Source organism: Dipodomys spectabilis, unplaced genomic scaffold (assembly GCF_019054845.1).
Source record: "Dipodomys spectabilis isolate Male_0828 unplaced genomic scaffold, ASM1905484v1 ptg000098l, whole genome shotgun sequence".
Taxonomy (NCBI): domain Eukaryota; kingdom Metazoa; phylum Chordata; class Mammalia; order Rodentia; family Heteromyidae; genus Dipodomys; species Dipodomys spectabilis.
In genome coordinates this window covers 5,053,022-5,194,518 of record NW_024870775.1, presented here as the reverse complement: position 1 = coordinate 5,194,518, position 141,497 = coordinate 5,053,022, and the positions used below count along the sequence as shown (strand labels likewise).

Here is a 141,497-nt window from a genome sequence, read left to right as displayed (position 1 = left end):
CTCTGGAGGACTCCTTGGAGCCCGAGGCCCCAGGAGTGCCCAGCGCCCCAGAATGCACTGTGCCAGGGCTGCTGGCAGGGGTGGGGGGTTGTGACCCTTGGGAGGTCCCCAAGGAGGCTGGGTACACAGCGGAGGAATTAGGGTTTGGACCAAAATGGTTCTGCACATAACACAGGCCAGAGGCAGGCTGGTAGGGAGGCAAGCTGGGCGTGTGCCCAGGAGCGCAGGCTGGCCAGGGAGCCAGTTTCTGACCGCTGGCCTGCTGCATCTGGGTGACGGGGTAGCTCGGGGACAGGTGCGGGTGGCAGCTCTGGGTGGGGTAGGAGCCGGGCACAGGGTTCAGCCTGGAATGAACAAGAGAGAGCGTCAGTCCTCCAGCAGGCAGGCTCACCTTCCCCAGGAGCTGGGCACAGGCAGGCTGGGTCAGCTCCAGATAGCCATATACACCAGGCAATTCCTGTGGCACAGCTCCTGAACTCACATCTGACTGCTCATGGCATGGAGGGGTGGGAGTTGTCCACAACCTGCAGCCTACACTGTGGCTTGCTCAGCCATCCCACCCCAAGAACTCGGCTTATCCATGGCTCTACCACAGCAAAGCCAGGCTTGGGCCACACTGCCTGCAGCCCTGGAGCCAAAGTTTGCTGGCTGGGAGGAGCTGATGCAACATGGGGGAACCATCTGTGCTGAAGATTTGAGCACAGGTGACTGTGGTAGCACACATCTATAATCTCACGGCTCAGGAGTCAGGAGGATTAAGAGTCTGGGTGTCACAGCAAGACACCAGCTCAGACAACAAGGACACTGCCACACCATGACAGAGGCACACTGAGGGCCAAGTTCCCAGTGCTATGTAAACTGCAGTACCATGGATGCCTTGGTATAGCATCAGCATACTTAGATTTCAACCTTTGCCAAGAGCTGAGTGTTGGTGACTCATGCTGTAATTCTAGCTACTCAGGAGGCTGAGATCAGAAGATCATGGTAGCCCTGGCCACAAATCTAATTAACTGGCAAACAGCTGGAAGTGAAGCTGTGGCTCAAGTGGTAGAATGCTAGGCTTGAGTATAAAAGCTCAGGGACAGTGCCCAGGCCCTGAGTTCAAGGCCAAGGCTGGCACACACTCATGCATACACAAAACCTGATCTTCCTAATCAGTTGCTTGGCCCTTGTCCAGATACCACTTCCCTTGGCAATAAAAAGTTTCACAGGCCAGGTGCGGTGGCATATGCCCCTAACCCCAGCTACTTGAAAGTCAGAGAGGAACAGAAACACAAGTTCAAGGTCAGTTTGGGCAGAGTTAGCAAGAGCCTGTCTCAAAAACACCTCCAAACCAAATCAAACAAAATTAGTTTCTCAATAAGAGCGACTGGGAAGACAAAACTGTCCAGATGTCCAAAATAAACATGTGTGTTGCAACATTCCCTCATAGGCCACTTGACACACAATGTTCTGTGGTGTCCTCCCCGCCCCACCCAGCCTGGTGAAGGGGGGGGGGGGCGCTCAGGGTGCAAACCTAGTAGACCTGGTATCACGTGGTACAGAGATGGAGTGATTTGGCAGAAGTTTGTTTGGAGTCCCTGAGAGCAGAACCATCCACAGGGGATGGTGAACAGGGACTGGCAACTGTCCTTTATTGGGGCAGTGTACCCCGGAACCCAGATCCTCTAGTCTAGAGCCACAGCTAAAACCACACAGAACCTTGTGGTCTCTCCCATTCAGACCTGGGGTCTTGCTCAAAGCGCAATGGGTAGACGAATTGCCATAATTTCCATTATCCCCCCATGTCCCCCAGTCTTTAAAAATGCTCAAAAAAGGCCAATACCAGTGGCTCACACCTGTAATCCCAGCTATTCAGGAAGCTGAGACCTAAGGATTGCAATTCAAATCCAACATGGGCAGGAAAGTCCATGAGACTCTTATCTCTACTTATCACCAGAAAACTGGAAGTGGTGCTGTGCCCAAGTGGTAAAGTGCCAGCCTTGAAAAAGGTTAAGGAAAACACCTAGGCCTGGTTCAAACTTCAGGATGATCACAACACATGCACACATGTGCACAAACATGCACAGAGTTCCAAAGGTCCCAGGTCATGAAAGGCTGGGTGAACTCTTGGCACAGCTTCTGTTTCTACTGTGACTATGTGAGGACAGAATGGCACTGACCGCCCTGCTCAGTGCCAAGGCCCTTTGTCCAGAGGCCTGGTGAAGGACAGGCAGGTGAGGGGAAGGATAGGCAGGTCCTGCTGCTGGGAAGGCCATGCAGGCTCCACCTGGGGCATGTAGGGGCAATGGTGGTGTGAGCCTAAGGCAGGGACAGGGGATTGGAGAGACCACTGGTCTAGCTAGAAGCCTTGTTATCTGGAAATGGCACTCATGGGTCCCCAAAAAGGAGCAAGGCCACATGAGCTCCAAAGACTGGCCTACAACTTTCTACCCGAGTAAATAAGCCCAGTGAGAAAATGGTAAACCTTATCTCAAGACCCCAGGTCAAGCCAGGCACCGGTGGCTCATGCCTGTAATCCTAGCCACTCAGGAGCCTGAGATCTGAGGATCCTGGTTCAAAGCCAGCTGGGGAGGAAAGTCTATGAGACTCTTTTTTTTTTTTTGTCGGTTGTGGGGCTTGAACTCTGGGCTTAGGCACTATCCCTGCGCTCTTTGGCTCAAGGCAAGCGCTCTACCGCTTGAGCCACAGCACCACTTCCGGTTTTCTAGTGGTTAATTGGAGACAAGAGTCTCCCAGACTTTTCTGCCCCAGCTGACTTTAAACCGTGATCCTCAGATTTCAGCCTCCTCAGTAGCTAGGATTATAGGCGTGAGCCATGGTGCTCAACTCTATGAGACTCATCTCCAATTAACCATCAGAAAACCGAAGTGGTACTGTGGCTCAAGTGTAGAGCGCTTGTCTTGAGCTGAAGAGCTGAGAGATAGTACCCAGGCCCAGAGTTCAAGCCCCATGACCGACCGAAAAAAAAAAAAAAAAAAAGACCCAGGTCAGGCCCTGGGCTGCACCCATCTCTCTGGAACACTCACCAGCCTCAGGCCTGACCTTCAGGCCAGCTGTGGCCCACCCCGAGGCAGGCCAGGGATACTCAGGATTACCACAACCTCTGGAAGGCCTTGCCTTGTCTCCAGCTCCCACCGGGTTTCTTCCTTAGTGGCAGCAGCACACAATTTCCTTCTTTTTATTATTTTTGACAGTACTGGGGTTTGAACTCAAGACTTTGTGCTTACTAGAAAGGTGCTCCACCACTTGAGCCACATCCCAGCCCTTTCTGCCTTCAGTTATTTTCCAGGAAGGGTCTCATGCTTTTGCCCAAGGTTGACCTCAGACAGTGATCCTCCTACTTATGGCTTCTACATGCCTGAGACGATAGACATGCATGCCTATGCTTGGCTTATTGAGATAGGGCTCTTGCTTTTTGCCCATGATCCTCTCAATCTCTGAATAACTGGGGTTCCAGGCATGAGCCACTTGGCCTGGCCTCATACTGCTTTCTTTTGTTGCATTGCTAAGGATGGGATCCAAGGCCTTGGACGCTAGGCCCGTGCTCTACCCAAACCACTAAGACCCCACTCCTCAGCCCCTACTCCAGTAAGTGCTCAAGCCTGCTCTGCCCCATCACTTATGCCCTGTGGTGGAGCAGGGCCACCCTCCCCCGGCCAGTCACTCACTTCCGGCTCTGGGCCGCTCTTCTTTCCGCTGAGGACCCCGAGATGTACTTGAACACAGATATCCTCCTCATGAGGCTGAAGGGGAACTTCTGGTCCAGTTTCAGTGCCATTCGCTCTGGGACATCCAAGGAGTAGCAGTAGGTGAGGCCGTCTGAGGTGGGTAGGTTAAGTAAAAGTGGAGGCAGCTGGATAAGGGGGAGAACACAGCTCCTACCCCGTGCCTCCAACGCTGTACACCCCTCCTGCCCAAGCCATCATGCATCCCCCAAGGGGCCTATCCCATGGATTTTATGTGCTGCTTTCCCCCAGCAACCCTGTCCCCTACTGTGATGTGGCCCACCTCTGCCTTCGAAGCCACGTGGATTCAGTCTACAACAGCTGTGAGGCATCTATTACAGGCCAGGACTGAAAGGCTGAGTCCCGCTGCAAATCCCTTATGTAGAAGGGACAGAAGTGCTCCAGATTTGGGAATTTTTGGAGTCTAGAATAATTGCATATGTATATGAGACATGGGAGTAAAAGCCTAGTTCAAACACAAGATTAACTTTGGTTTCGCCTCCCCCTCACATGCAGGCTGAAGATTGACCTGCTATGTGAGAAATATTAAAGGAATGTCTTCAGGCTGATGGAAAGTCATATCAGGTAGAAACCTAAATCTAAACAAAAGATGGAACAAGGGGCTGGGAAGGTGGCTCAGTGGTAGAGTGCTTGCCTTGCAAGTATGAGGCCCTGGGTTCAATTCCTCAGCACCACATAAGTAAAAAGAAAAAAGCCGGAAATGGCTCTGTGGCTCAAGTGGTAGAGCGCTAGCCTTGAGCTGAAGAGCTGAGGGACAGCGCCCAGGCCCAGAGTTCAGGCCCCATGACTGGACCCAAAAACAAACAACAACAACAACAAAAAATTATACTACATGGCAAAGGCTAAACAGGACATTTAAAAGGCAGAGAAATAATTGTTTTTTCCATTCCTAGGGCTTGAACTCAGGGCCTGGGCACTGTTTCTGAGCTTCTTTGGCTCAAGGTTAGCACTCTACCACTTGAGCCACAGCAACACTTCTGGCTTATTCTATATATGTGGTAAATAAGAATCAAACCCTGGGCTTAATGTAGGCTAGGCCAGCACTCTACTACTAAGTCACATTCCCAGCCCTAGAGAAATTATTTATTTATTTATTTTTGTTGGTCATGAGGGTTGAAATCTGGGCCTGGGAGCTCTTCAGCTCAAGGCTAGCACTCTACTACTTCAGCCACAGCACCACTTCTGTTTTTTTCTGTTTATGTATTGCTGAGGTATGGAATACAGGGCCTAAAGCATGAGAGGCAAACTCTAGCACTGAGCCACCTTCTCAGCCCCAGAGAAATAATTTTTTTTGTTTGTTTGTTTGGTTGGTCGTGGGGCCTGAGCTCTGGGCCTGGGCACTATCCCTCAGCTCTTCAGCTCAAGGCTAGTGTTCTACCACTTGAGCCACAGCACCACTTCTGGCTTTTTCTGCTTATGTGGTGTTGAGAAATCAAACCCAGGGCCTCATACAAGCAAGGCAAGCACTCCACTACTAGGCCACCTTCCCAGCCCCCAGAGAAATAATTTAGAAGAACTGCAATCATGCAGTGTTCTCAGCCCACTAGAAAATAGCTATCAATAATAAAAAGAAATCTGGCCATGACTGAGTAGCTCACACCTGTAATCCCAGCTACTAGGGAGGCAGAGATTGGGAAGATCAGAGTTCAAGGCAGAAAGGCAGCAAGATCCCATTTCAACAAATAGGCCAGGTGTGGCAGTAAATACACATGATTACAGCTAAGCAAGGGGCAGAAAGAATCTCCTAGTTTGAGAATAAACCTGGACAAAAAGTATAATACCCTACCTGAGAGATATAGTAAGCAAAAAGGCCTAGGGCCATGGCTCAGGTGATAGAGCACTTGTCTAGTTCCTAGCCATACAAACAAGAATCACATCAGCCTATTTTGGTAATTGGCCTTGCCAAGCTGGCACAGGAAGATGATGCTGGTATTTTCCAGATGAGGAGATTCTGGTTCCCAGAGGGGAGGCGAACTGCCTAATGTTGTGGCTTCCAAAGCTGGAGCTAAAGCCTAGGATGTCTCTATGGGAGCCTACCCTGTACTTGACCTGTGACCCCTCCCCTTGAACCCCCCCCCCTTCCCCTTGCTGCAGCTCCCACTCCCTTGTAAAAAGGATACACGCCATCCCAATGCACAGGCCACAGACGTTACTGAGGAAGGAGGTCTGGGGAATGAGCCACGAGGCGCCCAACAGGAGCCACGGCACAAGTCCTGAGGGTATAACCACACCGAACACCAGGGCCCGCCTCATCCGAGAGCGGACAGAGGTGACTCCCAGCATGGCAAATGCCACAGGGGTGAACCCTCGGGCATCCTCCACCTCCCCGAGCTTCGACAGTGATGAGACTGCCTCAAAGGACAGGAAGATGATGGCGGAGAAGACAGCAAAGATCAGCGTAAAGAAGCAATGGCGGACGGTGCCCACGGTCCTCTCAAAATTGCCAGCAAAGCGCCAGATGATGATGGCGCCACACAGCAGGGAGATGGGGTTCTCATAGACAAAGATGTAGGTCACCAGCCTGTAAACTAGAGAGAGAGCTGGCTCAGCAGCTGAGGGCGGCTTGCTGACAGGGAAAGCCAGGTTCTAAGTCATCTGAGAGAGGAAGACAGGCCCAAGACAGACAACAGCCAGTGAAAAGCAGGAGGTGGAGGAACAAATGTCGAATTCCTTCTCTTGCTAAGGGTGGATCCAGTCCTAGCAATAATCAGTGTCCAGGTGTGAATAAAATGCTTTTGCACATGGAGAGCTCTCTGGATTTATAAAGTGTTTATAATTCTATTTTTTGTAGACTTTGATACCGATGTGACTCACTGGGCAGTAGGAGTATTAATTAACTGTACCAGCTTCAAGGTGGACTGAGTGGGTATCCCTGAACAATCTGTGCATCTCCTCAGCTGTAATCCCAAGCCCTCCTTCCAGAGGCTGTTCTGAGGAAAAGGGACCATGAATTCCCTTGCAGCTCTGATGATAAAGCTCTCATTATAATGAAGAGAAATCAGAAGTCTTCTTTGAATGTGCTTGTCCAATCTCCCAGAATAGTTAGTCAAGCTTTATGTGCAAGTAAGAAAACAAAGAATTGTACTTAATGTAGTTATTGCTGGCATACTTTGGGTGTATGTGCTTGAACTCATGACCAGTTATTCTCCCTGAGCTTTTTTTTTTTTTTCCTCAAAGCTGCCATTCTTACTACTTAAGCCATACCTCCACGTCCAGCTTTTGGGTGGTTAATTGGAGATAAGAATCTCAAGAAATTTTCTGTTCAGATCTCAGCCTCCTGAGATATAAACATCACTACAGGGAAGGAGAGGTGAAGGAAGTGACAGGAATACTGGATTCTGGAGTCTAAGGACTGGGGAATGGGATCGTGACCCTATCCAACCAGACTAACAGCTCATCAAGTTCAAGGTCCATATCCAAGACCTCCTGGTTTCCATTTCCTTGTTGTAAAACGAGAGCTTTAGATCCGAGGCCTTTGAAGAGTCCCTTACATAACCAGTGCTCAACTGTTTAGGAACCCTTCAAATAGGGAAGCTTCAAGTTAAAAGACAAAATGAGCATTCAGTGTAGGCTGGCTTCTGCTCCGCAAGGCGGCGCTATGTGCATACAATGTTGGGGGCAGAGAGAAGGGACTCGTGCATCTGAGCAGGGAAGCAGGCTTTGGGAACCATATACCTCAGCAGGGCTGGCTCCAGAAGGCTTTATTATCTCAAGAATACTTCATTTATTTGTTGAGTCCTTCCAGTATTGAAATTCCAAACATAAATGTGACAAGACTCTAGAGATAAGTCTATAAGATTTAGGGGATTATAGACTGAAAGGCTCTAGGTTCAAAACACTATATGATAAACAAATCCGATTTCTTTTCTTTTTTCTTTTTTGGTTCTGATTTGGGGTTTCAACTCAGAGCCTAGACACTCATTGTCCCTTAGCTTTTACCTTCAAGTCTGGTGCTCTACCACTCGAGTTCCATTTCTGGATTTTTTTGGTGGTTAATTGGTGATAAGAATCTCAGGTGGGGGAGGTGGAGGTATGGCTCAGTTGGTAGAAATTGCCAATGATTGAAACTGTCAGGTACCTGGTCTGACATACCAAAAAAAAAAAGTCTCCACTACTTATCTGATGGCTTTGAACCTCCATCCTCAGATCTTTTCCTCCTGAGTAGCTACACCACTTGGCTCATCTTTATTTTACTTTTTGCCAGTTCTGGGGCTTTAACTCAGGGCCTGGGCACTGTCTCTGAGCTTCTTTTGCTCAAAGCTAGTATTCTACCAGTTAAACCACAGCGAGACTTCCAGCTTTTTCTGTTTATATGGTACTGAGGAAAAGAACCCAAAACTTCACGCATGCCAAGCACTCTACCACTAAGCCACATCTATTTTTTAATAGCTCTGTTCCTCTACATATAACCCCAATCTCATCTAAATAATGGGTAATTCTTTTTCTTTTAAAAAACAATGGACAATTTAATATGGCCTATGTCACAGGATCGGTGGGGAGGATTAAATGAAATTAATGCTTGGGAGCCAGCTTGGCAAGAACAAAAACAAACAAACAACAGATGGAGCAAAACAGATTTCCCTTGTTCATCCCCAGGAAAGAACGAGGAAGAAGCAGACCCGCAGTACCTCTTAAGAATAGATGTTTATATGCTTAATTAGTCTGCAAAATTTCTCTCCCACTGAGAAAACAAACACTCCCTTCAAAGGCAGAAGCCGTCTCCCTCCCCTCCTTTCCAGGAGCTGGGAACTGGGCTAAAATACAAATGCAGGAGGCATCCCCAGCCTCACGAGGAAGATGCTTCGTCCGGAGGAACCGGACACGATTCCCCCGGGGCCGTTGGCACACGTGTATGTATGAGAAATGGGGACCAGGAAGGAAACAAATTCGGGTGGCGACGATGGAGACGAGGACTGGGGAGACGCGGGCCACGGGGGCGGGGAGCATGGAGGCCGGGCCTTGCCGGGTGTCCACGGGCCCGGGGGAGGCTGGAGGCCGGAGCCTGCGCCGCGCGGGGCCGCGGGGAGAGGCCCGGGCGCCATGGCGGCCCCGCCCCGCTCACCTTGCCAGTTGCGCAGGGCCTCGGACCGCAGCGAGAGCCCCGAGGGCGCCAGCGGCGGCGGCAGCAGGAACAGGCGGGGCCCGGACACCAGCAGCGAGAGCAGCGCGGTGAAGAAGGTGGCGGATGGCACCTCGGGACACAAGCACCAGCCCCGATACCCGGGCCCCGCGGCCGCCATGGCCGCCTGCGTTCCCGCGCTGCGCCTCGGCAACCACGATCGTTCCTTCCGCCTCTCTGCGGCGGTCTCCCCTGGCAACAGCAGAGGTACCGACCGGAAGCCCCGCCTCCTGAGACCACGCCCTTCATCCGAGCCGCCCAATCCGTGGCGCGGTCCCGGCGCGCGGGAAACTGGGAGGTGTGGTCCTCGCGCTGGGGCTGGAGCATCCCTGGCGCCGTCCCGAGCAAGGATCATATTCTGCTGTCCTTGATAAAGCCAGTAACTGGAAAGAATGAAGAGAGGAGAACTCTACTGAATGGCCAGGAATAGAGAAGCAGGAGTTTTGTTCACACACCAGCTTCTCCACTCCAAGGAGCTGAGGAGTTACAGACTGGCTAGGAATAATGAGAGGTAAAAAAGGGAAGGTGTTAGTGAAATGAGTCTCTTCCCATAGCTTAGTCCAGTCCTTCCCCTCTCCACAGCTAGGCATGCCCCTTCCCTAGGCAACACCAGGCCTATGTAGTAAAGGCAGTAAATAATCAACTTCTTGCCCCCTTTACCTTGGGATGGCACTTCTCCGGGGCAGCAACCACCATATAAGGCAACAAGAGCCACTTAGAGTGACCTTTAGGTCTGGACAATTGCAGGACCCTGATCTACTATTTGGATAGCCGCATGATGAAGCCCCTGGCCCACACGTCCACACCAGGGTCTCTGCCTCCTAGCCCCTTCTAACCCCTTCTAAACCTCCTAAGTTTAGGTCACCCCAGACAATAGCTGGTGCTTCTTCTCACTCCTCCCTTGTGAGAAGGAGTCTTGCCTGCCCCCTTTCCCAGCAATAAACCTTTCTTTATTCGCGTGGTTCTCTGGCAAAGTCTAATTATCTTATTTAAGCTATCAGAAGGAATAGTGGGAGCTTGTGGCTCACACTGTAATCCTAGCTACTCAGGAGGCTGAGATCTGAGAATCGCAGTTCAAAGCCAGCCTGGGCAGGAAAGTCTGTGAGACTCTCATCTCCAATTAACCACCAGAAAACTAGATGTGGCTCTTGTGGCTCAAGTGGTAGAGCGCTCGCCTTGAGCTGAAGAGCTGAGGGACATTGCCCAGGTCCAGAATTTAAGCCCCACGACTGACAAAAAGGAAAGAGAGAGAGAGAAAGAGAGAGAGAGAGAGAGAGAGAGAGGGAAGGGATAGTTATGTCTTTTCTAAGTGGATGTTAGCCTGGCATAGAAATGTGGCCTTGTAATCCTAGCTATATAAGAAGAAGAAGTAATAAGATCCAAGTCCAAGGCTGGCCACTGAGAGACCTCCATCTGAAAAACAAAGCAAAATAGAGCTGGGACACAGTTCCTGTGGTAGAACACCTATCTAACAAGAATGAGGCTCTAAGTTCAAAACTCAGTAGTAACCCCTACCCCCCAAAAGTCACATTTTTTTGTTGTTGTTGGTTGTGGGTCTGAACTCTGGGCCTGGACCCAAAAAAAAAAATCTAGACGCCTCAGTCCATGGCTGAGGCTTGGTAGCTCCCTGGAGAGTCATTGGATGGTCTGATGTTTGTACCCTATGACAGCAGCAATAGACACACCCATTCAGGAGAAATGGGGTTTTGACACACTGGATAGTGTTTTTTTTTTGTCAGTCGTGAGGCTTGAACTCTGGGCCTGGGCGCTGTCCCTGTGCTCTTCAGCTCAAAGCGAGCACTCTACCACTTGAACCACAGCACCACTTCCAGTTTTCTAGTGGTTTATTGGAGATAAGAGTGTCACGGACTTTCCTGCCTGGGCTGGCTTTGAACAGCAATCCTCAGATCTCAGCCTCCTGAGTAGCTAGGATTACAGGCATGAGCCACTGGCGCCCGGCTCTTATTTCCATTTTTATTCTGTCTGGACATCAGGGAGGTGAGGAAGGGACCCAGAGATAGAGAGGGGTCAAGAGGGTAGTGAGGAAAGATTAAAAAAAAAAAAAAAGGCTGTGCCAAGAAGGTATGTAGGGGGTCAAGAAGGAGGGTCTAAGTCAAGGAAAAGCTGAGGGTGCTGGGGAGATGGGAAAGGGGTCCAGGAGGCCTGGAGTGGGCCAGACATGTGGGTAAGGTTCCAGGAGCTGGGAGGTTATCAGGGTTGTGGAAGATTGTCCTGGAGAGCAGAGAAATAGGCACAGGGTGGTAGGAGGGAGGTAAGAGGTCAGGAAAGAAGGTAAATGTTAGGAGTTAAGGGTTTAGGGAGGTGGGTAGGATCCTGGGAAGTTTATATGGTCTTTTTTTTTTTTGGGTCCGGTCATGGGGCCTGAACTCTGGGCCTGGGCGCTGTCCCTCAGCTCTTCAGCTCAAGGCTAGCGCTCTACCACTTGAGCCACAGCGCCACTTCCGGCTTTTTTTCTTTTTGCTTATGTGGTGCTGAGGAATTGAACCCAGGGCCTCAGGCATGCAAGGCAAGCGCTCTACCACTGAGCCACCTTCCCAGCCCAGTTTATATGGTCTTGAAGATAGGGGTTGGCCAGGGAGGAGTTTGGTAGAGGTCTTGGTAGTGGATAAACATCAGAGTGTTAGAGTGGTTTGGACGTAGAGAGAGGCTAGAGGGACAGGAAGAGGTAAAGAGGAGTCAGGGTAGTGAAAAGGGCTCAGAAGGGTCAGCGGTGGGGACAGGCTGGTGGGGGGTTAGGAGGAAAGGGAGGATCAGGGAAGGGGGAAGGAATCCAGGTGTGGTTCAGGCAGGCAGGGAGGGGGCAGGGAGTTGTAGAAGAGTCACAGAGGTAGGAAGTGATTTTGGAGCCATCAATTAGTAAAAATTTCTCAGACGAGATAATAGGAAACAAAGGTTTATTTACTGTATTTGGCTGTGCTAAGGGATGCTGTAGCACCTGGAGAAATGTCTTGTGTGTGATAATGTGGGGCCAGAGGCATATTTCCATGGGGTTACTGTGCTTTCTGCTGATTGGTCTTTTCTTTCTCATGGGTCTTATGGGTGACTGGTTTTCCTTTTCTGTGGATTGTACTTTGTTGGACATTTCACCTGCTTCCTCATCCCACCTGGCCGTTGGTATTTTATGTCTGCCACAGCTGCATAACAGGGACTTCCTCCCACATCCCCCCTGCCAGAGCAACAAAACTAGTCCTGGTTCCAGTGGGGCGGAGGTCTCATCTTCGTAAAACTGCTTCAAGCTGGGCAGGGCTGTAGAGATGTCCCTGCCTATTTATTTGTTGTTCTGGCAGAGGGTCCTGGGGTAGTCTGGAAGGCCATGGCAGGGCTAACGGAGCTCTGGAATAAGACTGGACAGAGCTTTGGTCCAGGTGGATGAGGGGTACCAGGCAATGAATGGCACTGCCCGGAATCCATGCTGTAACATCGTCTATAGTTGTGTGACCTAGAAATGAGAGGAAAGGAATGGTGAGAAAATGAAGGATGCAAAGTCTAATAAGGAAAATGGAAGGTCCTGAGGAAGAGGAACCACAAAACCATGGGCAGGAGCTTTCCCATGAGATCCATCCTGAAGAGATGGTTGTCAAAGTGGAGAAGCCAGGTGGGTTAATTTGTGTTAGACTGAATCTCCCCCAATCAGCCATCTCCCCCAAACATTACACAGGCTCCCCTGGGTGGCAGCGAGCCTACGAAAACTCTCTCTTTTTTTTAATTGAGATTAGGTGATTACATAAATTTCAAGCATTTCACAGTATTATAGAAAAGTGACACTTAAAGTCCCACATTTTAACCTTCACAAGGCAAATTGTCATTATCATGGTCTATAAAGTTTGTGAATTCTATGAGCTTTGACAATACAACTATTTCTCCCACATCAGATGATATTTACATTTCTTTCCTTTTGCTTAGTGTAAGCTGTTCCCTCTTTTCCTCTCATTCCCTCCCTCCCATTGCTGCCTTTGAATTGCTTAGTTCATTTTCATCTATGTCCAGTGCTGCTGATGGGCCCCTCTGTTGTATATTTTCCTGTTTCATTCTGATTCTATGTCCTCCTCCTAGCTTCCCTCCATTGTGCGCATGTATATACCATATATTTAGTCAAGAACATGGAGTCATTTAGTAATGATATGACAAAATGAGTGGAAGTCCTTTGTTTCTTTTTTTTTTAGGTCCGGTCATGGGGCCTGAACTCTGGGCCTGGGCGCTGTCCCTCAGCTCTTCAGCTCAAGGCTAGCGCTCTACCACTTGAGCCACAGCGCCACTTCCGGCATTTTTCTTTTTGCTTATATGGTGCTGAGGAATCGAACCCAGGGCCTCTGGCATGCAAGGCATGCACTCTACCACTGAGTCACCTTCCCAGCCCAGTCCTTTGTTTCTTGAGTCCTGTTTATTTTGTCCTATCTCCTTGCATTTTGAAAGGCTTTAGCATCTATATATCAGGGAGACCATGTCCAGTTTGTCTCTTTGCTCTTAGCTTACCTCACTCAAAATGATTTGCTCTAGTTCCATCCATTTCCCTGCAAATGACATTATTTTTGTCCTTTCTAATGGCTGCATAATAATCCATTGTATATAGGTACCACAATTTTTGGACCCAATCATCAGTAATGGGATATCTGGGTTGTTTCCATATTTTGGCTATTGTGAACAGTACTGCATTGAACAGGTAGGTGCATGTGTTCTTGTATACTGGTTCCTGTTGCTCCTAGATGCCTAGAAGTGGTATGGTTGGATCATAGGGGAAGGTCTATATTTAGCTTTCTGAGGTACCTCCAGACTGCTTTCCAAAGTGGTTGTATTAGTATACATTCCCACCAGCAATGCAGTAGAGTTCCTTTAAAAACCCTCTTGTTCTGTAGGATTATGCCTGCAGGGGCATCAATGTGTGCCTATATATGGGTGCGGGTTTGGGCTATGGTGTCTAGGGCACTGGTTACCTATGGAGACAGGTGTTCATAGACCAAGGAAGAAGACAATTGTCACATGTATTCCAGTGCCTGGTCTTGTTCCCAGGAGTATAAGCAGGGGTATCCCCTGGACAACCCTCCTGTTTCTAAGAGACTGTCAATGCCCAGACACTGGGAGGGCATCTGGGTTTTTCCTGATGCTATAGGAACAGCAGATGCTAGAGATGCTAGGTGGGAGGGCTTTGCCAGCTGCAGGGGAGACTGCAATTATAACATGGGCTTTAGCACCAGGCAGCCACACTTAGAATACATTTCTTGTTGTTGTTTGTTGTTTTTGGTCAGTCATGGGGCCTGAACTCTGGGCCTGAGCACTGTCCCTCAGTTTTTCAGCTCAAGGCTAGCGCTCTACCACTTGAGCCACAGCACCACTTCCGGCTTTTCCTGCTTATGTGGTGCTGAGGAATTGAACCCAGGGTTCCTTGTATGCAAGGCAAGCATTCTATCACTGAGTCACCCTCCCAGACCACACATTTCTTTATAATTCCCCAGCTTTAGCAACTGTTGGAAGGGCTGGCCAAATGATTCCACTTGTTTCTGACAAATTCTGTTTTTACTCAATAGAAACTTGAAGATATCTGCCAATGATCCACCCTGCTATCGGGCTCAGTTGCCTCCTCCTCACTGGGTCAGAGTATCCATGTAGGCCTTTCCTCATCTCTGGTGTCAGACAGTGGCTGGTCTCGTGGGATCACATGTCACAGGGGAAAGACACAGATGGGGGGGACCACTGTTATTAAAGAACCTTTTTCCTTTTTGTGCCAGGTGCTGGTGGCTCAGGCCTGTAATTCTAGCTACTCAGGAGGCTGAGATCTCAAGATTGCAGTTCAAAGCCATGAGACTCTTATCTCCAATTTACCACCAAAAGCAAGAAGTGGAGTTGTGGCTCCAGTGCTAGAGCACTAGCCTTGAGCCAAAAACAAAACAAAAACTCAGAGACAGTGTCCAGGCACTGAGTTCAAGACCTAGGACTGGCTTGTGCATGCACACACGTGCACACACGTACACACACACACACACACACACACACACACACCAAGACCCTTTTTGGCCAAGTGTAAGCAACAAAAAGATTTACAAGTGTTTGTTAGCCTGTGCTTACCTGGATTCCATTCTGGAAGCTAATTTTGTCTGGTTTGTACTTGATAACTTGGCATCTCAAAAAGTTGCTCAGGTTGCTATTGTTGCAAGCTATACTTCTGCAGCCTGTGGACAGACAACAGGTACAAATTTGTATGAGGAACATAAAAAACCACCAAAGGCAAGTATTTGAAAGTCTGGCTAACCTTTGGAGAAAAGATTACTCACTAGTCATCCTCTATAACCCAGAATACATCTCAGCTCCAGAGACACAGGACACCTGGAATGACAAAAGACTAGGGACAGCTGTGGTTAAAATGTCACAAAGCAATCTAAACACTTATTGCACACATTCCTGGAGAACACCATGACACACATAACCAGTGACAATAGGCCAATAAGGCTGGCATCGCTGACAGATCTAATTGTGAGGATTCCAATTGCTAGTTACTGGCAGGGGACTGGTACTCATGCCTGCAATTCTAGTTACTCAAGAGGCTGAGATCTGTAGATCACAGCTGAAAACCAGCCCAGGCAGGAAAAAGTCCATGAGACTCTTTATTTCCAATGAACCAGCAAAAAGGTGGAAATAGAGATGTGGCTCAAGTGGTAGTGTGCCAACCTTAAGCAAAGATGCTCAGGGATGGTACTTAGGGTCTGAGTTCAAGCCCCAGGACTGGCACACACAAATTGTTCGGTGTGGTGAGTGGGATTTCTGAATGAAGGCAGTGAGCAGGAGGACCCCAAGTGTGAAGAGGAAAAGTCATCACACCTTTGGGCAAAGTAGCTTTCCCAGGTCAGCACACACCTACCACAACTTATGAAGATCCTCAAGACCATGAGAATCCCACCCAATTCACAGCAGAATTCTGAAAGGGACAACACAAAACCTTTGACCTGAGTCATCAGGTCCTGAGTGATGGGGGCGTCTCTCACCATGGAGAACTCTGGAGACGTCTTCTTCATCATGTGAAGCACAAGGCAAGATGGTTTCTGGACAAACCTTAAGAAGGTAGCCGCCCAGACACACAAGGGGTTCTGGGCAATGTCCTGTCGATCACCACCAGAGCAAACACTACAGCAACGAGAAGGGCATCTTAGCACAGAGGTCAGAAACAGAGACCATCGGTAGCAAGGAAAGGCTGAGAGCTAAGTGTGGAACCAGATGAGAAGCCAAACCATGTCCATGACGAGGTCATGGCCTGTGCCCAGGACCCTTCAAGGAAGAAGTATATGATAGGCATGTGGCTTGAGGCTGTAGCTGGGGTTTGGCCTGCAGAGCATGGGCCTCCACTATGGGGCTGGAGTCAGGCTGTGCCATCAGCAGCTGCTCTTTCCTGCTGCATGCAAGGTAGACATTTCACCAGACCTTTCTGCTGAAACTCAAATGCCTTTATTCAATTATTAACTAAGGACTCGATGCAGAGGGACATGAGTGACTGTGGCAGGCATGCATGGCTCCGCCAAGGTGAGACATGGTCTTGGGTGGTCGCTATGGGAGGCTGTGGCCTCCACCTATGACTTGATTTCCTGTGCACTAGAAGAGAAGATTTGATCATGGAGAGAAAAATGAATTCATGTTATGTGGACCTCTCATTCATAACAGACCAGCTGAAGGACATAGTTGCACTACCTACATTAAAGATGATGGGCGGGGATGGAGGCTATCCCTCCGAACCTCCTCCCAAGGCCTTCCCCTTCTCTGTCCACACAAAGAGGAGAGCTGGCAGCCTGCGCACGCCCTTCACAGTCTCTCTGCTCATATCTTCGCTGCCTGAGGGTGACAAGCGGTCCCAGCAGAAAACTCAGAGCCACCATGCCAGTGCCAGCCCTCTGCCACACGCATTTAACACAACTCTTTCCATTACACTCCGTGAAGCCCTTTGTTCCCATAGACCCTGGCCTGAGGGTCAGCTCATTCTCCTAGGTGACACATTCTGAAGCAGGGTCCCAGTCTCCCCTTGTGATGTAAACTCAAGCACACATACTCAGGAAGCTTCCTCTCATTGGGCAGCTGCATGGTGGATCCCAGGCTCCCCAATGACCTAGTGATCCCCAAGTCCCCCCAAGGTCCTTGCCAGAGGGAAGGTCCCCTCTCACTGTGCAACTGCATGGTGTGACAGAGTCGTCCACCTGGGGGTCCGGAGAGTAGCAGATTCCTGCACACATGTGAGCCCAAGAAGCATTGTCGCACCGCGGAGAATGCAAGGAGGGGCACACGGAGAGCTGCAGGCTCCTGCCAAAACTCAGACGGAAGTCATGTCCCGCATGATGGACAACACAGTGACAAGACCTGGAGGAGGGCGACTCAAGAGAAGGGCCTCCTGCATCCAAAATCACTTCTGCTCCCACTGGCAGGAAAGGAAACACCATGAGTCATGTATGACCCATGCATGCAGTGGTACCCACAAAAGGGGTAGGTGGCAGAGACTGCGATCATGCTAATGGGTGCAGTAGCCCAGCTGGGCCTCTGCCTCCCACTCTTTCCTGTGCTAGCATCAATACCATGTTCACATGCCACATGGGGAGCAGAGGGATATCTCAAGGGTTCGCTATAGGTCTGCTGAGGGATGAAAAAAATCCTTCCACCAAACCCATGCATGACCACACAGAGGGAATCTTGCCTAATCCCATGTATGTGGAACCTGAAAACAAACTAGTCGCAGACCCCAAGAACGCATCTTCGGCTGAGAAGTCGGTGTCCACTGGAGGGAGTGCTATGGAAGTTAAGCCAGCTACCCATAAACACCCAGGTCGCCTTGAAACCCTCCCAAAGGCAGAGTGGAACCCCACACGTCCCATGAAGAGGGCATGGTGAAAAGTTGGATCATCCAAGCGGAAGGAAACTATTTCTTACAATAGAGTCCTTTGGCCTGGAGGCGAGAGGCTCCAGTAGTCAAGAGGCACCAACAGCTTTAGAAACTTTGTCAGAGCACATGGCCCAGAGTTTAAGCCCCTGTACTAGCACAAAATCCAGAGTTTAAGCCCCTGTACCAGCACAAAAGAAAAAGAAAAAAGACAGAAAACAGAAAGGGAAAATAAGAGAAGAAAAGAGTAAGGAAAAGAAAGCCACCCTGAAAATTTCCTTATCATGGTGGCCTCTGAGGCCAGAGCCTCCCTCTAGTGGGGCTAGCTGTCCCCCATGGATCCCCTGGGCCCTGAGCCACCGTGAGGAGCAAGGCCTCACAGCACAGACATCTGAAGCCGGAGAACATACTGGTAAACGTTACAGCCAGCATCGAGGTCAGTGACTTTGGACTTAGGACATGATTAACAGACAAGGTGACGTTGGGCAAGATCATGCCCTGTGCCTAGGACCGTTCAAGGAAGACGTATATGATGGGGCTATGGCTGGAGGCTGGAGCCCCAGGCCTGACCTCCAGAGCATGGGCCTCTACACTGGGACTGAAGGAAGGCTGTGGCAGCAGCAGCTGCTCTTTCCTGCTGCATGCAAGGTAGACATTTCACCAGACCTTTCTGCTGAAGCACAAATGTCATTATTCAATTATTAACTAAGGACTCGATGCAGAGGGACACGTGAGTGGGCATGGCAGGCACACATGGCTCCACCAAGGTGAGATGTTCCCAGGTGGTGGCTGTGGGAGCCTATGACCTCCACCTATGACCTGGCTTTCTAGGCACTAGAAGAGCAGATCTTACTTGTCATGGAGAAGAAACTAAAGGAAACAATGGTGATGTGTCTTAGGCTCCAAACCACCAGGGGAGGCCCTTGTAGACATTGGAGGATAGGCCTCGGCAACCCCTCCCAGACATGTTCTATTCAATCCCCACCCCCCGGAAGAGAGCCTGAGCCGCCCCTGCCCTACAGGAAGTCCTGCCCTCCCATCATGGCTGCCCAAGCACCACAAGCTGTCCAGGCAGAAGAGAAGCCGAGCTGCCACTATGGCTGAGCCACTGTTCTGGTGGCCTGCAGCAGAGCATGACCAGAAAATGCCCAGGTGGGAACACAGCCTCTCACCATGACATAGAGAGCGCCAAACCTATCCTGATCCTCCATTCTGGAGGCTACCCCACAAAGGGTAGCCTCATGGAGGCTGCTAAGGACAATAGGCAGAAGCAAAGTCCCTTAGCACTGGACGACTCCATGCTGTGACTGCACCCTGCATCAGAGATCTAGGAGCAGCAGGGCCCCCAGGGATATTCCCAGAGGAAGCCACTCTCAGCCGTGAGGTAGGGGCTGCCTGGCAGGGAACCTGGACAGGTGTCACTCCCTGCCACCAGGGAAGGCACCACTGCTATTCAGACACAAACTGGTTGCACAGATAGGTGGGGAACAGCTGTGCTTCTGCACTTTATTTGATCTTACATGGTGGAGGGCCATGTGAAGGTTAGATACAGATGAATACATCATCCACTTAGGTCTGTCCTCTCAAAAAGACAAAGCCCGCTAGAGCCCACATGTGGAATCTAGAAACCCTAAGGCCCACAGTTCTCTTGAGGGGAAATCGCAGACCATTACAGGAGCCTAGTGACTGCGGGGAAGAAAGCTTTGCTAAAGTCAAACTGCCATGGCACGCACTCACAGATGCCTATGGCCTTGAACCCTGGTCCGAGGTAGAGCACTGAAGTGCACATCACCAAAGCTTCCACCTCTCCATGTCACAGACCTGGCATACACCCCTGAAACCACACAGACTTTTCATCATGCAAAAACCAAGCATTGGGCACCTGTGGCTCCTTGTCCTGGAGGATGGTTGCCTGGAGGAGGCAGGGCCTGGGGACAGGAATGGGGTGTGTTTCCTGCCCCCCTTGCCTGCCTTCCTGTCACTCATGTCACCATTGAAGACTTCTATTGAAGACCGTGCTGCTATGGGGGGTGGGAGGGCTCGCTGATATTTTAGGCAAACCCTTTCCTCAGTGAGCCAGGCTTTGGGCCTGGTGGAATGGGATTGTGGTGCCATGGGTTTGTGCCCAGCAGGCTCTGCTCACTTGGGACAGGTGGCGGCCATCTGACTTGTGGCTAAAGGGAGGTAGGCAGGAGGTCACAGCACAACTCGCTCTCGTTGTCAAGCAGAGGGAGGGAACCTGCCATGGAAAAGCCCAGGCTGCTTGTTCCTTCCTCCCTTTGTGGGGGTGTCTGTGAGTCACGTGGTGGCCAGGCGGTGTACCCCATGGATGACACAGCCACACAGTGCTGGGGACTGCGCCACGTCCCTGAGCACCCTCACAGAGAATGTCCACAAAGGCAATGTCAAAAGACTTAGAATTGCCATGGTCAAAATTATAATAGTAAACAAATAAAAAAAAAAAAAAAAACAATTCCATCTCGGATCATAACCCCTGAGGTCAGTCCTTGTGAGGAGCGGCATTGCCTTAGTACCGGAAGCTCTCCTGGTCACTCGTACGGAGACATGGCTGTAAGCCTGTCACAGGCTGCCAGGGTGCAGTGTGGGCTGCAAGGACACCCACATGACAGAGAGTTTCCCAAGGAGACTTCCACCTGGCTGGCATTGGTATTTGGTAATGCTAATGTAGACAGAGACAAAACCCAGGACACCCAAGGGCACCCCATGCGACTGGGAGAATCCCGCCACATTCAGAGAAGAGTGGTCTGTCATGCCCAGGCAAAGTGGGTGCTGCCCCGTGTGATCAAAGCCTTCCACACAATGGAGAACTCTGGAAACATCTTCCTCATCATGGAACATGGGAGTTTGGGGGACCCTCAAGACCGCAGTTACCCTCTAACATGATGGGGTGGGGAGCCCCAAGTTGTCCTGCCAACTCCCTGTGCTCTAAAAGCTATTGCCATGAACACGGCATTATAGTGCAGAGATCTGAAACCCGAGAACATCCTGGTATCACAATCAGCGACTTTGGGCTAAAGGATGTGCTTAAAGCTGGGTACAAACTAGAAGACTTGTATGGCGAGGTGGTGGCCTGTGCCCAGGACCCTTCAAGGAAGAAATGTATGATGGGCCCGTGGATGGAGGCCAGAGCCTGGAACCTGGCCTGCAGAGCGTGGGCCTCTACTCTGGGGCTGGAGGGTAGGTTGTGGCGGTGGGCGCTGCTCTTTCCTGCTGCATGCAAGGTAGACATTCCATCAGCCCTTTCTGCTGAAGCTCAAATGTCATTATTCAATTATTAACTAAGGACTCGATGCAGAGGGACACGTGAGTGGATGTGGCAGGCAAGCAAGGCTCCACCAAGGTGAGAAACGTTCCTGGATGGTGGTTGTGGGCAGCTGTGGCCTCCACCTGTGACCTGGCTTCCTGTGAACTAGAAGAATGCGCTTTTTGATGTAGAGAAAATTAGGTTATGAGGATGAGCCTCATGCTCCAAACCCCCCAATATACCAAGAGATGGTTGTGCCACCCCACTTGAGGGCGTCCATCGAACCATGTACCCTGCCAACCTCCCATGGATGCAGTTTCCTCTCTGTCCCCAAAGAGGAGAGTTCTGAGCCTGTACACCCATGCCATCCACCTCAGATCACCTCTGCTCAAGATTGACAGTCACAGTAGCGGAAAACATAAAAGCCACCATGCCAGTGACATTTCCCAGGAGTCTGCCCCAGGGGTCCACTAGAACCTGGGGTAACTCTTCCCCAGCAACACAGAGGAAGAGAACCCTCCCTCCACCATGGGGAAATCCCATGGTGGGCCCCAGCCTTGACTCCGGACTCCCGTTTTCAAAGTGTCTTCAACTGAGGTGCTCCATGGGGAACCCCAAGTTCTTCCAAAAAACGTCATCAGAAGAAACATCCCTCACTAAGGGACAGCACCAGGCATTTTACTCGGGACTAGAGCCCAGGCTGGAGGAGGGGACCAGGGACATCGTCTCCTCCTTCCAAGTCTGTGTTGCTGCTGATCAGGAATAGACTAATACTGATGCACATGGGGGACAGACCAGTGAGACCTGTGAGACACATACACGGGGGAAGTTAGCTATCTATGCTCCTGTACTGTATCCTTCCTTTGCTGTCCTGAATGCATTTCCAAGATGCAAATTCTAATTTTACTTATGTACAGGGTGCAAGTCCAAGGTCAGATATATCTCTGTGGTGTGGATAAATGAATTGATCCCTGTAACATCTCTGTTCCTCCCAGAAAGACAGGTTGTGCTGACTCTTTCCTCGGTGGAACCAAAAACTTTAACTCAAAGTGAACTTCAAGGCCCACAGCTCCCTTGAGGGGAAATCGCAGACCATTACAGGAGCCTAGTGACTGCGGGGAAGAAAGCTTTGCTAAAGTCAAACTGCCATGGCACGCACTCACAGATGCCTATGGCCTTGAACCCTGGTCCGAGGTAGAGCACTGAAGTGCACATCACCAAAGCTTCCACCTCTCTATGTCACAGACCTGGCATACACCCCTGAAACCACACAGACTTTTCATCATGCAAAAACCAAGCACTGGGCACCTGTGGCTCCTTGTCCTGGAGGATGGTTGCCTGGAGGAGGCAGGGCCTGGGGACAGGAATGGGCTGTGTTTCCTGCCCCCTGCCCGCCTTCCTGTCACTCATGTCACCATTGAAGACTTCCATTGAAGACCGCGCTGCTATGGGGGGTGGGAGGGCTCGCTGATATTTTAGGCAAACCCTTTCCTCAGTGAGCCAGGCTTTGGGCCTGGTGGAATGGGTTTGTGGTGCCATGGGTTTGTGCCCAGCAGGCTCTGCTCACTTGGGACAGGTGGCGGCCATCTGACTTGTGGCTAAAGGGAGGTAGGCAGGAGGTCACAGCACAACTCGCTCTCGTTGTCAAGCAGAGGGAGGGAACCTGCCATGGAAAAGCCCAGGCTGCTTGTTCCTTCCTCCCTTTGTGGGGGTATCTGTGAGTCACGTGGTGGCCAGGCGGTGTACCCCATGGATGACACAGCCACACAGTGTTGGGGATGGTGGGAAATCTGTGAGCTGCCTCACAAAGACAGTCCCGAGAATGATCAGAACTGCAGTGACAAATGATTTTGGTTCACTAGGATTAATGTAAGAAGGCAGTCATCTATTTTTCTCTGCCAACAGCATTTTAGATTAGTAAATTATGATGGACAGCTTTGCATTATGATCACCAAGCTCTAATTGGTTGATATGCTTTCCCAAGGGCTGGACAATTGTGGATTTGAACTGGGACGGCACCAGCCTGGTCCAGCCCCACATCCCACCTCACACAGTGGGTTTACCACTCCCCTCTTGGTGCTGTAGCTGGGAATGTGGTCATTACTGCCACTGGATTAGTACTTAGGATTCCCATGGGTTAATGCACCATGGCCTATACCATCTCCTTCACCCTTGTTGCTCGAATCCACTCAAACTCCAGATGGGAGCCCTGTGGGCATCTGTGGCGCAGTCCCACAACAGAACCAGGGTGCCCATCTAGCCTACTGCCATGTTCCTGCAGCTGCTGGCTCATCTCTTGGCCAGCAGGTAGGCACATAAGAACTCTGGCTGAGAATGGCATAAGCCCAACCCCATGTGGCTTAGACCACCGACCAACCAGCCAAGCAAAGCATGGGGAAGGATCAACGACTCCACGTCTGCACGGGTACCATGTGCAGGCCTGTGTCCTAGCTTCTTGGGAGGCAGAAGTAGAAGGATCCTAAGTTCGAGCCCAAGCCATAGTTAGTGTAAGAACTCTTAACTGAAAAGTAGCCTTAGGGTATGGTGAAGCAGCAGAGTATTACCCAGCACTACGAGGCCCTGAGTTCAATTTCAAGTACTGCAAAAAGCAAACCAAAAACAAAACCTCAAAAACCTAGGGAGTGTAAAGGCAGATGGTGTCCAGCATGGCTGTATCTGGGTACTGGATGTGGGTACCAGGAATTACCTCTTCTGATCTCATGACTCTGCCTGCTTGCCCTCCGTGCTGTCTGGTTCTGCCTTTCAGGTTACAAGGTGGCACTAACTGTCTCAATAACTGCAGGTGGCACCAACTGTCCCAGCAACTGCCACCCCCAGAATTCCAACCAGCAGTCCTCTCTTGTGTACCCTAATGGGTCACACACCTAGACCTCAGTCAATCACACAAAGCAGCAAGTCTCTGCTGATTGGTCCGGTGTCAGGTGTCAGTCACTGGGCTACCTAGAGAGACCTTGTTTGGGGGAACATGTTGCATACCTTCAGATAATTCAGAAAAAAAAATCAGAAAGAAAAAATAGTGAAATGACAAAAGGGCAGCTTATTTTATTTATTATTATCATTTGTCAGTCATAGGGCTTGAACTCTGGGCCTGGGCACTGTCCTTCAGCTCTACAGCTCAAGGTGAGTGCTCTACCACTTGAGCCACAGTGACACTTCCAGTGGTTTATTGGAGATAAGAGTCTTCTGGACTTTCCTGCCTAGGCTGGCTTTGAACCATGATCCTCAGATCTCAGCAACTGAGTAGCTAGGATTACAGGCATAAGCCACTGGTGCCTGGCCTCCCATTCCCAGTTTTTTTGTGAGTAGTTTATTGGGAGATAACAGTCTCTGGCTGGGCGCCGGTAGCTCATGCCTGTAATCCTAGATACTCAGGAGGCTGAGATCTAAGGATCATGGTTCAAAGCCAGCTCAGGCAGGAAAGTCCATGAGACTCTTATCTCCAATAAACTACTAGAAAACCAGAAGTGGTGCTGTGGCTTAAGTGGTAGAGCACTCGCCTTGAGCTGAAGAGCACGGGGACAGCGCAGTAGCCCAGAGTTCAAGCCCCACGACCAACAACAACAACAACAAAAAGAGTCTCTGGACTTTCTTGTTGAGGCTGGCTTTGAACTGTGATCCTCAGTTCTAAGCCTCGAGTAGCTAGGATTATAGGCATGAGTTACAGTGACGAGCTGTGGGACTCTTATCTCCAGTAAACAACTCAGGAAAAAAAAAAACCATAAGTGGTGGTATGGCTCAAATGGCAGTGCACCTGCCTTGAGCAAAATGAAACTTAAGGACAGCATCCAGCCCCTGAGTTCAAACCCCAGGACTCACAAAATAAACAAACAAACAAACAAACAAATAAAATATATATGTCAACCAACAGAAAAGAGAGTGAGATTTAAATAGGAGGATGAGTCCAGCCAATGCCAGTGGAGAAGCAGTGGGGGCAATCCAAGATGGAATCACATCGGATGGCACCTTTGAGAGGCGGTGAGAAGCAGAAAATAGGGCCTGCTTGGAGGAAGTGGGTCACCTGGGGCACGCTCTGGACAAGCATATCTTGTCCTTCCTCGATCTTCCTCACCTCCTCCTTGTCCTTTCTCTTTCTCTCCACCATGAGATGAACAACCTTGCTTTACGATTTGCTTTCCACCATGATGCTCTGCCTTGCTGTATGCCCGCCCCCCAAGAGACAAAGCCAAGAGACTCTGAAAACTGAGCCAAAAAATGTTATGTCAGGAATCTGTCAGAGCAACAAAAAGATGGCTGACACATGCACCAAAGGCAAGTGTCGCCACTTGCTTTGCCAAGCTCAACTTTCAAACATGGTAGCGCTGGGGAGAAGTGTAAGGCATCCTAGCTTCTGAATCAGAGTTTGGGGCTCATGGAGCAACTACATATAGCTGTAGTTACACCTTCTCACCAGGAGAGGGCAGCACTCGCCTGCCATTCTACAGAGAGTTTTAGTCAACACTGCGAACTGGCCAATGCCCAGAAAATCCTTTCTTTAAGGATCTGCCTGAGATCTGGGGTCATGAGAAATGGCTGTGGGTGGGGGAGGGCAGCTGGGAGAAGACTGAACAGTGTTTGACCTTGAGTTCAAGGAATGGGAGTGGAAAGCAATGAAATATACCTAACGTTATTAAGCCTCTGAAATAATGGCTGCCCTGGGGTGAGTTTGTTTGTTTTTGCCAGTCCTGGAGCTTGAATTTAGGGCCTAGACACTGTACCTGAGCTTCTTTTGCTCAAGGCTAGCATTCTACCACTTGAGCCACAACCCCACTTCTGGCTTTTTCTGTGTATGTGGTACTGAGGAATCGAACCCAGGGCTTCATGCATGCTAAGCAAGCACTCTACCATTAAGCCATATTCCCAGCCCCCTGGGTGAGTTTGACCATTTAATTTATAAAGGAAGGTGATGTAGAGCCATGCGCCAGTGAGCCCACTCATGCCTGGCTAACTCTGAGGACTGAGATGTGAGGATAGTGGTTCAAAGACAACCTGGGCAGGAAAATCCACCAAAAAGCCCAGAAGTGGAGCCATATGATTGAATAGTAGCCTCCCTGCCTTTATTTATTTATTTATTTATTTTTTGGTTGGTCATGGGGCTTGAACTCTGGGCTTGGGTCTGTCCCTAAACTCTTCAGCTCAAGGCCAGCACTCTACCACTTCAGCTACAGCACCACTTCCTCTCCCTGCCTTTAAAATAAACAAAAACCTTTATTTTATTCTGGTAAATATGAATAATAGAAATTTGACCTCTTCTGATAACTTTTTTTTCTTTTTTCTTTTCTTTTTTTTTTTGTCGATTGCGGGGACTGAACTCTGGGCCTGGGTGCTGTCCCTGAGCTCTTCAGCTCAAGGCTAGTGCTCTATCACTTGAGCCACAGTGCCACTTCCAGCTTTTTTCTGCTTATGTGGTGCTGAGGAATCGAAGTCAGGGCCTCATGCATGCGAGGCAAGCACCTTCCCAGCCCCTTTTTTTTCTTTATAAAGTCAGGGTCTTAGCCGGGCATAGGTGGCTCACGCCTGTAATCCTAACTACTCAGGAGGCTGAGATCTGAGGATCACAGTTCAAAGCCAGCCCAGGCAGGAAAAGTCCATGAGACTCTTATTGACAATAAACCACTCTCAAAACCAGAAGTGGTGCTGTGGCTCAAGTGGTAGAGCACTAGCCTTGAGCTGAAGAGCTGAAGGACAGTGCCCAGGCCTGGAGTTCAAACTCCACACTACCAAAAAAAAAAAAAAAAAGTAAAGACAGGGTCTTGTTATGTAGTGCAGGCTGGCCTGGAACTAAAAACCTTCATCTCAGTCTCCTGAGTGCTATGAGTACAGTATTATGCCCAGCTGAAATGTTACTTTTTGTATGTATGTGTGCCAGTCCTGGGGCTTGAACTCCGGGCTTGGGCAGTCTCTGAGATACTTTTTTTCTCAAGGCTAGTGCTCTACTTCTTGGGCCACAGTGCCATTTCTGGCTTTTGTGAGTAGTTTGTTGGAGATAAGAGTCTCATGGCCTTTCCTGCCCAGGCTGGCTTTGAACTGTGGTTCTCATCTCAGCCTTGTGAGTAGCTAGGATTACAGGCGTGAGCCACTGGCATCTGAGTCCCAAAACATACTATTTGAACCATTGAGAGCATTTAGAAAATTGTAAAACATCAATATTATCTCTTTTTTTCTCTTCTTCTGGTGTTATTGGGAATTGAACTCAGCGGCCCTATGCTTGCTAGGCAGGTGCTCTACTACTTGCATCGTACTCCTTTTTTCCCTGAACCAAGCCCCCAGCCCCATTTTTCAGAACTTTCCTTTACCATCCCAAACATGAACTCCGTCCCCATCACATCCACCAATGCCAATAATACAATCAATACTATTCATAATACTAGCTAACACCAATATCCACCAATACCAGTAATACCTAATAACTCCCCACTGTTCTCTCTCCCCAGCCCCTGGTAATGGGCTCCCTAGAAACAAATCTCTTTATTTCTGCCCTCCATCTCCTTGCTCTTTGGTAATTATCTTGTCTCCTCATTACAACCCTCCCCTCCTTCCCCCGCCCCAGGATTGGCTGAAGTGCAGCTCCATGGTCCATTAAGGGTCTCCTGAGGCAGACAGGCATCCACTAATGCATTAGATTTGAGACAGTGTGGCAGGGAGACCCAGGCAGCTGGCTCAGCCAGGCAGCTGCCTGCCCAAAAGAAGCTGAGCTGCTACTACCTCATCTTTCTCCCTATTTACCTCCTAGCCAGCCACCCCAGCAAATCTAAGGTGCTTGATTAAGGGGATCTGTATACTATGCAGGCCATCCCCTTTCTTGGACCTCTGTGACTTACTATGATTACTCCTCTCCTCAGCCCCCATGAAAACTGTTCTTATCCAGAGCCTGCCTTATATGCATCACTGCACATGAGCCACCAGGTGGCTGGCGGCTGCCAGCTTGGGCTGGAGAGCGGCCTGGCCTCCACCACTGATCAGCCATGTCATCTGAGATTAGCTCATGAACTTGAACCCTCCATTAACTCCATTTCCTTACCAACAAAGTGGAGACTGTAAGGCTGCAAGGGGAGGGGTGTGAAGACTCAAGATGGTGGAGAAAGGCTCAGAGCACCCTATGGTCAGTGGTAAGTGACTGACCAAAGTCCATCACCACTGCCACCTGCTTTGTCATAGTGACTGACCAAGAGGGGCTGTAGATGACTCTCAGTGTGAATATGCTGTTCCTCCATGAAGTAAATTCCCACTGAGCACTTATATGCAAATTCCTCTCCTGGATGTTGAAGGATTCACATCCTCAGGCTCTCTGCTACAAACTAGCAAATCTTGGTGGAAGCCCAGAGCAGGGGAGTTTTCCCTCATGGCAGCCCAGAAGTAAGAAACAGGAAGAGGCGGGACTAGCATCTCCTTAGCCCCTCAAAGCCACAGTGCTGCCACGTCAATTCTTTCTACTATGCCCTCCTCTTACAGGCCCTACCACTTCCCCAAAGTGGCTGAAACTAAGAAAAGGCTCTGCCCTCGTGGAAGTCATGTTTTACCCAGGAAGGTAGGTGATAAGAAGTATAAATCAGCCAGGCACTGGTTGCTGATGCCTGTAATCCTAGTTACTCAGGAGGCTGAGAATTGAGGATCATGGTTCAAAGCCAGCCTGGGCAGGAACATCCATGAGACTCTTATCTCCAATTACCGCCCCCCCCCCCAAAACTGGAAATGGCTCTGTGGCTCAAGTGGCAGAGTGCAAAGAGCTGAGGGACAGGGCCCAGCCCCAGAGTTTAAGCCCCATAACCAAAAAATAATAAAATATATATACACACACATACACACACACACACACACACACACACACATATATAATATTTCTTTCTTTTTTTTTTGCAAATTATGGGGTTTGAACTCTGGGCCTAAGTGCTGTCCCTCAGCTCTTCAGCTCAAGGCTAGCACTCTTCCACTTGAGCCACAGCACCACTTCCGGCTTTTTTCTGCTTATGTGGTGCTGAGGAATCGAACCCAGGGCCTCATGTATGCAAGGCAAGCGCTCTACCACTGAGCCACCTTCCCAGCCCAAATATATATCATATTTCTTAATAAACCAGGAAACTATAGCCTAGCACACAACAAGTCCTAGCATGAGAGGAAGGAAGGGAGGGAGGGAGAATAGGAGGGAAGGTGACAAGAGCTAATCAAGAAATTGAACAGGGAAGGTGCTGGGGGATTTGCTTTTACAGTTTGAGTGGATGGTCAGGAAAAGGGTCACTGAAAAGGTGAAATTTGAGTGTAGACTTAAAGGAGGTAAGGCCACACACTCTGCTGCTGTTCCAGGAAGACAATAAATAACCTGTGCAAATGGCCTGAGGTCTGGCTTTTCTGGAGGGTTCAAGTATCTATCCCCGTGGAGGAAGCTGGAGGGTGTGGTGGCAAATGCCTAGAATCCCAGCAAGGTGGGGAAGCTTAAAAGTAGGCAGATTGGGGCTGGGAAGGTGGCTCAGTGGTAGAGTGCTTGACTTGCATGCATGAGGTCCTGGGTTCGATTCCTCAGCACCACATAAGCAAAAAGAAAAAAGCCGGAAGTGGTGCTGTGGCTCAAGTGGTAGAGCGCTAGCCTTGAGCTGAAGAGCTGAGGGACAGCGCCCAGGCCCAGAGTTCAGGCCCCACGACCGGATCCAAAAAAAAAAAAAAGTAGGCAGATTGCAGCACAGGCAGATGCTCTGGGTGAAGTGAGACCATAGCCTAAAATTCATGAAAAACTGGGCTGGAGTTGTACCTCAGTGCATTATGCCAGCATTATGCCAGCTTATTAAGAGCCATAGATGCTGAGTTCAAATCCCAGTGTTACCATAAAAGGAGGAGGGTGGGATCAAATCCCCATATTCCAGATGAAGAAGTGGAAGGTCACAGAGGTTAAGTGATAGGTACAGACCTGGCAAGTGGCTCTGGCACTGGGCCCTGAGTCAGCTCATGTCCAAGTTGGAGCTCCCCCACATACACTCATCTCAGGAAACTTGGCTGGTAGCCCAGCATACTTAGCACTGGGAAAGTTCCAGACTAGCATCTTCCTTGTCTGCTCCCGAAACCCTTTTAAAACAGGGTAGAACCTTCCATAACCAATCTACAGATGTCAGTCAGGCCAGTAGCTCTCCTTTGCCACTGTCCACTTCTGTGGTGAGTTCTCTTTCCATACGTTAAGAATTGACATTTCTGTTGGCTCTAGGTGGGCTGTGCCATCTTCTCTGGGCAATCATGTGTGACAACACCCTTGGAATATTACCAGCTAGCACAAGAAGTGTGTGGTTCTAGGGATCAAACTCGGCCTTGAATGTGCTAGCCACTTCTTCTACCACAGAGATACATCTCAGATTTTAACATGTTACCAAATGAAATATATAGATATCAAATGAACTCATGGAAAAAAACACATTAAAACAACAACAACAACAAAAACAAGCTCATTGTTTTTAGTCACTGGGGAAATGCAAACTTAAAAATCCAATAAGAGCTGGGTGCTGGTGGCTCACACCTGTAATCCTAGCTAGTCAGGAGGCTGAGATTTGAGGATCACAGTTCAAAGCCAGCCCAGGCAGGAAAGTTCATGAGACTTTTTATCTCCAATATACCACTCAGAAAACCAGAAGTGGTGTTGTGGCTCAAGTGGTAGAGCGCTGGCCTTGAGCTGAAGAGTGCAGAGACAGCGCCCAAGCCCAGAGTTCAAGCCCCATGACCACCACCACCAATAACACAAGTCCAATAAGACACCATCACGCCTCACTAGGATGGCTGAGATTAAAAGACAGAGCTCATGGAGTGTTGAAGAGGAGGAACCACAGGAACTCTCATGCATCTGAAACACTGCAACCAACTGGGAGATTTCTTAAAAAGTTACCTGTATGATTCCATTTGTGTAAAGTTCTAGGTGGTTGTGAGTATATTTAGAGTGTGTGGTTAGCATGTGTGAAGACTGGGTTCAATCTAGATACCCCCCGCCCACCAAAAAATTAACCCAAAATCCGGCACATGCAAACTAATGGAGAGTGGCAGAAATCAGATGAAACCAATGACTAATTACTGGCAGAGTCTTCAAGTCTGATTCTTGTGCTTTCACTCAGCTTCTATCCCTCAAGGCTGGTGGTGCACTACCATTTGAGCTACACTTCCAGTTCCAACTTTTTTTCCCCTAACGAATCAGAGATTCTCACAGATTTTTCTACCTGGGTTGGCTTTGAACTGGGTTCTTCAGATCTTTTTTTTTTTTTTGGGTCCGGTCATGGGGCCTGAACTCTGGGCCTGGGCGCTGTCCCTCAGCTCTTCAGCTCAAGGCTAGCGCTCTACCAATTGAGCCACAGCTCTACTTCTGGCTTTTTTCTTTTTGCTTATGTGGTGCTGAGGAATTGAACCCAGGGCCTCAGGCATGCAAGGCATGCGCTCTACCACTGAGCCACCTTCCCAGCCCTAAAATGCAGTGTATTTCTTTTTTTTTTTTTTCTTTGTCGGTCGTGGGGCTTGAACTCTGGGCCTGGGCACTGTCCCTCAGCTCTTCAGCTCATGGCAAGCGCTCTACCACTTGAGCTACAGCGCCACTTGGTTCTTCAGATCTTAACCTCCTGACTAGCTAGGATAACAGGCCTGAACCATTCCTGGGTTGGAATTTCTGTTAAAAAAAAAAAAATCAACTTCTCCAGTTGCTTTGAACATACACAGCTTAATGTCTGCCAAGTATACCTCACTAACGCTATTAAAATAGAACCTCTAGGGATATGTATGATCAGCTCACATATCTTCATACTAAATACTAATAGATCCAAACTACTGGATGTTAGGTCTGCCAGGAAAAATGGCTCCTTTCCCATTGTTCTTCCTGGGTGCTCAGGTGGCCCCTTCCCTAGAAGCCCCTCCCAGCATTGGTAACCTAGGTAACTGGCACACCTGGAGGCAATGGGAGGTTCCCCCAGCCTCTGAGGTCTTTGCTGGGGCCACACCCTCTCTCTGCCCTCTCCCTACTGATCAGTCTGTATGGTTAGTTCCGCCCCTCATTTTGCCCTGCCCCCTTGCAGCCTTTCCCTTGTCCCTGGCCTCTTCTCCTTCCCCTGAATCCCTTGCATCCCCTGCAAGCCTCTATCTTGTGCAGGCTGGCAGACTCTTTTCTACCTGAACCATGTGGCTATCTATCTCCATTCCACTAAACTTAAACTGGAGACCAATTCACCAGCTACTAGAGGGAGGGGAAAGGCAGTTTATGGGGGTCCCAGAGATAAGAGTCTTATTTTGCAGACAGCGCATGTTTTCTTGAAGGTCTGGGACAAGGTTTCTCGCAGTGCTGGGACCCTGAAGTCCGCAGGTCTTATAGTTTGCAGGGGGCGGGGGAGGGGTAGGTTTGCTTTCATTCAACCCCTGGCAAAGGGTTTTGCTGCTTTGACAAAACTAAAAGGGGAAGATCCTCATTTGTAACTGGTTCTGAATTTCACCCTGGAGGTGACTCCCGGGTGCCTGCAAAACCACAAATTCCTGATTCCCACTTTGGTTTATTCTAATAAGAACGAGGCTGATCCCTTAATCTCTGTTTAAAGGGCCGGTGTTTATTGACACTATAAAATCTGGGCAAACAGGTCATAAATCACTTTTCCCTCCTGTCCAGGATGTGGGGCAAGCACAGAACTCAGCCTGGACATGTGGAGTGAAAATATTGGGAGATCTTTGTTTCTCTGCTGCTTGTTATTGAAAAAACTGCCTCCCCCTATATCTAGGCTGGGAACCCCTTTGGTCCTGTACTTCCAGGGCTACAGTGCCTGAGGGGTAATCTACCCCAGGACTCCTTTTTTTTTTTTTGTCGGTCGTGGGGCTTGAACTCTGGGCCTGGGCGCTGTCCCTCAGCTCTTCAGCTCAAGGTGAGCGCTCTACCACTTGAGCTACAGCGCCACTTCCGGTTTTCTGGTGGTTTATTGGAGATAGGAGTCTCTCGGTCTCTCCTGCCCGGGCTGGCTTTGAACAGCGATTCTCAGATCTCAGCCTCCTGAGTAGCTAGGATTACAGGCATGAGCCACCAGCGCCCGGCCAGGACTCCTTTTTTTATTCCACCTGGGTTTGGTAGATTGGAGACACCAGTAGGAAATGAGAAGAGACCTTCTAAGCATGTCAGGTCACAGCTTCTGTAGTGACTGTGATTTTTCTGCCAAGGGCTACAGTTCCTTTTCTTTATCTTGTCAGTTGTGGGACTTGATCACTGTCCCTGAGCTTTTTTTTTTTTTTGGTGCCAGTCCTAGAGCGTGGGCCTGGACACTGTCCCTGAGCTTCTTTTGCTCAAGGTTTGCAGGCAGGAGCCACCGGCGCCCTCCGGAGCCACAGTTCTTTGCAGGTGACAAGCACCTCTTTGAAAACCCTCCCCATTCTCTTTCCTCCCCCTCTCCTTTCTACTCTCTCCCTTCTCCCTCAATCACTCAACACCTCCTAGCCTTCCTTTCTCCTCCAGGCCTACTGGTGTGAATAATATTCCTTGGTCACATTTTTGTTCATAATTTCATTTATATGTTTATTTACTTACTGATTGGTTGCCAGTACTAGGGTAATTGTACTCAGGACTCTGAGCTTGCTTGCCTAGCTGGTGCTCTACCACTTGAACCACACCTCCAGCCCAACTTTGTTTTTGCTGGTTATTTTGGAGTTAGAGGCTTCTAGCTGGCTTCAAACTGTGATACTCCGGCCTGTAGCCTCCTGAGTAGCTTGAAATACAGGTATGAGTCACTGACACCCTGCCATAGCTTTTAATTGATGTCACTTTAATTTTTTGTGGTCTTCGGGATTGAATCCTGGCATGCTGGGCACAGGCTCCACTACTAAAGCCAAACCCCAGCGATCCCACTTTGAAAATAGGATCCCAGTGACTACACTGAAGGGAACAATTAACCCTCCACGGGAATTCAATTTACAAAATGGAATTGTTATGCAACTAAAGCCCCAGAGCAATTCTTCAGCCGCAGGAACTGCTCCACGGAAGTCCTCTGTCCTCTCCCCACCCCCACTCTTCCTTAGCCCAAACTTGGTCCTGGGGCTTGGTCCTGGGTGCCCCCTCTTGGCTTCTTTTGCTCCAGGCCCAGCTCCAGGTAAATAAACCCGTTTATTTACTTAAACTTCCCAGAGGTGATGGAACTTTCTCCCTTCTTCCATTGAAGGCCTCATTGTCCCTCTCCTCTTCCGGTTCCTTTTCACCTTGTCCCAATTCGGTCCCCACTGGCCCAGGCCGCAGAGCATTCGCTGGAGTCCAAGCCTCCAGTCGTTCCCCACAATTTGGCCAACACTCGCCCCTTTTTCCCTTTTTCATGTCAATATTTTTAATGTTGTTTGATTTTTAACCAAAAGTTATTATTATAGTTTTGTCGGCCCTGGGGCTTGAACTCTGGGTCTGGGTGCTATCCCTCAGCTCTTCAGCTCAAGGCTAGCGCTCTACCACTTGAGCCACAGCGCCACTTCCGGCTTTTTTCTTTTTGCTTATGTGGTGCTGAGGAATCGAACCCAGGGCCTCATGCATGCAAGGCAAGCGCTCTACCACTGAGCCACCTTCCCAGCCCCCAAAGTTTTTTGTTTTTAGTTTTATTTTTTTAAATCGATTGCCTTTGCACGCTGGGGCCCTGGGATCCACCTCCAGCACCGGAAACGCGTTGTAACTCCTGGTCACAGCAAGCCTCATGCACTCCTGGGGTCTCACATACATACATACCTAATGCACATAAACACATATACACGTGTATATATAATACAGTGTATGTGCATATAAAGACGCTCACAAGTGACTCCCTGCGGGCTCCGACTTCGCAGGGAGTGGTGAGGGGGGGCCCAGGGGTCCCCGCGAGTCGGGTCCCCGAGGTCGGGGGTCAGGGGGCGGGGCTCGAACTTTTCGCACCGCCGCGCTCCCGCACTCCCCGCGCACCCCAGGCCCCAAAGCAAGACCCTCCCAGGCTGGCCAGGATTCTCGGGGCAGGGGCGGGGGGGGGGGGGAATCTTCCCATTCCCCGCTACCAGGCCCCGCGGGCATCCACGCCGGAGCAGCGGGCGTCGGCGCGGGCTGAGCTTGCGGGCGGAGGGAGGGGCGGTGCGTTCGGGAGGGGCGAAACCACTGGGGGCAGATCAGGGCAGCCTGCCATGTCACGCCACGCCCCTTCCCGCCCCCGGCATCGTGATGGACAGAACTCCTGGCCAGTCACAGCGCGTGTGTGGTCTTCAGGGCCAGCCCGGCGGGGAGAGCAGACACACTCCGGAGGGGGCGGGGAAGCCTCTAGTTGGGGGCGGGGCATCCTGGCGATAGACGGCGCTCCCAGCCAATAGGAGGCGGGATCCGTCCCGTTAGCGCCGGATCCCCGCGGGCAGGGCGGGGCAGGCGGCGCCGCGGGGATCCCGGGGCGGCCGAGGGCCCCTGACTCGGCTTGGTGAAGCAACATGGACCGGATGGCCAGCTCCATGAAGCAGGTTCCCAACCCGCTGCCCAAGGTGTTGAGCCGGCGTGGGGTCGGCTCCGGGCTGGAGGCGGCGGAGCGCGAGAGCTTCGAGCGGACTCAGGTGAGGACTGTGGACCTCGGGCATCGCGGGCTCTGGACGGCGCGCGGGTCTGGGCGGCTGTGGAGCGGGGTCTTGCGGGTCCGGCCAGCGCGGCCCAGGAGCTCGGGTGGCCCGGCGCTGGGGGGCGGCGGCGCGGCGCGGGCTCCCGGGGTCCCCGGGGAAGCCCGGGGGAGGCACCGGGAGCGGCCGGGGAGCGGGGCCTGGACGCCGAAGCTCTTCGGAGCCGCTTGGCTTCGCAAGTCGGGGCGCCGGCCTCGGGGGCCGTCTTGCTCAGGGTCGCCTCTGGCTGCCCCCTCCCCTTCCTGGGTGCCCCGAGCTCAGCTCCTGCCAGCCCCAGATGTCGGCCCTCCGGCCGGGCCCAGGGGTCGTGGGAGCCATGGGAAGGAATGTAGGAAATGAACCATGAGGCCGAGCTTGGAAAATGAACCGGGGGGCTGGAAGAGGGGCGCCTCGCCTGGTAGCCTGCATCCCACTGATACCCAGAGCCCTGGACTGGAGGTTTGGGTCTACTCCCGCCTCCCCCCTGTGCCTGACAGCTCATAGGCATACCGCCCGGGTCTGGCGTGTCCAGGGCTGGGGGCCAAAATTCCTCAGTGATATCAACACAAAGCCACAAGCCATTTTTACCTCTGGAGCTCTGATTTTGGGTGTATCAGTGGTGGACGGCCTGAAGCTGACACGTTTATGCTATTTATCAGCTCATTTGTATAGGAAAATCCATTTCGAAAGAGTACAAGCCCTCTTTTCATCCCTGGGCCAAAGTTGGAGGAGCTGATTTATTCTCCACTCTTCACTTTGAAGATCTAGACTGGCCTCCACTGCCAAGGGCTAGTCCCCAGTTGTGCTGTGCCAGTAGAAAAGATAGAAATGGTAGATAGGGAGGGCTTTGAGTGTTCTATAAATGGAACCTTCCAGAGAATAAACCTGTGTGTGTGTGTGTGTGTGTGTGTGTTAGTATTGAACTTGAACTCAGGGTCTCATGCTCTTGCTTAGCTTTTGCACTCAAGGCTGGAGCTCTACCACTTGAGCCACATCTCTGCTTTCAGCTTTTTGCTGGTTAATAGCCTCAGGGGCTTTTCTGCCTAGGCTAGTTTTGAAGCTCATGATCCTCAGATCTCAGCCTCTTGAGTAGCTAGGATTACAGTGTGAGGCACAGGCACCTCGTTTAGAGAATAAAGCTTTTTAACCATAGGACCTCTTCTTCCTGTACCTTCTGACCCTTCCCACTTGTGTGTCTTGAGGGTGAGGACTAAGGTTGCCCTACTCTGGGAGGGTGAGGGAGAAAAGTTCACTCTGCCTCCCAGGATCCATCCTGGATTAGGGCTGATTCTCTGACAGCAGAATATCCCCCAACCTAAGGAAGTTGCATGATGGCCTTCAGAGTTCCTGCCTTGTCACTTGTCACGCGGAGTGGTTTCCTCCCGGAAAACCCTATGCCTCTCTCCGCTGGAAGAGGAAAACAAATAGCTGTTATTTTAGAACAATCAATTCCTTCTAGAGGCTCAGATCAGTAAAAACTGGAGCAATAAAGAACTATGCTTAAGAATTTGACCCATTATGATGATAGAAATTAGGTTTGGGAAAATTACCAACCATGACTGGCATGTCCCCTGGCTGTCCAGGACACACCAACAAGGAGAGTGCATGCAGGTCAGTGTTTTCTGGAATGTTACATTCTGTGGAACAATTGTCATTAGCCAGATTTAGTTGAGTACTTTTGTGTGTGTGTGTGTGAAAGTGATGTAGATTGGACCAGGAAAATAATGTTTCTGTTGAAACTTTTTTGTTGTTGTTCAATTGTGGGGCTTGAACTCAGGGCCTGGGTGCTGTCCCTAAGCTCTTCAGCTCAAGGTGAACCCTCTACCACTTGAGCCACAGCGCCATTTCCAGTTTTCTGGTGGTTAATTGGAGGTAAGAGTCTCACAGACTTTCCTTCCGGGGCTGGCTTTGAACTGTGATCTTCAGATTTCAGAGCCTCCTGAGTAGCTTGTATTATAGGCATGAGTTACTGGTGCCTGGCACATTTAGGTTTTTTTTTTTCTTCTTTTTTTTCTTTTTTTTTTCAGTTGAGGGGCTTGAACTCTGGGCATGGGGGCTATCCCTAAGCTCTTCAGCTCAAGGCTAGCACTCTACCACTTGAGCCACAGTGCCACTTCTGGTTTTTACTGCTTATATTGTGCTGAGGAATCAAACTCAGGGCCTCATGCATGCAAGGCAAGCACTCTACCGCTGAGCCACCTTCCCAGTCCACACATTTAGGTTTTAAGGTGGGGCTTGTATAGTATGGTGTAGTGTAGTGTAGTGTAGTGTAGTATAGTATAGTGTAGTGTAGTGTAGTGTAGTAGTGTACTTCCAGGCCAGCCTGGGCTATGTATTGAACCGGCTGTGGGAGTGGGAGAATATGGGGTGCGTGCTCACCAGGACCTAACAACTTGCTGTTTTTCCCTAGTGGTTCCCAGTCCCCTTCTTGTCTTTCCTTGTCCTGCCCATGCTCAGTGGGGAGCCCTGCCTCCATCAATGGGCTCTGGTGGCTTTGCTGTCTTCCCTCTGCCTTTCCTTGCTTCCAGCCTCTTCTGGGAGGCCTTCTATCCTCAGTTCTATTGACACTGCTCTCAGACATCATCTGCCCATTGTTTCTACCAGAGTGGGGACCACTGGCCCATCTAATGGCCCAGCCACAGCTCAGTGTAGGTCAGTCCCCCTCCCACACCTGCCTACCTACCCATTTTCCGACTTGGGTCCTAAGTACCTGCCCAGTGCCTGGGAAATGAAGGTATCGTCTTGCCTTCCCAAAGCAGCTGTAATAATGCCTTGTCTGGGAAGCTGTTGCAAGTGTAATGAATGATTTCAGCTGGGTGCACAGGGTGGTTAGGTGTGCGCCTCATTCTATGGACAGGGCCTTGTGACTCAGGAGTCTGGCAGTTTGCCTCCGCTCCTCCCAGTACTGAGCCAAAGGGTGGAGATTTGGGCTGGATGTGGTGGCACATGCCTGTAATCTTAGCTACTAGGGAGGCAGAGGTGGAGGATTCAGGTGGGAGGGTCCAGGTTAGGATGACTTGGGCAAAAGGAACAAACTGAAAAGTACAGAAGAGCTGGGGAAATGGCTCAAGTATAGAAAAGAGGCTCCTGAGTTCAGTCCCCAGTGTCCCTCTCCCCCCCCCCCCCCCAAAAGCATGGAGGTTCAAAGCCAGGACATCAGACCTTCCCCCAAGTGTCAGGTCGTTTTCACTTCTGTTGGCCAAGAGAACAATTCTGGAATTATCCTGGAGGGTGCTCATTGCAGACAAGCCAACTGTCCTGACTGTATTTACTTAATCGGAAAGTGATTTTCCCTACGGCTCATTTTTCCTTCCTTCTTCATTCCTTCCTTTCCTTCCCTCCCTTCCCTCTCTTCCCACTCTTCCCTCCCTTCCCTTCCTTCCTCCACTCCCTCCCTCCCTCCCTCCCTTCTTTCCTTCCTACCTTCCTTTCATTTTATTTATTTATTTATTTTTGCCAATCTTGGGGCTTGAACTCAGGGCCTGGGCACTGTCCCTGAGCTCTTTTACTCAAGGCTAGCACTCTACCACTTGAGCCACAATGCCACTTCTGGCTTTTTCTGTTAATGTGGTACTGAGGTACTGAACCCAAGGTTCATGCATGCTAGGCAAGCACTCTACCACTAAGCTACGAGCCCCTCATTTGTTCTTTTTTTTTTTTTTTTTCCCAGAGCTGAGGACTGAACCCAGGGCCTTGCGTGTGCCAGGCGGGCGCCCTTCCGCTGGGCTAAACTCCCAGCCCCTCATTTGTTCTTTTAACATCCATTTAGGGAGCATGTACCCTAGAGAGCAGTACCCAGAGGTGATCAAGAGATGAGTCCCTGAGGAGCTGTGTGTGTGTGTGGGGGGGGGGGGGCTCACCCAGGTGGGTCTCCTTTGTGGTCCGAGGACTTCCATCACTGTCATTACCCAAAGCCAGATGGTAGAGTGCAGTGGTGGAACATTTGCCTGGCATGTGCAAGGCCTTGGGTTCAATCTCCAGCATCACACACACACACACACACACACACACACAGAGCTGGGTATGGTAGCTCATGCTTGTAATCCCCTTGGGAGGCACAAGCAGGAGGATGGTGAATTTAAAGCCAGCTCCATAGGGAGACCCTGTCTCAAAAAACAAGATGCAACAGAACAAATGGTGCTATGACTCTTCTTTGGTCTCTTAAATGGTAGAAAAGATGGGGATGAAGCTGTGAGCTTTCTTCAGACTACTATCTGGTCCTCTTCTGGTTTTCTTCCCATTGCTAATAGTGACAGTGGCCAACTTGGCTAACAGTGTACCTAGGCCTTGCATGAGCCAGCCTTCCCACCCCTGTAGTGTGTCTGAATTAAACACATGGACTATACTCTTTGTGAAGGTCAGAGGGGTTTTTGACTTGATATATATTTTTGTTGTTGGTTGTGTGGCTTGAACTCAGGACCTGGGCACTGTCCTTGACTCTTGCTCAAGGCTAGCGCTCTACCCCTGTGAGCCACAGTGGTTCTGGTGTTCTGGTCAGTGCCTGGCTGTCTTGATTTTTGCACATATGTAATGACATCTGTTGGGGAAAGGGACTGAAGCCGAAACACAATTTTTTTTTCAGTACTAGATGGATTTAGTGATTTTCTCTTCACAGAGAAATTTAACAGGAATACAAAATCATGCAGTGCAGATCCCAAATACACCAGCTTCCTACCTCATTGTCCCTAGATATATCCTAACCTTAGTCTCCCAGGAGAACAGTTACCAGTAGAGGAATGAGAAACTTAACTTTCTGGGAGGAAAAGAAAGAGAGAAATAGCAATTCTGTAGTTAGCTGGTAATGGTGGAATCGGGTACTCTTCACTGGGCTGTTTTGGCCTTCTTATTGTGAAATACAAAGTTTTATTTGTTGCGAGGCACCAGTGGCTCACACCTATAATCCTAGCCACTCAGGAGGCTGAGGTCTGAGGATCACTGTTCAAAGCCATCCCTAGGCAGAAAAGTTTGTGAGACTCTTTATCTCCAATGAACCAGCAGAAAGTTCAAAGTAGAGGCTTGACTCAAGTTGCAGGGCATCAACCATGAGCAAAAGAGTTGAGCTTGAGGCCCTGAGTTCATACCCAAGCATATGTGTGTATGCACACACCATACCTCCAAAACAAAACAAAATGCCCACTTGTTTGTCTCATCTATCCTAAACCTGTAGGCTCTAAGTCATTTGTTAAGTGTTGTTATTATTTATTTACTTATTTTCTAATTATTTTCTTATTTTCTAATTTTCTAATTCTTTTTTTGCCAGTGCTGGGGCTTGAACTCAGGGCCTGGGCACTGTCCGTGAGCTGCTTTTGCTCAAGGCTAGCATTCTATCACTTGAGCCACAGTGCCGCCTCCAGCGTTTTCTGTGTATGTGGTACTGAGGAATGGAAGCCAGGGCTTTGCACGCTAGGCAAGCACTCTACTACTGAGCCACATATCTAGTCCTAATGTATTTATTTTTTATCCAGGATGGTCTTGAATTCTTGATCCTCTTGTCTACCACTCCTCCTCCTCCTCTTCCTCTTCCTCCTTTTTCTCTTCTCCTTCCTCTTCAATGATGACCACAGCCAGATTTTTTTTTTTTTTTTTTGAGACAAGGTCTCATTTTCAACCCAGGCTGACCTAGAATGCTTTTTCTAAGTTTTCTTCTCATTGTCTTCAAATAGTTGTACAAAAGAATTTCAGTATAACATGTCCAAGCTTCAAATTCTGATCCTTTTGTCTCAGGGTCCCCCTCCATTATTGTGATCACAGGCAAGGGTCTGAGTGATTTTACAGTGTCTCTGCAGTTTCATTGTGACCCATCCCTGAAGGTCAGATGTGGAATTTTTCACTGTGATATCATGTTGGACATCCTAAAAAATTTTCAGATATGACAGTGGTGCCTGTCCATAACCCCACTTAGGAAGGTAAGATAGGAGGTAAGATAGGAAGATTGTTTTGAGACTCTATCTGGAAAATCCAAAAAACCAAAATACAACACCCCTACAAAACAAACAAACACACAAAAGAGACTGGAGGTATGGCTCAAGTGGTCACAAGGCTTTGAGTTCAATCCTCAGTTGGGGGTAGGGAGGACTGTACCTTCAGATTTGGGCTTTTGGTTTAGAGATTCTCAGCCTATAATTTCTGTTTCATGGAGAAGGAATTCTTAAGGAAGTAGTAGAGCTGGGACCCCCAAATCCAGGACAACTGGTCCTAGGGCCTGGCTTTCTATTGCTATTCTCTTTGTTCTTCCTCTGTCCTCTGAGAGTTGAGGTCCACAAGGAACAGACCTCCCCTACTTTTGATTTACCTCTTCCTCCTTCCTCTCCTCTCCTCACTGACCTGAACAGTGGTTTCGATGGTTTCTCTTCGTACCTCTGTGATGCCAGCTCCCTATGTCTCCCCACACACCAGCCTGTGTGACCACTTCTCTCAGCCATCTTCATACTTCCACGGCAGCTTTCCCTTTCTCTGTCTACACAGCCGCAGTCTGCTGATTACTCTGTGATGCCGGTTGTCCAGGTTTCAATTGCCCTTCACCACTCATTACTTCCTTTGCCCTCATTACTTCCTTTGTTTATGGAGACCAAGTCTTATTACATAACCTAGGCTGGCCTCAAACTCCCTAGTCTTCCTGCCTTAGCCTCCAAGAGAGCTGGGATTACATGTGTGAACCTCTAAACCTGCCTCTTCATGAGCATTCTGAAACATGGCTTTGGCTCACGTGCACTTCTGTGATAAAGGTGGGAACACAGGACAGGGAGAGAAAGACAGGCTGGTGTCTTTGATGCCTGGCTGTGGCTGACTGGCAGTACACCATAGTGGGGATTTGCGGCAGGGAGTGACAATGGGGCAAGGCACAAAGTAAAGGTCAAGCATCCCCATTCTGAGAATCCAAAATCCAAATACACTGTGAGCATCTACATGATGCCACCCACGTGTTAGTCAGACCTGCCCTTGCTTTGACCAAAGATACCTGACATAAACAACTTCAGAAGGAGGATTTATTTGGCCGACAGTTTTGGAGGTTTTGGTTCAGGTCAGCTGGCTCCCTTGTTGCCATGGTGAGGTAGAACACAATGTCCGAAGGGCCTAGAGGAGTGAAGTCAAGCACTTCGTGGTGTCCAGGAAGCAGAGAGAGAGAGATAGAGACAGAAACAGAGAGACAGAGACAGACAGACAGACGGATAGACAGGCAGGAACAAGGTTAGGCCTCAAGACATGCCTACTTCCTGCAATCACATGCTGCCCCTCCTAGCTTCTATCATCTCCTAATTGCGTCATCAGATTGCATCATCATCTATCCATAGATCTCCCTGTTCATCAGGTCAAAGTGATCTAGTCACTTCCCAGTGATTTGACCCACCAGCAGGGGACCACGTCTTCAGTGAGCCTTTTGGGGGGCAGACATGTCATTCATAAACCATAATACCATGAAACAATTTTATGCTACAGATTACTAAAACATGCTATATAAAATCACCTTCAGACATTATATGCAAAAGGCACATAAAAAATAGAACTTCACTTCCTTTTGTGTCTAAATCTAAGTCCCAGCTTCTCAGCATTTCCAGATACTCCCAAAATCTAGGGAAATGTCCCAAATTTGAACCATTTGTGGTTCCAAGTATTTTGGATTAGGGAAAGTCAGCCTGTAAGCTGAGAACTCTTCCCCAGAGAGTAAGAAAGTCTGGTTATGCTACTGAATTTCCCTTTTCAAAATGAGAGACTGGAAAAGCTTCCCGAAGGTCCTTCCAGCTCTCCAGTGTTTTAGCTTATAAATTCCTGAAAGCTGACTTCCAGATGAAATGGCCAGCACTTGATTGATCTCTTGAAGCAAGGACTTTCATGTGCCCTGGTCAGGAGGAACAGGGAGCAGGGATGAGGTGTCACCCTGTCTTGCTGCCTCAGCCCATCTGCAAGGCACTGATGAGGCCTATACCATCCATCAGACTTGCTCATCCCACTCTCTCAGGGTTCAGTGTGGCATAGACCTGGGTGTGGTGGGACACAGCCCGCCTGCTGCTCTGGTGGCCAGTCTGCTGCTGCGGCCAGAGGGGCTGATGGTCTGGAGCAGTGCCCACCTTGCCATGGAGCTTGCCATCCCCACCTCCTGGCAGGGTGCAGTCTGCTTCCGTTTCCCTCCTGGGCAGGCAGGGAGAAGCCATGTCCCCAGCCTTGGGCAGCACAGCCTAGACTTGGGAGGTGAGGGGCTGGGATTTGAGATGCCTGAGGGTCACACAGTGGAGGAGAGTGTTGAATGGCAGCTCAGGAAGCCATTCTGCATCGTCCAGAAGCCCAGCTTTTTTGTTGTTGTTGTTTTGAGTTTTTTTTGTTTGTTTGTTCGTTTTGTTGGTCGTGGAGCTTGAACTCTGGGCCTGGGCGATGTCCCTCAGCTCTTCAGCTCAAGGCTAGCACTCTACCACTTGAGCCACAGCACCACTTCTAGCTTTTTCTGCTTATGTGGTGCTAAGGATTCGAACCCAGGGCCTTATGCATGTAAGGCAAGCACTCTACTGCTGAGCCACCTTTCCAGGCCCAGAAGCCCAGTTTTTAAAAATTATTTTTGTTTTTTTAAATGCTCATAATGGAGCTTGAACTCAGGGCTTTCCACTGTTGCTCAGCTTTTTTTTTTTTTTTTTTTTTTGGGTCCAGTCTTGGGGCCTGAACTCTGGGCCTGGGCGCTGTCCCTCAGCTCTTCAGCTCAAGGCTAGCACTCTACCACTTGAGCCACAGCGCCACTTCTGGCTTTTTTCTTTTTGCTTATGTGGTACTGAGGAATGGAACCCAGGGCCTCATGCATGCAAGGCAAGCGCTCTACCACTGAGCCACCTTCCCAGCCCGTGGCCTGCTTTCTTTAAAGCTGAATCTTGGTCTACAACTGGTAACTTCTTAGAAAAGGTACAGAGATTTTTTTTTCCCCACTTGACTTGGCTATTTAAAATTCCTCCCAGAAGAAGAGATATTTTTGGTAATACACAGCCATTGCGGGATCTGTATTTAGCCAAGCATGGTGCTGTCTGTCTAATCCCAACTGCCTGGAGGCTGAGGTGAGAGAATCCTTTGAGCCCAGCAGCCTCAAGCTAGCTGGAGCAACATGGTGAGACCCCATCTCAACACAGAAGAAGCAGCTGGGCATGGTATAGCACAGGTGTAATTCCAGCTACATGGCAGACAAAGATTGAAGAATTGTACCTTTGAGGCTAGCTCAGATAAAGTTAGTGAGACCCTAGGTTTTGATCTCTGGGCCTCTTGGACAAGCACTCTATCAGTTGAGCCATGTTCCCAGCCCTTTCTGCTTTTGTTGTTTTTCAGGTGTGTGTTCCTGTCTATTGCCCAGAGTGTTTTGGACTGACATCCTCCTACTTAGAAATCTCACGTATGTGGGATGATAGGCATGCACTATGATGCTCAGCTTTTTCTGTTGAGATGGAGTCTCATGCCCACTTTCAGTGGAACCTCGATCTTTCTGATAGTTCTCAGCCTCCTGTAGAATTGATATAACAGGTATACACCAATCACTACAACCCAGCTATTGGTTGAGATGAGGTCTTGTGGACTTTATGTCCCGGCTGGCCTAGAACTAAAATCCTCCCAACCTCAGCCTCATGAATAGTTGGGGATCACTGGTATGAGCACTTCGCCGGCTCATGTATTTGGCCTATCACTGGTTAGCGAGCAACGGATTGGCTTTGCACACGCTTGGCACAGGGGTGCCCCCAGATGGCTTCCATGTGATTGCACATTGTGCAGTGGTGTATCGACAGCGCCCTGCTCTGTGTCCCTGGAAGTGCTTGGCACTCATGGGCTTCGTTGTTTTGTTTTTATTGTCCTGTCATGTGATATGTTTCCATTGTGTTATTAAGGTGCTACTTGTTCCTCGGATTGTTTTTCTCTGAGGTTGCCTGACGATTTTTTTTTTCTTTTAAGTCTTCTTCCATACTCTGGATGCAGTTTTGTTTTTGTTTTTGTTTTTGTACTCTTTATTAGCCAGGATGGTGGATTTTGACTGTGCATTTTTTCCCTATGCAGTTTTCTGTATTTATATTTCAAAATGCGTAAGTTCAAAAGCAAACAAAAGGGTTGGGGACATGGTTCAGTTAGGAGAGTACTAGTCAATGAGTGAAAGCATCAGGTACTGAGTTTGAGTCTCAGTCTCTGGCCAGAAAAAGAAAAGAAAAAGAAAAAGAGTTCTCTACTCCTTTGGGGCTTCAGCAGGGCCCCCATTGGGACCTCACTCTGATGCAGGGATGCTCCGGATGGTGGGAAGCGGTGACCTACCATTGCCCCTACTTAGCATGTTACCTTTGGCTTCCATTCCTCTGTATCTTCTGTCTGCTTTCCTTAGTGGCAGGCAGAGCTTCCTCTGTACCCCAAGTTTCCTGCCCATCGGTAGTGTGCCCAGCACAGGGCTTTCTGCCAGCAAAGGCTCAGGGCGTCTGTCAAATCCAAAACAGAACAGGTGGCGAAAAGTTGTGCAGCTCACAATGGTAGGCTTGCCTTGTGCTCCAGCCACAAAGCTCTCCAGGCCGTGTGAGCAGCTGGGAGCTTGGTGATGGTGTCAGGAACTATGCAGGAACCCTGGCTTTCTCACAGAGGTGCTTTGAGGCCCACCATAGAGCATGGCTGCCAGGGAATGCCGAGGCCCTATCCAGCCGTTTCCCTCATGTCTCTCCTAAGGCCTCCACCCTCCTTCCCTCCTCTGTCTCCATCCCAGGTGCCATGGGTTCTCCTGAGCCAAGGTTGATTCTCCCAGAAAGGCAGGTCTGCCCAGGCCACCACCTCTCCTGGTTTGGCAGTGGTAGGTGTTTGAAAAAAATTATGTCAGGGCTGGAGCTCAGTGGTAGAGCAGGTGCTTAGCATATGCAGGGTCCTGGGTTCTCTCCCTAGAACCCCCAAATATAATACGTTTCTATGTATAACTTTCATTACACATAGGGGATCTGTAACATAGTATGTATTTATATATAACTGTATTCACATACATTGATGTAAATGTGAACATATTGAAATATGTTCATATTTCAATATGTCTTATGGCTTGAACTTTGGGCTAGGTGCCGTCCTTGAGCTTTTGTGCGCAAAGTTGGCATTTTTCCACTTAAACGACAGCTCTGCTCCCTGCTTTTAGGTGATTAATTGAAGATAAGAGTCTCAGACTGTCCCGCTAGAGTTAGCTCTGAATCATGATCCTCAGATCTCAGCCTCCTGAGTAGCCAGGATTAGAGGCATGAGTCACTGGCGCACAGTCATCTGTTTAATTTTGGTTTCCTCTCTGTGTTTGCCCTTTAATAAGGCTAAAACAGTTAGCCTTATTTGAACAACAAAGGCTAAAATATTTTGAATACAGAACTAATGACAGACAGCCATTTTGGTTCCAGTTCTGGCCCTGAAATCATATTGAACTAATAACCCTGAGTGTGGACCTAAACTGGCATAATTAGAGCCATGAAAGGAGCTCCTGTCCTAAGAGACTGGATCTCAGCTGAGTATTGGGATCGCTGCCTGGGGAAGCTGAATCAGGAGAATTTCTAGTTGCAGGCTGGTATGGGCTCCATAAAAAGACCTTGTTTGAGGAAACCAATGACTGAGGTTTTCATTGGTTGACTTACTAGGCAGGTGCTTGATGGGTTCCATTCCCAGCACCTCAAAAAAAAAATTCTGCATGACCTAAACTGAACCTAAGCTCCTCCCCATGGTATCCGCACCAACTGGATACCCACCCATCACCTCCCAATGAACACCCGGCATCCCACCCTCACCCCGCGTCCACCCAGCCCTTCCTCCTTGCGCCCTGCCAGGGCCAAGTGTCGCTGAGCTTTATTTCCTACTTTGTCCTCCACACACCCTTCTCCTGCGCCTGAGCCTACCTCAAACCTAACTCTGGGAACTTCCCTGTGTATACAATAACCAGTGTGCACTGGCATCAGAGGAAATGTGGGTGTCCATGATGCTGTACCTGGGTGACACACTGAATCTACACCCGAATGCATCCACACATCTCCACACAGCTGGAAGGCGATTTTAGGAGATATTTTTCCTGTCCCTGACATTTTGACTGACCTGTCACATGAGGCCAAGTGTAGAATTTCCTCAGTGGCATCATGTTGGTGCTCGAAATTGTGGATTCCCCCCGCCCCCCCATAGTGGGGATTGAACTCAAGGCTTCTTACTTGCAAGGCAGGTGCTCTACCATTTGAGTCACACCTCTAACTTGATTGCTTTTTTTTTTTTTGTCGGTCATGGGGCTTGAACTCTGGGCCTGGGTGCTGTTCTTGACTTTAGCTCAAGGCAAGCTCTCTAGCACTTGAGCCACAGCACCACTCTGGTTTTTCAGGTGGTTAATTGGAGATGAGAACTTCACTGACTTTCCTGCCCAGTCTGGCTTTGAACTGTAATCCTCAGATTGCAGTCTCCTGAGTAGGTAGGATTATAGGCATGAGCCACCAGCACCTGGCTTGCATTGGTTATTTTTGAGGTAGAGTCTGGCTTTATACTTGGGTCATTTGTGATCCTCCTATTTGTACTTCCCTATGTTGCTGGGGTAACAGGTGCATGCCACTGTGCCCAGTATTGTTTGAGATGAGTCTCATGGACTTCTTGTTGTCTGGTCTGGGTCTGAAATTGTAATCCCTGTTCTCTACTTTCCAAGTAGGATTACAGGCTTGAGCCTGCTGTACCTGGCCCTGACCCAGCCAGATTCCCTCCTTCCAGCACTTTTGTTTTTCCTTTGCCCAGGTTGGCCTCCGAGTTAGATCTTTCTGGCTACTATGCCTCCTGAGTAGCTAAGATTACATGCATGCACACCCTTAGTTGCCTGTTTTGGAGCCTGAATTTCTGTGCGCTGTGACAGTATCTTTGGCCTAGGTGGCTCCTGCCCTGCATGGAGCTGGGAGTTTCTCAGGGGCTACCTCTTCTTTGTAGCCTGCCTGCTTTATCCCAGGCACAGTGCTTAGAACCCAGTAGGATGTCAATAAGTGCCTTTTGTATGAGCTAATGGTGCCTAGTAAGGCACTATACCAAAAGCGGAGTCAGGCCCTATATCCACTCAAAGTTGGGCTCACCACTTAGGTGAACATGTTTGATTTCTTTCACAACCAGCCTAAACAGTTTGGGTTGCGCTGCTGGGATAAAGGTGACTGCATCTAAAATCTCGAGAATTCAGGTAGAGGGCATTGTTTTCCCCCTAGTGGTATAAGGCTTTATATAAAGATTGAGCCTTGCCTTCAGACCTTTTGGTTTTAGTTTGACTTTCAAGTAAGGTCTCGCACTTTTGCCTAGGCCAGCCTTGGGCTGTGTTTCTCCTGTTTCTACCTCCAGAATGGCTAGAATTGCAGGTGTGGTATAGAGTGGTGTGGTATGGTGGGAGGGACAGAAGACTGAGTTAGAGGAAGTGTTCCCGATGTATGTTTTACTGGAAGATGGAAGGATGTGACCTCAGTGGCTTAGAAGGGGAAATGGGAGGTGACAGGCAGGAAAGTGGCCCTCCCCTGATGTGTCGACACCTTAACCCTGGAACTGTGAGTTTGCTTCAAGGCAGGAGGGACCCGGTTTATAATGAGGCACTTTAGTGGGGAGAGCATCTTGAATTGCCTAGGTAGACCCATCTAATCACAGGAAACCTTCTAGCTGCACGAATGAAAAAGCATGAGCAGTATTCTTCTGGATCTTAGAAGATTTTCGTATCATTATGGGTGTTGACTATGTTATGGATATGCAAATTGAGGCTTAAGTCTCAACATGAAACACATTTTTGTTCCATCTCCAGTTTACACACTTAGCCTGCAGTGATTTCACAGCCACTGCTGCCTTGAGATGGCCGATCCACATGAGGGGACAGGTGACAGCCAGCCAGGAGGCAGGAGCAGCTGGCCTAGGGCTGCCAGGAGTGGGGTTCTACCACAGACCCTTCCCAGTGCCTCCAGCAGGGAGGGGAGCCTAGATCACACCTGGATGGGAGCCCACTGAGACTACCCTGACTTTCCACCCTAGGCATGGTGGCCATGTTGGTGGCCTGAGTACTCTGGAGGCTGAGGCTGGAGGATCTCAAGTTCAGGGCCAGTCAGCGCTGACTTGTGAGACTGTCTCAAAGGAAAAATAAGAAAACTTAATTCCATGTGGTTGTTGGATACACATGTGATAGAAATCAAGTGGCAGACAGAGCTCTTGTGCTTCAGGAGAGAGGGCCTGGGGCTCCAGGGCTGCTCCTGTGGACCGTGGGACTCTTGCTGTGTCATGTGTGTGTGCTGTGCCACGGGATCTCACACTCCTTGTTCTGAAGGTTTTGACTGGAAGTGGCCATTCAGCAGCCCATCCCAGGGCTATGGAGTTTTCCCTGCTGGGCTATAGAGTTGTTTGGTATGATTCCAACTTGGAGGATCACAGATGTAATTTACTTAACCTTAAAGAATGTTTTTGATGAAGTGTTGGGCTCATGTTGAGAAAGGCCAGTGGGAAATCCCAGAGCAGCCATAGGACTGGGTGGCCCCTCTGCCGGGAAGAGTTCTGGCTTAGACAGGAAGCAGGGTGTGTGACGCTGCATCCCACCAGCCAGGAGGCGGGGACTTGTGGCCAGGAGGAAGGAGCCCATGGCCAGGGTGGCCAGGAGGCAGGGACCTGTGGCTAGGACAGCAGGGAAGGGTTCTCAGCAGGAATCAGGTCCATTGTGGGGTCTGGAATGTTCTAGTTGCCTGGGCACAGCCAGCCCTTCCCAGGGCTCTGAGAAGACCTCTCTGAGCTTGGGGGAGCCTGGCTTCCCTCAGCTGTGTGGGTTAGGCAGCCCTCTCTTACTGTAAGAGATCAGATCATTAGCTTGAAAAGAGACAGGGTTTCTTTGGGCTTAGGTCTTTGGAGGTTCACTGTGAGGTTTGAGCTATTGGGCCTGTGGTGGGCAATACAGGGTAGTGGGAGCAGGTGGCAGAGCAGAGCCACCCACCTAATGGCCATGTGAGAGAAAGAGGAAGGGAGTGTGGTCCCATAATCCCCTTCAGGGACATATCCCTGGTGGTCTGAGGAATCTCCAAACCTCACCCCTTAAAGGAGCTACCTCCTCCCGGAAACAAACCAAAGCACCAGAGATCTTTCTATTCTGTCATCATTGGGGTACATCTGTGAAATGAGAGGTGAAGGCTGCCCAAGATTGTCCCCAAGGCTTGAGAACCCATGACTCTGTGAGGCAGGTAGCAACTTAGTGGCCTGTCATAGAACTGCCAGCAACTCTCTTGGTAGGGCAGCCCATCTCCTGCCGTGGACAGCCTTGGCCCACACTCTGCTTTGCTGTGAGACCCTTCTTGCCGCATGTATCCCATGATGACTTCTGTGTGGCTGGTTAGGGACCCTGGAGGAACTGGGCTCCCAGAGCTCTCACTTTGAGCTGGGAGTGTGGCTCAGTGGTACTGCCTGCCTGGCAAATCCAGGGCCTAGAGTTCAAGGCCCAGTGTTGAAAGCCCTGCACTGCCCTGGAACAAAGCAAACCTGGGAAGTCAAGAGCTGCCTCTGTGCTGACGGGAGGGTGTGGCCATCTCCTTTGTGCCTGTGGCACAGTTATTCTGAGTGCCAGTTTCCTATATTTAGAATGTCTTCTGCCGTGGGAAACGGAAAGTGAAAAACCAAGTGATAACTCATCCGGCTAGGAATGACTAGAAAAACTCACTGTCTAAATCTAGCTCTCTGTTGCAATCACGTCACTGCAAACTAGTTTAAACCAGGTAGAATTCTAGTGATGGAATGTAATAGAAAGAGCTCTGTTCAAGTTCTGTTGCCAGCACTAACGCTTGGACAAATGCCTTCTGTCTGTCTCAGATGCCCCTGTGTAACCAAATCAGGCCTGCCTTACAGCTTCCCGAGTCACCAAGACACAGGGAAGCAGTGCATTGGAATGAATGCCATCTGTGTTAGAGACTAAGCTAGGTCCTGTCCATCAGGGGGCTCTAGAACAGAACCAGTAGACTATGCAGATTTACACGCATACATGAACACACATGTTCTGTAACATCCTGCATACCATATGTGTTCCACGTACATCAAAGTGAATAGTAAATACGTAGGAAATATGTGTAGGCACTTGGCGTACATGATCTGGGCCAGTAGTCTTCAGTGGTCATCTGTGAGCTGGAGAGCAGAGTTTGCCAGTACTTGCTGGGTCCAAGGAGCCAAAGTCTCAGAACAAGAGAGGCCCCAGTTAGGTGTTGGAGGCCTTGGAGGTTCAGCTGTAAATCCATATTGAAAGGCTGAAGATTCTGGAATCTGATGTTTGCTAGCCATGGCAGGAAAAAAAAAAAAAAACACTCAGGAGAGTCAACTGTGTACCCATGTGCAATCTTCCCCTTTGCTTTCCGTCCCATGCAGGACCCCAGCCTATTGGATGGTACTACTCACATTCAGGGTGGGTCTTGCTTCTCAGTTGCTAGCCACATGCCAATCATTCCCATTCAGGGTGGGTCTTCCCTCTCAGTTGTTGGCCCACATGCCAATCATCTCAGGGACATCCTCACAGACTCACCTTGAAGTGTGCTTCACCAGTGCCCTAGGTGTCTCAATTCCATTAACCACCACGCAGGGTCTTCACCTCGCCACCCTGGTTTTCTTGCTCAGAGTACATAATCCCTACCAGATGAGAGGACCTCTGATACCTCAGAAACCAAGGATGGTCCACAAACACCTGAGCAGGACTCTTCAAAAGGGCCAAGGTCAAGACAAGAGTTAGGTCACCAAAGAAGAGGCTTAGGAATTGTCACAGACTAGAGAGACTACAGAGACAGGACAGTTCATGCAAGGTAGGGTCCTGGCTGGGTTCCTGGAAGCCCATTGGGATTGTAGAGGAAGGGTGGAGAGATAAGATGAATTCTGTAGTATGGTGTAACAGTATTATTCTTCCTTTGGTTGGCTTTTCTGTAGTTATATAAGATGTGAGTTAACATAGAAGGGGGAGTGGTCGAAGGGTGTATGGGAACTGTGCTATTTTTGCAATGTTTCTTAAGATCTAAAATTATCTCAAACTAAAATATTAAAAAGAGTAACATAATTTGGTAAACTTTTTAGTAAGGGTTAAGAAAACATGTATAAACCTGACCTAGGGTTCTTTCTTCCCCATAATACTAGAGAGACTCCTCTCCTTCCCAACTCTCTTCTTTTCTCCCCTTCCCTCCCCTTCCCTCCTTCTCTCCTCCCCTCCTCTCCCCTCCCCTCATTTTCTCTCTCCAACAGGATCTCACCTTGCAGCACGGCTGGTCTCAAATTTACAATCCTCCTGCCTCAGCCTCCCCAATGCTGGGATTACAGGTATGTGCCACCATGCTTAGCACCCCAGCTCCAGTTTGATTCCTTGTTTCCTTGTGCCAACTAGTAAAAGTTCCTCATCTGAATATGAGGTAGTGTACTGGCATCCAGGCTCACTGAGTCAGTTGAATGAAAGGGTCCTGAGCACTAGCCAGTGCTGCTGCTGTAGACAGTGCCACTCACATCACAGTTTGCTGTCCCACTTGCCAGTCATCCTAGAACATCCCCAGAAGTGTGCTAGACCAACCTTATAGGTGCCTCTCCAGTCCTGTCAAGTTGACGGTGCAGATCAGTTGCCACACTGGCTCATCCTTTAAGTATAGCCCCTCTGCCTCCTGCAGAAGGCCCCAGCACCGCCAGGCTTCCCGAGCCTTGCTTTGCCCCTCTGAGAGTCCTCTCCAGGGGTGTTCTCCCAGTTGCATGGCTTGTGTTCTGGCTGCCCTCTGCCCTCCTGTACATCACACAATGAGGACAGGTATGGTGACTGAAAAAATGATTAGATAAGAGAGTGATTGAGAACGAGGTGTTGGTGGCTTATGCCCGTAATCCTAGCTACTCAGGAGGCTGAGATCTGAGGATCGTGGTTGAAAGCCAGCCCAGGCAGGAAAGTCCATGAGATACTTATTTCCAGTTAACCACTAGAAAACCGGAAGTGGTGCTGTGTCTTAAGTGGTAGAGCACTAGCCTTGAGCTGAAGAGCTGAGGGACAGGGCCCTGGCCCAGAGTTCAAGTCCCATGACTGACAGAGATAGAGAGATTGAATGAATGAGGATTGAGCTGTTGAATGAACACCTGAAGGAATGGTGGAGCGAGTGAGGGAGTAGGGTGAAGGAGTGAATGAATGAGGGAGAGAGGGAGGAGTAAAGATGTGAGTGACCACATGAGCAATTGGATGGAGGATGGATTGAATGCTGAGGGAGTGAGTTGGTTGAATGAATGAGAAAATGGATGTTGGTCTTGCCTACATGGCTATAGGGTTGGGCAGGCTAGCTGGGGGGGCCGGCCTTTCGTTGGTTCCTTTATGCTGATGGGAGTCACCTGTACAGAAAAAGCAGTCTGCCCCTGCTCTCCCACCCTGTCCCTGCTCTCCTGCTCCCGTCCCATCCCGTCCCCGTCCTACCTCCCCCCTCCCCCCCTCCCAGGCAGGGCTTGCTGCAAACCTGGGAAATTCTGTTGCCATCTAACATTGAGCATCTCAGGCTATGAGCTGCCTGCCATGGGTGCGGCAGGCCTGGCCCATCTCCTTCTGCCCAGAACTTGCCACAGGAAATCAGGCTGATTTTGAGGACCAAGTAGTCTCTAAATATAGCCTCCCACTCCAGATATTTAAAGAGGTCTGCTGGTGATGTTATGTCTGAACTGAGGAGAAGGGGGAAAATAACACCCCCCCCCCCCTCCTGCCATAGAGCAGAGCATGGTTGCATGAGGTTTCTTGGGACCACAGGACACAGCTGTAGTGTGGGGTCAAATGTTTCCATTATACAAGTGCCATGTGTTTATCCTGGACCTGCCGCCTGCTTGGGTCTTTGAGTTTAGACTTCTGGAGCCTGACCATGTTTTTTTCTTTTGTACTGGAACAGAACTTGGGACCTTGTACATGCTAACCAGGCCTGCCTTCTCTCTCTTATTTCCTTCTCCCTCCCTCCCTCCCTCCCTCCCTCCTTCCTTCCTCCTTCTTTCTTTCCTTCTTCACTCCCTCCCTCCCTCTTTCTTTTTTTTTTGTCAGTTGTGGGGCTTGAACTCTGGGCTTGGGCGCTGTCCCTCAGCTCTTCAGCTCAAGCTGAGCGCTCTACCACTTGAGCTACAGCGCCACTTCCGGTTTTCTGGTGGTTTATTGGAAATAGGAGTCTCACGGTCTTTCCTGCCCGGGCTGGCTTTGAACTGCGATCCTCAGATCTCAGCCTCCTGAGTAGCTAGGATTACAGGCGTGAGCCACCAGCGCCCGGCTCCTCCCTCTTTCTTTTCTGTTGGTTGTGGGGCTTGAACTCAGGGCCTGAGCATTGTCTCTAGCTTTTGTGCTCAAGGCTAGTGCTTTACCACTTTTTTTAAAAAAACAAGTCTTGGAGCTTAAACTCAGGGCTTGGGCACTGTCCCTGAGCTTCTTTTGCTCAAGGCTAGTACTCTACCACTTGAGCCACAGCACTACTTCCTGATTTTTCTGTTTATGTGGTACTGAGGAATTGAACCTAGGTCTTCATGCATGCTAGGCCATATTCGCAGCCTCTGCTCTACTGCTTTGAGCAACAGTGTCACTTCGGTTTTCTGGTGGTTAATTGGAGATAAATAGTCTCATGGGCTTTCCTGCCCAGGCTGGTTTTGAACTATGATCCTTAGATCTCAGCCTTCTGAGTAGCTGGGATTATACGTGTGAGCACCAGTGCCCATCTTTCCCTTCATTTCTTGTCTCCTTGGTTGATACATGCCTAAAATCCCAGCATTCGGAAGCTGAGGCAGGAGAATCATAAGTTCAAGGCCTACAAGGGCTGAAAAAAAAACGAAGGGGCTATAGGCATGGCTCAAATTGTAGACTGCTTGCTTAGCAGGGAGGACCTGGGTACAAACTCCAGCGCCACCAAAAGAGACGGAACATGCAGGAGTGCACACTTGACAGAAAACCCCTCCCACCCTGGATGAGACATCATGAGGATGATACCATTCTCCCTGCCACAGCCTCCCTGCCCCGTCTCAGAATAGTTGTGTTCAGTAGGTGCTCTGAGAGCACTGCCTACAAGCTAGGACCAGCAGGGGCTCCAAGAGGCTGCCTTCCATCCAGCATCTCTCTCTCCCTCTCTCTGCTCCCCCACTTTCTGCTTCCTCTTTTCCTTTCCCCCATCTCCCTTTTCCTTTCCTCTTTTTCTCTTGCTCTGTACAAAACAAACTTCAGACACAGAGGCTAGGGCACAGCTCAAACCTCATAGAACGAGGTAAGGGGGCCGGGAAGGTGGCTTAGTGGTAGAGTGCTTGCCTTGCATGCATGAGAGCCTAGGTTCAATTTCTCAGCACCACATAAGCAGAAAAGGCTGGAAGTGGCACTGTGGCTCTGTGGAAGTGGCACTGTGATAGAGTGCTAACCTTGAGCTGAAGAGCTGAGGGACAGCACCCAGGCCCAGAGTTCAAGCCCCACAACCGACAAAAAAAAAAAAAAAAAAAGAACGAGGTAAGGATGGTAATTCTGCTTATGCTGGTCCCTGTGGTGTGAGGCTTCCCCTCCAGAGTGTGGGCAACTCCCTCTGCTCGCCTTCATTTGGGCTTGTGGGGTGGTCAGGATAGAGAGATGAGGTTTTTGCATTTCAGGTGTCCCCTCCAGATGGTGAATGGGGCCATTTTAGGAATCTTCAACTTCTTGGTTCTGTGTGTATGTCTGTGTCTGTGTGTCTGTGTCTGTGTCTGTCTGTGCCTGTCTGTGTCTGTGTGTCTGTCCATAATCTCTCTGTTGAGAAGGAAGCAAAGTAGTGTTTTCTGCCCCCCACTTGCCTCTGTGAACCTGGCATCCTTGTGTGTGCAGCTGTCCACACCCGCCTTTCCTATCCTCTGTGCTGGCCAGGTTATTGCTACTTGTTTCCTGGCCAGATTACAAACATCACAAATGATGAATGATAGTATTAAAAATCCCAGAGCAAGCTGGATATTAGTAGCTCATACCTGTAATCCTAGCTACTTAAGAGCTGAGATCTGAGAATCCTGGTTTGAAACCAGCTCAGGCAGGAAAGTCCATGAGATGCTTCTCTCCAATGAACTACCTAAAAGCCGGAAGTGGAGCTGTGGCTCAAGTGGTAGAGCACTGTCCTTGAACGCAAAGACTTAGGGACAGCACCCAGGCCCTGGGTTCAAGTCCCAGGAATGACACACATTAAAAAAAAAAAGAAGCCGGGCGCTGGTGGCTCACGTCTGTAATCCTAGCTAGTCAGGAGGCTGAGATCTGAGGATCACGGTTCAAAGCCAGCCCGGGCAGGAGAGACCGTGAGACTCCTATCACCAATAAACCACCAGAAAACCAGAAGTGGCGCTGTAGCTCAAGTGGTAGAGCACTCGCCTTGAGCTGAAGAGCTGAGGGACAGCGCCCAGGCCCAGAGTTCAAGCCCCACGACCAACCAAAAAAAAAAAAAGATTCGAATAGCTTTGAATTTTTCAAGAGCAATACCAAATGCTATGTCTCCTTTGTTCCTTGTTGTCACATCAAAACACCGGGGATTAATAACTTGTAGAGACTGGGGGCTTGTTTTGTCTTATGGCTCTAGAGACAGTGAAGTCTAGAACTGGCGTCCTCTTGCTTCCTCTAGAGTCATGACATGACACGTGTCCTGCTGTGGTAGGACACAGCCAGCATGCCAGAGACAACTGGCTTCTGTTACAAAGCCACTCCCCTGCTGGGCGCTGGTGGCTCATGGCTATAATCCTAGCTACTCAGGAGGCTGAGCTCTGAGGATCGAGGATCAAAGTCAGCCCGGGCAGTAAAGTCCGTTAGACTCTTCTCTCCAATAAACCACTAGAAAACTGGAAATAGTGGGCTGGGAAGGTGGCTCAGTGGTAGAGCGCTTGCCTTGCATGCATGAGGCCCTGCATTCGATTCCTCAGCACCACATAAGCAAAAAGAAAAAAAGCCAGAAGTGGCGCTGTGGCTCAAGGGTAGAGCGCCAGCCTTGAGCTGAAGAGCTGAGGGACAGCGCCCAGGCCCAGAGTTCAGGCCCCACGACCGGACCCAAAAATAACCCCCCAAAACAAAAAAACAACTGGAAGTAGTGCTGTGGCTCAAGCAGTAGAGCACTCACCTTGAGCTGAAAAGCTGAGGGACAGTGCCCAGGCCCAGAGTTCAAGCCCCATGACTGACAAAAAGCAAGAAAGAAAAAAAGCCACTCCTCTGATAACTCATGAATCCATGAGTCCACTGATCCAGCCACCTCCGATGGCTCCTACTGTCAGACTAACCCTCCAGTGCATGAACTTTTCGGAAGATAATTCAAATCAGAGCATACTAGGTTTCACAGATGTAGAACATTCTGTGGTTTTCAGCAGATTATTTCTCACCTAGCCAAACATCGCAGAAAAAAGTATTTCCCTAGAATCCTTTTCACAGGACACACTTGGAATCCTAGAAGGGACTGAGGAGAGATTGAGGCAGAGTGTAGAACATGGGTAGGGATGAGGCACTGCAGAGTCCTACACAGGGGAGCGTTTAGGGGAGAAGACACTACATAAAGAGCCCTGTGCACACAACGTGACAGAGGAAACAAACCCCAGACTGAGCCAGAAGGGATATGTCATCGTCATCTGCCACTGAGCTCTGGGCTTAATGGTATCTGTATAGCTATGGAGCCTACCCATGTTGGTCCTGGGACTTGAACTCAGGGCCTGGGTGCTGTCCCTGAGCCTCTTTGTGTTCAAACTAGTGTTTTACCACTTGAGCCACAGCACCACTTCTGGATTTTTCTGAGTAGTGTATTGGAGATAAGAGTTTTACGGAGTTTTCTGCCTGGGCTGAGTTTGAACTGCAATCCTCAGATCTCAGCCTCCTGAATAGCTAGGATTTCAGGTGTGAGCCACCAGTGCTCAGCAAATCCTGGTGTCAAAAGACCTGATGTGTCTGCCTTTGAGCACCTGCACTCTGATAAGAGTGTGCCTCTGTTTATCTGCTTGCTTGTTTACTCAATAAAGCTCTGCCAGGTTTTCTTACCATTGTTTTGGTCCTGAAATGTGTGTGTGTGTGTGTGTGTGTGTGTGTGTGTGTGTGTGTGTCTGTCTGTCTGTCTGTCTGTCTATCTGTGTGTCTGTATGTCTTTGTCTGTATGTCTGTGTCTGTGTCTGTATGTCTGTGTGTCTGTGTGTCTGTCTGTGTCTGTGTCTGTGTCAGTCGTGGAGTTTGAACTCTGGCCCTGGGCACTGTCCCTCAGCTCTTCAGCTCAAGGCAAGTGCTCTACCATTTGAGCCACAGTGCCCACTTCCAGGTTTTTCTGTGTATGTGGTGCTGAGGAATCAAACCCAGGTCCTCATGCATGCGAGGCAAACACTCTACCACTGAGCCACCTTCCCAGTCCTGGTCCTGAAATTCTTACTGTGTGACTGAAGTCAAGGTCCTAGGACTAAAACCCTAAGTGGAGGGTCCCTACTTCTAGAAGGAACCTTCATAAACTGTAAACAGGAACCAGTGACAGTAGAGTACCAATCGTGAGGGAAAAAAGCTCAGGGATATTGCTCAGGCCCTGAGTTCAAGCACCAGGACCAGCACAAAGTTAGGGAGTTCCTGTCTCAAAAACATGAAGCTGGACATTGGTGCTCATGCCTGTAATCAATCCTAGCTACTCAGGAGAGTAATCCTAGCTAGTCAGGAGACTGAGATTTGAGGGTCACTGTTCAAAGATAGCCCGGGCAGAAAAGTTTGCTAGACCACCTCCCAATCTCCAGAATGCCTAGCAAAAAGCCAGACTGGAGACATGGCTCAAGTAGCAGAGTGCCAGCTTAGCAAGTACAAGGACCTGAAGTCAAACCCTGTACTACTAAACAAAAGACAACTAAGAGCAAAGGGGGTTGTGGCTTATTGGTAGAGTACTTGTATAGCATGCACAAGGTCCTGGGTTCATCCCATGTTACCCCCCCCATGTGTATACGTGTGTGTACACACAGGCACACACACACACACACACACACACACACACACACACATACAAGATCCTGCAGGGAGCTGGATCGCTCTTATAATGAGGCAGGAGTGTGAGTCTGTTTATTTGTGTGGCTCTTTGCCATTGCCTTGCATCTTGCTTTCCTATCTTGCTGGGGTGATTTCTGCAGGTTGCCAGAAGGTTCTGAGCTGCAGAATGAAACCAGGGGCCCAGGAAGAGGACAAAGGGGCCTTGATGAGAGCTCTGGCCAGCAGGCAGCTTGTTCTCTTAAGTCTGGGACACCGAGGTGATATGAGGCCATTCTGCATTGTGCTGGGGGGGGGGGGCGGGCATGGTGAACTCCTGGGAATTGGGGGGGGTGTGATGCCCTTCCTACCTGTTGGTCTGGTACAGCTGTCTCTGAACAAAGGTCTGGCAGAAAGGGAAGGAGAGAAGGAGGGAGGGAGGGAGGGGCAGTGGCTGGCCGCAGGCTCAGGCCCAGGCCTGGGGCAGTGGGGTAGAGGGACAGGTGGGGCTTTGTGTGGGGGTGCTCCCATCCGGAGTAGCCATAGGCAGATTTCCTAAACTCTGCTTCCTGTCACCCAGGCTGCCCTTGGCTGCCTTCCAGTTCCTTGGAAGCCCCATAGGGGCTCTGCTCCCACAACCCTGCATACCTGGGTATGCCATGCAGGGTCCTAGGTGGCTCCACAGGGCTGGTTGCCCCTCCTGGATTATGGCATGCCATAGGGTGGCATGGACGGCACCTGCCATGATGGTCCACACTGGCAGAGAACCCAGCCCTTTCCCGAAGCTCAGTGGAAGAGTGAGGCTAAGAAATGGATGAGAACGTCCTGGCCATCAGGAGCCGTCAGGAGCTGCAGGAAGCACCCAGGACAAAACCTGGTGTTGAAAATTCCATGCTGTGGGAGAAAGCAAGATAAGGGGTACATAGTTCAAAAGAAATGTACTAGTTGGGCGCTGGTGGCTCACCCCTGTAATCCTAGCTACTCAGGAGACTGAGATCTGAGGATGACGGTTCAAAGCCAGCCCGGGCAGGAAAGTCTGAAACTCTTAGCACCAATAAAAACCACTAGAAAACCGGAAGTGGCATTGTAGCTCAAGCGGTAGAGTGCTCACCTTGAGCTGAAGAGCTGAGGGACAGTGCCCAGGCCCAGAGTTCAAGCCCCACGACTGACCCCCCCCCCAAAAAAAAAAAGAAATGTACTCTTCATCTGATTTATGTAACCATAATCCCTCTGTACATCATCTTTGCATAACAAATAATTTTTTTTTAAAAACCAGGTGCTGGTGGCTCACACCTGTAATCCTAGCTACTGATGAAGCTGAGGTCTGAGGATCATGGTTCAAAGCCAGCCTGGGCAGGAAAGTCCATGAGACTTTTATCTCCAATAAACCACCAGAAAACTGGAAGTGTCGCTGTGGCTCAAGTGGTAGAGTACTCACCTTGAGCTGAAGAGCTCATGGACAGCACCCAGGCCCAGAAGTGAAGCCCTAGGATTGATTGACAAAGAGAAAGAAAGAAAGAAAGATCCATTTGGGTGTTAGGAAAAGTTTAGAAACAGAGCTGGGTGTGGTAGGGCATGCCTGCAGTACCTACCCTGAGGAAGCAAGAAGGTCCACAGTTCAGAAAACAAAACAACATCCAACAACATCCATGTATTACCATCTATCTCTCTGTCCATCTGTCCACCCACTCAATCTATCTTCTCTCATTCTCTTTCCTTCCCTTCCCACTTCCTCCCCCCATCTATCCATCTAGAACTAGTACAAGTCTGAGGAGAAAGACAACACCAAGGAAAAGTGGGCAAAGATTAACAGGCATCTCATGGTCGAGTAACTTCCAGCCAACCTATGAGATTTTCGCACCCATTAACATGGCTTGTTTCTGGACTATGGGAAAGGATACATCACCACCACTGTGGAGATCTGCTTGGGAAACCTGTGCAAAACCTGGTCCTCAGAAGTTTACTTCTGGGCACATTTGTGCCAGGATGTGTAATCAGGGTTATGCATGCCACAATCTCTGTAATTATAAAAAGTTGAGGACATAGAATAAGAAAACCAAAGTTGACAGTTGGACATGTGGTGCATGCTTGTAAACCCAGCACTTGGGGCTGAGGCAAGAAGATCATGAGTTCTAGGCCAGCCTAGATTACATAGGGAGACCTGGTCTCAAAAAATGACAAAAAGAAAAAAGGTTGAAAACAATTTATATGAGAATGACCAGTTAAATTGGCACTCTGGAATATAGCAATCTGTGATTCATATCCTGTCAACATGGAACGCTCCAGAAAACTATCATTGAGCACCAAAAAAACAAAACAAAACAAAAAAACAAGTGAGCTGGGTGCTGATGGTTCATACCTATAATCCTAGCTACTTAGGAGTCTGAGATTTGAGAATTGAGGTTCAAAGCCAACCTTGGGCAGGAAGGTCTGTGAAACTCTTAACTCCAATAAGCTACTCAGAAAAAGCTGAAAATGGTGCTGTGCCTCAAGTGACAGAGTGCTAGCTTTGAGTACAAAGAGGTTCAGGGACAGTACCCAGGTCCTAGACTGGCAAAAAAAAAAAAAAAGCAAAAAAAAGCAAATGAGAGTTCAGCTTCTTCATAGAATGGAAGAAGAAAAAACAAAAGAGTAAATAGCTGAAAGGGAACTTTCATTTATCACCATTTATATCCCAGTTATATATAGTTAGAAAACAAAAAACAACACTGCATATTGGTTTGGAGGCACACGCTACAGTAAATGTCATAAAACCACACAGGGGATGGTGGTCACATTGGGGAAGCGCTGAGGCAGGGAGGGTCCCCAGGGAGCTCTGCCTAGCCCCATGTGGGGACCCCGATATGTAAATGGGGACCTAAATTTGGAGAAGAATGAGGTTTGTTCAAGTTCACATTTGTGGACAGCTGCAAGGCTAGTGCTTGTCTGCTGTGAGCAGTGCTGGTGTTGTGTAAACAGTGGAGTGCTGTGCGCTTGCCCATTTGTTTGTTTCCTTCTCACTGAGCTCCAGACTCCAGAGCAGCCCTTGTGCACATGCAAGCAGATGTTCTTGATTCCCCAAAGCCAGGTGTATGGATGAGGTTGCCAGAGGCCAGTGCTGGCCTCTAACAGCCAGGAGACACTTGGAGAGACAGGGTGGATCCTCTGTCCTCTGCACCTCCTGGAGGAGGAGAGGGCCAGTGGATCTTCCAGTATCTCTTCCTCCTGACGTAGGCCCGATGCAAAACCCAACCTATGTGGTCAGCCTCTACTGGCTCTGGGGCCCCCACTATGCCCCACAAGCCCCTCAGCAAGTTCTGGGGAGAGACAATCCTCTTCCTTGGCCTTGGCTGGAATCCATGCCCTCTAGTCTCAAAGCCCTTGAACAGAAGCCCCATCACTTTCCTGTGGCCAGTGACCTGGGCTGACCTGCAGTGTAAATCTCTCCAGGGACAAAGTTAGTGAGGTTGCTACTTTTTCTCTGCTGCAGAGACACATGTGTATCTGTGTATCTGTCTTTATCAAAGCTGTCTTAAGCTTTCCAAGGATGGACCTTCATATACAACTAAGTCTTAATCTTGGGATGCATGAATGTTGGCTGTAGTGTTACTTTATGACTGTAAATTGAGGCCGTTGGCTTGATCCAGGGTGGGGAATGTCTGGCCTGAGGGCCACAGAAAGCTGGAGAAATGTGAGGGGACCGACACACAGACTTGAGAATGTTTTCTGCAGCCACTCTCTGCCTATCGGCCTGAATCGATCATTTTGTATGGCCTGTAGTGATGTTATAAATATCCAAAATGCTCCCACCAGATAAAAGCGCTCTCCAGCCCTGATTAGATAAATAGCTTCTAGGCTTTTTCTGATGGCTTACTTGGCAGGCCTGTATTAACCTCCTTCCATGATCTGGCAGTGTGCCACCCTGGGGAGAGGGTCAGGGAGAGATGGGAGCAGGTGGCACCTTCATGCACGTGGGGGGAGGGGGGAATGACAGGGATTTCAGCATGGGCATGATGGGGCCATAAAGATGGGAGGCCCTGTGGGGTGAGCAGAAACACACCTGGCTGGTGCCAGCAGGAAGGGAGCAGAGCTGAAACAGGAGGAAAGGACAGGATTAACTGGAAGAGGAGTCAAAAAGAAACACTCAAGCCAGGCAATTACATTGCTGGGAAGCGGGGCAGCCTGTGGCTCATGCCTGTCATTCTGGCTACTCAGGAGGCTGAGATCTGAAGATCATGATTTGAAGCCAGTCCTGGCAGGAAAGTCTATGAGATTTCTTTCTTTCTTTCTTTTTTTTTTTTTTTGGCTGGTTGTGGGGCCTGAACTCTGGGTCTGGGCATTGTCCCTCAGCTCTTCAGCTCAAAGCTAGCACTCTACCACTTGAGCCATGGAGCCACTTTTGGTCTTTTCTGCTTATGTGGTGCTGAGGAATGCATGCAAGGCAAGCACTCTACCACCGAGCCACATTCCCAGCCCTATGAGATTCTTATCTCCAATTAACCACCTGAAAAACAGAAGTGGCCCTGTGGCTCAAAGTGGTAGAGTGCTAGCCTTGAGCAAAAGAAGCTCAGGGACAGTACCAGGCCCTGAGTTCAAGCCCCACAATAGACAAAAAAAAAAAGAAAAAGAAAAAGAGAAAGAAAAACACTCATGGGGAAGGGCACAGAAATGGAGGGACAATTGGGCGGGCTGGGGGGGGGAGGATGGGAAGGGATGGGAAGGGGAAACAAAGGAGGAGGCTACAATGCTTGATAAGAAATGTACTCATTATCTTGCCCATGTAATTGTAACTCCTATGTACAGTATGTTCACAATAAAAAAAAAGAAAAAAAAAGAAATGGAGGGACAAAGGATAAACAAATACAGCAGTGGTACTCACTAGACATTATGTGGAAAATGAAACTCTATAACTTGTGGGTGGGGACAGGAGAGAAAACACAAGGGGAGGGGTGACATTGTCCAAAAAGCAATATACTCTTTACCTCACTTAAGTAACTGTAACCCCTCTGTACATCACCATTATAATAACAAGTAATTTAAAAAATTGCTTATGAAGAGGTGTTTAAATTCAAGAGAGTTTTATTGTTTTACTTAAGCATTCATATTAAAAGCTGGGAAGCCTTAAGAAATTTAAAAAACAAAAAGGACTTTTTCCTTAATTTGTTTTCTCCTCTTTCTGATGACTATCTTATATATGATGTACTCACATATGGGAAGGTTGGGGGAGGGCACAGAATCAGAGGAAAAGGGGTGAAAAGTGCTGGACATTGATGAAAGTGAACTATGTAGCTTGTGAGTGGAGATGGGAGGGGAGGGAATGGGAGAGAATGAGGGAACAGATGACACTATGCGAAAGGAAATGTACTGTTACCTGACATATGTAAAGGTGGCACCTCTATCACCTCTAAAACAACAATAAAGTAAATTAGAAAACAAAAACAAACTGCACACACACACACACATACACACAGACAAACACTCAATGGGTTGGCACTGTGGCTTCAAATCCATTGAGTTCAAATCCACAACTAGCAAGAAAGAGAGAAAGCAAAAGAGAGAGAAAGAAAAGCTTTTGCTGGGCAATGGTGGCCCTACTAGCTACTCAGGAAGCTGAGATCTAAGGATCATGGTTGAAGCCAGCAGGGCAGGAATCTCTGAGATACTCTTATTGCCAATAAACTACTCAAAAAAGCAGGAAGTAGTTCTGGGGCTCAAGTGGTAGAGTGCTTGCTTTGAGCAAAAGAAGCTCAGGGAAAACAGGGCCCAGCCCAGAATTCAAGCCCTGGGACCAGTAAAAAACAAAAACAAAACTCCCAAACACTCAGTAGAGACCTGGCATATGTAAAGTTCTAGAGATGGGAAGATGCGGCCTGTCTCAGGAATAGAGCAGGGTAGACAAGCGGGAGGGGAGTTTGTTGAAACTGTTGACACCATGGGAAACCTTCAGAGTTTTAAGTAAAGTGTGTGTGTGTGTGTGTGTGCGCGTGCGTGCGCACGCATGTGTGCGTGCATGTGCACACACACATGCCAGTGTGTCAGTCCAGCAGCTTAAACTTAGGGCCTTGTACTCTTTTTTGGGGGGGGAGGGGCTTGTACTCTTGCTTGGCTTTTTTTTTAGCTCAAGGCTAGGGCTTGATCACTTGAGCTATACTTTCACTTCTAGTTTTTTGTTAGTTAATTGGAGATAAGAGTCTCAAGGACTTTTCTGCCCCAGATAGCTTCAAACCGTGATCCTCAGATCTCAGCATCCTGGGTATTATAGGCGTGAGCTACTGGTGCCTGGCACAAAGGTTTGTCTTAATCAGATCTGCTTTTAAAGATTGTTCTGGCACATGGTAGCAACCCCAGAAACTTATGAAAGAGGTGGTAAAATGGATAAGAAAGAAGAGGCTTTTGGGATATTAGTTGACCATTTCTGAATCATGGCTGCCCCAGGAGATGGCTAACAGAGGTGCACACACTACGTGAATACCAAGCTTACAAGGGAAAACTGAGGGAACCATGGCTGCAAAAGACTTTTAGAGCTCTGATATACTGGACTTCAGAAGGCTGTGTGTGTGCGTGTGTGCATGTGCGTGTGCGTGCTCGCATGCACGCATGCATGCCCAGGAAAGACTTGAGAAGACCATGATCCCTCACCTTGATGACCCTGAGTTATGAACCTGCCTGCTGGTGTTAAGGACGGCCAGCCACGCCTACAGAGCTCAGCAGCCAATAGGAGGTGAATTGGTTCTAGAAGGTTCAGGAAATCTGTCTATTCATGAGCTGATCATTAAGCTACCTGAGCAACGACTTCAGTGGTCATACATGGTATTGAATATAGACTTTGCATAATTCCCAGGAAAATTGCTGAAGAAATAGCAGCTACAGAAATCAGCAGCGACAGAGGGCTCTACCAAATTGATTGAGCAAACTCTGGCTCCCAGATTTTTGCTTTGTCACATCTGACATACCCATTTTCTAACAAAAGCTATGGAACATTCAGGGACACAAATTAATGAAATTCTTGGTTGGGGAAAAAGTGCAATCAATATAAACTTTCTGAGGAAGTCCGCTCAGAAATTGATTCCTAGAGACATAGTTCAAATCAGCAGTTTTCATGCCAAGCATAGTGGTATATGCTGTAATACCAACATTTGGGGCTGAGAACTCAAAATAGAAAAAAAAAAAAAAGGGGGCTGTGGAAGGTGGCTCAGTGGTAGAGTGCTTGCCTTGCATGCATGAGGCCCTGGGTTCGATTCCTCAGCACCACATAGGCAGAAAAAGCTGGAAGTGGTGCTGTGGTTCAAGTGGTAGAGCACTAGCCTTGAGCTGAAGAGCTGAGGGACAGCGCCCAGGCCCAGAGTTCAGGCGCCACGACTGGACCTCCAAAAAAAAAATTAAAAAAAATTAAAAAAAGAAAAATATAATATAAACAATTTCACTAAGGAGTCGCAACAGCCAGAACTGGCAGGAGGAGGAATAAGTGAAAATGAAGATTATCCAATTTGAGGGACAGAAAGAAAAGTGATTTGAGCACCAGAGATAGGGCGGGTGTGTGTTGGGGGGGGGGGGGCTATTGATTCAGTGAAGACAGAGAGGGTAGAAAGACTATTTGAAGAAGTAATGACTGAAAACACACCAGATCTGATGAGAGACGTCAATCTACATATTCCCCCAAAAGCTCCAAGACTGCTAAGTTCAGAAGTTTTTACCAAGACACATAATCATGCTGTCAAAGAGAGAAAAGTGATGGCAGGAGGTGGATGGGGTTCATTGAGATATACAGACAATTTTTCATCTAAAACTACGGTAGCCAGAGGACAGTGGAACAGCATCATCTCCCACCCGCGCCCCCCTTCCCCCCCCCCCCCCCCAAGTCATGGGGCTTGAACTCTGGGCCTAAGCACTGTCCCTCAGCTCTTCAGCTCAAGGTGAGTGCTCTACCACTTACTTGAGCTACAGCGCCACTTCCAGTTTTCTGGTGGTTTATTGGAGATAAGAGCCTCATAGACTTTCCTGCCCTGGATGGCTCTGAACCGTGATCCTCAGATGTCAGCCTCCTGAATAGCTAGGATTACAGGCGTGAGCCACCAGTGCCCGGCTCAGCATCGTCTTAAGTTGGAAATAGGTCCATCAGCAGCTGAATAAACCGGCAGAATGTGGTCTGACCTCAAAATCCAGATACTGCGTCCACCTGTGGTGAAACACCAGGCAGGAGGTGATGGGGCTGCTGGGCAATAGGCTGGATCCATGGGGAATTATTGAAGGGGGACTATTCTATGGGACAGTTACAATGTTGCAGGATGAAACAGTTCCCCAGATGGATGAAAAGTGATAGTGATGTTTACATTACAATGTGAATGAATGTATTTGGTACATTGAAGTATATTCTGAAAAATAGTCAGGATGCTGTTGGGCATTGGCTCAAACTTGTAACCCTAGCTACTCAGGAGTCTGAGAACTGGAGAATCACAGGTTAGGCCTAGCCCAGGCAGAAAAGTCTGTAATACTCCATCTTCAACTAACCAGCAGAAAGCTGAGCTAGAGGTGTGATTCAAGTAGTATAGTACCTCCTGTGAGAAAGAAAATTGAGCAAGTGTGAGGCCCCAATTTCAAGCCCTGGTACCAGCACAGACAAAAAAATACAGTATTAAAAAAATGAAACACTAATACATACTACAATATGGCTGAATATTGATAATATTTTTATAAATGAAACAAACGAGACATTAATGGCCTCGTATTGTATGATGCCACTGATGTCTCATGGCCAGGATAGGTAAATCCATGGAAAGGAAAAGCCGGTTTGCTCTCCAGTCTTAGAGGCCATCCCACTGCTCGCTGGCTGCCATAGTTTTTGGTGAGAAATTGGCTGTTGATCTCATTGGGCCTGAGGGAGATGAAGTGTGATTATTCTTCCTTGTTTCTTCTCTCCTTTCTCTTTCTCCTTCTTTGACTTCTCTTTCTCTTCTATCTTCTCTGCCTTCTTCTCCCCTCCCCTCTCCTCTTCTTCTTTTGATCTAGGATTCTTTATATAACCCAGGCTGGCTTCACACTCACAGTCCGTCCTGCCCCAGCCTTCCAAGTGCTCAAGTCACAGGCATGCTGTACCATGTCTAGCTTGGTAATTTTTTGTTTGTTTGTTTGTTTGTGGGGCTTGAACTCAGACCTAGGTGCTGCCCCTGAGCTCTTCAGTTCAAGTCTAATGCTCTACCACCTTGAGCCACAGCTCCACATCTGATTTTAGAGGGGTTAATTGGAGTTAGTCTCACAGGGACTTTGTTGCCTGGGCTGGCTTTGAACCACTATCCTCAGATCTCAGCCTCCTGAGTAGCTGGGATTACAGGCATGAGCCACTGGCGCCCAGCTTAGCTTGGTAATTTTTTAGGTATAAAAAAGGTTCTCGGGCTGGGAAGGTGGCTCAGTGGTAGAGCGCTTGCCTTGCATGCCAGAGGCCCTGGGTTTGATTCCTCAGCACCACATAAGCAGAAAAAAAAAAAAAAGCCGGAAGTGGCGCTGTGGCTCAAGTGGTAGAGCGCTAGCCATGAGCTGAAGAGCTGAGGGACAGCACCCAGGCCCAGAGTTCAGGCCCCATGACCGGACCCAAAAAAAAAAAAGGTTCTGGTGGGGGGTGGTAGGGGGGGCGGGGGGGGGGGAATGGGAAGGGATGGGAAGGGGAAACAAAGGAGGAGACCACAATGGTTGGTAAGAAATGTACTCATTATCTTGCCCATGTAATTGTAACCCCTCTGTATGGTATTTTCACAATTAAAAAAAAAAAAAAGAAAATCCTAAAAACTTAAAAATTAAAAAAAAAGGTTCTGGAGTTGGGTAGTGAGTGGTAGTGATAGTGGTGGTCATATAACCTTGTGAATATATGCAAACCCACTGAGGTGTACCTATTACATAGTGACATGATCTCAGTGAACGTGGTTAATAAAAAAGGTTATTCCAGGTGCACATAGAGGTGAGATGTAGATGGGAACAAATGGAGCTGGAGGTGTTTACTGTCTGGTGCTGGGACAAGGTAGAAGGCCCAGGCTGGGCTGGGCATCCCTGGGTCTGGCAGCTTGGGGGGACGGGAGGCAGGGTGTCCCTCTGAGCCTTAAGGCAGGGGAGCTGTTTTACAAAAGCATATGGTTTCTGGTCTGGTACAGGAATGGTTGTGAGCCATCATGGGTGGAAGCTTGAAGGCATTAAATCACTGTGGGCAAGTTGAGAACACAGCCCTGGTAGCTGGAAGACCATGAGCCCTGGAAATGGTCATGCAAGGAAGCTGTCATCTGCTGAGCTGGTCTGTGTCCCACAGGAGTTTCTGAGTTTAAGTGCATAGGACTTGGGATATTTGTCATAAAGATCATGGTGCAGAATTGCAATCCATAGCCAAGTTTGCCCTTGGCATGTCTGGTGCTTGAAGTCAAAATGACTGATTAGTTGAGAATTGGCATTGAGGAACTGATGGTGTTGCTGCATGCCTGTAATCCCAGCCACTTGGGAGGCAGAGGTAGAAGTATTACAATTTGAGGTTAGCCCAGGCAAACAGTTAATGAAGACTTTATCTTAAAAACCAGCTGGGAGGGCTGGGAAGGTGGCTCAGTGGTAGAGCGCTTGCCTTGCATGCATGAGGCCCTGGGTTCGATTCCTCAGCACCACATAAGCAAAAAGAAAAAAGCCAGAAGTGGCGCTGTGGCTCAAGTGGTAGAGTGCTAGCCTTGAGCTGAGGGACAGTGCCCAGGCCCAGAGTTCAGGCCCCACAACCGGACCCAAAAAAAAAAAAAAAAAAAAAACCAGCTGGGAAAGGCAGTGCACTCCTGAAATTCCAGCTACTTTGGAGACAGAGGTAGAGGATCTTGATCTGAGGCCAGTGTAGGAAGAAGCTTAAGACCCTTTCTGAAAAACTAAAAATTATGAGCTGGGGTTGTGGTTCAAGTGGTAGAGCACCTACCCAGTGGGTGGCCATGAGCTGAAGTTCAACTACGTGGCTCCTCCATAACAAAAAGGACTGGTGCACCTCTGACCACAAAAAATAATATTTATCAAAATGGAAGAAAGAGTTGGGGCTATATTTTATAGGCACAGTTTAACTTTTAATTGGGCCTATGTGAATGCATTAATAACAATTAAAGCTCCCACAGTTCAGCTGATTTTTGGAAAGCTTTCATTTATGAAGTAGGTGTATGGTTTTCACACCCACTTGTGTGAGGGGCTGGAGGTTCAGAGAGGGCTCGGGCACCCCAGCTCCAACACACCCACTTTCCCTTAACACCCACCAGTCTGACCAAACATGTGTTTATTCCAACACTCAGGATTGGTTGCCAGAGTGCCTCTTTTAGGAAGCCTATTTTTATAGAAAGTCTTCCATACTTACCCATTCCAAAAACTATTTTGAAAAACATTTTCCCCTATTAATCACATTAACGTTAAGTATAGAAAAGCTACAACAACAGTTTAAAAAATTACCACTAATAACCACTGTTAACATTTTAGTGTGTTTTTTTCAGTGTCTGCCTAAAAATACCACACACACACACACACACACACACACACACACACACACACACGCACACACACACACACATGTTTATAATGCTTTTACAGAATTGCCCTCCTACTCTATACAGGCTTTGCACCCTGCTTTTCCATTTAGTATATATTGTGGAAGGCAGAATTTGCATAATTGGGATGTTTAATTAGGCCTTGGAGCCAGAATGGAACACCCTATTAGCTGTTTGCCCTTGTGGATCACTAACTTTCCAGAACCTTCTAGAACCTCAGGGTCCCTTTTCTTAGGGGCAGGAACTGATGCATCTGAAACCTGCCTGCAGGGTCTTGGCCTCCCAGGCCTCTTGTTCACGCCCTCCTGTCCTAGCCCTGAGCCTGGTTCATACCTGCTCTAACCTTGAGTCTTCCCTGCTGTAGGAGAAAACCACCCAGCCTCAGAATACTGTATATCTGTTGGTCCAGAACCTTCTGGACCTGTGTTTCTCCTTCCTTTATAAATTTCCACTGTTGGAGTCCATTTATTCTTTAAGTATGCAATGAGTGAAGGTGATGTTTTCAAAAACTCTACCACACAGGAGGGCTGTCAGCACAGAGTAGAATATTCCACGCTCTGCCCCCCAGCCGCTGCCCCTCGCCTGTCCTGGGATAGTCTGTCCTCACATGTCTGCCACGCACGTGCAGACACCTTACCACAGTTTATCTTGGCAGTTGTGTTGGTTTGTTGCCTAGTTTTCTGCCATTACAGCCTCCCTCCCCCACCTTTACTAGAACTCAGGGTCTTTTGCTTGCTAGGCAAATACTCTGTCTCTTGAGCCATGTCCCCAGCCCTTTTACTTTAGTTATTTTTCCAATAAGGTTTCATACTTCATCTTGGCCAACTTCAGACTGTGATCCTTTTGCCTCTTGAGTTGCTTGGATGACAGCTATGAGCCACTACCCCTAGCTTATTTTTTGATAATGGGGAGTCATTAGCTAGCTTTGAACCGGATTCTCCCATCGTTGCCTCTCCACATCCAGCTGGGGAAAAGCTTTTGAAAGCATGCCAGGAAAAGATCAAGTTGGTCAATTTGACTATGTAAAATGAAAAGCTTTTTGTACCGGAAGGGATACCATAGTCAGGTTAAAAGGTAAGAGCCTGGATGCCCCCCTGGCTCCTCAGTCCTGCTCTGCGGCTGCTTTTGTACCCTCCCTGTTCTCTAGTGACTGGAGTGTGTGTGTGGGTGCGCACGCACGCATGCACGCGCACGCGCACACACACACACACACACACACACACACACACACACACACACACACACACACACACACACACACACACACACACACACGACTTGCCCAGGACCCTGACCTCTTCAAAGGGGCCAGTCAGCAAGTAAGAGCTGGAGGTAGGACTGGAACATGGGGCCTGTGGTTCACAAGCCACTGTATTCAGACTCCTGGGATAAGGTTTGCTCTGTGTGTGTATGTGGAGGGGGGGGAGTTCTTGAAGACCCCATCTAACATCCTTGTGGGTGAGCACAGGTGCTTCCCCTGCCCAGCCACCCATGTGAGCAGTTGCTTCCCCCTAAGAGGTTTTTGCACAGAGCCCCTGCGATGACTTTTCAAAGTAAAATGCAGGGTGAATAATCTCCTAAAAATACCCTAGGATCAATCTGGGGGTGGGGAGGTGGTGATGTTTTTCCTCTCTCTTCCCTCCCCCCAGGCTTGTAAATTGCTACTGCCTGACAGCTGGGCCAGGCTGGCTTCCGGCGCAGCTATAATAGCCGGGAATTAGCCTGGTGGCCTGCTGCCCTCTCCCCGGCACCTCTGCAGCCTTGGTCACTCTGAGCACCTATGAGCTGGAACATCCGGTTCTCTGCCTGGTCCATGCCTGGGGGATACAGTTTGGCCACAGAGACAAACTGGGCAGAGAGGATTCTGGTCTTGTCCCTTGGGAGTTACAGTGGACCCAAGTCTCTCTGTCTGGGACTGGCTGCTTCCAGCCTAGGGTGAGCCCCACATTGCTATATCCCCCTGCCTAGATCCCTCCAGGCCTTCTGCTAGTCCAGTAGCCATCTTGGTACAGCCTCTTTTCTTTGGTCAAGACCTGGAAAATTCCAGATAGAAGGAAGTTTGGAAACTCCTGGTGTCAGCAGTGTATCTCATTCCTTCATCTCCTGTCCAGCTCAGCCTCAGCCAGGACCAGTGCAGGAATTCCTGAGTCTACCTCTCGTTTTTTGCTGTTTCCTGTCTCAGCTGCCAGTGAGGAAGTCCCCCGCCCTGTGGTACCAGGCTTGTACCCAGGGCTTTGCGCTTGCTGACAGATGCTCTGCCACTGAAGCCACTGCCCCAACTCTTTTTGCTTTAGCTCATTTTTCAGATAAGGTCTTACTTTTTCTTTTTCTGGTTGCTACCCTTAAATATTGATCCATTTGCTTACCTCTGCCTCCCATGCAGGTGGGATGACAGGCATGTACCACCATGCCCAGGCTATTGGTTGCAATGAGGTGGGGGCATCTCATTAACTTTCTATCCTAGCTGGCCTCAAACTGCCATCCTCTGCTTCCTGTGTCTGGAATTACAGGTGGGAGCCACTGCACCTGCCTGGGGGAACTTTAGAAGTCCGGGTGTCCAGGCTGGCACTAGTTAGTTGGGCTCCATCAGAGCTCCCAGGGTGAGGTCTGTTTCCCAAGCAATAGCTGTGGGCCTGGGACTACATTCCTACATACACACCTTCAATCATGGCTGGGATACAGGCATGTACCACCACACAGGGCTCATTTGGTAAGATAGGGGATCTCACTGACTTTTTACAGGGACTAGTTTCAAACCTGATCCCTCCTGATCTCCACCTACTGAGTGGCTAGGATTATGGGCATGAGCTACTGCACCCCAGCCTTAGTGCACACTTTTGTTGGTGCCTGAGTAAAAAGGGGCTTGGGAGACCTCTCAGCCCTTCCTCTTAGTTCTGCCATAGCAGGAGGGCCTACTCTGGATAACTCAGGGAGGGGGCTGTGCACCCCAGAGCCCAGGAATGTCCCCCAGACTCACCTGGGACCTGATGCCTGTGGAGCTCAGAGCCTGGCATATGGACAGGCCAGGCCTTTTACTTACTCATTTATGCTGCAGCTCTCAGGGCTCCCAGCTGGCGCTCAAATGGCAGGGGAGTAGACAGCCCCGCTGATGTTCTTGCTCCCTGAAGGCCGTCTGCTGGAGGCATGGGTCCCAGGGAGGTGGGCGGTGCATGAGGGAGGCAGATGAGCCTGGAGAAGTCCCTCCATGGGACTTGAGCAGGTCACTAGCTTCCCAGAGGCTGGGTGCCCACTGTTGTGTGCCACTGCGTGGGCCTCAGCACACTCTAGCAGAGCCTGTGTCATGGTGGGCTGCAGGGGGCTGCTGGCTCCTGGGGACCCAGTAAGCTGCCATGGATGTTCACTAGCTTTAATGCAGGCTTGGCTAGGATCATGGTGTCCATTGTGTCCCTAACAAGGTCTTTCTTGAGCAGCGCCTGCCCGGCCTGGGTGGTGCTGTGCTTGCAATGGAGATGGCAGCTCACGCTCCCGGGTGTGTTACCTTGTGTAGTGTAGTGTGTGCTGGCTGGCCAGGGGATTGCTTGTGCCTGGTCACCAAGAAAACCAAGGCTTGTGCAAGCCCAGCACCTGGCTCAACACTGACCAGAGGTGCTAATGTCTTGGCTTTTGAGGGGTCCTGGGGCTGGCGCTTCTGTGTGTAGTTGGCAGAACAGCTGTCTCGTCACTGGCCTTCCCGACTCGTTCTGCTGTCTCCTCGTCTCCACACCCCACGTATTTCAGAGCGATTTCCATAAAGCAAGGGTTACACTCTGAAGTGGACACTGGTCGCTCCATGTGAGACCGGAGATATGCTTTCAGGTTGGGAGGAAGCCCTTGCAGATGATCTAGAAGGTTTTGACAGTACTGGGGATTGAACTTGGGGCCTCACACTTGCCAGTCAGATGCTATGCTACTTGAGCCATACCTCCAGCCTCGTTTTGCCTTTTGAGGTCGGGTCTCCCTTTCTTTCCTGACCAGCTGGGCTGCAATCCTCCTGCTTGTGCTTCTCAGAGTTGCTGGGGATTACAAATATTCACTACAGTGCCTGGCCATTGTACCTCCCCTGAAGCTCGGATGACAGAGTTGCCATGCTCAAGATGCTGACCTCAAACTGTGATCCTCTGTCTCTGCCTCCCTAGTAGCTAGGATTACAGGCTTGAGCCACCCAGGCTGGTCTGGAACTATGCAGCCTAGACTGAACAAAATGACACCCAAGTGTCATTGCACTGACTTATTTTTATTAATGGTGTGGTAATGTATCTGCTAAGGCTCTTTTGAGACAGTATTTAGTTATTAATAAGTAACCACTTCATGTTACTGGAAATGACTGGAATTTCTTGTCTCTGGAGCCTGTCATCCCAGTATCCCAGCATCTCATCCTTGGTGTGGTATTTGTGGAGGTCCTGCACACTGGCCACCAGTAGGGGGCAGCCTCCACTGGGATATAGACACTGCATTTGTAGATTGTCAGGAAATCTCTCCCCCCCCAACCCCCCCCCCCCAAACCCCCCCTCCCCCCGCCCCTTTTTAAGTTTTGTGGTGCTGGCATTGGACCCAAGGCAAGTGGTGCTCTACCACTGAGCTGCATCCCCAGCCCTCATGTTTTTGAGACAGGGTCTCCCTATGTAGCCCAGGCTGACCTGGAACTCAGTCTTCCTGCTTCTACCTTCTGACTTACCTGGGTGCTATTTCCTAAGGCCATTGTATGCTTTTATTTTCTGGTAGTGTCTCAGGCCTTTTTTTTTTTTTTTTGGTCGGTCATGGGGCTTGAACTCTGGGCCTCGATGCTGTCCCTCAGCTCTTCAGCTCAAGGTGAGCGCTCTACCACTTGAGCCACAGCTCAAAAACACTCAGAAAACCACTTGAGCCACAGCTCAGAAAACCACTTCTGGTTTTCTGATGGTTAATCGAAGATAAGAGTCTCGCAGACTTTCCTGCCCAGCTGGCTTCAAACCTCGATCCTCAGATCTCAGCCTCCTGAGTAGCTAGGATTACAGGTGTGAGCCACCGGTACCCAGCTTCATGCTTTTGCTCAGGCTGGCCTCAGGCTGTAAGCCTCCTACCTGTAGGTAGGATTACAGGTGTGCATGGACACGTTTGCTTTGTTTGTGGGTCTCACCCCTGCTCCCCATACACCTTAAACTATGACTTACCTCTCAAGTAGGTGTGATTAAAGGTGTGAGCCACCATGCCCTATATTTTCTGTGCTTTTTGGCTGATGTCCCTTGTGGACTGAAGGAAGGGGCAGAGCGTTCAGTCACGTTCAGCCTTGGTGCGAGCTTGCTCACCCATGAGCTGGGGAGTCCAGGGCACAGCCGTCATGGCTGCAGGCTGTACCCAAGGGCTGTCCACTGTGGAAAAGCGACTTCTGGCCTCACAGGGAAGGAGGAGACTCATCCAGGCTTAGAACTAATGTGGCAAGAGAGGCCTTTGAATACCCAGTGAACCACGGAAAGGCTGGTTTTCCATTTGAGGCAGGCTGGTGGGGAGTTAGGATGAAATTGTGGCAAATGAGTAAGACAAGAAGACTAGGCAAGGAGGCCAGAGGAGGCTCACGTTGAAAGTCTCGGCCAGGCTGAGTATATCGGTACCCGACTGTAATCCCAGCACTTGAGAGGCTGAGACAGGAAGATCTGGAGTTGGGCTGACGGGTGAGCACCACTACATTCATCTTCTATCTGTGGTGGATCTGGCCTTGAGCTGTGATCTTTACCCTCCCATGTAGCCAGGATTATAGACATGAACCACTGACATCCAACTTTGTTCTCTGACATTGAGTCTACGTAACTTTGCTCAGGCTGACCTGGAACTCATGATCCTCCTGCATCCGCTTCTTTTTATTGGTCAGTCCTGGGGCTTGAACTCATGGCCTGGGCATTGTCCCTGAGCTTCTTTTGCTCAAGGCTAGCACTCTACCACTTAAGCCACAGTGCCACTTTCAGCTTTTTCTGCTTATGTGGTACTGAGGAATGGAACCCAGGGTTTTATGGATGCTAGGCAAGCACTCTACCACTAAGCCACATCCCCAGCCCTGCCTCTCCCTTTTGAGTATCTGATATTGTAGATGTCCTACTGTACTGAGCTACTGTCCCCATTTTGGAGAACATGCTATGATCTAGTGAGAAACCTTAATGAACCCTGTGTCTGAGAGCTCATCCCTTCTTTTAAACATATTAAGTGCATCCCATCTTTTTTTTTTTGAAGAAAGACAAAAAATGCAGAGTCCCTGGATAAAGCAGCAGGTGATCCAAAACCCATTCCTTAAAGGAACCAGTCCTTTGGGTGCTGGCAGTCCAGATCCCCTGTGGGCATCAGTATTGGAAGGCAGGCAAACTGGGGCATGCCCCTGTCCTGATACAACTGCCCACTGGGGCTCACCCTAGTGGGCCTGGGTTGAGGAGGGGCACTTGGGAGCCCCGCACACCAGAACAGACTGGGGTGGATCTGACTTTTGCAGCGTGGGTACAGGTTCATCATTGCCAGGCTTGCTCTGGAGTGGGCAGTCTAGACTTGGGGTCAGACAGGGGACCTGGGTGCAGAGATCTATGACCTGGAGCTGAGGGATGCTTGGCGTCCTGCCAGCCACAAAATGAAAAGCTCAGAGATTACTGCCTGCATTTCTGCTTGTAGATTGCTTTGAAGTTGTGACACATACACATCTTCCCAGGAGGCAGACAGACAGCCTCCATGCCATAGATCAGAAGTGGGAGCTGCCAGGCACCTCAGGTGGGCCCTTCTTACGGGCAGAGAGGGGCCTGGCCATCTGGCTCCTGAAAGAGTCTCTCATCTGCTCATTTCAGGGAGTGGTGTGGCCCACTTGTAACCCCACTTTGAGGTAGCTCCCCACTGTGGGCCGCCCCAGGGCATCATGGGAAACTCTTTCACTCTCCTGCCAGGTGTGTGTCCTGGGGCTACTCAGCAACTGGACCCCACCTTGGTTTCCTCAGATGCAAGATTCTGCACCCTGCTTACTACTGAACCTAAACCATTCTGCTCCTCTGACTTAGGGTGTACACGCCATGCTTGTTCTGGAGACTTTACTCCAAAGGAGCCCTCTTCTGCCTGCCAGCCATGCTCCCCAAATCTGCAGGAAGGAGGGGGATTTCTTATCCCAGGAAGCTGGGAGCTGAGAAGGCTGGCCATGGCTCACTGGGGGTTAGGGTCACTTAGAACCCTCCTGGGGACACCTGTGAAACCGGCCCCTTTCTATTTGCTATCTGGAGACCCCAGACTCATTTGGGAGGGGCATTAGCTGTGGGAGGCACACCACTCCTGAATCCCCTCTTTGTCTCGGGAACCCAATGGGGAGAGCCCCACTGGAATGTCATGTCGGCTGCCTGGGCTTGGGCCCCCTCCCCTTCCCAAGGCCCACCTATGCCCCGCGGTGATACACACACACACACCAGTGCACTCACACACGTGTTCTCACACACACCAGTGTACTCACACAGTGCACACAGACACAGGGTATACACATGCTTACACGAGTGCACACACACAACTGTGCAGGCATGCGTGCACACTTGCTCACTCACACATGCACACGCGCGTGCACACACTCCCCGCTAGGTTGCAGAGGCGACCTTTTGTTATTCAGATCACATCGTGCCCTGCTGCTCGAGGGGCTCCCGCCCCCGAATCCTCCTGGGTCCCTCTACGCCCCCTGCAGCCGGTCTGGGGTCCCCCGGGCGGCGGCGGGTGCTCAGCCAGCAGGGCCTCCCGCCGACCCGGCGCGGCCCCTCCCTCTCCCTGTCCCCCCTCCCCTTCCCTCCTCATCCCCTCCCCCTCCACCCCTCCCTTTCTCCTTCCTTCGCCCCCCCCCCTCCGGCCTCCTCCCCTCCTCTCATTCCTTCCCCGCCCCTCATTCCCTCCACAGCCCCCTCCCGCCCTCCCCCCTTCCCTCCCGCCCTTCCCAGCCGGACCGGGCCCGGCGCTGCCCGGCCCTGCTGGCCGCCCGCCCGCAGCACGGCTCCGCGGGCTCCCGGGCCACACTAGCGGCCCGCAGCGTTTGGGGCTCGTGCGGGATCTCGAGGGTGGGGGGCGCCCGCAGCCTCGGCCATGGACGTGAGCAAGATGGTAAGTGAGGGGCGCGGCCCCTCCCGCCGCCTCGCCTCCGGGCCATAGAAAGTTTCTGGCTTGTTGATCCCGCCTGGTGCCTCTTGATGCGGGCTGGCCCACAGCACCGCACCGGCGGGGCTCCTGGGTACCGCCTTGGGGGCCGCAGGGGGCCGTGCGCCCCCAACCCCGGCTCGGTCCGTGCGCTGGGGGTCCTCCGGGCGGGGGGTCGCCAAAGTGAGGGCAGCCGCGACTGCTGGATCTAGATTGGCCACTTGTAGGCCTGGGGGCCGTTAGGGGGGGCTACCCTGGAGGGTCCTGTCCTGCCCCACACCCAGATATAGTAGGTGAGGGAGTGCTGTTGTTCTCAGAGAGCTACTGCTAACCCAGCAATTTGGGGGCTCTGAGGGGAGGGTTGAGCAATGGTCACAGCAGGACCTGGGGTGGAGGCTGAGCCCACTTCACACCAGGGCCCCAATGGCCTGACTCCCACCTGTCAGGCTGGCGGGCCTCCCTATGGCTTGTGGGGGTCCCCAGGGCCGCAGAGGAAAGGAGCAGGCTGGTGTGTGTGTGTGTCTGTCTGTGTGTGTGTCTGTGTGTGTGTCTGTCTGACTGTCTGTCTATCTGTCTATGGGAATGCATATCTGTTTAGCTCAGGGATGAGAAGCAGGTCCTGGAATTTGAGGCTGGTTGTGATTGTCTCTGGGGACAAGTGTCTTTGGGGACCCCCATTCCTTAGAGAAGGTGGATCCAGCTTGGTTATAGGACAGGTGAGACTCCCTTCCTATACCAGGGGACCAGTCTCAAAAGAACTGTGCCTGCCAAAGGCAGGGAAAGCGGGGAGTCCTGTCTTCCTGTGGGGACAGCCTGGCTGTGGTGGGCCGTGCTGGGAGGCTGGGCCAGTCTGGGGTAGCTGTAACAACTCCCCATGGAGCCCTCTCCGCTCCCTTGAAACTCTTGGTCTGCCAGGACCAGTCAGGACCTCTGTTCTTAGAGAAGCACCATGCTGAGATTTTCACCATTGTCTATCCCTCATTAATTCAACAGTGTGTATTTAATTAGCCATTTATTTATTTATGGCTGTACTGGAACTCAGGGCCTTGAGTTTACTAGGGGAGTGCTCTACTACTTGATCCACTCTACCAGTCTCTTTTTGCACTATTTATTTTTGAGATAGGGTCTCATTTGATGCTGGGACCAGTCTAGCCTGCAGTCCTCATGTGTGAGCTTCCCTTTGCTGCTGGGATGACAGGCATAGGCCACTGTGCTCACCCAGTACTTGAAATGCAGCGTCACCAATTTTGATGCCTCAAATCTCCACCCTCTGATCTTGGTCTCTGACTAGCTAGGGTTGCAGGTGTGAGCCACAGCTCCCAGCACTAATTCTATTATTTCTATAGCAAGTATTGGGGTAAGGGCCACAAATAAATGGAACCCAGGCCTTCTGCTCATTGGGGCTCCTAACACCTAAATGAATGGTCTATAGAGACACAGGTCAGTCAGTAGTTAGATGTCCAGGCTGGCCCTAGACAGAAGGCCACAGCTCCAAAAGCTGTTTTAGGGTCTGAGAAGGAGCTGCAGAATTCAGCTGGAGTATGAAGACTCAGCTGGCCCTGGAAGGCTGGGTGGAGTTGGTTCTGCCTGGTAGTACAGCCTCAGGAAGGGCAGTGGGCACAGCTAAGGCTGGGGCATTCGGCTGGGGTAGGGTTTTGAGTTAGGGAAATGTCTGCCAGTTGGTGGCAGCCAGACTAGTCAGGGCTTGAAAGCTAGCCAAGGTGCCAGGACTTGTGAGCAGAGAGGTGCATTTATTGCTTCTTTCCTCTTTTAGCCTGGAGTCCAAACAAAAGTGATACTCAATTCTCATTAATCATTGAGCAGCCAAGAAGAGCCCAACCCAGAAGCCATTGTCCTGGCCCTTTGTGAGGAGCACAGACCCTGGGCTGTGTAGCTAAAAGAACCTTCCCCACCCCACCGGGGAAACTGCACCACCTACCCCACTTCCGTTCCCACTGGAGGCCTGCTTGCCTTCCCCACTGCCCATTCATGCCCCTTGGGAAGTCTGGCTTAAAGGACTTTCCCTGAGGTCCTTAGGTTCCAGGGTTGTCCTCAAACCCTGCACTGCAGCCACGTCCTTGCCTGACACTGGCCTTGAGGGCTTGTCTGGCTCATAGGTAAGGTGCCCTGCCCAGCTTTTGTGTGGCTGGCTGGTTTTGGTGGGAATAGAGTATTTATCAGGCAAGCACTTGATCCATGCCCACAGACCCTTTTGCTTTACTTTGTTCTCTAAACAGGGTCTGGTGCTTTATTTATTTGTGTATTTATTTATTTATTTATCTGTTTTGGCCTTAGACTGGCCTCAGATGACTATTATCCTCCTTCCTCCACCCCTCAGGTAGCTGGGATTATAGGCATATGCCACCATACCCAGCCCTATACTCCTTAATTTGTTGATTGGCCTGAAGAGCGGGAGTGTATTTTAGGTGATTGCTGTTGGGACCAATTCTCTGGGGTCTAGTTTATCTTTCTAAAGGAAGGGACAAATGACTAGAGAGAGTGGGACTACCAGCTGCTGCCACCCATGAATCTTGGATGACATCAGATACCTGCCCAGGGGACAGCCAGTTAGTTCACCATGTGTTCCGGGTAAAGTGCAGATGCCCTGCTGAGATTGATGAGAGGGGCCTCTGCTTTCACCCAATGCTATAATCCTGGGACAGTCACTACCCCATCCTCACCAAAGAGCATAGTAATTTATAGAACAGTGTGTATTTGCAAGATGCTTGACCGCGTACAAAGGTTTTTCCCTATCCCATGTTATTTTTATTTTTTGGTTGGTTGTGGGGCCTGAACTCTGGGCCTGGGCGCTGTCCCTCAGCTTTTCAGCTCAAGGCAAGCGTTCTACCACTTGAACCACAGCACCACTTCCAGCATTTTTTTTTTTTTTGCTCATGTGGTGCTGAGGAATGGAATCCAGGGTCTCATGCATGCAAGGCAAGCACTGTACCACTGAGCCACCTTCCCAGCCCATCCCTACCCCATTTTTTTACCACAACCTTGTGAGAAAGGCAGGTCTAGAATACTTAGCTACATTTTACAGATTAAAAATAAGTATTGGTGGGCGCCAGTGGCTCAGCGCCTGTAATCCTAGCTACTCAGGAGGCTGAGATCTGACAATTGCGGTTCAAAGCCAGCCCGGGCAGGAAAGACAGTGAGACTCCTATCTCCAATAAACCACCAGGAAACCGGAGGTGGCGCTGTAGCTCAAGTGGTAGAGCGCTCGCCTTGAGCTGAAGAGCTGAGGGACAGTGCCCAGGCCCAGAGTTCAAGCCCCACAACTGACAAAATAAATAAATAAAACGAAAATATGTATAAAATATATAGCAGAGTTCAGTTGGTCATGGTGGTACCTGCCTGTAATCTCAGCACTTGAGAGGCAGAGGCAGGCCGATAGTTAGTTGGAGGCCAATTTAGGCTCAATAGCAAATCCTTGTCTCCAAACAACAACAACAACAAAAACATAATGGCCACAGGTAAAGACCAGGGCATTGACTGCTTAAGAGCAGTCAGTGCTGGATGGGATATGGTTTGAAAATGGTCAGTGATGCTCTGGGTATTTTTTCCCATTCCTGTGGTTGAATGATTGATAGAGGGTGGTGCCTCAATCCTTTAGACTGTAGCATTTGGAAAGAAGGGGGCCCTTTGGGATTAAAGAAGCTCATCAGATGCCCTGCCACTGGATGAATGCTAATGGGCTCATAGGAGAAAGAGAGTAAAGGAAGGTGCTAAGCTCATGGAGTACTTGCATACCAGGCTTGAGGCTCTGGGCTCCATCTCCACTGTAGAGAGCAGGTGGGGGAGAGATACACCAAAGGTTAGAGACACATGCTGCTTGTCTCTGAACCATACTGGAACCCTGTCACTGTAGGTGGGCCCTTAGACTTCCACAAAGCTGAGCTAGGTCAGCCTCTTTTTGCTATAAAAATCACCCAGCCTCCAGTGTTCTGTGACAGTAACATGGAATGGACCAATGCCATCTGTCCCACTGCTGATTGGGTTCGGTCAGTGATTGTGTCGATGCTCCAGGAACCCATTGAGCCAGCTACGAGTGTGAGACAGGCAGGTCTGGAGCTGGCAGCTTGAGGATAAGGATCATGGGGGAGACAGGACTCCAGGGCCGAGGGGAAGGAATCCCCCAGGCAGTGAGGAGAGGCAGGGCCATCCCCATATTCCCAAAGCCCAAGGTCATAACGCCAAGCTGGTGCTGCCTGTGGTTTGTGCCAGAAGAGCAGGTATAGCTAGTCCCTGTGGGACTAGCCAGGTTAGCCTTTCATAGCTTGCTGCTGGGGATGAGCTGGGGGGCTCCAGAGAAAGGGATGGCAGTGACACTGCTATCCCATCATTAAGGAATAAATGATGTGATGTTCAGGGCAGAAGCTCAAGAGAACCAGCCCCAGGGTGGGCCCAGGAACTTTCAGGAGAGGCAGTGTGGCTGGTGGTGTGGCACAAGTGTGAGGCCTAGATTAAAAATGTGCAAATGTGGGCACCAGTGGCTCACGCCTGTAATCCTAGCTACTCAGGAGGCTGAGATATGAGGATCACGGTTCAAAGCCAGCCTGGGCAGGAAAGTCCGTGAAACTTTTATCTCCAATAAACCACTAGAAAACCGGAAGAGGCACTGTGGCTCAAGTGGTAGAGCACTCACCTTGAGCTGTAGAGTGCAGGCCCAGAGTTCAAGCCCCATGACCGGCAAAACAAAAAACACAAGTGCCAGGCACTGGTGGCTCTGTTCATATCTGTAATCCCAACTACTCGGGAGACTGAAATCTGAGGATTGTGGTTCAAAGCCAGCTGGACAAGAAAGTCCATGAGACTCTTATCTCCAATTAACTACCAGAAAACTGGAAGTGGAGCTGTGGATCAAAGTGGTAGGAAGCTAGCCTTGAGCAAAAGAGCTTAGGGACAGTGCCCAGACTCTGAGTTCAAACCCCATGATAGACAACAACAACAACAACAATGAACCCCTCAAGTGGCTTTGACAGGTTTACACCACCTTCTGATCCCTCTTCCTGGAGGTCATGGTCCTCCCTGGGGCCTGGATCACTGTGGCACTTGCAAACCAGGGGCTTTTCTGTGGCCAAGCTGTGTGGATCGAGTGCCACCTAATTAAGAGAAACAGAGGCTTGGGGAATCAGGACTTGGCACTTGGGGTTCTGGGTCTTTCTGTGGGCAGTCTTCCAGCTTCAGTGGCTTCTCGGCTCTGAGGCAGGATGGCCTTGGGCACATGGTCCCCACTGCTTTTGTTTGGGGGTGCCTGTGCTGAGTGTATTTTCACACCCCATAGCCATGGTCAACAGTGGCATCAGGGAGGAAATAGGCTATGTACCACGGCTGTTATCTGGGAGCTGTGAAAAGGTGTAAAAAAAAATAAAGATCAGTGTTCTCCTGTCATGGGATACTGCTGCCAACTATTTGACATAAATCCTTACACCTTTCTCTACAGGTCATCTGTGCATATGTAGGCACACTGGAATGAACCGTATCAAGTAGTGCTCTTAGAGGGAGAAACAGCCTAAGTTCCTTTGATGAAACCATGCCCATAGACAGATGGACAGACACACACACACACACACACACACACACACACACACACACACAGACACATACACACACACACACACACACACACACACACACACACACACACACACACACACACACACCATGGGCTATTCTGAAGAGTTGGATTCTACCATCCACTATGCTATTACTCCAGATCCAGATCCATGTCAGAGGCTTGGGTCCTGGGGATCAAAGTCTGTCTTTACTGCTTACTCATTTGCTCATTTGGGCAGGTTACTGAGGCTCCTTGTGCCAAGGTTGTGGTTTTTTTTTTTTTTTTTTTTTTGGGTCTGGTTGTGGGGCCTGTACTCTGGGCCTGGGCGCTGTCCCTCAGATCTTCAGCTCAAGGCTAGCGCTCTACCACTTGAGCCACAGTGCCAGTTCCAGCTTTTTTTTGCTTATGTGGTGCTGAGGAATCAAACCCAGGGCCTCAGGCATGCAAGGCAAGTGCTCTACCACTGAGCCACCTTCCCAGCCCTTGTGCCAGGGTTTTGTCCTCTGTGTAACAAGACAGTCGTAGAACCTCCCTGAACATTGTAAAGTCAATGCCTGGTTCAAAGCAGGTGCTCAGGAAATGTGAAGTTTTTTAGTATTTGCAGATAAAGAGAGGTCAAGTTTCCCACTTTTGAGGAGACACCTTTTGTACATATGTCCAAGAATCTGTATGAGTTCAAACCCTGGGACTACCAAAAGAAAGAAAGAAAAGAGGAATCGTTTAGTTTGGCTCACAGTTTGGGAGATTCCAGGCCATGGTCAGTTGTCTTGCTGCTTTTGGGCCTGTGGTGAGGCAGTACTTCATGGTGGGAGCATGTGCTGAAGGGAGCTGCTTACCTCATGGCAGCCAGGAAGAGGCCTTATCCTTGTGTGTTGGTCTCCTTTCAGTGATGGAATGACTTCCCACTAAATCCTGCCTCTTAGTGATGCAGGCTGTAGAACAGCCTTGTCCAAGTCATAGCAGGTGTGCCTTGGAGCTATGCTTCAGAGAGATGGGTGTGGTGATGTTTGGTCCTGAGGAGCTGGTAGGCCTGGGTGGGGCTGGCCCTGCCCCAGCCCTGTGGGCAGCTCCCACTCCTCCTGCCACCTGTGGCTTTCTGAGGAAGCTATCAACTGGCAGCCCTATAGCAGGTGATGAAACCCCTCTGGAAGGGCAATAGGCTCCCCAAAACTCTAGTACACTGCTGAGGGTTGAATAGGGAGGGCCTCTGCCAGCTCTTCTGAGACCTCCAGATCATCATCAGGGCCTACCCGCGCTGTCTTTCCTCTGACTCTAAGTAAAACCTTGAGGCCTGCAGTTCTGCTGTTTGGTTGGAAGGCAAAATCTTACAACCATGAGACCATGACTAGACAGAGGTCCAAGGGAATGAATGAATTCCCCCTCTCAGGCCAGGAGGAGTATAGCTGGGATCCTGCAGCAATGTCTGGGTTCTGATTCTGGCTCTGTGCCTTCCTAGCTGGGCTGTCTAGCAGGAGGCTGTCTAGCACCAGGGCAAGTTACCAAACCATCCCAGGCCTCAGTTTCTTTAGTGGGGCTCAGTGAACAAATATATAGTCTTGATTCTAGGGTCAGTTCTAGGCCAGGAGTGGTTCATTCAGTGTGTGTGTCTGTCTTGTCATAAATACGCTCTCCAAGAACCAGTGGAGTCACAACCATAGATAAAAAAAATAAAGAATTATCTTAGCATTGAAAACTTTACTTCTGCAGAAGCGTGTGCTATCAGCCAAAAATCTGGTAAGCAAGCACACAGAACAGGGAGGCAGACTGCTCCCCTATTTATCCCCAGTGCAGTAGCCCTGCCCCTCTGCTGGGATTGGTTGAGCTCAAGATCACAATCTGCTCCTGTTTGCTAGTTTGAATAGGGTAAGATGTATTTACATAAGGTGACTTTGAAATAAGATGAACTGCACACAAGTAATCTCTAAATGTACCTTCTTCCTCTGCCATTTCTTCAACAATCTGAGGTATGTCTTAATTCCATCTTTTTTTTTTTTTTTTTTCCTTCGGCCAGTCCTGGGGCTTGAACTCAAAGCCTGGGCATTGTTCTTGAGCCTCTCTGTGCTAAGGCAAGTGTTCTACCACTCAAGCCACAGTGCCACTTCTGGATTTTTGTGATTATTCTGAGGAATCAAACTCAGGGCTTCATGCATGCAATCACTCTACCACTAAGCCATATTCCCAGCCTCCTTAATTCCATCTTGAAAAGAAATCAGTTTAAGACAAAACCTTACATTTCAAAAATCCTTCCTTGGGCTGGGAAGGTGGCTCAGTGGTAGAGCGCTTGCCTTGCATGCATGAGGCCCTGGGTTCGATTCCTCAGCACCACATAAGCAAAAAGAAAAAAGCTGGAAGTGGCGCTGTGGCTCAAGTGGTAGAGCTGAAGTGCCCAGGCCCAGAGTTCAGGCCCCACGACCGGACCTAGAAAACAAAAAACCAAAAAACAAAAATCTTTCCTTATCCCAAAACTTTTCCATAACAAGAGCCCAGCCACCAGGCCAAAGCAGGAACTTCTAAGCAACACATTTTGATAGAAGAGTTTTTCTGTTTGTCTGTCTTAGATGGGAAAATCAGGGACCCAAAAGAGGGACAGGGAGAAAGTTCAGACATGAACGGACCTTGAGGAACAAGACGAAAAACAGTCCTTTGAGGTTCCAGCACTAAGGACCAGGCTGGGATGAAGAGGACTGGCAGAAGGGCTGAGGCTGGCAGCAGCACCTGTCCTGAAGTGCCACCCACTCTGTCCTTCCCACCGCTCCTGTGTCCTTGCACCATCTTTCACTGTTTTTTTTTTTGTTTGTTTGTTTGTCTGTTTGTTTTGGTCCAGTTATGGCTTGAATTCTGGGCCTGGCCCACTGTCCCTGAGCTCTTCAGCTCAAGGTGAGGCTCTACCACTTGAGTCACAGCACCACTTCCGGTTTTTCTGGCGTTTAATTGGAGATAAGAGTCTCACGGATTTCCTGCCTGGGCTGGCTTTTTGAACCACGATCCTCGATCCTCAAGTCTTAGTCTCCTGAGTAGCTAGGATTACAAGTGTGAGCCATTGGTGCCAGGCTATTTTTTTGTTGTTGGTCTTGGACCTTGAACTCAGGGCCTTTAAGATTAGAGCTCTATCACTTGAGCCACAACACTACTTTCAGCTTTTTCTGTTTATGTGGTACTGAGAAATCAAATCCAGGGCTTCATGCAAGCATTCTACCACTAAGCCACATTCCCAGCCTTCCTTCTCTGTGAGGACTCAGTCCCTCAGAAGCTAGCAGCGGGCCAGCTAGCTCACCTAGTATTATGACCAGATGGGCCTCTGGCCATCCCAGGCCTCAGTTTCCCTCATCTGTGTTAGGAAAGATCAAGTGGATGAAAGGAGACAGACACCTTAACAGATGAGAGCAGCATTTAACCATCATTGAAGAGGGGCACCAAGTAGTACCAAACAGAGTCAGAGATACAAGGAGCATAGAAAGTGGGGTGGGAGGTTGCGGGGTGGGGGTGGGGGGGTCTAGGATTTAAAGATAATCAAACAAGGAAGTCAGATCTGTTAGTTTCAGCAGAAATTACCACCCCGGGCTATGCACACTTTGATATTGGGTAGAAGTGGGATTTTTAATTGCTCCAAGGTGAGGACTTCTGAGAATGACCCGGTTGGGGGGATGGGGTGGCGAGTGGGCCATGAATTCCTACTGGGCAGATTGGATTATGAGAACAATGCAGGTTCCTATCAGTCTGTCATTGGAATGTTGCTGCCAGGGTTCAGTGTGTCAGTCTAGGATCCTATCAAGGCCAGAAAGGGAAAACTGAGAGAGTCTGAACCACAGATCATTCCCACACACACTGGGGCTGGGCATCTTCAATTCAAATATGTTCTCCTTTCTTTCACTGGGTACCTGTAGCCTGGTTCGTGTCCTCCCCAGACCCCCTTAGATGGGAAGGCCGCCATGACATTGGGTACAGTTCTCAGCCCTAGGAAATGCCCCCTGACCGGGTCGCTCCTAGTTGTTTCTCCAGGTGGCATCCAGATCACCATGCGGTCCTGTGTACCCTGACTCTCCTTGGTGATCATTTTCTATTTCTGGAACCCATCTCAGCCTAGCTCTTTGAATATTGGGGTGGCCCAGCCTATCTCCAGACATTTCTTTTTTTGGGGGGGGTTCCGGTCATGGGGCTTGAACTCTGGGCCTGGGCGCTGTCCCTCAGCTCCTCTGCTCAAGGCTAGCACTCTACCACTTGAGCCACAGTGCCACTTCCGGCTTTTTTCTTTTTGCTTATGTGGTGCTGAGGAATTGAACCCAGGGCCTCATGCATGCAAGGCAAGCGCTCTACCACTGAGCCACCTGAGCCACCTTCCTAGCCCCATCTCCAGACATTTCTGTGCTCATTCCTTGGTGATCTTAGGTATGGGTTTGTTTTGTTTTTGGTGATAGAAAAGGTGGAACTCAGTGCTGGACTACTTGAACTACTTGAACCTCCGTGCTTTTGTTTTTAGTTTGTTTTTCAGGCAGGGTCTTGTGAGTTTGCCCAGCACCAACCTCAGAATGATGTTCTACTCTCCTCTTAAATAGCTGGGATTACAGGTGTACACTATCTCACCTGGTCCCTTATCCTTTCTTAAACCCCTCTGCATTGACCACATTGATAAATCTAGCTTGGGACTAACTCTTAAGTTTACTCCTGGCACAGATCACTGCCAGTTACAGCCCCTCTTGGGTGTCTAGTAGGCAGCTCCAATTTAACACGTCTAAAATCAGACTTGTGTGTGTATGTGTATAGGTGTGTGGGCTGAGTGTGGGTGTGTGTGAACTCAGAGCCTTGACACCGTCCCTGAGCTTTTTTGCCCAAGACTAGCCCCCTATCACTTGAGCCACACCTCCCAACTTCCAATTTTTTTGTTTTTTATTTTGTCCGTCACCGGGCTTGAGCTTTGGGCCTGGGCGCTGTCCCTCAGCTCTTCAGCTCAAGGCTAGCGCTCTACCACTTGAGCCACAGTGCCAGCCATTTCCAGTTTTCTGAGTGGTTTATTGGAGATAAGAGTTTCATAGACATTTCCTGCCCTTGCTGGCTTTGAACCACAATCCTCAGATCTCAGCCTCCTGAGTAGCTAGGATTACAGGCGTGAGTCACCGATGCCTGGCAACTTCCAGTTTTTGTTTTTTTTAGTTAATTGGAGATAAGAGTCTTACACACTTAGCTGCCTGGACTGTCTTTAAACTGCAATCCTTGAGATCTCAGCTTCCTGACTAGCTAGAGTTATACTCGTGAACCATCAGTGCCCAGCTTCTGAAACCAACCTTTTCACTTTCTCAACAGACCCACTTTCTCCCCAGTCCATCATCTCTTCTACTTCTGGGAGATATTCATGATCTTCTCTTTTTTTTTTTTTCCCCCTCAGTTGAATTCAGGGCCTGGGCACTGCCTCTGAGCTTTATCCATTCAAGGCTAGCATTCTACCACTTTGAGCACCACTCCATTTCTGGTTTTCTGGTGGAGGTAAGAGTCTCATGGACTTTTCTTCTCAAGCTGGCTTTGAACCTCTATCCTTAGACCTCAGCCTCATGAGTAGCTAGGATTACAGGTGAGATCTACCAGTGCCCAGCTTTTATACTTCCTTCCTTTTTTTTTTTTTTCAGGTAAAGGGTAGGTTTATTCATCATTCCGGCTGGCACCAGGCCATGTTGGCCCTCCACTTGGCTGGGAAAGACCTGAGAAAGCGCTGGGCAGGAGGGTGTCTGGGCCTGGGCTAGGCCTTACCTAGGGTATGGGTGGAGAAAGGTGTGGCCACATCGAATTCAGATGTGACCTCAGCGGATGCAGATGTGACCTCTTCCAGGTGTGCCAGTTAACGCAGGTACTGGGTGAAGTTTCTTTGACCTCATCCTTCTTCAGAAATTTCACTATCAGCTGGCTATGTGTGGTGTATACCAACAATCCCAGCTATTTAAGAGGAGGAGGAAAAAGGATTGAGAGTTTGAGGCCAGGTGGGCAAAGTTAACCAGACTCTCAAAGTAAAAACAAAAGGGCTAACCCAAGTGTGGGTAGCCTTTGCTTATAATCCCAGCTACTCAGAAGGCTGAGATGTAGAGGATCATGTTTCAAAGCCAGTCCAGGCAGGAAAGTACATGATTATTCCATCTACAAAATAGTGAAAAGCAGCCAGGCGCCAGTGGCTCATGCCTGTAATCCTACCTACTCAGGAGGCTGAGATCTGAGGATTACTGTTCAAAGCCAGTCTGGGTAGGAAAGTCTAAGAGACTTATCTCCAATAAACTGCCAGAAATCTGGAAGTGGTGCTGTGGCTCAACTGGTAGAGCAGTCACCTTGAGCTGAAGAGCTGAAGGACAGTGCCCAGGCCCAGTTCAAGCCCCACAGCTGACAGAAATAGTGAAAAGCAGGGCTGGAGATGTGACTCAAGTAGCAGAGTACCAGACAAGCCATGCAAGACTCTGGGCTCAAACCCCAGTACTGCCAAAAAAGAAAAAAAAAAAAGAAAAAGTGTTCCTGGGGACGAGTTAAGTTTTGGGGGCTTCTCAGAGTTCAATCCCTAGCACCTCAAAAACTAAATTCTGTATTTAGCCCTCTGTCATCAGCGGCCTCCCTCTTCTGCTGCCTCCCTGGTTTGAGGAGTTGGGGTGACCAGCCTGGGGTCATGCAGCAGCATCTTCAGCACTGTTCCATAGGGGCCACCCACATGCTAGGTCCACATAGAACTGTGTCTCCAAGGAAGAAAAGAATTATATGTGGACTATGTGTAGGGGGAAGGGGGAAGCTTAGAGTTTGGAGAAGAGGGAAGAGAATTGGGTGGGTGAAGGTGGCGACAGAGCTGGCCGGGAGTCTTGTGGCCTGTACCCGGCCAGCTCTATAGTTAGCAACTACATGGGAGGAAAGCTCTTTTTCTGCATTTTATGTAACAGATTTGGTTTTGTGTAAATCACACTTCTGTAAACTGGATCCTATTTGAGATGAATTAATGGAGATTGCTATTTAAAGGAACCTGGAGCCAGTTTCTCTGGTGAAATAATAATTATCTCATTAATTTGTCCTCAGTGTCAATGCATATTTTCCAAGGGAGGGGGGAGTTACATGAACGTTGAAGTCAAGATCTGCTTGTCTGAGCTGATGGGCTACATCCCTTAGTCTCCCCAGAGTTTCCCTGGTACTTTGTCATTGCTGTCTCTCAGCTGGCTGAGACCCTTCATTCCTGCTTTTCCTTTAGTGGAGTTGTTCCCTTATACAGTGCTAGGTCTTCTCAGGAGGCTGAGATCTGAGGATTGAGGTTTGAAGCCAGCCTGGGCAGAATGTCCGTGAGCCTTTTATCTTCAAGTAATCACTAATCTGAAAATGGAGCCTTGAGCAAAAAAGCTAAGGGACAGAGCCTAAGCCCTGGATTCAAGCCAAAAAAAAAAAGTGCAAGCAGGTGAACCATGCCATTTTAATTCTAGCTATTTGGGAAGCTGAGATCCAGAGGATTGCAGTTTAAAACTAGCCTGGCCAGAAAAGTCAACAAAACGTCATCTCTAGAATGACTGGAAGAGCCGGGCACTGGTGGCTCATGCCTGTAATCCTAGCTACTTAGGAGGCTGAGATCTGAGGATCACGGTTCAAAGCCAGCCCGGGCAGAAAAGTCCATGAGACTCTTATCTCTAATTAACCACTAGAAAACTGGAAGTGGTGCAGTGGCTCAAGACGTAGAGTGCTTGCCTTGAGCTGAAGAGCGCAGGACAGAGCTCAGGTCCAGAGTTCAAGCCCCATGACCGACCAAAAAAAAAAAAAAGAATGAGGGCTGGGAAGGTGGCTCAGTGGTAGAGCGCTTGCCTTGCATGCATGAGGCCCTGGGTTCGATTCCTCAGCACCACATAAGCAGAGAAAAAAAAAAAGCTGGAAGTGGCACTGTGGCTCAAGTGGTAGAGCAGTAGCCTTGAGCTGAAGAGCTGAGGGACAGCGCCCAGGCCCAGAGTTCAGGCCCCACGACCAGACCAAAAAAACCAAACAAACAAACAAAAAAAGAATGACTGGAAAAAAGCTGGACTGTTGATATGACTGAAGTGGTAGAGCACCAACCATGAGCAAGAAAGCGTGAATGTGAAGCCCTGTGTTCAGGCCCCAGTATCAGCACACACACATACACATGCATATGTGTGCATACACCTGTGTGCATGCACACACAGTGCAGTGTAACCAGTTTGGAGGTAGAGCTAGGGGATCTCTTTGGAGTGTGCATCCTAGGAGTACAGAGTTTGGTTCCAGCCAGGTTTAGTGGACCACAACCAGAGTATGGCCTGGTCCTGGGGGAATGCCCCCCTTTGGGGTTTACACAAAGTAGCCCCAGATGAGAGTGAGCAGGACACTGTGGCCACCTCCTGGGGGAGTTTTGTTCAGTCCTCTCTAGAGAGGCTGCCTATGGAGAGCTCAGACTTTATAGGCTCACCACCCAGCCCATCTCCTGTCATGCTGGGGTAGGTGACCTGTGAGAGAGTCCCTCCAGAGAGCATGCAGTGGGGCAGTATGGGGTTGGGCAGAGCCAGAACCAGCTTCCTGGAAGGTGATGGAAGGTTGACTGATTTGAAGGTTGTTGGGCCTTCAGTCTGGTCTTCTGGTTGTCACTCTTGGTTTTCTACCAAAGCTTCTCCCTTTGGTTTTTCCTGTAATAGTTGTAACAAGTGGGCTAGGCATAATAGTACATGCCTGTAATCTCAGCTACTCAGGAGGCAGAGATAGGAGGCTCAAAGTCCTAGGTCTGAGGCAAATTAAAAAAAAAAATCCTGGATAAGTAAAGCAGAAAGGGTTTGAAGCATGACTTAAGTGGTAGAGTGCCTGTCCAGCATACCCTGGGCTCTGGGTCCAATCTCTAGTACTGCCACATGTGCGTGTGCATGCACGCGCACACACAAACCTGCACATACCCACAAACAGGCGCATGCACACTACACATATACATGACTACATAGTCACATGCATTCCTGCACACACATGCTCTCTTACACACTCCTCTCTCTTAATGCGGGGTGTGAACTCAGGGCTCTGCCCATGCTGAGTGCTGACAACAGGTCAGCTATAGGCACCTCATTCTTACTGCTGTCCTGGGTTCTCAGTGTGGTAGAAGGCAGGGTAGCAGAGGGTTATGCATTAGTATCAGCATGAGACGGGTTCCTGCCATGACATAGAATGAGGGACCCATTGCCGGGAGGTGGCCAGTGGCAATCTGCCTGGTCTAGTCTAGGCAGTGAAGCTGTTCTGGCCGCTTGCGAGAGGAGGAGGCTGAGGGCCAGTTGGGGACGCAGAGTGAGGAACAGGCTTGCCACAGGGAAGAGGATGTGGGGCAGCATGGCTGGTGTGGGGGAAGACACGGCTTAGGGTTGTAGCATGTGTGGACAGCTCTCCCAGGCCAGGCTGTGGCCCAGGCAGAGGAATGGTGCAGAGATGCAGGGGCCTGGGGCCCCACCCTGTGGCTTGGGGATGCTTGGGAAGCGAAACTGGGGCTTCCTCCATGAGGAACTAAGGCAGCCCTGTGGAGAGGCTGGGCTTCCCTTCTGTCCCACTGGACAATCCCATGGACTCTGAGGCCCATGATTGTTCCAGAAACTGTTTTGGGAAGAGGAAGCTGGCATCAGGGGACAAGAAGTTTCAAAACCCATGAGAGACGCTAGCTGCTTGGCATCATGGACTGTGTGGCCCGGGTTTGAAGGGTGGGGGGCAGAGAGAGAGGTTTCTTTTGGTATTAGGTGGTAGAGTTTGGGAAGCACCAAGCATGGCAGGTACTCTTACCACTAAAACATGTCTCCACTCTGAGTTTTTGCTGGTTATTTTTGAGGCCAGGCCTTGCTTCCTCCCCAGATGCTGCCTGGGTGTGCCTTGCCTGTGGCAGGCTTTCTGTGTAGTAGGGTGGCCCGGTGGTGGTGGTGGGGGCGGGGGGAAACAACACCATGTTCAGCCTTTGGTTAAGAAGTGGGGGTGTCACATTTATGCCAGCATCACACCCTGATCCTCTATGCAGCCTCAGGATCTTTGATCCTGTGTAGCTGGGATTACAGGTGAGCCCACATCTGGGTAAAGTGAAGTCTTGCTACTTTTTACCCTGCCTGGCCTTACAATTCAATCCCCTCAAATCTCTGCCTCCTGAGGGGTAGAGATTATAGAGGAGCAAGCTAATGCACTGTCCCCCCTAGCATTTTTTGGTTTTGGTTTTAAGACAGGATCTTGCTGTATAGTCCAAGCTGGCACTGAACTCAAACTCCAGATCCTCCTGCCTCTGCTAGGCTTATAGGCATGTGCTGCCACACCCAGCCCACCACAAGGTTTGACATTCACAATTGGATAATCTTTGTGCCATCAAGATATTTAGAATGGGCCCATATCCCCCCACACTTCCCTCTGCCCTTTCACACCATGTCCTTTCCCTCCATCCCTCCCTTCCTTTCTTCCTCCCCTCCCTTTCCCTTCCCACCATCCCCGCCTCTGAGCTGCCACCCCACACGGAGCATATCCTTTCTTCCTTCCCTCCCATGGGCCTGACCTTGGCAGCCCCTCTGCTGGCCTCCTGTCCAGAGCTGTGTGCGTGACCAGACGGTGCCCAGCTGGCCCTGTAGGCTGGGCTGGCCCAGCCCCTCCTCTCCACAGAAGCTTGGCCTGGGCTCCCATTGGCTCTTCCTGGCTGGGCTGTCCTGAGAGAGAGGACGAGAAGCTGGGAGAAAACTGCCCTTCCTGTGGGGCCTGCTGATAATTGGCTCTCTGGGCCCATGGGGCCAGGAGGGCCAGCTGGGGCCGGAAGTGCTTTACAATGCTGCCCATTCAGGGGGCCTGCCACTGCTCCCAGGTCCCGGGTGACTGCATGGGAAGCTGGGGAACAGCCTGTTCTGAGAGGATGTGTGCTGACCCTGGGCCCCATCCTGAGGTGAGACAGAACACCCCCCCCCCAGCTGCTGTCCCCCATTGGCATTGGTTGGCAGAGCTGGGTGTCAGCCTGAACAAGTGACTCCTGAGTCTGGCTGCCAGGGTGGGGAGTGGATTCTCCTCAGCACCACCTAGGACTTGGGGTTCAGGGAACTCTACCCCAAGCCAGGCACGGGTGGCTCACGGCTGTCCTAGCTACTCAGAAGGCTGAGATTTGAAGATCGAGGTTCAAAGCCAGTCAGGGCAGGAAAGTCCGTGAGACTCATCTCCAGTTAACCACCAGAAAACCAGAAGTGGAGTTGTGCCTCAAAGTAGTAGAGCACAAGTCTTGAGCAAAAGGGCTCAGGGACAGCACCTGGGCCCTGAGTTCAAGCTCCAATTACTGGCATGCCTTTCTGTGCACACACACACAGACACACACATTCCAGCTATTGGGCGATAGAGACCCAAAGGCAGTCTGAGCCAAAAGTTAGCAAGACCCCATCTCACACAAGTCAGGTGTGGTGGTATACATCTGTAATCCCAGCTACACAGGAGGTATAAGTAAGAAGATGGCAGTCTGAGGCCAGCCCTGAGCAGAAATGTGTAACTAAAGTGGGTTAGTGATGTTGCTGAGGGGTATAGTGTCTGTCTAGAAAGTACAAAGCTCTGAGTTCAGACCTGGAGGTGGGGGGAGGAAACCACAGCTGCCCTGCCTGCACAGTGGCATGCCTACAGGGGAGGAAGAGGCAGGTTCTAGACCTCTGGGTTGACCCTTGGTGGGGAGAAAAACAGGCATCCAAGATTCTGGGAGAATGGGCATGCAGCCAGGCATGGCAGTGCACACCTGTAATTCAGCAGTCAGGAGGATCTCGAGTTTAAGGTCAGCCTGAGCTACCGAGTAAGGCCCTGTCTGGGAAAGAAAAATTAAAGTAAATGTTGGAAGGCTGGTCTCCGAAATGTGAAGTCAAGCAGGGGTGACAGGGAACATGGAGGCTGTGGACATCCATGACACAAAGGCAACTGTCCCTAACAGGCACCGTCTGCCCAGGAACCCTGCAGTGTGCCACATCCCGGGGACACAGCTTGTCTATGATTATAGACATGCACTACCGTGCCTGCCAACTAGTTTTGAAAGTTTCCCTTGGAGCAACCACACTCATTTATGTATCCGCTTAGTATTCAGTGGCAGAGTTGAGTTAATTGCTCACAAAGTAATTGCTCACAAAGCCTCAAATATTGATTGACTGGCTCTTTACAGAAAATGTTTGCTGATCCCTGATCTGCTTGGCTGCGATGGTCAGTGTTAGAGTTTGTAAGACTGTCCTTCATAATTGTGTTCCTTTAGGTTTTTCCATAATAAAAGATTACAAAACACCTGACCTACCAATCTCCTACTCCAAAATCAAACCCATCACAAAACATCAGTTAGTAAGTATTAATGGAGCCAAGTGTGGTAGCACGTGCCTGTAGTCCCAGCACTCAGGAAGCTAAAGCAGGAGGGTTGTGTTACGGGATACCCTGGAGTACGTAGTACGTAGACCTTGTCTCAGAGATGGGTGGGCAGGAAGGAAAGGAAATCCATATATAAAAGTTTAGAAAAGCCAGGCCCTGGTGGCTTATGCCTGTAATCCTAGCTACTCAGGATGCTGAGATATGAGGATTGTGGTTTGAAGCCAGGCAGGAAAGTGTCAGACTCTTATCTTCAGTTAACCACCAGAAAACTGGAAGTGGCGCTGTGCTCAAAGTAGTAGAGTACTAGCCTTGAGCAAAAGAGTGCAGAGACAGTGCCCAGGCCTCAAGTTCAAGCCCCATGACCACCACCAACAAGACAAAAGTTTAGTGAATAGTTTACAATGGAGGAAATACTACAGAAGTGCTTGCACACTATGGAGCAGTGTGTTCTTTAAGAGTGAGTTTGAGTTCTATGGAGAATGTGCCACACGGTGTTTTGCAGTGAGGGCAGCAAGATGTGGAAAGGGCGTGTGAACTGCAGACAGTCACTCTGCAGTATTTATTAGGAGGTGCAAAAGGAATCCTAGCAGATTGTTGGTGTGATTTAGGGCTGAGGGATTGCATGGAAAGGAATTGAGAAAAGTGTAAGAAAAAAGTATATACTTTAGACACTCACAGGCCACAGTTGCTCAAGCCTGTTAAACTCAAGAGGCAGAGGTCAAGAGGATCACAGATTGAGGCCAGCCCAGGCAGAAAGTTAGTGAGACCCCATCTCAACAAGCAAGGTGCAGCGGAGTACATCTGCAATCCAAGGTCCCCAGAAGTTATAGGGAGGACTGAGGTCTTAAGGCTGGCCCCAGGTTAGAGAGGAGGAACCGTATCTGAAAAAGAAAGCAAAAAGGGCCAAGGATGTGGCTCAAGTGGTAGAGCATCTGCCTAGCAGGTAGAAGACCCTGAATTCAAGCCCCCCAGTACCACAAAATCAGCCTGTTTATGTGACGTGGTTCATATATTTGTATAAATTATATTCATACATATCTATACCATGCTAAATTAAAGAGAGTTATGATCCATACAAAAGACTAGAAAGACCAATCCAGGTCCTCTGGTGTCATTAAGGAAGGCAAATGCCAGGGCAGCCTGCCAGGGCCAGCCCAGTGGAAGGTTTTGGGGTGACGAGGGGTGACAGGATGGTCCCTCTGCTCCTGGAGGAATAATGTTTTCCCCTGGAATCAAAGGCCTCTTTGTGTGGGCCTTAATTGCTGGCCTGCGGTGCCAAGAGAATGAGTGGCAGGCGGGCATGGCAGCTGGGCACAGCCAATGCCAGGCAGCGGAGCCTACTCCCTAGGCCAGCCTGAGCCAGCTGGCCTGGGACTGCTACCCACCTCTGCCCCCAGCTGGGCGCAGGAGGCCTGTGGGCATTGGGGGAGGTGGGAGAAGGGGCGGGGCTCTGGGAGTACCTCAGCCATTCAGATGCCTGCTCACATCCCTCCTCCCCTCTTGTCTTACAGACTATCAGCATCAATAAGGCCATTAATGCCCAGGAAGTGGCCGTCAAGGAGAAACACGCCAGAAATATCCTTTGGGAAGTATGGCCCGATCATTCTGGAGCAGAGGCAACCCCGAGGGAGGCCAGGGACAGGAAAGCAAGCCCCACCCGGGGCCAAGTACCTGCAAGTGGAGCAGCTTCTGGTGGGTGCCACAGCTTCTCAGAGAGAGCTACCCTCAGAGACCCCAGGATAGAAGGGACCCTGGGTCATTGAGCCCAGTTTTGAGGGAGGGGTGGTAAGTAGTTCTGGGGTCAGGAACTCAGGGCCTTGGGTTTGCTAAGCAAGTGCAGTCACACTTGAGTCACACACCAGGCCCTTTTCTGCTTTTGTTGTCTTTTGGATATGGTGACATGTTTTTGGTTGAGTGAGCCTGGACCCCGATCCTCCTCCTACCTGTGGCCTCCCTGATTGCTGGGATGACAGGCGTGTACCACCCCACCATTCTTCCTCTGATTGAGATGGAGGTCTTGCTACCTTTTTTGACCAGATTGGTCTCAAACTGCTCTCCTCCCAATCTCTGCCTCTGATTAGGTAGGATTACAGTTAAGAGCCACCATGCTTTGCCCAGTCCTTTTAACTTGCCACAGACCTGCCCCTCTCCTAGGATCACAGTGTTGTGGAACTCCAGTGCATGCAGAGTTCTCCTTTGAGACATCTTCCTGGCCCAGAGGGGTTTTCTTTTTTCTTTTTTGGTCCAGTTGTGGGGCCTGAACTCTGGGCCTGGGTGCTGTCCCTCAGCTCTTCAGCTCAAGGCTAGCACGCTACCACTTGAGCCATAACACCACTTCCAGCTTTTTTTTTTCTGCTTATGTGGTGCTGAGGAATTGAACCCAGGGCCTCATGCATGCAAGGCAAACGCTCTACCACTGAGCCACCTTCCCAGCTCCCCCAGAGGGGTTTTCATGTGTGGTTTCTAAGTCCTCTGGCTGGGCCTAATACTTGGCCTTTGGAGCCACATTGACCAACTCTAGGCAGCTGTTGTCCCCTTGTTTTGATCTTGAAAGCCAAAGAAGAAAAGAGAAAGGCCCAGTTGTAAAGAAACCAAGGCAAGGGACCACATGAGAGTAAAATCCCTTCTTGTGAGCAACATCTACAGAGGCCAGAGGATTGACAAAATGCTAGATTAGGGACATGGCTTATGTGGTAGAGCACTTGCCTTGTAGGCATAAGGTCCCGAGTTGAATGAAAAAACAAAAACAACAACAGAAAACCCTTACTGGGAAATTTGAAAGGCCTGGTCACATACCACTGCACAGAGTCCGCCATCATGGATTTGTGGCTGTGTAGTGGGCGCAGGTGCAGCACACCCAAGTCAATGGGTCTCCTGAGGTCCTTCCTGGAGCTACAGTGGGGCTGGGGCCAAGCAGGCCATGGGGAGGTTCCTGTTGGCCGTAGGAAGCTCTTGGGTGCCAGGCTTGTCTGGGCCACTGTGCTCTGTGGCACAAAGCCAGCCAGCCAGCCCTGGAGAGGTCTCCCAGGGCTGGTGGCCACAGCCGCCATGCCCTGCACAGCAGCTGCAGTGACTGTAGCCAGCCTGCAGGGGGCGGGCTTTGGCTGGATTTAGGAGCAAGGTTGTTCACCCAGGACACAAAATAGGGAGGCAAATAGTAGAGAAGGGCAGAGGGAGGAATTCCTCTACTGCACAGCAGCCATGGGACAGGGCAGTGTGGGCACCAGAGCCCATCTTCCAGGCTGACACGAGCTTTAAGCTTCCATGGAGAAAGATGGAGTGGTGGGGAAGCCGCATGGTTACCATAGTCTGGGCCCCATGGCCTGGCTGACCCGCGTCTAAGTTCTGCTTCCAGGGATGTCACTGTCTGTGGTCACTGGAGGGGAGCAATCCAGTTCCCAGGAGGCAACTGCCCAGCTTCCTCCTCCTTACCAGTCAGTGTCCTCCAAGTCCGGTGCTCTACAATTTGAGCCATGGCTCCACTTCCAGCTGTTAGTGGTTAATTGGAGATAAGAGTCTCATGGACTTTCCTGACCGGGCTGGCTTTGAACCACCACCCTCAGATCTCAGCCTTCTGGGTAGCTGTGGTTCTAGGTGTGAGCCACTGGTACCTGGTTATTTTTGGCATGGGATCTCACCTCCTGCCTTGGTGTAAACCTAGATTACCATCTCCCTATTTTACGCTTCACGTTGTAGCTGGGATGAAAGGCAGGTACCACCACTCCCAGCTTTTTCTGTTGAGGTGGAATCTTGAGGACTTTTCTGCCCTGGCTAGCCTCAAACCATGATCTTTCTAACTTCAACTTCCCAAGTAGCTGGAAGTATAGATATTAGCAACAGGCATCTATCTAGGAGTAGCTGATGGATGTCCTTCCCCAAGGAGGAGCCTTGACAAGCAGCTGATCTTGGTCTAGGATCCCCTGGGGGAATCTAGGGCTATGGATGGAGCACTGAGCACCTTCATTCATTCATTCATTCTGCAGTTCTTTGGGTAGAACCTGGGCCCTCATGTGTGCTAGGAAAGCACTGTATCACTGAGCAGCACCCTGGCTTTTATATTTGGGACAAGGTCTCATGAGGTGGTCGAAGTCTGTCAAACTCATGACCCTGCTGCTTCTGCTTCCGAACCCCTGCGGTTATAGGCATGCTCTACCACGCTCAGCACAGATCCTCACTTTCAGTACTACATAAGAGACCTTCCTAGAGAGCACGGGCGTGTGTTGTTCAAATGTGAGCTTTGAGGACAAGGCAGCACCAGTCTGGCCTGGGCGCCCTTGAGCACGTTAGAGAGAAAGAGAGACCCTTCTGTGTCTGGGGGGAAGGCATCATGAAACCTCAGAACCAGGCAGTTGATGGCCATCGGCAGGATGGCTGCCCAGCTCAGGGTGCTGACAGTGAGCTGTGTCCCTGGGAGGCAGCACCGTGCCTGTGTTTTCCCTGACCCCCTCACCCTGCATCTTGGGCACCCACCATGAGAAAGGTGCGCACACCTTCTGGTCTGTGGTCAACCGGTTGCCCCTGTCAAGCAACGCCATGCTCTGCTGGAAGTTCTGCCATGTGTTCCACAAGCTCCTCCGAGACGGACACCCAAATGTGAGTCCTGGGGCGCCCCTCACCCCCAACACTATACCCTTTCTCCCACTCCTTTTCTGAATGTAGTACTGGGATTTGAGCTCAGGGTCACATCCTCATTTAGCAAGCACTTGACCACATGAATCACACACCCTGGCCCCTTTTTCCTTAAGTTGTTTTTAAGAGTGGTGTCTTTGACCTTGATCTTCCTACCTAGGCTTCCAGAGTGGTGGAGTTATAGGTATACACTACTAGGTCCAGGTTTGTTTGTTTGTCTTGTTTTTGTGTCAGTACTGGGGCTTGAACTCAGGACCTAGCCCTGTTCCTTGGCTTTCTCACTCAAGGATGGCACTCTACCACTTGAACCACAGCTCTACTTCTGGTCTTTTGTGTTCATTGGAGATAGAGCCTCATAGACAGACGTGGCATTGTGGCTCAAGTGGTAGAGTGCTAGCCTTGAGCTGAAGAGTGCACAGACAGTATCCAAGCCCAGAGTTCAAGCCCCACGACTGACAAAAACCAAACAAACAAAAAAAATGTGAACACTATTTTGCTGGGCACTGGTGGCTCACACCACCAATGTAATCCTAGCTACTCAGGAAGCTGAGATCTAAGGATCACAGTTCAAAGCCAGCCCAAGCAGGAAAGTCCATGAGACTCTTATCTGCAATAAACCACTCACAAAACCGGAAGTGGTGCTGTGGCTCAAGTGGTAGAGCGCTAGCCTTGAGCTGAAGAGCTGAGGGACAGTGCCCAGGCCCAGAGTTTAAGGTCCACAACTGACTAAAAAAAAAAAAAAAGAGTCTCACAGACTTTCTGCTGGGCTGGCTTTGAACTGTGATCCTCAGCTGGGATTACAGGCATGAGCCTCTAGTACCTAGCCACTAGTACCTAGATTGTTTTTTTGAGATAGGATTTTGCTAACTTTTGGCCAAGTCCAACCTTAAACTGAAGTCTTCCTGATCTAAGCAGCTGGGATTACAGGCATGAGCATGCAGTCTAGGGTGATGGGTTACCTCCTCAGCCTCCACCCCCACTAGATGTCTGGCTGCCTCTCACATTTCTGTTTCCTGTCCAGGTCTTGAAGGACTCTCTGAGATACAAGAATGAGTTGAGTGACATGAGCAGGATGTGGGTGAGTTCGGAGATTCTTCAGGGGCCACCTGCCCCTCCCCCCTGTGCTCCAAAACAAGGACTGAGATATGACAAATGTACCTCTTGTAGCTTGTTTAAGATTTCTTCCGTGAGCAGCAGGGAGGGTTGAAGGATTGTACTACCACTTGAGCCACAGCTCCACTTTGGCATTTTGCTAGTTAATTGGAGATAAGAGTCTCATGGACTTCCCTGCCTGGGGCTGGCTTTGAGCCAAGATCCTCAGCTCTCATCCTCAGAGCAGCTAGGATTATAGGCGGTGTGAGCCACCCAGTCTTGGCTTGTCTGTTATATTTGTAAGGAGAAAGGGAATCTTTGGGAAGGAAGCACTGGCTGCAGGTATCTTTCCCAGCACTCCCTTGTGCTCTCTTGTCTCTTCAGGGCCACCTGAGTGAGGGCTATGGGCAGCTGTGCAGCATCTATCTGAAGCTACTGAAGACCAAGATGGAGTTCCACACCAAGGTGAGCACCTGCCACCAGCCCTGGGTCCCTCCCTCATGGTGGGCAGGTCCATCTCTCAGCCTCCCAGCCTGGAGAGAGGAAGACTATGGCCAGGGTAACTGTGCTCAGCGCCCTGAGTTGTTGCAATATAAGGGTTTTGGTTCAAGTACTCTGCAGCCATTTTACAAAGTAGAGGAGCCACACACCCCAGTTACAGGTACTGCTTGTGAACATGTCAGAGATGCCACCCCTGGGCACGCCTGTACTCCCAGCTACAAGAGGGGCCATAGATAGGAGGATTGAGTGAGTCTAAGGCCAGCCCAGGGCAAAAGTGCAAGTGATCTTATCTGAAAAATAATGAAAGCAAACAAGCAATGGAGGTGTGGCTCAAGTGGTAGAGCACCTGTTCAGTAAGCATAGGGTCCTGAGTTCAAACCCCCATACTGGGACAGAAAAATCTGGATTCTAAGGACTGGGGTTGTAAGGCAGTGATAGAACTTTGTCTGGCAAAAAGAGAGAGAGGGGCAGGGAAGGAGCAAGAGGGGGGAGAAGAGGGGATAAGGGATCAATTTGATCATGAAAAGCACTTCCTGTAGCTGGGCAGTTTCCCACCTGTAATCCCAGCACTTGGAGACTGAAGCTGGAGGATACAATAGTAAGATCCTGTCTCAAATAAACAAAAGGAAAAGGCAATTATTGCCATTTCCCTAACGAGTCTGCACACAGACCCTTCGTGTAGTCTGCATCTGGCAGCCATCCCAGCTGCTCAGAAGCAAAGATGGGGCAATCGGGACAGAATGCAAACCACAGGGCTGGGATGCCGAGGGGGGACATGGGCAAGCACTGTTTTCAGGGTCACTCTGTGGTGGTGGCTCCCCCTCTTGGGGTCACTGCAATCCTAGCCCCTAGCACATAGAGCTGTGGGAGGGATCCAGGACCCCAGAGGGTGGGGCCAGCCGCAGTCCTGATCACAGGTGCTGCAGAGGAAGTAACCAGAGGGTTGAGGCCAGGAGAGGGAGCCTGGTGGTACACACCTGTAATCCCAGCCGCTTGGGAGGCCACAGCAGGAGGATCAAAGTCGTGTACTCAGGAATGTTCCAGCGTGTGGGTATGGAGAGTGGAGACATGAGAGGTTGTCGGCACTGGCCCCACAGTCCTGAGGATGAGCTGTGTGCCTGCAGGAGGCCCCTCGAGATGGGCTGCTCACTTCCTGTTTCCACCTCCTCCTAGAACCCCCGGTTCCCAGGCAACCTGCAGATGAATGACCGCCAGCTGGATGAGGCCGGCGAGAGCGACGTGAACAATTTGTGAGTTGGCATAGGGGAAGGAGGTTCTTTGCCTGTCACTCCCCACTGGCCCCCCCGGGGCCCAGGGCTGGCAGGGCAGGGGCTGGCACAGGTGCTGGGTCTTTTCTCTGTGTCACTCCATCTCTACTCTACACGGGACCCGCCCACCCCTTGGCAGCATGCTGAGGGCCCTGTGTCTCCAAATGGCTGTCTGTCCCTATGGGGGGGCTGGGCTGAGCATGGGGAGTGGGGGGCACGGGAGCCCACACCTGGCATTGGGTGGAAGCCTAGCCTGGTGGAGGGGTAGAGCTGCATGGAAGAATGCTTGCCTGGCATTTGCAAGGCCCTGGGTTCCAGCCCCAGCCCTGCCCTGTGTCACACACGATAGGTTAAGGCTGAAGCCCAGCCTCCGCAGAGACAGAGGTCAGGACGATTGTGGTTCAAAGCCAGCCTGAGCAAGAAATTGGTGAGATCCGATCTCAGCCAACAAGTTGGGCATGGCAGTGTTTGTCTTCACTGCCTTGTAGGAGGTGGTAGATAGGAGGATTGTGGTCCAAGGGCAGTCCCAGGCAAAAGTGTGAGACCCTATATGAAAAAAAAAAAAAAAAAAGTCAGGAGCTGGTGGCTAACGCCTGTCAATTTGGCTACTCAGGAAGCTGAGTCTGACGATCACAGTTTGAAGGCAGCTTGGGCAGTGAATTCAGTGAGATTTATCTCCAATGAACCACAAAAATGCCGCAAGTGGAGCTGTGGCTCAAGTGACTGAGTGCCAGCCTTGAGTGAAGAAGCTCAGGGACAGCAAATGGCTGAGGTGTGTGGCTCAGGCAGTAGTTCATCTGCCACCTCGCCGGTCCAAGGCCCTGAGTTCAAACTGTAGCTCTCTGCTCTCCCCACCCCAAAAGAAAAGGTCCAAGACTGCAGTGTGCGATTGGAGCGCTCTCTCTCTTTTTGGTCCCAGTTTCCAGCTCACGGTGGAGATGTTCGACTACCTGGAATGTGAACTTAGCCTCTTCCAGACCGGTAAGTCCCCCGTCCTGGGCACCAGGCAGGACAGTGGGCAGACCTGCCAAGGGCCCAATCACATTCTCAGTTCTGTGATCATGCATGCAGCCTGAGCTGGTCTGCTTCCCTCACAAGCCACTCCACCCACTTCTCCCCAGTAGCTCCCCCTCATCTTCCTGTGGTGGGTTCCCCAGCTTTCTGGGAACATTCCTTGACAAAGGCCTGAATCAGAAAGTGTTCTGCACTACAGGCATTCTCACATAACTTGGTTAGAAGCTGCTGCAGTGGGACTCTCTGCCTCCCTCATCCCATTACAGCATCCTTCAGCTCCAGGCCTCTGACAGGTGGCATGCTCCTTCACACTCGTCATGGGACACAGGCAGGGAAGTGCCAGAAAGATCCAGAAGCTTAGATCCAGGCCTCAGATCTCAGCCTCCTGAATAGCCAGGATTACAGGCATGAGCCACCCGTGCCTGGCTATTTTTACTTTTCATTTTATTTTATTTTTTTAGCTTCCAGAAGTCACAGGGAGGCTCTGGGCTTCCCTCAGGACTTTCCCACATGCAGGGCAGGGGGACATCAGGGAAAGTCATGTCCTAGCCAGCAGGTACTGTCTCTAGGGACAGTGGGCAGCCCATGCAAGGAGGAGATAAAGGGCTAGGTGTGGTGGTGCATGCCTGTAATCCCAGCACTCAGGAGGCTAGAGCTGGCTTACATAGCGAAACCTCCTGTGTCAAACCAAAAAAGCCAGACAGCGGTGGCTATGCCTGTCATCCTAGTTACTCAGGAGGTTGAGATCAGAGGATTGTGTTTTGAAGCCAGCCTGGGCAGGAAAGTCTGTAAGATTCTTCTCTCCAATGACCCAGCAAAAAGCTGGAAGTGGAGCTGTGACTCAAGCGGTAGAGTGCTAGCCTTGAGCAAAAAAAGCTCATAGACAGTGCCCAGGCCCTGAGTTCAAGCCCTAGTAGCAGCCTCCCCCCCACACCAAAAAAAAAAAGGGAGAAGGAGAAGGAAAGCTCTGGCCAGGACTGAGTAATGACCTGTGGCCAGCCCGGTGTCCAGTTGCAGGGCTGGGGTTTCGGGTAGGGGCTGCGTGTGGAGGGGCCCTACAGGCAGGAAATTGAGGAACAGTTTCATTTCTGGGTGTGGGAAAGCAGAGGGGGGCAGTGTCTGCTGACCTGGCCAGCCTTTCACTCCCATAGTCTCCCCTGCGCCCTACCCTTACCCCTGGTGTCTGTGTCCCCTGCCACAGACCTGTGGCTCTCCTCTTCTTTCTGGCCAGCCTGGTGATGACAGGATGGGGTGACCACTGGCCACTTGCCCAGGAGAGGGAGGCTGGGCTGCTGTGTCCACCATTCTCGCTCCATATGAATAGTGTCCCACCTCCCATTAGACCCAAGACCTCAAAACTGCGTTGTTGTAATCCTGTATGTATATGTGGGTAGATGTGGTTGTGGTACTGGGGCATGAACTCAGGGCCTTGCATTCTCACTCAGCTTCTCTGCTTATGGCTGGTGCTCCACCACTTAAGCCACGCCTCCAGTCTGATCTTTGGCTGGTTCATTGGTGATGGACTCTCTTGGCTTTTCCTGCCCAGCCTGGCTCTACAGTCCTGTAGAGCTCAGCTTCCTGAGTAGCTAAGGTGCCAGGCTTGTTTTGGGTGTTGGGGTCAGAAACTGCACACGAGGCCCTGCAGGTCAGCTGTCCGTGGCTGGGGGGACGCGTGCACGCGCACTCCTTGGTGGGTGGCAGGCTCCTGCCCACGCCTCTGCAGAGCCCCCCACAACTGCCTGGGTCCCACTCTCACTTGCCAGTGTTCAGCTCCCTGGACATGTCGCGCTCCGTATCGGTGACGGCGGCGGGCCAGTGCCGCCTGGCCCCCCTCATCCAGGTCATCCTGGACTGCAGCCACCTGTATGACTACACCGTCAAGCTCCTCTTCAAGCTCCACTCATGTGAGTAGCAGGGCAGGCCTGGCCTGCTAAGCCTCCAGTTCCTGAGGTGCCTGGCCCCACCCCCCATGCTTTGGCCTATCACCATTCACCAAGGGCCACGCCAGCCCCCACCCCCACCCCCCAGCAGCCAACCACTGTTTTGCTTTCATTAATTTTAGGATAGGGTCTCAAGTGTTTGCTTGCAGCTGGCCTTGGACCTTAGTTCTCCTCCTCTGCCTCCCACAGAGCTAGGATTATAGGTGTGAAGCACCAGGCCTGACTTGGCTGAGATGAGGTCTTGCTACCCGTTCTGCCTATAGCAAGTAGCTAGGATTAGAGGTGTGTGCTACCCTGCCCAGCCCGTACCTTATACATGTACTTCCCTGGATATACCAAATGAAATGTTTTTCAAATATACATTTGAAAAATAAGCCTAGTGTGATGGCATACACCTCTAATCCCTGCTATCTGGGGAGCTGATTCAAGATTGCTGGGGCCCAGGAGCTCAAGGCCAGCCTGGGTGAAGTTAAAAGAAAGAGGAAAGGACAGAATAAGCATAACTTAAAAAAAACTTAAGAAGCCGGGCGCTGGTGGCTCACGCCTGTAATCCTAGCTACTCAGGAGGCTGAGATCTGAGGATCACGGTTCAAAGCCAGCCCGGGCAGGAGAGACTGTGAGACTCCTATCTCCAATAAACCACCAGAAAACTGGAAGTGGCGCTGTAGCTCAAGTGGTAGAGCCCTCGCCTTGAGCTGAAGAGCTGAGGGACAGCGCCCAGGCCCAGAGTTCAAGCCCCATGACTGACAAAAAAAAACAACTTAAGATGAAGCTGGGAGCTTGTGGCTCACGCCTGTAATCCTAGCTACTCAGGAGGCTGAGATCTGAGGATTGCAGTTCAAAGCCAGCCTGGGCAGGAAAGTCCACGAAACTCTTATCTCTAGTAAACCACTAGAAAACCAGAAGTGGCCAGTGGCTCAAGTGGTAGAGCCTTGAGCTGAAGAGTGCAGGGACAGTGCCCAGGCCTAGAGTTCAAGCCCCACGACGGACAAAAAAAAAACCCAAAACAACAACAAAACTGAAGATGAAACAGAAGCTGCATTATGATTCAAAGCTGAAGTTCAGATTGTGCAGTGTGGAAGAATGTCAGCGACCTGCAGACAGCCAGCTCCATCACCAGGGGTGGGGACACAGAGGTGGCTAGGGACTCAGACCCAAACCCCAAAGTGCACCCCACATAGTACAACGCCCCCATCCCCCACACCTTGGTCCGTGCTGCCACATTAGGGCCACCATGGCGTCCCCTGCCCCTAACTGCTTCTAGTTCCCTGCAGGTCTCCCTGCTGACACCCTGCAGGGCCACCGAGACCGCTTCATGGAGCAGTTCACAAAGTAAGTGACTCTCAAACAAGAGCGCATGCTTTGAAATCCTTTACAAGTAGAGTTGTTGGGCTGGGAAGATGGCTCAGTGGTATAGCGTTTGCCTTGCATGCATGAGGCCCTGGGTTCGATTCCTCAGCACCACATAAGCAAAAAGAAAAAAGCCGGAAGTGGCGCTGTGGCTCTAATGGTAGAGTGCTAGCCTTGAGCTGAAAAGCTGAGGGACAGCGCCCAGGCCCAGAGTTCAGGCCCCACAACCGGACCCAAAAAAAAAAAAGAAACAAGTAGAGTTGTCTGCATCGGGCCAGGCATTGTGGCACACCCCTGTAATCTCAGCACCTAGGAGGTTTTTTTTTTTTTTAAATTTAATTTAATTTTATTTGTGAACATACTTTACAGAGGGGTTACAATTACATGGGCAGGATAATGTGTACATTTCTTACCAAGCATTGCAGCCTCCTCCTTTGTTTACCCTTCACCTCCCTTCCCAGCCTCCCCCCTCCTCCCCAATCCCAATCCTTCTCCTTCCCCCCTTACCCCCCCCCCCCCCCCCCCGCACCGACGTTGTAAAGCTCGTTTTGGACATGACAACTTGTACTTCTCATTGTTGCAACAAGCACCTAGGAGGTTTAGGCAGGAGAATTACAAGTTCTAAGCCACTCTGGGCTGTGCAGTGAACTGTCTCAAGGTAATGGTTCCTGGGCACTGTGGCTCACCCTAGCCACTTGGGAAGTGAAGAGCAGGGGAAGGAGGTTCAAGGCCAACCCAGGTAGAAGGAAGTTTGTGAGATTCCATCTCAGACAATGGCTGGGCATGGTGGCATATACCTGCTGTCCCAGCCCCAGGGAAAGCACAGAGGCCAGGCATTGTGGTGCCTGCCTGTCATCCCCACAACACTAGGAAGTACAGGTAGGAAGATCTCAGCCCCGGCCAACCCGAGCATCTCTCGAGAGCTCACCTTGAAAGTAACCAGTGGTGCGGCACCTGTTCAATAAGGACAAAGCCCTGAGTTCAGTTCCCAGTACTGCCAAAGAGCAGAGGAAAAGCAAGAAACTACCACACACCCGCCAGAGCACATGCTGCCGGAGAGGAGGGCGCCATGGTCTGCGCCCTGGATTCAGTGCATTTGAGGTGCAAGTCGCCCTACTCCGTCCACGTTCCCACTCTTCAGCCTCTTCCACCCTCTGGGACCTTCTAACATCTTCCAGACTCCCGACCTCCTTCCTGCCCCACCTCCTCCCTCCGGACCCAGCACGTACACCCCACTGCCATTCCAGGGCCCATGGGTCACCTCTTCCCATTCCCATGCCCTATTTCCCTAGGCCCACCCCACCCTAACACCCCAGCTTCTCAATCATAATTTCCTATTTGCTTGGCCTGCACTTGAGTTCTGCTTTCTTTTTTTTGCGGGGGGGTCCCCATCCTGGGGCTTGAACTCAGGGCCTAGGTGCTGTCCCTGAGCTTTTTTTTTTTTTTTTGCTCAAGGCTAGCACTCTACCTACCACTTGAGCCACACTTCTGGCTTTTTGATGTTTCATTGGAGTGGAGTCATGGACTGGGCTGGGCTGGCTTCGAACCACAATCCTCAGATCTCAGCCTCTTGAGTAACTAGCATTACAAGCATGATCCACCAGCACCCAGCGTTTGCTTTTGTTGTTGTTGTTGCTAAGTAGTAGGTCTTGAACTCGGCCTCAAGCTCTCACTTAGCTTTTTCACTTGTGGTTGGTGCTTTACCCCTTGACATACCTCCAGTCTAGCATTTTGCTCTTTATTTTGGAAATAAGAGACTTTTCTGTCCAGGCTGGTTTCAGTTAGCTTTGAATCACAGTCAGTCCTCAGATCTCAGCCTCCTGAGTAGTCAGGGTTACAGGCGTGAGCATCAGCACCTGGTGCTTGTTCATGTCTTTGCCCTTGACCATGGCTCCTAAGCTAGTTTGCTGCTTTCCCAAGGTCAAAGGGCAGTGGGCCTGCACTCACTTCTGGTGCCCAGCTTCTTCTGCAGAGGCGTTACATTCTATCATGAATGACTTACTAAAGCCCAGGAGATAGACGCTGGGTCTCAGTTCCTGGAATGGTCAGTTCCAGTAGCTTGTGAAAACAGTAGCCTGTTAACGTTGGCACAAGCCCAGCAACCCAACCTTGTGATCTGTGCCTGCATTTCCTTCTATCTTCTAGCTTAGGAAAGTGTCTCCCGGGGTAGATGCCATGCCCTTGCTTCCTTAGAGATGTGCTATACTTGAATTCAAGGAAAGCAGCAGTGCGGTCTGGTGGCACCTAAGCCTAAGGGGTCTGGAAGGCTATCCTAAGACGCCAGACTTTGTTGTTGGAGCTGAACTCAAGAAAGTTCTGTCACCATTGAGCTCTGTGATCCGATTCTGAGTGCTTTTGTGTTTCTAGGTTTCCAGTGGTTTGGCTCAAAATAGAGAAGGGGCCGGATTCAGTTGCTCATGCCTGTAATACTAGCTCCTCAGCAGCTAAGATCTGAGGATCACAGTTCAAAGGCAGCCTGGGAAGGAAAATCTGTGAGACTTTTACCTCCACTTAACCACCAAAAAGCCAGAAGTGGAGCTGTGGCTCACATGGTAGAGTACTAGCCTTGAGCACAATTGCTCAGGGACAGTGCTCAGGCTCTGAGTTCAAGCCCCAAGATTGGCACCAAAATGAGGAGGAAAAAAGTGACAAGGGGAAAGGAGCATTGGTACATGGGTCTAGGTGATAGGGCATGCGGTCCTGAGTTCCCACAATCATCTCCTCCCAAGATGGGGTCAGTATAGCTAGCTCATTAGCCCCCAGCCAGTATTCCTAGGTGCCTCTAGTGCCGGGTGTTATAGTCTGTAGAGCTCAGCTGTTAGCCCTCTGCCCTCACGGAGCTGCCCATAGCTCAGGGGCAAAAGAAATCTGTTCCTCCAGCTCCTTGGTTTAACTTCCCAGAAAACAGCTTCCTTTTGTTTTCCAGTGCTGGAAATGGAACTAACCCAGGACCTCACAAATGCCACACCCTTAACACTGAGCTACTTAGCCAAGGCACTCCTCCCTTGTTTTTGTGCTGGTCCTGGGGCTTGAATTCAGGGCTCAGGTAGCAGGCTCCATTTTTTGGTTTGAACTCAGGACTATACTTGCTAGGCTTTACCACTTAAGCCATGCCTCCAGCCCTGGCTTTTGATGGTTATTTGTGAGTTAGGTCCCATTTCCCACTATAGTATGTGCTTGGACTGCTATCCACCTGTTTTAGGCTTTGTGTCACTTCTGGGATTACAGGTGTACATCACCATGGCATACTTCTGGATTTTTCTGCCCCTGCTGGCCTGGACATGTGATCCTCTCAATCTCAGCTTCCCACTTGCTTGCGGGGGGGAGACAGATGGCATGCCACTGCGCCCAGTTACAGGTTGAGAAGGTAGTAGGGTCTCAAACTTCTGCCTGGGCTGGCCTCCAAACATTGCCCTCCTGACCTCAGCCTCCCAATTAGCCAGGATCACAGGTGTGAGCTGCTGCACCAGTGCCTTTTTTTGATTTTTGCTTATAGCCAAATTGCCAGCAGCATGGATTATGTCCTTCACCACTGTCATAATTAAATCAGATCCCCTGGCGGCCACTGAGTGGAGGACGGGGTGGGACAGCAAGGGGCTGCCTCATCCCCACCCAGCCGCCAGCACCAGCCCCTGGCCTCCTTCTCCACAGGTTGAGAGACCTGTTCCACCGTTCCAGCAACCTGCAGTACTTCAAACGGCTCATCCAGATACCACAGCTGCCCGAGGTAAGTGCTCCTGGCAGGGCCCCAGGTGCTGCAGACCCCTCAGGCAGGCTGGCAAGGCATGTGGAACTGCATCTCTCCTCAGAACCCCCCAAACTTCCTGCGAGCCTCAGCCCTGTCGGAGCATATCAGCCCGGTGGTGGTGATCCCTGCAGAGGCCTCATCCCCTGACAGTGAGCCAGCGCTGGACAAAGGGCACCTGGTAGACGTGGATGCTGCCCGGCAGGTGTGGGCCCTGGCTGGACATGTACCCGCCCCCTGGTTCAGGGATGAGGATGTGGGAGACCCTGGGGCTGGCACATTGACTTGTCAGGTTTGGCCTTTTGGGGGAGACAGTAGTGGGGTTTGAACTCAAGGCCTTTACCTTGAGCCACACCCTCAGCCCTTTTTGCTTTAGTTTTACCAGATAAGGTCTTGTTTTTGTGTTTTTTGCTTTTTTTTTTTTTTTCCTTTGCCTAGGTCAGTCTCAGACATGATCTTCCTGCTGCTTTTCCAGCTAGCTAGAATTACATGTGTGTATCACCACACTTATTCATTTTTGAGATGAGGTGTCACTATATTGCCTAGGCTGGTTCTGAATTTTTGGCTCTGTGATCCTCCCGGGTCTGCATCTCAAATGCATGGGACTCACCTAGGCCACAGACACTTCTCTCATTCTGTTCTGCTTCCTGGAGAGCTGGGGGGGGGGGGGGGGGGGGCGGGGGAGCGGAGCGCAGTCTTTTTGTTTTATTTGTCTGGTGGCACTGGGGTTTGAATTCATGGCTGCGAGGCAGGTATTCTACCACTTGAGCCACAACCCAGTCCTTCTTGCTCTTGTTATTTTTCTAGTATAGTCTCATATTTTTTGTCTGGGCTGGCCTGGACCGTGATTCTCCTATTTATACTTCCCATCTAGCAGTAGTGATACACACATAACACCACACCCAGCCTTTTTTCTATCTTGGTTTTGATGAGGTTTTGAAAACATTCTGCCTAGGCTAGCCTTGAACTGCAATCCTCCCAGTCCTTAATTCCCGATAGGATTACAGGAGTGAGTTACCTGATATAACAAAGTGGGGGGCTCTTTCATGACACCCATTGACCCATGTGTTTGTCTCTGTCTCTGACTTGTTCTCTGGCTGGGCAACAGACCTTGTTTGACGACAAGTTTGATGGCATCTTTGGCAGCTCGCTGAGCAGTGATCCCTTCAACTTTGACAGTCAGAACGGCGTGAGCAAGGATGGGAAGTGAGTTCAAGGCCCAGCTCCACCCTGGGAGGAATTCTCCAGGCCTGACCCTCAGCCGGCACCCCTTACTCCCAGTCCTCACAGTACCACAGCGAGAGGGCCGGGAGCCCCCTCCCGTGGGCATCAGAGTTTGCAGATGGAGCCTTGAGGAATGGCAGCGGACACAAGTGTGCCATGCCCTCCTGCAGTCTCTACGCCATCTCCAGATGCTCAGCTGCTGGGGACGTGGCAGCTAGGGACAGGTGGTGGCGGCACGCTGTTGTTTCAGACTAGCAATGGGAGGTGCTAGGCTCCAGTAGCTCATGCCTGTAATCCCAGCTACTTAGGAGACAGATCTGAGGATCCTGATTCATAGCCAGTCCCAGCAGGAAAGTCCATGAGACTCCAATCTCCATTAAATACCCAAAAACACTGGAAGTATCGCTATGGCTCTAGTGGTAGAGTACTATCCTTGTGGGAAAAACCTCTAAGACAGAGCCCAGGCCCTGACTTCAAGCCCCAGGAGCACCACAAAAAGAAAAAGACCAAAGGGAAGCATCTGGCTACCACATTCCCAGCAGATGCAGTTTGTTTTCCCGATTATTCCATTGTTGTCCATCCACAGTCAGTTGAATTCATGGATTTGAATACCTGCAGATGGGAACGGTTTGTGTGATCTGGTGTCAAAGCACTGTTCCCACGAGCACACTGGCTTTGAGCTGGGGTCCTCATGCCAGCTGGGCCACACCTCCAGCCTTCCACCTCCACCCCACCTCCACTCCCACAGGCAGGGCAGCACGCTGCGGGAGCTGACCATGCTCCTTCTCTCCCCAGGGACCACCTGATCGAGCAGCTGTACAGGGAGATCCGCGGGCTCACAGCACAGCTGGAGAAGGTTAAGGCAGAGGTGTGCTCTGGGCCCCATTTGCTGCTGTGCCTCCCCGGCACCTGGTTGGGTTTTATATGAGTCTCAGGGCTTGTGGTACTGGTTGGACCACAGCCCAAATGCCAAAGCTAAGGAGCCTGCGCTTGCCTCATGTCATGGCACAGGCCTTCAGGACATAGTTAAGCCATGTGCCAGTATCCACTTTGTGACCTATAGATCACCCCCTGGCCAAGAGGCTGTGATAAGAAAGACCCCATTCTTGTCATAAAACCCTAAGAAGAGTTTGGCTTAGAGGCCAGCGCAGTGCTTCACACCTGTAATCTCAGCCGCTTGAGAGGCAGAGATCAGGAGGATCTCTGAGGCCAGTCCAGGAAAAAGTCAGTGAGACTCCCATCTCAACCAACAAGGCAGACCTCATGGCAGATACCTATGATCCCAGCTCCACAAGAGGCATAAGTTGGAAGATTATGGTCCCCAACAAAAGACTTTGAGACCCAATCTGAAAAACAAAGAAGCAAAAAGGCTAGAAGTATGGTTCAATAGCACAGTACCTGCCTTTCAGAAGGTACAAGAATCCTGAGTTCATTTCCCAGGACCACCAGGAGTTTAGCTGGGGATGGTAACAGCTGTGTGCAGTCCCTGGTGCTGTCTTTGCGCCTGCCCCTCAGAGCTGTGGCCAGCTAGAGGATGACCAGACCACAGGGACCGCCCAGCACCCTGTCCCACCTCCTTCCAGCTCACCCATGGCTACCCCAGCCCATGTGTCCTGGATCATGGGACCCTCCTTCGTCCCTCTAGTGGCAGGTAGTGGCTTGGAGTGACACATTCTTCTGTGTCTCCTTAGCAGATGGCTGAGATGTGTTGTCTACCACAGGGAACCCTGCGGAGGCCAGAACCCCGTGCCCAAGTTGTGCACCTGAACTTGTGTGTCCATGCCAAGCCCAGGAACATTTCGTGTAGGGTCCAAGCTGTACAGATGATTGTTAGACTGCATTCCTTAAGGAGTAGTAACAAGAGCTGGGCGCTAGTGGCTCACACCTGTAATCCTAGCTTCTCAAGAGTCTGAGATCTGAGGATCACAGTTCAAAGCCAGCCCAGTCTGAAAAGTCCCCTTGAGACTCTTATCTCAAAGAATGGAAGTGGTGCTGTGGATCAAGTGGTAGAATGCTAGCCTTGAGCACAAAGAGGCTCAGAGACAGCACCCAGGCCCTGAGTTCAAGCCCCAAGGCCGACCCCCCCAAAAAAATAGTAGTGTCAAGAACAGAAAGTTGGCTGAGCACTAGTGCTCAAGCCTGTAATTGTAGCTACTCAGGAGACAGATCTGAGGATGGTGGTTCAAAGCCAGCCCAGGTAGGAAAGTCTGTGAGACTAGAACTACCAAAAAGCTGGACATAGAGCTATGGCTCAAGGGGTAGAGCACTAGCCCTGAGTAAAAGAGCTCAGGGAGAGCAGCCAGGCCCTGAATTCAAGCCCCAGGACCAGCACACACAAAGTCTGTACATGCTCATTTTCTGCCTGTGGTTGGTTGGATCTGCAGATCAGGGATGAGGAATGGTGGATTGAGAAGCCGGCTGTACTTGTTTAGTTGTAATAACGGGCGAGCACCAGTTGCCCCGGGGCAGTGCAGGCTCCCCCTCACCTGGCCCTTCCTCCCCGGTCCCTCCTGCAGAGCCAGCGGGCCATGCTGCAGCTGAAGGGCCGCGTGAGCGAGCTGGAGGCCGAGCTGGCTGAGCAGAAGCACCTGGGGCGGCAGGCGACGGATGACTGCGAGTTCCTGCGCACAGAGCTGGACGAGCTCAAGAAGCAGCGGGAAGACACGGAGAAGGCACAGCGGAGCCTGACGGAGATCGAGAGTGAGGGGTCTGGGGCTGTGCTGGGGAGCGTGGGAGACCAGGGCCTGGGCAGACTGGGGGCTGGGGTAGAGGGTCCTGCTGCTTTGAGACTGAGAGCAGGGCCTACAGGAGGCACTGCTGCCCCAGGGCTCATGGAAACATGAGGTGACTGCCCTGGAGAGAGGGAAAATAGACAAAGGCTTAAGGAAAGAAATCAGAAAAGCATGGGTATGATAGTGCATACCTATAATCCTGTCTTCTTGGGGGGTGGGTTATAGATAGGAAGACCACTGTCCAGGACTTGCCTCAGGCAGAACACAGGAAACCCTACTCCCCAAAATAAAAAAGAGCTGGGCGCTGGTGGCTCAGGCCTATAGTCCTAGCTACTCATGAGGCTGAGATCTGAGGGTTGCGGTTCAAAGCCAGCCCAGGCAGGAAAGGCTGTGAAACTCTTATCTCCAATCAAACCACCAGAAAACCAGAAGTGGCGCTGTGGCTCGAGTGGTAGAGCACTAGCCTTGAGCTGAAGAGCTGAGGGACAGCGCCCAGGCCCAGAGTTCAAGCCCCACAACCAACAACCAAAAAAAAAGAACATAACAAAAAACAAGCCTGTGTGGAAAAACACAGGAAAGTCAGGAGAACCTGAGTTTTAAACCCCAGGCTGGCAAAACAAACAAAACCCTGTGTGGTGATCTACACCTATAATCTCAGCATTCAGGAGGCTGAAGCAAAAGGATTGCAAGTTCTAGGTCAGCCTGGGCTACATAGTGACATGCTTTCTCAAAAAAAGGAAAGAACTGGAAGGCATAAATCACTCCTGGGTGCAGGCATGCGTGGATCAGTGGGCAGACTTTTATTGGGGGAGGAGGGGGGCAGTTGTGCTGCTGAGGTTTGAACCCAGGGCCTTGCACTCACTTGGTAGGCAGGTGTTCTACCACTTGAGCCAGGTCCCCAGGAGGAAGCCGGGGCCTGGGCCAGGGAGATGTTTCACCTTGGTCCTTCCCCATGCAGGGAAGGCACAGGCCAACGAACAGCGCTACAGCAAACTGAAGGAGAAGTACAGTGAGCTGGTGCAGAACCATGCCGACCTGCTGCGCAAGGTAGGGGAGGGCACCCCGTCCTCATGAGTCCCAGCTTCCCACACCCCCATCTCCCATAGCAAGGGCTGTGTGCAGAGCCACACAGAATCACCCATGTTTGCTATTTTTCTGCATACGTGGACAGCCAATATCTATAGATCTTTACTCCATTCTGGCTTCCCTCTGGCTAAGAAATCACACGTGGGTCTGGCTCCAGCCCTGATGGCCTGGTGGTTTCTAGAAGAAAATGTCCTCTAGGCCTGATGCAACTCAGCTCAGGGTCTTTTTCCCCCTCTCAGAACGCCGAGGTGACCAAGCAGGTGTCGGTGGCCAGGCAAGCACAGGCAGAGCTGGAGCGAGAGAAGAGCGAGTTGCAGGGTGCGCTCCAGCACGTGAGTGAGCAGGCCCAGCGCAAGGTGAGCGAGCAGATGCAGCGGGCTCTCCACCCTGGGACTGTAGTCACCGGAGAGAGCGTGAGGGCCCTGGCTGGCCTGGAGAGAGAGAGAGAGAGAGCTGCATGTACGCAGGCCTGAAGGATGTACTCACAAAGGGCAGAGATGAACTGAGTTGTGGCTTTCTACTTCTCTCTAACCCCAACTCAAAAATTCATCTAGCTAGGCATGGTGATAAACACCTGCAATCCCAGCACTCAAAGAGGCTGGGGCAATAGATCCCAAACTGTAAGCCAGCCTGGGATATATGTCAAGACCCTGTCTCAAAAAAAGGGAGGGAAAAAAAAAGGGGGGGGAGGAAAAATAGGAGAAGGGAAAGCCGGATCATCATGCCTCTTCTCTCGTTAACCACCAAAAAGCCAGAAATGGAGCTGTGGCTCAAGTGTTGGAGTACTAACCCTGAGCAAAAGGAATCTCAAGGAAAGCATTTAAGTCCTGAAATCAAGCCCCAGAACTTGCGTGCATATACACACACACAAAACTGAGTGCTCAGTCCTTGAGTTCAAACCTCAGTAACAATACCCCCACACACATACAACCCATTTAATAGAACTAAAATTTCATCAAAATATTACTATAGTGATTTAGATAACTTCTATTCACTCTGTTTTTAATGATGTTACCCATGAACCAGGTTCCAGAGGCTCCCACCTGTAATCCCACCTACTTAGGCTGAGAACTGAGATTCAAAGCCAGCCTGGGCAGAAAAATCTATGCGACTCCATTTCCAAAAATAACCAGCACTAATCAGGGCTGCAGCGTGTTTTCACGGTAGAGCACCATCTTAGCAAGTAAGCCAAGCTGAGAGCATGAGCCTCTGAGTTCAAAACCCAGTGCTGCCAGAAAAAAAAAAAGGTTAGCCGTGAATTGTGCTGGGTAACAATCCACACAGCCCACTCAGGAAATAACCACACAGAGAAAATCACTTGAGGAAGGTGAGGTGCTACACCCCACCACGTACTGCACTGCACTCTACTGAGGGCCAGAGGCTCGGATGCATCCACCAAATCTCTGCTTGGTCCTGAGTCCATATAAGAGGCTCCATCTGGACTTTAGGGAGGTAACCCTTCAAACCCTCACTTGACCTAACACTCCTGAACTGGAAGAGAGGTTTTGGGGGAGCTGTCTAGGATGTTACCTCCTTCTGCTCTGCCCACACCACATGCTTTTTTTTTCCCTTGTAGCAAGGTCTCACTGAGCCCAAGCTAGTCTTTGAACACCATCTTTCTATCTCAGCCTCTGAATGCTGGGATTATAGGTGTGTGCCACTATACCCAGCCCACACAGATGTGCGCTTAGCATGTAATGGAGTACACACAGTTTCGTGTATTTTCATTTGTACACACTTTGTCTACCTTTTCATTTGTTTATTCCCTTCTAACCACCCCAGCTCAGAGCCCATCTGTTTTGCTCCTGTTTCAGACTCAGGAACAGCAGGAAGTTCTAGAAAGCTTAAAGCAAGAACTTGTCAGCAGCAGGCAGGAGGTGCAGGTCCTCCATGGCAGCCTGGAAACATCTGCCCAGGTGAGCCCCTCCCCCCTTGCCCTGCCTTCTGCCCTCCCCTGGGCCTCATGGGCCCTGCCTCCAGCCACACTGACTCGAGCTTTTGGACTGAGGCAGTGGGAGTGGAGAGGGGACAGTTTTTTTTTTGTTGTTGTTTGTTTGTTTGTTTTTGTCAGTTGTGAACTCTAGGCCTGGGCACTGTCCCTGAGCTCTTCAGCTCAAGGTGAGCGCTCTACCACTTGAGCCACAGCTCCACTTCCGGCTTTTTCTGCTTATGTGGTGCTGAGGAATGGAACACAGGGCCTCATGCATGCAAAGCAAGCACTCTACCACTGAGGCTCCTTCCCAGCCAAGGGGACAGTTTAATCTCAGTGTTTTTGCCCTCTTTCCCACGCCACAGTCAGAGGCGAAGTGGGTGACACAGATCACAGCATTGGAAGAGGAGCGTGGCAGCTTGGCGCACACTGCCGCCCAACAGGAGGAGGAAATGGCAGCCCTACGGGAACGGCTGGAAGACACCCAGGCCAAACTGGTTGTTTCCCAGGCAAGTGGCGAGCACTTGCAGGCTCACCCTGGTGGGGGCCGGCAAACCTAGGTTCAAGGGCATCCTGATTGCCAGGCAGTCTGTAGGCATAGCATTCCCCCTGCCCCCACTTTTGTGCATAAGGAGGAGAGCAGTTAGTCAGGCAAGGTTGTAATCCCAGATGCTTGGCAAGTAGAGACCAGGACAAAAGATTAGTTAGACCTCATCTCAACTAACACCAGGAGTGGTGGGATATAGATATGCATCTATAATCGCAGCTATGCAGGAGGAGAATTAGGACAATCCCAATCCCAAGGCTAGCCTGCACAAAAAGCAAAAGACCCTATCTGAATAAAGACTAAAGCCAGCGGGGTGATGGCACACCCCAAGAGCATCAGCTTAGCAAGTGCAAGGCCCTGAGTTCAAACCCTGATACTGCTGTAAAAAGAAAAGAGAAGCAGTTGGGAAAGAGACAGGGCCGCAGCAAGCTCTCTGTAACCTCGTGTGGAGAAAGCTCAGGTATTCATTTTGGCATCAAGTTCACCCACTTGGGGCCTTATTAGTGCCAGCCTGCGCCGAGGGGCCTGGAGGCCCAGCTGCCTGGCGCTCAGTGCCCATCATGGCATCCATGCAGATGCTCACATCCCTGGGCTGTTTCTAGGAATCTCTGTGCCAGTTCGAGAAAGACCAGCGCAGGGTGCTCTTGGAAGGTTCCAGGAAGGCTGCAGAGCGGGTGGTCCAGGAGGCCCTGGACCGGCTGGAGGAGCCCACCCTCATCAGCTGCGTGGGGTCAGCAGGTAACTCTTCCCATCAGCCCCTGGCTCTGCCATTGGCCTGGGCAATCATGTCCTACTGCAGATACAACTTCAAAATAACCAGGAAGGCAGACAAAAGGAGATGGGGCAAGTCTGCATCTCTAATGAGAAAACTGCAGATGGGAATGGGATGGACTCTGTGATGCATGCCTGCAAACACCCTCCCTCTCCCCCCCTGCTGCTTAGAAAGCCAACCCAGGCAAAAGTTAGCAAAACCCCATCTCAGCCAATAAAACTGGGCATAGTGGTGCATGCCTGTCATTGCAGCTATGTAGGAAGTACAAGTAGGAAGTTTGCAATCCAGGGAGGCCCAGGCAAAAATGAGAGATCCTATTCAAAAAGAAACTAAAGCCAGAAAGATTGGAGGTGGAGATAAGAACTATGCTTTATAGGAAAAGAAGAGACTTGAGCTAATGGAGACCAGAAAGAATAACTGCCAAGTGCTGGATCTCAAGCATATAATCTTAGCTGCTCAGGAGGCTGAGATCTGTGGATCACATTTCAAAGCTAGCCAGTTTACAAAAGTCCATGAAATTCCATCCCTACTTAACCAGTAAAAATACTAGGGTGGCTAGATGCTGTTAACTCACGCCTGTAATCCTAGCTACTCAAGAGGCTGAGATCTGAGGATCATGGTTTGAAGCCATCCTGAGCAGGACTTCTAGACTTTTATCTCCAATTAACTACCAAAAAAAAAAACCAGAAGTGGAGCTAAGTCAGGCCCTGAGTTCAAGCCTCAGAACTAACACACACCACACACACACACACACACACACACACACACACACACACAGCCAGAAGTGGAGCTAAGTCAGGCCCTGAGTTCAAGCCTCAGAACTAACATACACACCACACACACACACACACACACACACACACACACACACATACACACACACACACACACACACACACACACACACACACACACACACACACACACAGCCTGGAGGTGTGACTCAAGTGGTAGAGCTTCAGCAGTGAGCAAGAAAGTCAAGCAAGTCAGAGGTCCTGAGTTCAAGCCCTGATGTTGGCAGATAAGTAGATAGGTAGGTAGGTAGGTAGATAGATAGGCACGCCAACTTTGATTAGAGGGTTTTTTTCCTGTGCCAACTGTGATGTTGAATGTTTCATATGCTTTCTTCTGTACCTTACCCTGTGGCTCAGCTCTCAAACCAGGACCAGGACAGACACAGATGGCAGAGTGGTAGAGCCAGAAATCAGACCTGCACACTACCAAGTCTGCAGGCTATGAAGCTGTGGCTTAGCAGTGGGTATAGAACAAGACCCCATCTCTAGCCAGGTGCCGGTGGCTTACCCTTGTAATGCTAGCAGTAGCTAGTAGGCTGAGATCTGAAGGTCATGGTTCAAAGCCAGCCCAGGCAGGAGAGTCTGTAAGACTCTTTACTATTTAGAAAAAGCCGTAAGTGGCACTGTGGCTCAAGTAGTAGAACACTAGCCTTGAACAAAAGAAGCTCAGAGACAGTGCCCAGGCCCTGAGTTCAAGCCCTAGAGCCATCAAAGAATAAATAAAAAATCTCTTAAACCTGGTAGGATGAGGGGCATGGCTCAAGTTGAGCACCTGCTGAGCAAGCCCAAGGCTCTGTGTCTCATCCCTAGTACCACAGGAAAAAATAAATAACAAAACATGGCAGACTAGCCTAGAAGAGCCAAGGCCTGGGTTCATGAAGAGCAATACTCAAAGGGCCTGAGAGACTTCACAGGTGATTGCAGCCAGGGAAGTCATGCCTGGGCAGCAGTCGGGCTCCTTGGTTCCTGGCTAAGGTCTCCAGTAGTTTCAGCACCATTGCTTTTGAAGTAGACAGTAAGAACACGTTGTCAGGTATAGTCGCACACACCTAGAATCTGCCACTTAGGGGACAGAGGAGAATCAAAGTCCAAGTGAAACTAGAGACCCTGTCTGAAAAACAAACTAAAAGTGAAAGGGCTGGGGGGTTGGCCCAGGTGCAAGAACACTTGGCTAACATGCTAGGGTTCAATCCAAAGTACTGCAAAAATCCAAACAGGATCACATACCGCATTTCGGCACTGACATGGCCTACTGTCTACCTGGCTTTCCTGTCTTAGGGTGACTCCCAAGGGCTAGGGGCCCATGCTGGGTCAGCCCGTCCTGTGTCTTTGATGCGGAGGTGAAGGGGGACCTCACTCTGCTTTTACCCCCTCCCCTCTCCCAGATCACCTTCTCTCCAAGATCAAGTGTGTTTCCAGCTGTCTTGACCAACTGGAAAAGGACCGGACCCAGTACCTGGCCAACCCAGAAGGTAAGGAGGGCAGAGGGTGCATCAGCCCTATCACCAGCAGCAGGTAGGTATGGTAGTGCATGCCTGTAATCCCAGCACCTGGGAGGCTGAGACAGGAAGATCATGAGTTCCAGGCCAGCCTTGGCTACACAGTAAGACGGGTCACAGAATCAAATCAACCAACAAAACCTCAAATATGGGGATGGTGACAAATTCCTGCTTCCTGGGGAGGAGTGGGTGTGACATGGGAAGTAGGGAGGGGACAGTCAGAAGGCAATAGCCCCGTCCAGCCTGAGCTACCTTTCCTCCACCCCCACAGACTTCAGCCGGCTCCTGCACTCCATCACCCTCCTCGCCCACCTCACCAGTGACACCATTGCGCACGGGAGTGCCACCAGCCTCCGCGCGCCCCCGGAGCCGGCCGACTGTGAGTACTGGGCAGTCTGGGGCTCAGCCCAAAAGCAGGGTGCATGCAGGGCCTCCAAGTGACCATCTCCTTGTGTCTCCAGCTCTGAGCGAGGCCTGTACGCAGTGCGGCAGGGAGACTCTGGCCTTCCTCACCTCCCTGAAGGACGAGGGATCCCTGGAGAAGGCCGACAGCGCAGCCGTGAGGAGCAGTCTCAGCAGGATCCAGGCCATTGGCGAGGTACTTAGCGCTCAGCATTGTTCCGGCGCAGCAGGATCACTGTTGTTGAGGGGGAGCATAGGTGAACCTGGTGGCATCTACCAGCGCCTGCTGCTTCATTCCAGAAAGGAGATGTGGGGTTCCAGACCAGCCTGGGCTGCCACAGAGTGAGACACTGTCTCCAAAACAATAGCAACAAAGTGAAGTGTGGCAGAAGGATCATGGGCAAGTTGGGCACTGTGGCTCACACCTGTAATCCCAGCTACTCGGGAGGCTGAGATCTAAGGATCATGGTTTCAAAGCCAGCTTGAGCAGGAAAGTATGAAACTCTTACCTCTAATTAAACACCAAAAACCCAGACATGGAGCTATGGCTCTTACGAGTAGAACACCAGCCTAGAAAAAGGTTAAGGGACAGTGCCCAGACCCTAAGTTCAAGGCCCAAACTGATGCACACACATGTACGCACACACATACACACAAAGGACTGGGTGTGTAGCTTAAGTTATTTCCTAGAAGACATGCACAAGGTCTTGCGTTCAATCCAGAACTAAAAAAGGAAAATACTTCCGTAGACTATTGTAGGGAAGGGGAGAGGAGGGTGGCGTGTCCTGTCAGCCTCTGCCATGCTCTTCCCAGGAGCTGCTGCCCAGGGGCCTGGACATCAGACAGGAGGAATTGGGGGACCTGGTGGACAAGGAGATGGCCGCCACTTCCGCTGCCATTGAAGCCGCCACGACCCGCATCGAGGTAGGGACTTCTCTGGTCTCTGCCGCCAGTGCTCGATGTGGTCCCTCCAGTGCTCCTGCCCCTTTAGTCAGGAAGGCTGCAGAGGCCCTCAAAGAAACCAAGGGGCTGAGCGTGGTAGTTCCCCTCTGTAATTCCAGCTACTTAGGAGGAGCAGGTAGGACAATCATGGTCCAAAGTCCTGAGAAACCAAAGCAAAAAGCCCTGGGGGTGGCTCAAGCAGTGGATTGCCTGAGAGAAAGAGGCCCTGAGTTCAATCCTCGCCCTCCCCCCCCCCCCACACACACACACAAAGTCACTGAGGGGAGGGGAGCAGTTTCTTCCTGGGGGTGTTGGACCACGCAGGGCTCAAGTTTCAGATGGCAGCATCCTGGTTGTGCGAGGTGTGTCATGCTCACCTGGCTTATGAGTCTGTTGCCTTTATCAGCTTGCTCCGCATAGCCTGGGAGGGGCTGCCATGCAGCTGGCAGTGTTGAGTGACGTCAGCCAGGTGACCCCAGGACCATCCACACCTGCCCTCCCCTGGACCCCCCAACCCTCAAGGGTAGGGCAGACCTTTCCCCACTCTCAGTGCTGTGCCCAATTGAGAAAACAACTTTTCTACAGGAAATGCTCAGCAAATCCCGAGCGGGAGACACGGGCGTCAAACTGGAGGTGAATGAAAGGTGGGTCCGGCCTGCATATGCACCCTGGTGAGGGGCAGGCAAGGTGGGGGGAGATGGAAGGGGGGTGATCCAACATGCACATGCGCAATAGCGTCCCTGTGAGGGGGCGGGGTGGTGGGGAGAACTTAGCACTGTGGGAAATGGAACTCTTCAGGTCATGACAATTTTCCTTCTGAAGCAGATGCAGTATTGACACTAGCAGGCCTTCATTCAAGCCTCCTCCCCACCCCACTCCCACCCCCACCCCTCATGTTCCCCCAAGCCTTCCCCACCTCTCAGTCCCACCCCAGGTCTGCTTTGGTTGGAGAGCTGAAGAATGCCCACTTTGTCTAGGGTCTCTGGCCTTACATTTTTGTTGCTTTGCATTCATCCCAGGATCCTTGGGTCCTGTACCTGCCTGATGCAAGCCATCCAGGCTCTGGTGGCAGCCTCCAAGGACCTCCAGAGGGAGATTGTGGACAGTGGCCGGGTGAGCGAGCTGGGCCAAGGTTGGCTGCACACACTCCTTATGTTCAGAATGGGAACTTGTGCTGGGCCCATCGAGGGCAGAGCAACTGCTCCTGAGGCTGGCAGGCACTGGGGGACAAGGTGGGATCCTGGCAGCCCCCAGACAGAAGTCAGCTCTGGCTTCCAGCTCTAGTTCACAGACCCCAGAAGGACTTGGTGTGGAAGCCCCCCATTCACCTTGCACATCTTGCTTCTCTGAAGATGACAGGATTTTTGAAAGCTAGATGGATCCCAAGTGCAAATCTAGTTTAATTATCCATTGGAGTCAAAGGGTTGGGTCCAGGACTTCTTGTTGGATACCAAATACCCTGATGTTCCAGTCCCTTTGTAAGATGCTTTAAGGCCAAGTATGGTAGCACATACCTGTAATCACAGCACTGGGAGGCTAAGACAGGAGGATGGTGATTTCTAGGCTAGTCTTGTCAACAAGGAAGAACTGCTTCTCAAAATCACAATAACAACACAAAAAACAGAGAACTTGCACACAACCTCCCATATACTTTAAATCATATCTAGATGACTTACAATACTTAGTACTATATAAATGCAGGTTCATGCCATAATTCCAGCGACTCAGGAGGTGGAGTTTGGGAGAATTGTAGTTCAAAGCCAGCCTAGGCAAAAAGTTAGTGAGACCCTCTTCCCTCCCCATCTCAACCAACAAAGCTGAGTGCATTGGGATACACATTTCATTCCGATACCAGAATCCTTGATGGAAAGATTGAAGGGCTGGGAAGGTGGCTCAGTGGTAGAGTGCTTGCCTTGCATGCATGAGGCCGTGGGTTCAATTCCTCAGCACCACATAAACAGAAAAGGCTGGAAGTGGTGCTGTGGATCAAGTGGTAGAGTGCTAGCCTTGAGCTGAAGAGCTGAGGGACAGCGCCCAGGCCCAGAGTTCAGGTCCCAAAACTGATAGAAAGATTGAAGTTCAGGTCAGCCCAGGCAAAAACATGACCCTATCCAAAGAAACTAAAAAGCAAACAGGCTTGGAGGCCTGGCTTGAGTGGTAGGGCTCCTGCCTTGTAAGTTCAAGACCTTGAGTTCGAACCTGAGTACTGCCACCCCCCTCCTAAAAATAACAGGTCTTCTATTGCTAAGGAAATCATGATGAGAATGCCTGTATGTGTTGGTTTAGATGCAGTGTTTTAAACATTATTTCCATTCAAAGGTTGTTAGCAGCAGAAAGGGAGGCTGGCTGGGTTCACTGATGGGTCGCGCGGCCTCCTGGGACAGCATTACCTGGGTCCCTTGCTGGAGTTGGCATCCATCTGGCTTGGGTGTTTTGTTTTGCAGTGCTGGGGATTGAACCCAGGTCCTTGGTGTGTGCAAGGCATGAGCTGCAGAACAGAGCGCTCACTTGCTGTCTTTTGCTTGCATAGGGTACTGCCTCCCCTAAGGAATTTTATGCCAAGAATTCTCGATGGACAGAAGGACTCATCTCAGCCTCCAAAGCTGTGGGCTGGGGAGCCACTGTCATGGTGTAAGTGTGATGGCCCCCTCTGCCCAGACCCCGCCTGTCTGTCCATTCCAGAAGCCATGTCCGTCCCATGGCACATATGACAGCACACACCTGTTGTCCCTGGGAGGCAGAGGCAGGAGGGAGGATCATGGGTTTGAGACTAGGCTGGGCTGTTTATTGAGACTCTGCCAAGTGTGGTTGATTGAGGTCCTGGATTTGACCCCCAGGACCCGGGGGGGGGGGGGGGGGGGCTGAGAAGACAGGATCTTTTCCTGTGGAAATAAAAGTTTCACAAAACCTGTCCTCCTTACCCGGCCAGGGCCACGGGATGGGGCTGGGAGGTGGGGTCAGCAGGCTCTCAGCTCCCTTGGCCTCAGCCCCTGCTGTTCCTGGCTCTCAGGGACGCTGCTGACCTGGTGGTACAGGGCAAAGGGAAGTTTGAAGAGCTGATGGTGTGTTCCCATGAGATCGCTGCTAGCACAGCCCAGCTCGTGGCTGCATCCAAGGTAGGAATTGCACTGGACTCCCACTTTCGAAACGAAGTACTTGGGCCAGCCAGGCACAGTAATGCACACTTGTAATCTCAGCACTCAAGAGGCTGAGGCAGGAGAATCTTAAGTTTGAGGCCAGCCTGGGCTACATAGCAAGAAGACTTTGTCTCCAAAAAACAAAAAGAAGTACTAGGCCATAGAACTGACCCCACACACATGGGATTTATCCATGACCCAGATCACATGGGGCTCAGGAGTTTTAGCCAGGCGCCAGTGACTCATGCCTGTAATTCTAGCTACTCAGGAGGCTGAGATCTGAGGATTGAGGTTCAAAGCCAGCCACCCTAGGCAGAAAAGTCCGTTAGACTCATCTCCAATAAATCACCAGAAAACCAGAAGTGGCGGTGTGGCTCAAGTGGTAGAGCACTCGCTTTGAGCTGAAGAGCTCAGGGACAGAGCCCAGGCCTAGAATTCAAACCCCATGAACAACAACAAAACTCAGGAATTTTTTATCACCCTCTTCTAGAGGTCCTGTGCTCCTCACTTCCAGGAAGTGGCAATGCCAGCATTTGGGATCATGGGCTGACACAAGGTTACCTGCTGAAGCTCCAAGCACATGTATAATCCACGTGCCCACCCCTGCCCCATGTGGCCCTCTTGCGGATCCCTCCCTACCCAGTGTGCTTTATTCCTTCTTTCTTTTTTTTGGGGGGGGGGGGGGTCCAGTCGTGGGGCCTGAACTCTGGGCCTGGGCGCTGTCCCTCAGCTCTTCAGCTCAAGGCTAGCGCTCTACCACTTGAACCACAGCGCCACTTCCGGCTTTTTTTTTCTGCTTATGTGGTGCTGAGGAATCGAACCCAGGGCTCATGTATGTAAGGCAAGCACTCTACCACTGAGTCACCTTCCCAGCCCTTTATTCCTTATTTCTTCTGGGCCCAAGTTGGGTTTTATATCTGCAACAGTTTATCCAAATGGGGGAGCCAGGAGCCCATGGCTCACACCTATAATCCTAGCTACTCAAGAGGCTGAGATCTTGAGGATCGCAGTTCAAGGCCAGCCCAGGCAAGAAAGTCTGTGAGACTCATCTTCAGTAAACTACTCAGGAAAAGCTGGAAGTGGCTCTATGGCTCAAGTGGTAGAATAGCCTTAAGTACGAAGAGACTCAAGGACAGCATCCAGGCCTTGAGTTCAAGTCTCAAGACTGGCAAAAACACATAGGTGAGAAAGTTAGAGATGGGGTCTCTGGGCCACTAAGCCAGGAATAATTGTGGCCGTTACAGTGTCTCAGGGACCTATGGCTATGGTGGGTGGGGTATGTGTGACATCAACCCATCCACTCTATCCTGCAGGTGAAAGCAGACAAGGACAGCCCCAACCTGGCCCAGCTGCAGCAGGCATCAAGGGGTGTGAACCAGGCCACGGCAGGAGTGGTGGCCTCCACCATTTCTGGCAAATCACAGATTGAGGAATCAGGTAGCCTGTGGTCTGTGTTGCCTTGGGTATACTTACCACCCACAGAGGTCAGATCCTGGTACCCCGGGTCTCCCTGTCCTCCTCCTCGCCTCTCCTTCCTCTTCCCTTTGTGCTGTTAGTGGCTGGGCGCCCAGGCCCAGCACTGACCTGCCCTCTCGGTTCCACCCGGCAGACAGCATGGACTTCTCCAGCATGACGCTGACACAGATCAAGCGCCAGGAGATGGATTCCCAGGTAAGAAACCCCATGCCCTGGTTCCGCCGCCATCTCACCCACCAAAGGCTATCCTCAGGAGAAGCTGTCACTCCCCCCAAGTCCCCTTGTATACATGCTCCGCACTGTCCCCCCCTCCCTTTCTCCTGAAGCTCATTGCTACCCCTGGATCTTTGTTCTTGTTGTGCCCTCTGCCTGGAGTGTTCTAGAATATCTTCCTACTCCCTGCACAGCTGATATTTGGTCAGGAAGATTTCAGCTCGCTTGCTTGAAAGCCACTTCCTGAGTCCATCCATCAGTTCCCCGCCCCACCCCACCCCGTGCTCGATGCACTCAACTTTATCACTTTACCACCTGATGTCATTTCGTCCATCTGTTGGTCTCTTCCCCTGTGAGACAAACAGAACCTGGGGTGTGTGATGGGGGCTTGGGCAATCCTTTTTTGCGCTGGTACTGGGGCTTGCACTCAGGGCCTGGTCTCTGCCTGTTAACTTCTTAGCTTTTCTGCTCAAGGTTTGTGCTCTACCACTTGAGTCACAGCTCAAGGCTTTTGGCCTTTTACAGGTTAACTGGAGATAAGAGTCTTACCTGGCTTCAAACCATGATCCTGAGTAGCTAGCAGTGGTGTGAGCCACTGGTGCCGGCACTGGCACTGTTTCTTGAATTGATACATGAAAAGTACTAATGATTTGTGCTTCCTGTAGTGAGCTAGAATGACTGGAGGTAGATACTAGGCCATCCTTGTTGGTCCTATGGTAGACTTATAGGGAGCAAGAGTTAAGGAGAGTCACAGCTAGACTGGGGCCCGCCATGGCTGCTGTGTCAGATCGTGAGTTACTAGCAGGGCAGAAGTAAAACCTCTGCTCATCTGGTCATTTACGAAGACAACTGCACTTCCACTGCCCGCAGGTTAGGGTGCTAGAGCTGGAAAATGAACTACAGAAGGAGCGGCAGAAATTAGGAGAGCTGAGGAAGAAGCACTACGAGCTCGCTGGCGTGGCAGAAGGCTGGGAAGAAGGTAAGTTGGGGCTGGGAAGGTGGCTCAGTGGTAGAGCGCTTGCCTTGCATGCCTGAGGCCCTGAGTTTGATTCCTCAGCACCACATAAGCAAAAAGAAAAAAGCCGGAAGTGGCTCTGTGGCTCAAGTGGTAGAGCGCTAGCCTTGAGCTGAAGAGCTGAGGGACAGCGCCCAAGCCCAGAGTTCAGGCCCCACGACCGGACCCAAAAAAAAAAAAAAAGAAGGTAAGTTGTCCTGGGGACCCACAATGAGGAGGCTACATGGCCCAGGCCCTCCCCTCTGAAGGAACAAGGAACCTCAGAGCCTGTGGCTGGAGATTGAAACTGTTGTCAGCCTTGTCCCCAGGCCACTGGTCTGGTAAGTCCCTGGTGGTTTATTCTCTGGCCAGCAGAGTTGAATAGTGGTTGCTGGAGATGGACAAGAGGGTGACCAGGCTGTAACCAGGAAAAGCCAGATGCTAGTGACTCACACCTATAATCCCAGCTACTCAGGAGACTGAAATCTGGAGGATATCAGTTTGAATCCAGCCCAGGCAGGAAAGTCCTTGAGACTATATCTCCAAGCTAGCAAAAAGCCAGAAATGGAGCTCAAGTGGTAGAGTGCCAGCCTTTGAGCCAAAAAGCTATGGGACAGTAGCCAGGCTCTGAGTTCAAGCCCCATGACTAGCAAAAATGATACCAAATAGAAAGACTGACTAGAAGTGGGTAGTGATCTTCCAACCCCCCAGGCCTGAAGGCTGCTGTCACTTGGTATCTCTCAGCTGCCCTGCCTGGCTGCAGTGGCCAGTTCAGAGATTGGACAATTCCAGGACACTGAGCTTGCAGGCACCAAACACATTTGTTGGCTTGGTGATTCCATGCATGCATACCAGGTGATATAAATTGCCATTGTCTTGTAGGAAAAGAGGTGCCCACATCTACGCTGCAAGAGGCGGTCCCTGAGAAAGAATAGAGCCAAGCCAGTGCCCACACGCCAGTATAAATCCTCAACACCCACCTGTGTGTGTGCCACTCCTGCCACAGACCAGCCTCTCCACTGAGGACCTGTGTGGCCCTTTGAAGGCTCCGCCCTCGGTGCTGCCCCTACATGCACACACAATCTGGGATATTTCTCTGCATCCCTGGGGTCCAGCCTGCCCAGCACCCGCTGACCTAGAGGGAGCAGCTCATGCCTCTTTCTTCTTCCTTCAGTCTCTTCTGGAATCATCGTTGGCACAATGTTGAGCCTCTGAGAGCCAGAGGTGGACACATAGACGCCATTAGAGAATGTTGTCTGTCCATGCAGTGGAATGCAAGGTCCTGGCGGAGCCCTCGCTCTCCTTCAGATCTGCACCGCTTCCTCCAGTGTTCCTTCACGCTCTTGGTTTTCTGTTTTCCACATTTCACTCACACAGCCAACTCTCCCATAGGCCTGTCCCAGGACTCTGAGCCCTTGGGGGCCCCACCATGGTGCCACTCAAGCTTTGCCTTGGTGCTCCAGCTCTGCCTGCTCACCGGGTGTCCCCAAGTGCACCGAGGCCACCCCAGGGTGGGTGACAGCCTCCTCTATGTCCCAAGCAGAGCGAGTGCCTTCTCTTCCTCGTGCTGGACGCCAGTCCAACACCTCTACACCCTTAAAAGCCACGGGGCATCTGAGCACCATCCCCAGGGGACACCTGCAACCCCCCTCATTGCGTGCTTCAATGGAGCTGGTGGCAAGTGGCCATGGAGGCCTTTCCAGTCCCTCCTACCACCTGTCTGCCATGGTGACATCGTGAATCTCCAGAAGACGGTTCCATGTGCTCTTACCCCCTCCCTCCTGTCCGGAAGAGCTCCGGGCCGTAGGGGATCCTTTTATTAACCAGTCCTGAGAGCAGGGTACCCAGTGTGCACTGTGTCTCTGCCATCTTCACAGCTCACAAAGGATGCCCTCCCTGGCCACTGCTGTGCTTGGGTCCCAAAACAGGCAAGTTCCTCAGTGTGTGGGGGGCTAAGGTTTGGGGATCCCCAGCCCAGGACCTCCATCCCTGTCCCAGCTCTTGCTACGCTGCAGACAGGATGAGGACAAAGGGCACAGCCTCTAAAGACAGCACTTTCCCGCTTCCAAGTAACCCTGTGTTAAGTGACCTTCCAATCCTGGCAACACACCGTCTTCCTTACCAGTAGGAGCCCATAAGCAGTTCCTAGACCTCATCCCTGCAGGACGTAGTCATGAGGCTGGATTGCTATGTGATGGGTTGTGAGACTCTGTTTGATCACTGTGAATTACCCCTTCTGCCCTGCCCACCCCCACTCTGCACTCCACTGTCCAGGAACTTGGACAGTCACTCGACATGAGACTTCCATGCCAGGCTAATGAAGTGTTGCTATAGACATGGGCCAACTGCTGTGGAGGCGTCCCTGCTCACTCATGCCAGTGGGGCCCCAAAGGGGCTACCCCAGCCACCTCCGCTCCTTGTCTCATGAATCTGCTAATCAATTACATCAGGACAGACTGGATCCTCAAACTCACTAATAAAAGGATCACAGCAGGGCTGGAGACATGGCTTAAGAGGTAGAGCCTGCCTAGCAAACAGAAACCCATGAGTTCAAACAATAAACCCTCATGATCAATTCAAACAATAAACCCTCATGAGCTCATCTTGAGTGATAGAAGAGTGGAATCAAGGCCTAATTCAGTGTCACCTGAGTGTCCCTATTTGTCATGGGGTGTTACTCTTGCTAGAACTCAGATTAGAAATGACACCATTCTCAAACCCAAAGCAATTTGCCCTACCTTGGCGCTACTAGATAAGTGCATCAAGGTGAGTGTGAAATGCCTGTGATAAAAACAGCAGGCACTAGCCTGGGGCCAGTGGCTCATGCCTGTAATCCAAGCTACTCAGGAGACAGATCTGAGGATCGTGGTTCAGAGCCAGCCTGGACTTTAGAAAAGTACATGAGAGTTATCTCCAATAAGCCACTAGAAAACCAGAAGTGCTGCTGTGGCTCAGGCAGTAGAGCGCTCGCCTTGAGCTGAAGAGCGCAGGGACAGCGCCCAAGCCCAGAGTTCAAGCCCCACGACTGTCCCCCCACCCCCCAAAAAAAACAGGCACACCTCAAAGCTGAGTGAACCTTGCAGTTTTTTGAAGGGTCACTGGACCTCCCAACACTCAAGTCCTATGAGTCAATGTAGAATATCCTAACACCAGAGGATGGCAGTCCAGGACTGAGGTCCAGTCTCAGAATTTTGTAACAACGTTGCAGGATCATTTTATGTCTGAACAGAGTTTCCATTTGATTCAAGATTGCTTGCTGGCTCTGCTCTCCTCAGTGCTGTTCTTAGGAATCAAGCCCTGCTGGGACATGTCCTGCCATGGGTTTCTACAACTAGCAAGTCAGACACAAGGTCCGTGCCAGGGAACACCCATCCAAGGTTGAGTCCCCTGGTTAGGCTGCTGCGCTTTGGCCGCTGGCTCCTGAGGGGTCACTTCTCTGCTTATGCCTGGAACATTCTCACTTTGCCCTGCTCCTTAGAGGGGACAGATCGAAATACCGTTACCTAAGCCAGGTTGGTGGCTTATGCCTATAATACTAGCTACTTAGAAGGCTGATATCCGAGGATCACAGTTCACAGTCAGCCTGGGCAGTAAAGTCTGTGAAACTCTTATCTTCAATTAACCACCTAAAAATCGGAAGTAGCGCTGTGGCTCAAGTGGTAGAGTGCTAGCTTTGAGCCAAAAAGCTCAGGAACAGCACCCAGATTCTTGAGTTCAAGCCCCACAACCTACAAAAATAAATGCCATGACCTTCTGCTGCCTTTCCAGGTATGGAATCTTATCCTCCAAGGAAGGCCTTCAGCCCCAACTTTGGCCTTCCAAACAGTGGCTTTGCCCTTGACCAGCCATCTTGGTCCTTCAGAGACCACACTGCCCCATAGCAGGGGATGTGAGGGCCACTGAGCCTGCCAGCTACCCACAGTCAGACAGGAAGGTTTGCACTCCTGGGACCAGCGGCCCAGTGGTCACTGCCTTCTACCCAGGAGCCAGCGCCATGGGAGAAGACCGCATTCCTGGCATAGCTCTGTTCAGCCGGGTTTTGCAGGTAATCAACTACCTCAGGTTTGAAGGCCCTGCTTGAAGCTGATCCCACTGGAGGACCAGCTGAGGCAGCTCCACTCAGTCTTAGTGACAACACAGATGTCCCGGACTGAGAACAGATTCACATGTGTAGGTTTGCAGGGATGGGTTGGGTTGGTTTTTCTTTTCTTCCATTTTTTTTTTAACTTCTCTCCCAGTTCTCCAGTAGAATAGTTGCTATAGGTAAATCTCATTTCTCACAGAGTGCCTACCTTTCCAGGGCAGGCAGCCACTGCCTTTTGTTTCCTCCCAACAAAACTTTTATTCTGGTATTAAGACCTTTCTTTGTATAATACCTTGCATCTGTGTTTTCAGTTTTTCAAATAAATATTTCAGCCTGGCCATGGGGAATAGTGCTGGTAATTTATCAGAGTGGCCCTGGGTTCTGGACTCTAGGGGAAAATACATGTCTAGGTCCCTATCCTGAGGTTCACAGAGTCTACTTGGCACCTTTGGGGATGTCTTAGAAGAATTAATCCATCAGCCAGGCAACAGTGGCTCACACCTGTAATCCTAGCCACTCAGGAGGCTGAGATCTGAGGATCACGGTTCAAAGCCAGCTCGTACAGGAAAGGCCATGAGACTCTTATCTCCAATAAACCACTCAGAAAGTCGGCAGTGGCACTGTGGGTCAAGCGGTAGAGTACTTGCCTTGAGCTGAAGAGCGCAGGGACAGTGCCCAAGCCCAGAGTTCAAGCCCTACAACCAACAACAACAAAAATTAATCCATGCACAGTAGTTCATGCCTATAATCCCAGCAAGCTCAGAGTTGGAAATCAGAACTGGTCTAGGGCTAGCCCAGGCCTATAGTGAGATCCCCATGTCAACCAATAAGCTGGCCATGGAGGTTTCTGCCTGTAATTTCAGCTACTCAAGGAGGCATTGTTAAGAGGGTCTTGTTCTGAGACTAGCCCAGTGAAAAACTGAACTGTCTGACGATTAACAAACCATAAAAGGCCTGCAAGCATGGCTCAGGTGGTGAAGCAACTACCTAGCAAGTCATCTGCAAGTGACCCTGATCTCAAATTCAGTACTTAAAAAAAAGTTGCATTTAGTAAACAAGCTCCATCTTTGTACAATCATCCCCAAAAGGCCAAAGTGATCACTGCTGGGATTTCTCCAGAAGGCCAGATTTCTGCATGAAGTCAGAGGACTCAGACCTAGAGATGCAAATAGGAACTACTAGACACTGATATATGGATTGTACTCACAGCAAGACAGCCCCAGCCTTCAGGGCTGTGTGGGCATTGAGCTGCATAGGGGTCTCACAGCAGGGCTGGCTGCAGTCTGGTGCTGCCAGTGTGGGAGCCTAGGGGGCTTTTCAGGTGGGGAGAACTTGGGGTTGGTGAGAGCTGTCCTGTGTGCAGCGTGTTTTGTCACCATGAAAAATACCTGAGAAACAATTTAAGCAAGGAAAGACATGTTGGCTCAGGGTTCCAGAGTCCTCAGTTCATGACGGGATGTGGCACAGCAGAGCATTGTGGCAGGGGAGAGATGCTCTCATGGTTGCCAGGAAGCAGAGGCAGAGACAGGGGTTAGGAACAAGATAAGTACTTCAAGGGCATCCTATGACTTTCTTTAATCAGCCCCAGCCACAGAACAGTGCAGCTCCAAGCTCAGTGGATCTGTTGATGAACTCAGTGCTCAGGATCCAGTCACTTCTCAAAGACCCACCAGCTGCCAACTAAGTCCTTTATACATGAGCCTTTGGGTGACATTAGATTCAAATTCTAACATGCACAAAGGACTCATCAAGAAAGGCCAGGAAATGTGGCTTAGTGGTAGAGTGCTTGCTTAGCATGCATGAAGCCCTGGGTTTGATCCCTCAGTACCACATAAAATGAAAAAGCCAGAAGTAGTGCTGTGGCATAAGTGGTAGAGTGCTAGCTTTGAGCAAAAGAAACTCAGGGACAGTGTCCAGGCCCTGAGTTCAAACCCCAGGACAAGAAAGAAGAGACAGAGGCAGAGAGAGAGAGGCAGGCAGGTCAGCCAGGGACTGGGCCTGGTGGTGCATGCCTGTAATCCGAGATACTGATAAGGTATAGGTGGAAGATCTCCATCTGGGGTTGGCCTGGACAAAAGCATGAGACTATCTGAAAGACAAACTAAAAGCAAAAAGCAGATGAGGCTCAAGTGGCAGAGTAGTTACCTAGCAAAAACAGACTGAATTCAACCCTAGTACTGCCAAAAAGAAATAAAAGAAAAAAAATCAACATGAAGCAACAAGTTAGGAATGTATCTATACCCTGGTTAGAGTATAAACTATATCATCAAAAAGGGGAGATAAAGTTGAAAAGGCTAAGTTGTGTCCACAACAAAGAAAACGTTAAGGGCTGGTGTAGTCTGGTTAGGGCACTTACCTAGCATGTGCAAAGTCGAGGCTCCTTCCAGTCACTGTGAAGGAAGAAAAAAGTGTAAGGCAAGGGATCCTTCAGTCATTTGTTGGTGGGCTCTGGAAGCAGCCAGGAGTTCAGAGCTGAGCTTCATTCCTTCTGTGTCCACGTGGGAGACATTACCCATCCTGTTTCAGGAGTGCACCAATCCTCTCCACCAGGGCCCCCACACTCGTGAGCCAACTCCCCTGACAGCTCCCAGCCTCACTACACTGAGGATGAAGTGAGCTTCAAATGGCCTCTGGCATCCAGTCCACAGCACAGACTGTGGATAAGGCAGAGGTTGGGATGGCTCAGGTAGCTATCAGACCTGACTCTCATTCCACTTCCCCCCATGACATTGCCGCTACCCAGATCTTCCACATCGTGACAGACAGACCCAAATACAATGCTGGGGACTGGCACCCTGGGCCTAATGCAAGCCAGCCTAGCACTCAGCACTGAGCTGCATGTCCACATCCTGCCCTCCCTTCTCCCTGTCACTTTGCCTTTTTCTTTTTCTGGTCGGTCGTGGGGCTTGAATTTTGGGCTTGGGCGCTGTCCTTGAGCTCGCTCTGCCGCTTCTTGAGCCACAGCGCCACTTCCGGCTTTTTTCTTTTTGCTTATGTGGTGCTGAGGAACCAAACCCAGGGTGTCTCAGGCATGCAAGGCAAGCGGTCTACCACTGAGCCACCTTCCCAGCCCCTTCCCCTGTATTTTAGACAGCATCTTACTGTGTAGCCCAGGCCAGCCTACAACTCTTGATATTCCTGCTTCAACCTCCCCAGTCAACCTCCCCAGTGGCAGCATTACAGGCATATACCATCCCACTTGGGGAAAAAAAAGTATAAAATTGTAAGTTTCATATCAAAGTTCTGTCCAAACTACACTTAAAACTTCCACTCAGAAGAGGAGGGTAAAGGAAAGTGAGAGAGAGGGTGAGATTGACTGGCATAGAAATCACCTCTTTATGATGTAAGCTACATGTAAAAGAAGAGTAAAACCTCAGTTCTCCATGATGCCCGTAATTAAATAGCAGATATCACAAGTTAAACGTTCCTAATTCATGCCAATTCAACAAATGTTTTTTGTTTTGTGCCCATACTGGGGCTTGAATTCAGAATCTAGGCACTTTCCCTTAAGAGTTTTTGTGCACAAGGCTGGTGCTTTTTACCACTTGAACCACAGCTCTACTTCTGCCTTCTTTTGAATGGTTAATTGGAGATAAGAGTCTCACAGACTTTTCTGCCAGGGCTGGCTTGGAACCATGTTTCTCAGATCTTAGTCTCTTTGGTAGCTAGGATTACAGGCATGAGCCACTGGTACTCAGGACATAAACAGCTTTTCTTGGATGCTCAGAGAAGTAGAACATGTTTTAGCCATACAGTGTTGGCCAAACCTGAGACACAGTAGCTAACTCAGGCGTTTTATCCAGCTTGTGTCATTTCCACAGAGACTACATACATTGCTGAAGAAAAGCAAAGCCCCATGTTATCACTCCTTGACAAATGTGAGTCCGTAAATAAATAAATATATAATTAAATACCTGCAGGGTGTGGCTTCGATGTAAATGTAACTGCAGTTTTCCAAGTAGTCTTTATAATTGGAATAAGCTTTTAAGCAACAACAACAAAAACAAAAAAACAAAAACAGGGCCAGGCTCACACTGAACCCTAGTGTTTAGAAAGCAGAGACCAGAGGATCAAGGTTTGAGGCCAGCACCTGAGAAAATTTATTGAGACAACCATTTCAACCAACAAACTGGTGTGGTGACTGACTTCTATAAGCACAGCTAGATGACGACAGAAGCAGAAGAATCTTGCAGAGGCCACCCAGGCATAAGAGCAAGGCTATCTGAAAAACAAACTCAAGGTTATGAGCCTGGCTCATGTAGCAGTATCTTTGTACCAAGTAGGAGGCCCTGAGTTAAACACCCCCCCCCCCACACACACACACACAAACTAGTACAGCACATGTCAAGGTCGTGAGTTCAAACCCCAGTTCACCTAAACAACAAGAAAAACGAAATTCAAATCCATACCACAAACTGTGGAATGGAAAACTTCGAACGTGCCACTCTGCGCAGGCGCTCTGTTCCCACAGGGCCTGGAAAAACCACCGTCTGATCCAAGGCCCTCAGAGTTCTAAAGGCTGTAGAAAGTCACTGCCCCGGGAGAGCAGGTGACCCCGGACAGAACTACAGAAATGAGGAGCGAACTGGGTTTCCCGGTGGGAGGCGACGGACAAAGCGCCCACCACAGACCCCTTGCTCCTCTTCCAGCCCAGGCCGCGCTGTGGCCTCTGACTGGCCCGAGGCGCCCTGCTGCAACCTTGTTGCTTGGCAACCAGCCGCCCCTGGCCTCTCGTCACACGTGCGGTGCACGTCAGGACCACGAGGCTTTGCCGCCTTCAGTGGTAGGGCCTTTGCGCCCTGGCGGGCGGCAGGCAGAGAAAACCGGGCAGGGGACTGGCGAGGACTGGTGCAAGTCCAGGCTTTGTGGGCCTCAACCGCCTGGGCTGGACAGACGCAGCCGTGGCGGGGCCACCACCCTCCGGGGGCCCGCCTGGTGGAGGCCCCCATCGGTAAGTCCCAGCCGCGCCGTCAGTCTTGCGAGGCCTCTGTTCCACAGTTTTGGCTACGGAAAAATCCAAGTAGATCACTCGGTAGACGCCAAGTACCGCATGCCTGGGTTTTGGCGGGAATCGCATCACAAAGGAAAACAAAAACCAACAATAAAACTATGCCTACTCTGGAGAGTGGGATTCAGAGGATTGCTATTCAAGGCCAGAAAAAGCCAAGCGATTACATATCCTGTAAACCAGCAAAATGCCTTTTTGTTTGCTGGCAGCGTTTTGTTTTGTTTGGTCGGTCCTGGGGCTTGAACTCTAGGCATGGGCACTGTCCCTCAGCTCTTCAGCTCAAGGTTAGCACTCTACCACTTGAGCCACAGCACCACTTCCAGCCTTTTGTTTATGTGGTGCTGAGGAATCGAATCCAGGGCCTCATGCATGCAAGGCATACACTCTACCCCTGTGCTACTTTCCCAGCACTATGGTGGCGTGTTTTGTTTTTGTCTTTGTTGGTCGTGGGTTGAGCTATGGGCCTGGGCACTGTCCTTCATCTCTTCAACTCAAGGCTTGCGATCTACCACTTGAGTCAAGCCATAGTGCCACTTCTGGCTTTTTCTGCTTATATGGTGCTGAGAAATCAAACCCAGGGCCTCATGCATGGGAGGCAAGCACTCAACCACTGAGCCACCTTCCCAGCTCTTTAATAATTCTTTTTGAGATTAAGTTATTACATAAATTTCACAAGTTTCACAGTAATGTAGAATAGTGATATTTACAGTCACAAACACATTCCAACCTTCAACAAGTCAAATTTAGGCATAGTTTTATGGTGCTGAACCAGTCATAAGCAGGAGGCAGCTCTGAGTTTCAGGGGTCTAGCATTTAGAGACGGCATTGCAATTGCTCCAGCTTGTCCTGCCAGGTCCTTGGTTCCTTTAAGCCCAGGTTACTCCTCTTTGTATGTGTGTATGGACCAGTCCTGGCCTGGACTGTTGGACCTGAGCTTTCTTGCTCAAGGCTAGCTCAACCACTTGAGCCACAGCTCCACGTCTGGCTTTGGAAGTTTATTATAGATAATGGGCTTCCCTGACCAGGCTGGCTTCGAACCACAACCCTCAGATGTCAGTAGCTAGGTGTGAGCCGCCAGTACCAGACTTTTTTTTTCTTTTTGTACTGGTCCTAGGGCTTGAGATCAGGACCTTCCCTCTCCCACCTCACCAAGGCTAGAGCTCTATCACTTGAGCCATGTTCTACTCCTGGCTTTTTGCTAGTTAGTTGGAGATAAGAATCTCATGGAATTTCCTGATGGCACTGGTTTCAAACCTTGATTTTCAGATCTTAGACTCTTCAGAAGCTAGAATTAATTACAGGCATGAGCCACCAGCACTCATCCAGCTGACACATTTTTACTTCCAAGCAGTGATTGTTAGTATTTCATTCTACCTCTGAAATAGAAAGGGTGAAGAAATAGGAATTACAAACACAAGCAGATACAAGCTTTAGGTAGCTTGGGGTTTTTGTCCTTTCTAATTGAGAAAGAACTGTGCCATTATACACAAGATTTAGGCTGCCCTCTAGTGGGAGAAACTTTTTATCCTGGTTCCCTTTGTTGACAGTACATTAGCATTTCTGTTGTTGTAGTGGTCAGTTTATAATGTAGATTTTTAAGTCATGAGGACCTACCTTAAAGTATGTCATATGTGGCATAAGAACCCCCATCCTCATTTCTGCCCTTCTGGCATTTGTGCTATTTTTATTATTATTATTTTTTGTCCATCAGGTGGCTTGAACTCTAGGCCTGGGCACTGTCTCTCAGCTCTTCAGCTGAAGGTGAGCTCTCTACCACCTGAGCAACAGTGCCACTTTCGGTTTTCTGGAGATAAGAGTCTCACAAACTTTCCTGCCCGGGCTGGCTTTGAACTTCGATCCTAGATCTCAGTCTCCTGAGTAGCTAGGATTACAGGCATGAGCCACTAGCACTCGGCTTTTTTAAAATTTGTATACCAGATTATTCCACAATACATTGCTGTTTTTTATGTTGTTTGGGGGTTGTTTTTGGTTGGTTGTGAGAATTAAACTGTGGGCCTGGGCGCTGTCCCTCAGTTCTTCAGCTCAAGGACAGCACTCTACCACTTGAGCCCCAACACCACTTATGGTTTTCTGGTGGTTAATTGGAGATAAGAGTCTCATGGACTTTCCTGCTCAGGCTGGCTTTGAACTGTGATCCTCAGATCTCAGCCTA

At 50.3% G+C, this 141,497-nt stretch overlaps 2 protein-coding genes across 6 annotated transcripts in view; one reads left to right on the top strand and one right to left on the bottom strand.

Moving 5' to 3' along the window:
* Rhbdd2 (rhomboid domain containing 2) overlaps nucleotides 1-9,055 on the bottom strand; it is a 9,453-nt gene extending 398 nt beyond the window's left edge. The window contains exons 1-4 of the mRNA XM_042686685.1: nucleotides 8,812-9,055; nucleotides 5,870-6,277; nucleotides 3,672-3,822; nucleotides 1-344 (exon numbers count right to left, since the gene is read on the bottom strand). The exon at nucleotides 1-344 is cut by the window's left edge and continues 398 nt beyond it. Coding sequence (XP_042542619.1) covers nucleotides 1-344; nucleotides 3,672-3,822; nucleotides 5,870-6,277; nucleotides 8,812-8,989 — 1,081 coding nt within the window. The 5' untranslated portion in view covers nucleotides 8,990-9,055. The remainder of the gene's footprint in view (nucleotides 345-3,671; nucleotides 3,823-5,869; nucleotides 6,278-8,811) is intronic.
* Nucleotides 9,056-35,348: 26,293 nt separating this feature from the next.
* Hip1 (huntingtin interacting protein 1) lies at nucleotides 35,349-136,011 on the top strand. Of its 5 annotated transcripts, none has more exons than XM_042686495.1 (31): nucleotides 35,349-35,537; nucleotides 98,457-98,520; nucleotides 101,396-101,538; nucleotides 102,596-102,652; nucleotides 103,051-103,131; nucleotides 104,341-104,417; nucleotides 105,355-105,416; nucleotides 107,213-107,353; nucleotides 108,664-108,721; nucleotides 112,391-112,466; nucleotides 112,549-112,689; nucleotides 113,593-113,690; nucleotides 114,504-114,576; nucleotides 116,225-116,408; nucleotides 117,399-117,487; nucleotides 117,766-117,882; nucleotides 119,341-119,442; nucleotides 119,822-119,965; nucleotides 120,606-120,741; nucleotides 122,955-123,041; nucleotides 123,340-123,447; nucleotides 123,530-123,666; nucleotides 124,284-124,394; nucleotides 124,998-125,056; nucleotides 125,432-125,525; nucleotides 126,943-127,043; nucleotides 127,423-127,528; nucleotides 128,863-128,986; nucleotides 129,159-129,220; nucleotides 130,109-130,217; nucleotides 135,826-136,011. In XM_042686495.1, the coding sequence occupies exons 1-31, from the start codon at nucleotides 35,418-35,420 to the stop codon at nucleotides 135,849-135,851; spliced, it is 3,087 nt and encodes a 1,028-aa protein (XP_042542429.1). In that variant the 5' UTR covers nucleotides 35,349-35,417; the 3' UTR covers nucleotides 135,852-136,011. The 5 variants fall into 5 exon arrangements, with proteins under 5 accessions (XP_042542429.1, XP_042542428.1, XP_042542433.1 ...); XM_042686494.1 differs by lacking the exon at nucleotides 135,826-136,011 and adding an exon at nucleotides 131,115-132,857; XM_042686497.1 differs by lacking the exons at nucleotides 35,349-35,537; nucleotides 135,826-136,011 and adding exons at nucleotides 78,991-79,043; nucleotides 131,115-132,857.
* Nucleotides 136,012-141,497: the final 5,486 nt, after the last annotated feature.

Excerpts from the sequence above, each read along its gene's own strand:
- Hip1 (XM_042686494.1), top strand. The coding sequence starts at position 35,418 with ATGGACCGGATGGCCAGCTCCATGAAGCAGGTTCCCAACCCGCTGCCC. Across the intron at positions 98,521-101,395 it reads CAAGGAGAAACACGCCAGAA|CCTGCATCTTGGGCACCCAC; the intron begins ATATCCTTTGGG and ends TGACCCCCTCAC. Across the intron at positions 127,044-127,422 it reads TGGGGAGCCACTGTCATGGT|GGACGCTGCTGACCTGGTGG; the intron begins GTAAGTGTGATG and ends CCTGGCTCTCAG.